A 144,179-nucleotide genomic window follows, 5' to 3' on the forward strand; every position below is an offset into this window, starting at 1 on the left:
GAAAGTGAAAATCCTCTGTTACTGTCTCACACTGCCCCCTAGTGGCAAGTGGCCATAAATTACATTACAGCAGTACTAATTAGTAAATTAGTAATAAGGAAATGTGACAAGTCATCTTGTGAAACAACTAGCGGGGGTGATTGCATCCTCTTGAGGCTTACATTATATCCAACAAGTCCTATGAATGTGAATGTGCTGCTATTCATTAATAACATGCGCCTTTTACTCTTTGGAAAAACATGCCCCATGGCTACATGTACACAGATATGGGAGGACGTGCATGGATGGCCCCACCCCACGGCATTGTGTCCCGTTTTTGATGTCAGCTGATTGCATGGGTAAGCAGCGCCAGTAATAAAAATAATATAATATTGGTAGTAGTCCTGTCAGGCTCAGCAGCTGCAGCTATGCTCAAGGAGCCACAGTCATACCCTGTCCCCCATGTCAGGGGCAGAGCCATTAACCAGTACACTGTCCAGCCACTGCAGCGTTCAGGGGATGCAAGCTGAGGATGCATAATTATGAATGATGCTCCCTCCCACTTCCCCATCTTGACCATTCACAGCACTTGCTTTGGAGAGATAGTGGGAGTGGCATCTGATGCATATGTATGAGTGGAAGTAATGAATGGCTGGCACAGGCTGATACCACGTCACCAAATTTGCCTAATGAGAAATCCCCCCCATCACCTGGATGTGCTCTCTGATTGGATAATGGATAATGGACAGTGGTGAGGGGCAGAGATGATTCACTTGATCTCATTCAAATAGGAGTGCTTACTCAGTGGCTCCTCGGCTCTGACTCCGCTACATCTAGATCAGAGTTCCCCAACCCTGTCCTCAAGGCCCACCCACAGTACATGTTTTGCAGGAAACCACAAACATGCACAGGTGAGAGGGGGAAGATGCTGCAGAGAAGCCAATCTGAAAGTAATGTACGATAGAGAAGTTGAAGTGGGTCTTATTTAAAAGTACTTAATTAAGCAAGCATCTGCTTTTGACAAATAAATAGGAGACATACAGAACATCATAACTGCAGTCATACTAGTGTGGCTGGGGAGGGGGCAATGTGGTATTGGTTTCCTTTCCCAATTTTCTCCTGTCCTTCTCTCTTCCTCTTTATCATCTCTCTGGGTTCTCTCCTCAGTGCTTCAATAGGTTATCTATGCAATTGTGGAGTGGCCCCCACTTTATTATGGCAGGTGTTGCTACTTTTCCTAATGGATTCCCACTCTCAACTATTTCGCCATCTCCCTTTTGAGGGGAACATCCTCCAGGAATATGAATTCTCTCAAAGAAGAGGCCCATGTTTATCCATTCTGTGATTTGGGGGGGGGGGGGGGATGCTGGCTTTTCCATCTAGAAGCAATTAATGTCCCTGCCTACCAATGTACCAACTTACCCATTAGCAGATCCAAACAAAATGTTTCATTTGAAAGCTGCTGGTGCATTCTAAACCCGTCAGCATATCTCTCGTTTGGCTGCCTAGTTAAGTGGCAGTAAGTTGTTGAATTTACCTGTTCCAGACGGCTTCTTCTCTTCCTCCACCAGCGGCAGGTCTTCTGGGTCCCAATTACTTATTTATATAGCACCAGCATCTTATGCCCAATGTCATGCTAAGTTATTGATCCAGGACACCATGTCAGTGTTACAGCACCACCTGGAGGAGAAAGAGGGGTGAGGGTGGAGCTGTAACACTGACATTGGCTATCATTCATAAAGCATTTCCGCATGCGGAAATGCTTAAAACAGCTCACTTTACCGAACACTCAGCAAAGTCTTCATTCATAAAGGCTCTTTCCGCATGAAAAGCTGACATTACCGAGCAGAGTGATAAATCACCGCCTTGTGCGTTGATTATCGTAAAAAATGTAACAAAATGTTAATTCATAAAGATTACCGCAAGCGGTATGAGGACAGGAAATACCGCTCCCTTGGATGTGGTGATAACAATGTTAAGTTAATGGAGACACAGACCACCCAGGCAGCTGCAGTAGAGCGGAACACGGGGAAATGTATCAACTCCGCAGCTTCCTGTGCTTCTGCAAGCCTACCGCCAGCCTAGTTCGGGAAATCTCAGCACTGCTATCGCAACTGTATACATTTGTATGAATGAGCAGCCAGAAGTCTAAAATACCGCCAGCGGTGTTTTCCCACATGGATTTACTTTACCGACAACACTTTTATGAATGATAGCCATAGTCTCCTGGATCCTGATCACGTCATATCATTTGATCGGAACGAAGAAAACATGTTGGGAGTACCAGCCATCCAGGCAAGTAATGTATGAATGCTCCCTGCCAGGCTGGGGAAGGCACACTCCCCAGCAGCAGGAAAAATTCAGACTTGTAGCCAAAGAAGTTTTACTTTATTTGGCTGCTAAATACCAGTTTGTCTAATTTTGTCATCAATGTATTTTCCCCATTGATTGGTGCCAAAGAGGGCCTTGAAACTCTCTATACTGCATTTATAAGATTTGCAAAAAAAAGATTTAATTTTCTGCCAAAAGATTGATAATTTGGCATGTTCCATATATGTGTAGATATCCTGGATTATTGGCATCTCCATCATGTTATAGTAGTAAAGTGTTTCCAATACACAGAAAAAGAACAGAGTCTCCGGGCACCTTCCGTCCACTCGTTTTTATTGCAGTGTACAAATCGTGCGTCTACACTGCAGCCATACGACTGTTCCTCAAGTGGTGATGTGGTGGAGGTGGGGGGGCACTGAGCACCAGTTGGGGCCTGCGACGGCCGTTTCGCGTCTCAGTGGACGCTTGGTCACGCTATGCTCCGCTGAGCGTCGATGACCCGGTGAGAATGGTGGTTTTTTTTTTTGCCCATATATACCTACACTGCTCCAGGTTAGTGAAGGGAGTGCCACTCATATCTACTTTATCTTGACAACACTATAGTAGTAAAGTGTTCCCTATTGTCTTGTCGATTATCCAGTACCTCCTATTAAATGGATTTGCATATCCTGAGAATTTGTATTAGTTTCTTTTTAGGTTTTATTCTTTTTCATAGTGATTTTTTTTGAATACATAGTTTGGAAAGTATTTTAGGTGTTTTTTTTTTCTAGGTACCATCTATCGAACTCAACTATTGTTTCTAGTAGTGATGGTCAAGTAGATGCAAATTTATGCAGCTTGAAAATGAACCAATCAAATTTCACCTCAGCAGGATTTGATTGGTTCCTTTTTCAAGTTGCATAAATTTGCATCAACTCAAAGTTATTTGCATCTTCTTGACCATCACTAGTTTCTAGTATACGGTGTTGGCAATTTTTGAAGGAAGCGGTTTATTAGCTGTTATTGCTGAACAAGGATTTATCTAAACTTTTTTTTTTTTTTTTAAATTCCCAGAGACTTCTAGGTTTATGTTATTTTGTTTAAACCATGCTGGGTCCAGACCAGGAGGGGAAATTGGGGTTGGCGCCTAACGATGCAAGTATTAGTGTTTTTATGTCCTTTATTTTTATGATAAAAAGAGCAGTCTGCAAAGTTTGTTTCATTATTCATGTGTAAAGTCTTTTGCGATTAGGTTAATCTGTAATACCATGAGATTATTTTATCAAAAGTGCTTTGCTCCATTGCTATCCAGATTTTTTTGTGAATGGTTAATTTAGTAATTAAATGTGTACGGTGTGTGAATATATTTGCAGATCAGGCACTGCTAGGCCTCCCATTGATTTTGGGGTTGGCAGTTTTTTTAGTTAGCTTTGTTTTTGTTATTTCATATGAAGCTTTGGAATGTTTTTACTATGTCCCTGAACCAGTGTAGAGATGTCGCGAACCTCCGATTTTCGGTTCGCGAAAGATTCAGTTCGCACGAACCTTCGTGAACCGCAATAGACTTAATACCCAAGAGAAAAATGAGCCCTCTCTCTTTCTCCAGGACTTGATGCCATTGAAGTGAATTTTCATCTTAAAACCATCAACGGATACTGGCAGAATTTCACAGGCAATTTCGGAATTCCGCCGGATTGAAAACTAAACATTAGCTTACCTGGTAATTTTATTTTAGGTAACCCTCCAGGACAGGTATACATCGAGACTTTGCCCCTCCCAGGAAACGGGAAACATCCACAAGCCTCTCTATTAGAGATGGGCCGAACGGTTCGCCAGCGAATGGTTCCAGGCGAAGTTCGGTGGTTCGCGGTCGCCTGGACCAGGCGAACTTTTGCGGAAGTTCGATTCACCCCATAATGCACTATGAAGGTCAACTTTGACCCTCTGCATCACAGTCAGCAGGCACATTGTAGCCATTCAGGCTACACTAAGCCCTGGAGCCCCACCCCCCCTTATATAAGGCAGGCTCCGGCGGCCATTAGCCTCACTCGTGTGCCTGCTAGCCTGCTAGAGACAGACTAGGGACAGCTGCTGCAGACTTGTTCTTCTAGGGACAGATTAGTTAGGTTCTTGGCTGCTTAGCTTGCTCCTGGCTGATTATTATTGCTTTTATAGCACCCCTCAACAGCAGTTGTGTTGATTGAACCCACCTCACTGCATCTAAGTACCTTTACTGTTCAGTGAGCCCACCTCACTGCATCTAACTACCTTTACTGTTCAGTGAATCCATCTCACTGCATCTAACTACCTGTTGTGTTGATTGAACCCACCTCACTGCATCTAAGTATCTTTACTGTTCAGTGAACCCACCTCACTGCTTCTAACTACCTGTTGTGTTGAGTGAACCCACCTCACTGCATCTAAGTATCTTTACTGTTCAGTGAACCCAGCTCACTGCATCTAACTACCTTTACTGTTCAGTGAATCCATCTCACTGCATCTAACTACCTATTGTGTTGATTGAACCCACCTCACTGCATCTAAGTACCTTTACTGTTCAGTGAACCCAGCTCACTGCATCTAACTACCTGTTGTGTTGAGTGAACCCACCTCACTGCATCTAAGTACCTTTACTGTTCAGTGAACCCAGCTCACTGCATCTAACTACCTGTTGTGTTGAGTGAACCCACCTCACTGCATCTAAGTACCTGTTGTGTTGACTGAAACCCACCTCACTGCATCTAAGTACCTTTACTGTTCAGTGAAACCACCTCACTGCATCTAAGTACCTTTACTGTTCAGTGAACCCACTTCACTCTCACTGCATCTAAGTATCTTTACTGTTCAGTGAACCCACCTCACTGCATCTAAGTACCTTTACTGTTCAGTGAACCCACCTCACTGCATCTAACTACCTGTTGTGTTGAGTGAACCCACCTCACTGCATCTAAGTACCTTTACTGTTCCGTGAACCCAGCTCACTGCATCTAACTACCTGTTGTGTTGAGTGAACCCACCTCACTGCATCTAAGTACCTTTACTGTTCAGTGAACCCACCTCACTGCATCTAACTACCTGTTGTGTTGAGTGAACCCACCTCACTGCATCTAAGTACCTTTACTGTTCAGTGAACCCACCTCACTGCATGTAACTACCTGTTGTGTTGAGTGAACCCACCTCACTGCATATACCTAGCATCCCCCTGAGATGGACAAAATGGACAAACCCGGTAGAGGAAGAGGTAGAGGCAGACCCAGTGGAAGGCCACCAGGCACCGGCAGGTCTGTGCGAGGTGGTGTTGCTGTGATTTCATGCGGACCTGTCCCAAAATACAGTGCTCAGAAGAAGGCACGTGCCATCACTTCCCAAAATTGTGAGGATGTGCTTGAGTTTTTAACACGGAACACCTCATCTCCCGCAGACACCAGCGCTACAACAAGCACCACATCCCCTGCATTTGACACTTTGCAGGAGTTATTTGGTGGTGGTGGTGAAATCACTGATTCCCAGCCACTACTGCAACAACAACAAGAAGGCGCAGGTACACCACCTCATACGTCTGAGTTAGGTGGCGATAGTATGGACGTAACGTGTGAGGAGGGGGATGATGAACCACCTGAAGTTGGTGCAGTTGAGGAGGTGTCTGAGGAAAGCGAAGCTGGGCAGGAGGATTATGATGACGATTATACGGATGCCACGTATGTTCCCAGTAGAGGAGATGACCAGGGGGACAGTTCAGAGGGAGAGTCAGAGAGGAGTAAGAGGAGACTACTCCATGATAGAAGCAGAGGGAGCTCGTCCTCAGAAACAGCTGGGGGCAGTGTCCGGCGCCATGTATCGCCAGCTATGGACAGCCAGCCAACATGCCCTTCAACGTCAGCTGCTGATGCCACCGTAGCGCCATCACCCCAGGGGGGCTCAGCGGTTTGGACATTTTTTAACATGTGTGTCTCAGATCGGAGCAAAGCCATCTGTTGTCTCTGCCAGCAAAAATTGAGCCGTGGAAAGGCCAACTCTCACATAGGGACAAGTGCCTTACGAAGGCACCTGGAGAGAAGGCACAAACAGCTATGGCAAGAACACCTGAGGAAAAGCAGCACCCAAAAGACAAGCCACCCTCCTTCTCCAATTCCTCCTTCAGGTGCATCGTCTTCATCCACTTTCTCCCTTGCACCTACACAGCCACCCTCCTCCACACCGCCTCTTCCCTTGAGCGGTTCCTTCTCCTCTGCCCACAGCAGTACCCAGCTGTCCGTAAAGGAAGTATTTGAGCGTAAGAAGCAAATGTCTGCCAGTCACCCTCTTGCCCGGCGTCTGACAGCTGGCGTGGCGGAACTATTAGCTCTCCAGCTATTACCATACAAGCTGGTGGAGTCAGAGGCTTTCCGTAAATTTGTGGCCATTGGGACACCGCAGTGGAAGATACCAGGCCGCACTTATGTTTCACGAAAGGCCATACCCAAACTGCACCGTGCAGTTGAGAGGCAAGTGGTGTCATCTATTGCGAAGAGTGTTGGGTCAAGGGTCCATCTGACCATGGATGCCTGGTCTGCCAAGCACGGGCAGGGCCGCTACATTACGTACACAGCCCATTGGGTCAACCTGGTGACCGATGGCAGCAAGCAGGGAGTACGTGGCTGCGCAGCGGACCGACTTGTCACACCTCCACGGCTTGCAGGCAGGCCTCCAGCCACCTCCTCTCCGCCTGCTACCACCTCTTCGCTGTAGTCATCCTCCTCCTCCTTGGCTGGTGCCGTGATCTCCTCTCCAGCTACACAGCCCCAGCACCCCAGGGCCTATGCTGCATGCCAAGTACGACGGTGTCACGCAGTGTTAGACATGTTTTGCCTGAAAGCAGAGAGTCACACTGGAGCAGCTCTCCTGGCTGCTCTTAACAAACAGATGGAGCAATGGCTGACCGCGAACAAGCTTGAGATCGGCAACGTGGTGTGTGACAACGGCAGAAATCTCATTTCCGCGTTGAATTTGGGAAAGCTGACACACGTACCCTGCATGGCACGTGCTGAATCTGGTCGTGCAAAGATTTGTGTCCAAGTACCCAGGCTTAGAGGACGTCCTGAAGCAGGCCAGGAAGTTGTGTGGGCATTTCAGGTGCTCTTACAAGGCCATGGCACGCTTTGCGGACATTCAGCATAGAAACAACTTGCCGGTGAGACGCCTGATTTGCTATAGCCCGACTCGCTGGAATTCCACCCTGCTGATGTTCTCTCGCCTGCTAGACCAGGAGAAAGCCGTCACCCAGTACCTGTATCATTACAGTACAAGGACACAATCTGGGAGGATGGGGATGTTGTGGCCCAACAACTGGACACTGATGCGAAATGCATGCAGGGTTATGGAGCCCTTTGAGGAGGTGACCAAACTGGTGAGTCACGCTGAGGGCACCATCAGCGACTTGATCCCCTACGCCTACTTCCTGGAGCGTGCCGTACGTAGAGTGGTGGATACAGCTGTGGAGGAGCGTGAACGAGAACAGTTATGGTAGCAGGAGTCGTGGGAGCGATTTACATCCGAACCCGATGTTTCCACAACACCTGCGGCAGCACAGAGGGGGGAGGAGGAAGAAGAGGAGTCGTGTGGGGAAGGAGAGGAGTCAGACTCTGATGATGATGAGGAAGGTGTTTCTGTGGAGGAGGAAGAGGCGGCGGAAGAAGAACAACTGCGGCAGCCATCACAGGGGGCTTATGCTGCTCCACGTTCCCGTGGTATTGTTCGTGGCCGGGGGAAGGAAGAGGAGTTGTGTGCCGTCACTGAGGAAGAGCAAGAGGAGATGGAGAGTACGTCTGCATCCAACTTTGTGCAGATGGCCTCTTTCATGTTGTCCAGCCTGTTGAGGGACCCCCGTATCAAAAAACTCAAGGCGAATGACCTGTACTGGGTGGCCACGCTACTAGACCCTCGGTACAGGCACAAAGTGGCGGACCTGTTACCAACTCAACAGAAGGCGGAAAGGATGCAGCACTTGCAGAACAAGCTGTCGATGATGCTTTACAATGCGTTTAAGGGTGATGTGGCTGCACAACGCAATCAAGGTACCACAGGCGGTAACCCTCCTCCTCCCAAGTCCACGCAGGCAAGGACAGGACGCTCCAGCGATCTCAGGGTGATGTCGGACATGCGGACATTCTTTAGTCCAACTCCTCGCCATAGTCCTTTCCGGATCCACCCTCCACCAACGCCTGGACCGGCAGGTAGCCGACTACCTGGCCTTGAGTGTGGATGTAGACACTGTGAAAAGCGACGATGAACCCTTGGACTACTGGTTACGCAGGCCTGACCTGTGGCCAGAGCTGTCCCAATTTGCCATCCAACTTCTCTCTTGCCCTGCCGCAAGCGTATTGTCAGAAAGGACCTTCTGTGCAGCTGGAGGCATTGTCACTGAGAAGAGAAGTCGCCTAAGTCACGACAGTGTTCAGTACCTGACCTTTATCAAAATGAATGAGGAATGGATCACGGAGGGCTACTGCACGACCGAAGACTATCGTATTTTTCAGACCATAAGACGATCCTGACCATAAGACGCACCTAGATTTAAAAGACAAAAAACAGGAAAAAAATATTGTAAACCTGGTGCATTCATGGTGCAGGGACTTCTTGTGGAGCAGCTTCTCCCAAAAGTGTTTGAGTACATTGAAATGCAGAATGAAGTGAAATGAGGCAGGGATTAGACTGCGTCCCTCTCACGTGTCCTGAAGTCTGTGGCTGTCTGTGGCTGGTTCTCCTCCTAGCTTCCCAGAGCTCTGTGAATATGGTGAGTGTGTTCTTTGCCAGCAAAGCTTCTTTTGGCTGTGGCTTCCTCTGCTCTTCTTCCCAGCTTGTAAATGTGTGCTCTGTATGTCCAGCTGTAGCATGTGCTGAACACTGCTTCCTTCCTGACTCTCACAATGCCACACATGCTACGGGGTTCCTCTCACCTTCTTTATCAGCTTTTTCATTCCCCCTGCTCTGCACCGTTGACACGATCTCACAGCTGCGGGTTGAGGGCTGTGACATCAGCAAGCATCAAGGAAGCGCTGTACCAACCATGTTACACACACAAGGCACCAGTTACAGAAAATTCGGCAATGCTTCTTCTCGCTCTGGCCGCCGATGCATAGAAAGCATTGCCCCTTCTCCCGGATCGCCGCTGCAAATACCGGAAGTTCGGCAAAGCAATGCTTCTCCCCCCTCTGGCCACTGCTGCATAGAAAGCATTGCCCCTTCTCCCGGAACGCCGCTGCAAATACCAGAAGTTCGGCGATTCAATTCTGTCAGGCTGCCACTGTGTAGAGAGCAGTGCCCCCACTACTGGAACCCAGAGTGAGTGACAAGCTTCAGCATTCTGTCTGTTGGGGGGACTAGAGATGAGCCATGTGTAGCCTGGAGAAATAGCCACGCACGGACATTAGTTGTCAAGGGGGGAAGGGAGCCCGGGGACCATTTGACTGCCAAGGATTTTGGTGCATTCGGACGATAAGACGCACCAACATTTTCCCCTACTTTTTAGGGGGAAAAAAGTGCGTCTTATAATCCGAAAAATACGGTAAGTCAGTCCCCACACACAGCATCTCTGCCTGCAGGCCTCTTGCCTTCTCCGCCACCACCAACAGGGTTCAGGACTGCTAGCAGCGGCCGCTACACAAATTTTTCTGGTGCGTGTACATGCCTGCCTAATTTTTCTGGCTGCACTGCTGGCAACTGCAACAAAAAAACAAAAAGCATGTACATGTGCCCATCCCCCTTCGTGATCATTACCTTGCCGTGGTGAAGGGGCTTGCGTATCACAATGAAGCAATGACCGCTGGCTATTTGAGTGTCTCGGGTGGGGGTGGCACACAAAAGATAATAAGGTCGTTGCTTCATTGTGGTCAGACCAAATTTGATCAGCTGGACAGTCACTGTTGTTCTATCATTGAGCTACCACAGCCCGGCGACCATATGGGCTTGAAAACCGCCACGGCCTACACTCTCGCCACGGTGTGCACCAGTCCAGCATGGCCGTCACTACGCAAACAGCTGTTTGCGGTGCGTTACACAGTGAGTTTGGTGCGTCAGTGTGAAGCAGAACTCTAATTACACTCCCTGATTGATGTATACACATGCAAGATGTTTGAAAGCACTTTAGGCCTACAATTTAGCATTCAGTGTGATTTCTGCCCATAAAACGCTGCTTTTCGTCACATCCAGATTTTTCCCCGGGACTTTTGGCGTGTATCCCACTCCGCCATGCCCCCCTCCAGGTGTTAGACCCCTTGAAACATCTTTTCCATCACTTTTGAGGCCAGCATAATTGTTTCTATTTTTCAAAGTTCGCATCCCCATTGAAGTCTATTGCTGTTCGCGATTTTTTAAAAAATCGAAGGTTCGGCCCATCTCTACACTCTATAAATAAAAAAATCCGTCAGGTGGTCGGCAGTATTATACAAGGAACATAACCAAACAGGTCTCAACTACCTGACCCCTAACTAATTATATCATGTAAATATATATATATTTCCACATTTACACTAAATTATTTTATACACAGTTATCACTATACATATATATTGGGTGGGTTACCCCACCTGTCCTGGAGGGTTACCTAAAATAAAATTACCAGGTAAGCTAATGTTTAGTTTTTTCCATTAACCCTCCAGGACAGGTATACATCGAGACGATGATCAAGAAAACACTAACCTTAGGGTGGGCTGACCGCCTGTAAAACATTTCTACCGAAGTCCTGGTCAGATGAAGATATATGATCCAATCTGTAGTGCCGCATAAACGTTCCCAAATTCTTCCACGTTGCCGCTTTACAGATTTCCACGGGGGAAGCACCAGCTCTGAAGGCCCAAGTTGTCGCTGTCCCTCTGGTAGAATGCGCTTTAAGATCTTTAGGAGGCGTAACCTCCATAATCTTGTACGCTTCCAAAATGCATAATTTAATCCAGTTAGCTATTGTTCCTTTTGAAGCCCTCTGTCCTATCAATTTACCTGTGAAATTTACGAAAAAGGCTTCCGTTTTTCTTATACTTTGTATTCTTTGCAGGTAATCTAATAGCATTTGTCTCACATCCAGTCGATGTCGTTCTTCCTCGTCGTTTGACGGCATCGGATAGAAACTCGGTAATACAATTTCTTGTGAGCGGTAAAAAATGTCTCCTACCTTAGGAATAAATTCTGAGCTAGTTCTCAATACTACTCTGTCCTCATAAAATATACAGTAGGGCTCCTTTCAAGATAACGCTTCTAATTCGCTTACTCTCCTTGCAGACGTAATTGCTACCAAAAATATAGTTTTAAATGTTAGTAGACGTAAATCCATATCTCGTGAAGACTGAAATGGTGGTTTATAAATTCTGAGAAAAGATGGCAATGTGTGTCCACATCTAGTTATAGACATCAAAAAACAGCTCTACACATGTATAGTGTAAAGATATAAACAACTTTATTACTCCATCCAAATAAAACAGTAAATAAAAACAATTAAAATCTCCCGATTTAAATCAACAGTAATTGATATTCCAGCTCAAAGACGGTTTTCTCTCCCGGCTTCCAGCTCAACTTGGTAAGGCCATGTCCTTCACTAAATATGCACTGTATGTATACTTTTACACATTGTAATCATTTGTAGGTGTTTCCCCTTTTTAGCACGGAGACTGTGTGCGGGGCTTATGTGCTTGGACAGATCCAGCGTTTTTTTGGTTGGGGCTGTTCATGCACGTGATCTCCGCACACATATACTTGTTTTTGTTTTTTTTGACCCAATAACCAATTTTTTCCTTGCAGGGTGAGGTTTATTTATTTCTATATTAGTTTTTTTGTAGCAATTTGCACTTCTTTAGGAATATGGACATATGATTTGTCCTCATTGTTTTGCACAGAATTTACTTGTACAGTACCCGTACTTTATTTGGCACTAGGCACTTTTGTACAGGACACTATTGCACTTGGCACTTTCTCTGGCCTTCCTAATACGTTTTTGACTACTATGAATTATTGTATTACCCTTGTCTTTGAGCTGGAATATCAATTACTGTTGATTTAAATCGGGAGATTTTAATTGTTTTTATTTACTGTTTTATTTGGATGGAGTAATAAAGTTGTTTATATCTTTACACTATACATGTGTAGAGCTGTTTTTGATGTCTATAACTAGATGTGGACACACATTGGCATCTTTTCTCAGAATTTATGGTTTTGTTACAGCCATTTGTGTGTCTCTTGGCACTAAGTTTATTTGCGCTCATCAAGTCTTTGAATATGAAATGGTGGTTTAGTCAGAGCTTTCAACACTAACGATAAGTCCCATTTCGGAAATGGCTTAACCCGAATCGGTCTATTCCTCTCCACTGACCTAACAAACCGAGAAATTAAAGGATGCACAGCTAACTGCCTGTCCAAAAAAACAGAAAGAGCTGAAATCTGGACCTTAATGGTGCTTAAGGCCAATTTTTTGTCAACTCCACTCTGTAAAAATTCTAATACGGTAGCAATTTCATTTGACTTAAACCCTGTCTGTTCCTTCCACAGATTAAAGGTTTTCCAATATTTCATATATATTTCCCTTGTATTTTTATTAATACTTTTAATCAACATGTCTATCACCTTATTTGATAATCCTTAACTTTTAAGAATTAGCTCCTCAGTAGCCAGGCTGTTAATTTCCATTTGCTTAATTGTGGAACAACTTGCCCTCTAATCGACACTAGTTTCTCTTGAAACGGAAGTAGTAACGGTTCCGCTATTTTCAATTTGAGAAGCATGGGATACCATTACCTTCTTGGCCAATTTGGCGCAATCAATATTACTGTCGTTTTGGATATTGCTACTTTTCTCAGTACTAAAGGTAGAAGGTTCAGAGGTGGGAATGCAAACGCTAGTTCGAAATCCCATGTTTGTGCAAGAGCGTCTATCGCTGTTGGATTGTCTCTGGTATTCAGGGAATAAAACTGATGACATTTGGTATTCTCCCTGTTGGCAAATAAATCTATGATGGGACTGCCCCAGATTGAAGTTATCCGTAGATACACCTCCTGGTTCAATTCTCATTCCATGTTCGACAGTTGTTTGTGACTGAGAAGATCTGCTAGTGTATGCAAAGACCCTTTCAGATTAGGAAAAAGGAAGGTACAGGGAGCTCAAGATTAGTTACAAAAATGGTACAAATTTATTGAAAAGGTCTAACATGTAATGACACTCATACAAACCCCCATAAAAACAAGCAAGTAATCCTGGCCAAAGAACTACTGAGATGTAAAGGACCCTAACAGTTCCAACAGGAGTGCACTCCTAGGTACAAAAATAGAACTGACATGTCATAAAAATGTATCTTCGGGCCCAATTGATAGTATAGCCAGGTAATAGGCATAAACCAGAAGCTGCCTCTGCATCCAAAGCAATAGAAATGCTATTCAATTTAACCACCCGTGTGCATATCCATAAGCACGCCTCTGTGCATCAAAGCACATACGCCCTCATTACAGACTCGTAATACGGTGTCTAACCTCAACTCCCAGCACTCATGGCTCCCCAGGTAACGGATTCCGCCAAACTCACGTGTCCCAGATAGCCGGCAAGCGCCCGCACAGGAGAGGCACCTCTATTCCTGCGGCGCACACAATGCGGAAAGCCGGCTTAAGTCCGTTGGAAGTGCTGGATACATTGATGTACGAGGCAGGAGGAGGAAGAGAGGCGGAGGCACGGGGGACGATGGCGCTGGCGTGCGCTTCCGGGTAGAGCCTGCTCACGTGACGCGTTTCATCACCTAACACGTGACTTCTTCAGACGTGATGCAAGCGGAACTGTTGCCACCTTATATATCCATAGTGACCATAGCAACCAATCCGCTTGCCTTGCTAGACCTCCAGGAATCAGCAAGATTTAAAAGCAAATCACCCATGCGTCCTTATCAAAAAAGAAGCTGATATTGAATCATGAATAAAGAGGTATATTCAGGCGATAGTGTTCAGTCACAGAAATACTTTCAAATTCAAGTCCTTGTTTAATCCTTGAGGTGACAAACTACCACAGTCGTATATAAGACTTGACTCCTTTTTCAAGAGTTGTTTATCAAAATCTCCCCGTCGGGGACTGATATTTAATTTATATATACCCATAAATCGTAAACCAGATACATCCCCACTATGCACAGATTTAAAGTGCTGTGCTAGTGGATTAATTCTTTTTTTATCAGTGTTAGAACTCTTGATGTTAGCGATATGTTCGCCAATGCGTGTGTTTAAGGGTCTATATGTTTTGCCAATGTAGATTAAGTCACACGGGCATCTGATCTGGTAAACGACCCTGGTTGATGTACAAGATATATAGTCATTGATAGTGAACGATCTAGACCGATCATGATTGTAAAATCGGTTACCAGGTTGAACATATCTACATACATCACAATCCAAGCACTTATGCATTCCCCTGTTGGAACTCTTCCTGGGGGTCTTATTCCACCCGAACTCACTCGAGACCAGTAGGTCTCCAAGATTGGTACATCTCTTGGCCGCCATGTGTGGGTAATCACCCACAATTTCTGCCATGATTGGGTCTCTTTGTAAGAGATGCCAGTATTTTTGTAAAATTCCCCGAACCTCACCAAAGTGGGCTCCATAGGTTGTAACAATACGAGAAATTGTTTGTGAGTTAGGTATTTCATTGTTACTAGTGGATGCCCCGTCTGTTATTTACCCTCTTATTTAACAACTCCTTTCTATCACGGGCTAGAGCCCTGTGATAAGCCATGATAATCACACGGTTAGGATCCCCCCTTGTCAGCAACCTTCCCCTCAAATCCACAGCTTCTCTTTTAAAATCCATTAGAGTATTGCAATTCCTTCGAAGCCGAAGGAATTGGCCGGTGGGAACTGCCCACTTCTGAGCCGGGAGATGAGAGCTGGAAGCTGACAAGAGGGTATTGCCAGCAGTGGGCTTCCTGTAAGTGCAAGTAACAAGGGAATTCCCCTCCTTTCTAATAAGAAGATCCAGAAAGGAGATTTCTTTTGGGTCACTGGTATAGGTCAAAAAGATATTTCTATTGTTTGCATTCAAATCTGCAACAAACAGGTCCAGCTCTTGTTTGGTACCATTCCACAGTACAAAGACATCATCCACGAATCTTAACCAAAGGGCTACGTGTTCCCGGTACCCCGGCCTGCCCCTCACCACCTCCTGCTCCCAAAAACCTAGGTGGAGGCAGGCGTAGGCAGGGGAACACGCAGCCTCCATGGTCACACCCCTTTTTTGTCTGTAAATTGATCCACCAAATTCAAAAAAATTGTTCTCAAGGATCAGCTTCATGCTGTCCAAAACAAAGTCCGCATGGCCTTCATGACCCTGGTAATGTTCATACAAGTAGTATTCTAATGCTTCCAGACCAATTAAATTAGGGATCGAAGTAAATAAGGCTTCTACGTCAAGGCCAACCAGCAGCCAGTCCTCCCCAACGAACACATCCTCAATGCCTGCCAGCACGTCACCAGTATCCATGACAAATGAGGGTAGACTCCTAACCATGTCCTTTATTTTGAGATCAACATATTTTGAACGTTTCTCCAAGGTTCCATTGTTGCCCGAAACAATCGGGCGACCCGGAGGATTCAGTAAATTTTTGTGTGTTTTTGGCAAAAAGTAAAACGTTGGAATAGTATACTCCGTCACGTTTAGGTATTTCATCTCCCTTTCCATGAGGACACCCTCCAAGAAGCCCCACTGAATTTTTAAGTTGATTTTCTCAACCAGTTCATTGAATGGACTACTGCCCACCCTCTCATAAGTATCTCTGTCACTGAGGAGTCTCCTAGCCTCCTTTTCATAATATTGTTTGGTCATCAAAACTACATTCCCACCTTTATCACTGTTCTTGATTATCAGGTTTGGATTTGATTGGAGGGATTTTAAAGCTTCCCTCTCCCTTTTCGATAAATTGTCCCTACCTTTTTTTCCCCATTCAATTTTTCTCAGATCTTCAGCCACTAGATCCATGAACATGGCTGCATGTCCATTTGAAGTGAGGGGGGGGCATATAGGTGGATCTAGGGAAGAGTTTTGGATGCAGGGTGGCCGTGTCTAGTGAGGAATTGACCTGCTCAAAAAGTTGTTCTAACGCAAAATCATCAATGTCTATGGGGGAATCTGGACCGTCCCTTACTGGTGACGTGCTGGGGACATCAGAGGAATGCATCCGTCGCAGGAGAACCCTTCGCAGAAAAAGTTGGACATCCTTATAGGTCTCAAATTCATTGCCACTCTGCTTTGGACAAAAACTAAGTCCCCGTCTTAATACATCTGTCTGTTCAGTGGTCAAAATTTCTTCAGTTAAATTAATAACATCTAAGTCACTACTGATCTGGATGGTGTCGCTGTCTGTCTTGAGGAATTCCTCATCGCATTCTGTCTCGTCTGGACACCTGTTCTTTTTTCCACGTCTCCCCCTCCTCCTTCTCCTTCTGGTCCGCTTCCTAAAAAATCGGAGTCTCCCCGTTTTTTGTCCTGTCTTTCATTACGTCTTCTCCTGTTCTGTCTAGGATTACGTCTCTTATTTCTCAAAATGCCTGGGTTACGTCTCATTTCACTATCAGTTCCAGAGGCATCAGTTCCAGTCTCGTCCGAGCCACTGCCCCAGCCAACCCTCCTGCCTGATCCCCGTCTGCTCCCATAATTACGTCCATTTAAATTAAAGATGTCACCCTTTTTAAAGTCATCCACATCCCGTGCAAATTTCTTATCTTTTATATCTCTAATTCGATCATGTTCTTTTTCTACATCGGACTTTAGTCTGTCATTCAATTCCCCAAAGTAATCATTATCTTTATATTCATTCAATTTCTGGGTACTAATTTCCAATTCTTTTTCTATATCTTTAAATTGAATCTTTTCTTCCTTGACAAATATTTTCATGACCCTCAATCCATGTGCTTTACACTCTTTCTCCCATTCGGGTAGCATACGCAAGGTCGGCAGGTGCTCAGCTGATGCCTCTGGGAATTATATTTTTCTCTATATACCTTTCCATGCTAATGATCTCTAATTTCTTTTTTACAAACTTAATTGAAATTCGTTTTTGCTGGCGAAACAATCTTACCAACAGCAGCTTGTCCTCACCAGCAATTTCATCTTCAACACCATCAAAACCATCTATCCTCTCATGGTCAGCTTCAAAAATTGGTACATATGCCATTTCACAAATTAATCAATGTATAAATGTAACTAGGGATATCAAAACCGTAACAATTAGTACATGAAAGAGAAGGAGGGTACGGGATATCTACCCACAGTGTGATCTGTCTCACCCATAAAAGGCTTTCTCAAGAAAAAAGGAAGGTACAGGGAGCTCAAGATTAGTTACAAAAATGGTACAAATTTATTGAAAAGGTCTAACATGTAATGACACTCATACAAACCCCCATAAAAACAAGCAAGTAATCCTGGCCAAAGAACTACTGAGATGTAAAGGACCCTAACAGTTCCAACAGGAGTGCACTCAGATTAATTGCTGTAAGTGACAAAAGACTTTGCTCCGCTAAGTCCAGTATCTCCAGCGATAGAGTCATTAGTTTCTGTGGCCTTGTTCCACCTTGGCGATTTATGTACGCTACTACTGTGGAATTTTATGTCCTTATTTGAAGATGCTTTAAAGCCACAATGTGCTGGGTTGCTATCAAGGCTAGTTTCACCGCCATCAACTCCCTGTAGTTTGAAGACTGATCTTTCATATGTTGTTGCCAGAGACCCTGCACTCTGAAGTCCTGAACGTGGGCCCCCCACCCTGACATACTTGCGCCTGTAGTTAAAATCAGTTGAATCGGAAAATTCCAAGGCTTTCCCTGAACAAGTGTGTGAGGAACCATCCACCACTGCAAGTCTTCTTTCACCGACTTTGGTATTACTATTGAATGATCCAAGGACTGGATTGACTTGTTCCAGTTCTTCAAGATCCATGTCTGTAATAATCGAGCATGTTTCATTGCCCACTGCACTGAAAAGTCTCATAGCATCTCGGATCAATATCCTTTCTAGCTCTCTGAAACTCTGGACTTGTTGTACTATTTTCAAAACTTTCAGTTCCGGTAGAAACATCTTTTGCTGAATTGAATCTATTAGGAATCCCAGAAACAGTATTTTTTGTATAGGTTCCAGCTGTGATTTCTCCAGACTTATAATCCATCCTGATTGCTGGAGTCTTTTTACCACTATTTCCCTGTGAGACAATAATATCTGTTTCGATTCCGCAAATATCAACAGGTCGTCCAAGTAAGGGACAATCATGATCCCTTTCCTGTGGAGATCTGCAACTATCTCGGCAATCACATTGGTGAAAATCCTTGGAGCAGATTTTATGCCAAAGGGGAGGCAGCGGAATTGATAATGAGTCACTCCTGAAAGGTTCCTTCACCGCAAACCTGAAAAATCTTTGAGATTTCACCTCGATTGGGACATGCCAATATGCATCTTTGAGGTCTATGCTTAGCATAAAACAACTGGCAGTCAGCAGGTTTCTGAGAGAAAAAATCTACTCCATTCTGAATTTCTGCTGTTTTATGAATGGATTCAAAGGTTTGAGATTTAGTATGAGACGGTAATTCCCCAACGTTTTTTTCACTAAGAAAATCCTCGAGTAAAATCCTCTCCCCTGCTCTAGGATTGGCACCAGAGTGACCACCTTCCTTACAAGCATGTCTTGCAGAATGGAATTTATAGCTGTCTGTTCCTCCACTGCCTGAAACTCTTTTGTAACTATGAATCTTGTCGGGGGTCTTTGATGGAACACGATGTGATACCCCGTCTGGATTAGACTGAGGATAAACGGGCTGGTTGAAAATTCTTGCCACTGTGGATAAAATAGGGCCAGCCTTCCCCCCCAGCGAGTTCGTTGTCACTGTTGCTTCTTTGTCGAGGGTTCTGAACTCCCAAACAGGGCGTTTGGTTTGTTCTGTTCCCTTGAAAAAGACCAGCGCTTACGTTTGTTTTGTGGCCTAGGCTTATTGCCTTGTCGGTTTTTCCCAAAAAAACTTTTCCCCTGCCTGAACTGAGTTTTCTTGGGAAATCCTTTCTTTTTATCTGAGGTCCTTTCTAATATTTCATCTAGTTGCGGCCCAAACAATAAATCACCCGAAAAGGGAATGGTACATAATTTATTTTTGGACACATTACTACCTTCCCAGGTTTTGATCCAGATATTACGTCTGGCTACATTAGATAAGGCTGCAGCCCTGGCAGTTAATCGAATTGACTCCGTTGCCGCATCAATTATAAAATTTATAGCTTTAAACAGAGTAAAAGAATTGAGGATAGTTTCTTTACTGGACCCCATTTTAATGTGGCGCATCACCTGATGCATCCACATGTCTAATGTACGGCCTACACATGTGGTCGCAGCCACTGGAAGAAAATTCGCACAGATTGCTGACCACGTCTTTTTTAGTGCAAATTCTGCCTTCTTGTCTGACTGATCCTTTAGAAAACCTAGATCTTCAAAAGACAGCTCGTTTTCCTTTTGTACCTGCGAAAAGGCTGCATCCAATTTGGGACATTTATCCCATTGTTTGCACTCCTCCTCAGCAAATGGAAATCTCTTGAATCCTCTAAAGCAGTGTTTCCTAACCGCTGTTCCGCGGCACACTAGTGTTGGTGGGCCTGGTGTGCCGTGCGGGGATCCCCAACCTGTGGTCCGCGGGACGCAGGACTGTCCTCTTCCTCCCCCTCCCACCCGTCCCCGCGGCCGCCGCTTTTATTACCTTAGCAGTGGCCGCTCTCCCCTCTCCAGAGCATGTATTTATTTAAGCAGCGTATCTCCCGGCTGCTCTGTGTGTGATGCGCAGGAAGCAGGGCTCGGTTACCATAGTAACAGCGATACATAACGCCGTTACAGGAAGCCGCTGCTCTGCTTCCTGCCGCATCACACAAAGCAGCCGGGAGATACGCTGCTTAAATAAATACACGCGCCGGAGAGGGGAGAGCGGCCGCTGTTAAGGTAATAACATCGGCGGGGACACCTCCTACCCATACTGGCTATACTGGGGCACTATACTGGCTACTCTGGAGCACTATACTAGCTATACTGGGGCACTATTCTGGCTATCCTGGGGCACTATACTGGCTATACTGAGGCAACTAAACTCCCTGTACTGGGGCAACAATGCTAGCTATGCAGCCGCACCCCAGCCCCCCCCCCCCCCCCCCCCCCATAGCCTGCTGCGCACGGCACTGTCCACTAGGTTGCGCAAACTCCCGGCGCCCCCCGGAGAAAAATTTGGTCAGAAAGTGTTCCCCGGGCTGGAAAAGGTTGGGAACCACTGCTCTAGAGAAAAAAACTTTTCTATCTGGGTTTTCCCATTGACTATCAATCAATTGTTTTGTTGATGCATGAACTGGAATAACCATGGGCTTCAAGCCCTCCATTCCTGCGTATAAAGCATCATGCGTAGACATAGATGCTGGGGTATCTTCTTTAAGACCTAATGAATCATAAATGGCTTTCAAAAGCTCATCTGTTTCATTAGCCGAGAATCAAAATTTAGATGGCTTATCTTGATTTTTATCCGATAAATCATCCTCAGAGTCACATTCAGAAATGTCATCTGACTATTCCTCCGGTTCAGAATCTGACAAAACCGGGCGATCTGTCTTAGAATTAGCCTTTTTATGACCCGTAACTGACGGTATAGACTCCTCTACTGGTGTATCAACAGGATTAATAGTAACAACCGGAGGTTGATCCACAGGTATAACTGGCGGTTGTATGTTTGTACTTGAAGCCGCTTGATCAACAATTATAGGTTGCTGTATTAATGGTTGCGCCACTGGGGTGGCCGGGAACACCGTTCCAGTACCACTGGGTACTTGAGCAATAACAATTGGTGGTTGATTAACCACAGCCTGTGCAGACATCGATTCTCTGAAAACTTTCATGGATTCAGTCATTTCCTTGCGAATCATCCTAAGGAAATCCTTATAAGCCACTGCAGATTCTTCATTTAACACCCTAGTTGCACATTGTTGGCATAGTAATTTATTCCAAGGCACTGGCAGTTTTACATTACAAGAGGGACAGCGTTTTTTAGGCCTAGCAGCTTCTGATGCTTCAGTAGTTGCAGGAGTTGACACTGAATTTGAAGCTGAAGTTGCCTGGAACAACAAAAAATACCCAAAAAACTACTGTCACTAAATTAGCTTCTAGTGTAAGGTATAATAATAAGTGATACCAGGGGCGTTGCTAGGATCCTAAGAGATTAGGGGCACCGGTGAGGGAGAACGGCGCGCTGCGGCAAAAATGGGCGTGGCAATGCAGGGAGTGGGCGTGGTCATGGGTGGGACAAAATTACATGAACTTAACAGCGGTGCAACCTAACAATAATGGGCCTACCCACCAAAATGTTGGATGGAGCCCCCTATCCTTTAGATAGTTTATTATCAGTATAGGTATAGAGTAAAGAGGCATACACACATTCAATTTTGACTGGTCAATCACTGGCCAGCTTAAACCCCCACGGGTAGTATGAGGGCAAACAGACTATGAACAGAGCCGAGATCTCATAATACCTAGAAGTAGTAAAATTGGCTACTCAAAATTGTATGTGTGTACCAGGCTTTACAGCTTATACTGTACATACTGGAGGAGGCAGGGATGAGCACACAATATAGCTGGTTTACAATCAGTACAGGCACAGAGTAACAGCTTATACTGTACATACTGGAGGCAGCAGAGATCAGCACACACTGCAGCTAGTTTACTATCAGTACAGGCACAGAGTAACAGCTTATACTGTACATAATGGAGGTAACAGAGATACGCACACACTGCAGCTAGTTTACTATCAGTACAGGCACAGAGTAACAGCTTATACTGTACATACTGGAGAGAGCAGAGATCAGCACACACTGCAGCTGTTTTACTATCAGTACAGGCCCAGAGCAGCATCTTATACTGTACATACTGGAGAAAGCAGAGATCAGCACACACTGCAGCTAGTTTACTATCAGTACAGGCACATAGTAACAGCCTATACTGTAATGGGGCATGGAGGATGGGGCTCAGGCACACACAATGGGGCACAGACACACACAATAGAGGATGAAGCGCGCGCACACATACATACATACATACATACATACATACATACATACATACAATGGGGCACACACACACACACACAAAATGGGACACACGCACGCACACACACCAAATGTATTACAACTTGCTTAATTTAATTAAATATAGCCGGCGGCAATGTAATAGATGGCTTTCGCACTGCCTCCTCCTCCCCCCCCCGCCCCTCTCCTTGCCTTCTATACAATACGGAGCAGCAGGGTCCCCGAGAGTCGTTCGTCGCAGCAGGGGCAGCAGAGCGGGGAGGCTGCAGACATTGCTTCTGCAATCACCCGCTCTGCAGGAACGGCAGGATTCCCCTGCCGCGACGAACGACTCTGCGGGGACACGCATGTCCCCGGCTGCTCCGTATTGTATAGGAGGCAGGGAGAGGAGAGAGGCGGGGTGGGGGGGTTGAAGAGGCAGTGCGAAAGCCGGCGGCTTCATCTATTACATTGCCGTCGGCTATATTTATTTAAATTCAGCAAGTTGTAATACTTTTGACCGCAGCGAGACGGCCATAAAATACATTATGCTTAGTGTAACCATTACATTTCTAATATTGGCCGCTGCGCTGCGGCCACTTCGCACATTGGCCGGCCAGAACCCGAAGTGGCCACACTTCGGGTTCTGGCTGTAACATATATACGCAATGGGGCACACACACACACACACAACAAGCCTGGTAAACAGTATACTACCTCCTCCCTGGTCTGGAGTCTGCAGTCTGCTACGCACGGGGTTAACTAGCTGCCACGGCTGCATCCTGCCTGTGTCCGACCTCCAGGCTGGCTCTGACAGTTCTTCTCCCCCTCACTTGGCACTGCAGTAGAGGCTTGCTCAGTCGCTCCTCAGGCCTCTCAGTCCCGCTTGGTGGCATGCGGAGGGTCAGCGGGCAATTAAAACTGGCTCAGAGGTGTCTCCACTACACGTGCAGGGGGCGGAGCTACTCACTCTCTCCAGCCACCTGCCTATTCATTCAATCTCGCGCCCCCTGCCTAGTGCTCCTGATTGGGCAGGGGGCGGTTGGACAAGGGGACCAGCAGTGCCGCTGATGATTCTCAGCGGCGAGCACCGCCCACAACATGGCGGCCGCGCAAAGCAAATACATTCGAGGCACCCCCGTTGGGCACCCCAGAGCACTAATTAGGGGCATCCCAAAGCCATATCCGTGGCATCGATATATGACGCTAGCGACGCGCCTGATACAAACTTTCCACAGCCAGCTTATCACTATTAAAAAAGTTCCTCTAGCAGCAGAAAGTCATGCATACCATTACAGTATAGGCATCACATAAACCACTGTATGTGAAAAAAATACCTTGCTAGAATCCAGCTTTGGCTCCTGCCCTCTCGGATCCTCCTGAGTAGCCGCCTGGCTTGCTCCAGATCCTGACGCTGACTGCGCCTCCATGATGCGTCCTGCACGAGTGCAGAGACGCGAGGAACGCCGCTAGTTCTTAATTCCGGCGGGCGGAAGTGACGTCATGCAGAACCGGAAGTGCTCCGTTCGCCATCTTGGGTCCTGGCATGCTGCGCCGACTTCAGCCTCCGCCTATTCCCGCAGCGTGCCTCATCGTCAATCCAGGCAGCAGCCCCTGCCATGTAGGGAACCCACTCTTGCAGCCCTCTCTCCCCCGGGAATCACCACAATGTCCTCCAGAGAGGTAAGCGGACACAACAGACTCCACAACAGCTGGTCCTAGACTATACTCCGCAGCGCCAACAGCCCTTACCCACCCTGGCTCTCCAGGACATGCAGCGCAGGTATAGAGAGACCTGTCCCTGGAACAGGAAACATCCATACTGGTGACCACCTGACGGATTTTTTTATTTATAGAGAGGCTTGTGGATGTTTCCTGGGAGGGGCCAAGTCTCAATGTATACCTGTCCTGGAGGGTTAATGAAAAAAAAAAAACCAATTCCGCTCAGACCAAACGGAATGACCAATTTCCTCCCAAAATTGCGGAAAATACAATTCCGCAAAAAGCGGTGACCATCCCTACTAGAGAGAGATTAATCTACATGGCTATCTGGGGTTCTCTTCGGACAATTGTTGAACACAAAAGGCAAGGCCATGCCTGGGTGGGCTTGAACCACCAACCTTTCAGTTAACAGCCAAACACACTAACCAATTGTGCCACAAAGACTGTGTACTCAGTTGCAGTAGAATGATTTTATGGGGATGTATGTGTGTCTTTTGGAGGGAGGAAGCAAGTCTGCTCCATGAAGTTCCAGCATGTAGTGTTTGAGGTATAATGGTTAGGATAGCAGTCTACAGAGCGGTAGGCCTGGGTTCTATTCCTGGCCAATGTGAGTTAGCTTTTGACTTACTACAAATCCTTAAAGAAACACTTAAAGGGACACTTAAGTCAAACAAAAAAAAAAATGAGTTTTACTCACCTGGGACTTCCAATAGCCCCCTGCAACTGTCCGGTGTCCTCGCCGTCTTCCTCCGATCCTCCTGGCCCAGCCGGCAGCCACTTCCTGTTTCAGTGACAGGAGCTGACAGGCTGGGGACGCGAGTGATTCTTTGCGTTCCTGGCCACAATAGCGCCATCTATGCTACTATAGCATATATCATATACCATATAGCAGCATAGAGGGTGCTAATGTGTCTGGGAACGCGAAGAATCACTCGCGTCCCCAGCCTGTCAGCTCCTGTCACCGAAACAGGAAGTGGCTGCCGGCGGGGCCAGGAGGATCGGAGGGAGACAGCGAGGGCACCGGACAGTTGCAGGGGGCTATTGGAAGCCCCAGGTGAGTAAAACTCATTTTTTTTGTTTGACTTAAGTGTCCCTTTAAGTCAAAAAAAAAAAATCTCTGCAAACATACATAATGGCAGATTACTGTCATAAGACACTTACTGCAGTGTCTTTTATCTCCTGCAGCCTTCCATTGCCTGGCAATCCTCCCCGTCAGTCTCCCCTGTCGCCGAATGACCCAGGATCATAAACAGTAGGAGGCTCCCTCCTGCGCCGGGTCCTAATACAGCCAGCCGCGCTCCAAGTTACTAAACTGCGTGAGCAGTAGCATCTCGGCTGCGTGCGCGCGGGTTGCGCGGCGCCGGGCTAGCACACGCATGCGCACATGCTTGCTTTCTCGCAGCTTTGGACGTGCATGAGCCAGCAGTAAAACTACCGCGCGAGTACACAGCGCGAGTAGTGACAAACAGGGAAGGAGCACTGGCTGACCCGGAAGTAGTTCCTGCCAGCAGCGCCATTTTGAATAAATTAAAAATAATCACAGAGAGGATAACAGTTGATCTAAGGCTTGGACAGCGGCAGATTTTATGAAATAAGGAAGCGCTCTGACACTGCTGCACGGTAATAACTTTATATTGAAAAATAATCAGACTTGTTTTCCTTTAAGCAATTTTCTCTTGGATATACTGTATCATAATGGTACATGCTAGGCTAACTTCAGCATGTAGTGTTGGTATAGTGGTGAAGTGAGCTACCTTCCACGCACTCAGACCTGGGTTCAATTCCCAGCGAAGGTATGCAAGCTGGCTTTTGAAATATTACAATTCCCTGGAAGACAAGACCCTCCTCCCTGAGGGAGAGAGGAACAACAATCAGCTAGGAACAAACCTACAAGAGCCTAACTAAACTCTCCCTAGCAGTGTCAGCAGCTGACCCTTAACTAATTACTGTAGGCAGACGAGTGAGTAAACGACAGGAGAACCTTGCCTTTTAGAAAGGGGGGTGGGGCTCCAGGAGCAAGTGCAGTCTGGTGACAATGTGCCTGCTGACTGATGTAGAGGGTCAAAGTTCTGCTCAATGAAGCATTATGGGGGCGAATCAAACGTGAACCACCTAACGTTTGCCTGGAGCCGTTCGGGCCATCTCTAAACCAGTAGTGATTGCTATACGGACATTTTGCAGGAAGTACAGTAATTTGGGTAGAATTTTCAAGATTTCAATTCTTCCTAAAATGTGAACAGGCACTTTCTTGAATGTTGCTAGCTGTTTGATTTCTGTTACATTGTCCCCATAGTTCATGGGGAAATTCTTTGGAACATTGCTTAAAGAGACTAAAAATTTTCAGCCTTATTTCTTCTATCCTATAAGTGCCTATACCTGTTCTAATGTGGTCTCTAACTGCAGCCTTTCCTAGTTGCAGTGGATGGATTATCTGTTCTATAATCTTTCCTTTGAAGGCTTTGTCAGGCTCAGGCAGGAATGTGCTGCTCTGCTTGTGATAGGCAGAAGCTATACACACCCCCTGCAGGCTCTGTATGAGTCACAGACTGAGCTTCTCTCAGCCTATCACATGCTGGTTAGCAGCCATGTTTTTGTTTGTAAACACTGCCTAAAACTGGCAATTACAAGCCAGGATTGCAGCAGAGTGTGGCAGAAACCACACAGAGGAGCCCAGGAGAACATAATGAATAGAATGGTATGCTTTTTTATTATAAGAATTTCAGAGTACAGATTCTCTTTAAAGTGAATCCGAGATGAACTTTTACTCATTGCAGAATTGTGTTCCTTCCCTATTGTTTATAGGGCATTCCTCAAGCCAAATACTTTGCTTTTGTTTTAATACTCTAATTCCCTATAAACTAAACAAGCCACGCCCACAGGTTTTCAGAGAGCCAGGGCATTTTCAGACAGTAGCAAGGGCTCATGGGAGCTCAGTCTGGGCAGGAGGAGGGGTAGGTATTACTAACCAGAGATTTCTGAGGCAGAGGGGAGGAGGGGGATTAGGTTTCTTTCACAGGCTGAGCGCTCAAGATGCAGATAAGCTGGCCTCTAATGTTTACAAACATGGCTGCTGTCGTATCACAGGAAGAAATATTCTATTGAAGCTGTTAGCAGCTACATATGCTCTGTAAACTATCTAAACTTTAAATAAGATATATAGACAAGTTACTTGTTAGTTTTTTCATCTGATCTGCTTTATTTCCAAGGCACTGGATATGATACTTTTCCCACTTTTTTTTAATACGCTTTATTTACAACTCTTCAGTTGATGAGCAACAATAGACCAGTCAACACTTGGATAGGTGGTGTGTTTCTCTTGTGCACCCCTCTAGTATCTGGTCAGAATGGTTAGATGTTTGATACCTCTACATGAGTGTTTTTCTATACATCTTTATTTTAATGCATACCCAAATAAAGTTTGATTTTTAAGGTAATGTAGAGTCCTTCCCCTTGTGGAAAACATGCTGCTTATTAAATTTCCATGTACCAACTTTTCAGATGTTAAGAATTTTCAATGGGCTAGCCATGAGTAAACTTGCAAAGATTGTTAAAAGTATTTTATCTTTAACCTCCTCCAGTACGATTCTTTCTGGCTTTTAGGGTCAAAAGCGGTACAATTTTTGCGCTTTTACATCCTACAACCTAGATAAAACCACACCCCAGGGAGATTTCCTGCAGCGAATTCCCCTCAGAGATCCAGCACTGCATTTCTTAATTCTAGCCACCAGATGGTGCTCTACCCTTATGGTGAGATATTTTAGGTGACAATTGGCAATCTCACCCAAGGGATCGAGAGCCTCAGACGACATTTAGCAGACTGTCCGGATGCCAGTATAAAAATCTGCTCCGCCATCCCTGCAGCAACTTGCCCTGTGGCTACCAGGACTGATCAATGAGATGCAAATTTTTCCAAAATTATGCAAATTTTTATGCACATATATGCAGTTTGAAAATAGACCAATTTAAACCCAGGTTTAAACCGATTGGTCCATTTTCAAGCTGCATATATTTGCATAAAAATGGCATCAACTCAGAACAATTTGCATATCTGATCATCCCTAGTGGCTACCCCAACCCAGGATTACCACTGGCAGTTTTTTTCTTAACACACCCCAAGTCTGGGATTACAGTCAGGGAGGTTGAGATCAGGTCTGTCCGAATGGCAGCTTGCACCCTACCCTCGAGAGTGCTTGCCGTGACCACGAGGTTTACCTACACAATCTGCTCATAGTATTCAAAATCTGTTGACCCATATACTACATGGAGGTGGTAAATTTGATCAGTGATTGGCCATTAAAAATTGAATGTGTGTACAACACTTAAAGGGATACTGTAGGGGGGTCAGGGGAAAATGAGTTGAACTTACCCGGGGCTTCTAACGGTCCCCCGCAGTCATCCTGTGTTGGCGCAGCCACTCACCGATGCTCCGGCCCCGCCTCCAGTTCACTTCTGGAATTTCAGACTTTAAAGTCTGAAAACCACTGCGCCTGCGTTGCCGTGTCCTCGATCCCGCTGATGTCATCAAGAGCGCACAGCGCAGGCCCAGTATGGTCTGTATCTGCGCAGTACACTCCTGGTGACATCAGCGGGAGCGAGGACACGGCAACGCAGGCGCAGTGGTTTTCTGACTTTAAAGTTAGAAATTCCAGAAGTGAACCGGAGGCGGGGCCGGAGCATCGGTGAGTGGCTGCGCGGGCACAGGAAGCCTGCGGGGGACCATTAGAAGCCCCGGGTAAGTTCAACTCATTTTCCCCCGACCCCCTTACAGTATCCCTTTAAGATCGGTTGTAAGCACTACATGTGAGACCAGATCGCTCTTCCTACAGGAACTTTGAAATTCTCACAGCCTCCCTCATTTGCAGAACATGCTGATTGGCCAGATGCCTGCCCTGGGAACCAAGCACTGTCTATAGAGCAAGGGTGTCAAACCCAAATACAAAGTGGCCTGAAATTGAGCTCTGCGATCAAGTCATGGGCCAACCTCAAAGTCTATTGGCCTTCTCCCTTGTAAAGTTCCCTAGTGGCCCCCTCCTTCCCCTATACAGTACCCTAGTGTCTAGTGTCCCCCTCCTTCCCCTATACAGTACCCTGGTGTCTAGTAGCCCCCTCCTTCTATACAGTATCCTGGTGTCTAGTGGCCCCCTCCTTCCCCTTTACAGTGCCCTGGTGTCTAGTGCCCCCCTCCTTCCCCTATACAGTACCCTGGTGTCTAGTGGCCCCCTCCTTCCCCTATACAGTACCCTGGTGTCTAGTGGCCCCCTCCTTCCCCTATACACTTCCCTGGTGTCTAGTGGCACCCTTCCCTCTACTATACACTCTCCTGGTATGTAGTGCTTTTCCTCTCCCCATATTAGGATTATTATATGGCTTCCCTGTGATCTAGGGCTTACCATCCAGTATAGCTCATCTATATGGTCTAGAGTGGGCCAAACAATGCAAAGAGGGGATACCACGTGAGGGCCAGATTTGGCCCACGGGCTGGAGTTTGACATATGAGCCTGGACGCAGTGTCTATGCCTTGCAACTCAAAGCTGCAGCAGTTGAAGTGTCACCCTGGACACCACAATGCATGCTGGGAGATTTAGTACATGCGCCTAAATCTCCTGTGATTAAATTCATGTACTACATCTTCCAGTGTGCTTACGATGGGAAGCACAAACAATTGGGTGAAAGTTTTCTATAGTGTGTACAAGGCTTTCGTATACAACAGCCTAGACTTCCAATTTGTGAAAAAAATGTTTTCTAAGCAGTGCATTTAGTAAAGCTTTGTCCAGCAGAGCAAAAAATAAAGCCACAGGTTCTACACAAAAGTTTATTGCAATCATGTTACGATCAGTCTGAAGGAGAAAAAAAAAAATAAAAGAAAATAAAATGATGCAATTTACATTTATTAAACTACTGGTCAAAGCACAAATATACACAATCTACACACACTAGACATATCTAAGTTAACACACTGGTCTTTCAAAGACGTGTTATACTGGAGGAAACAAATGTACAAGACTAACAGGAATCCTTAGTATAAAAACTGTGTACTTATGTAAACTCTTACAAGGAACACCAGGTTATGGCTTCCATCTCAACTAAGTCATCCATTTTGTTGCATATTGGACTTGAACTGTGCAGGGGATGGAGAAAGCTGGCACATAGAGAAAAACAAATAAAAACTTAGACATATCTAATTCTCGCCCCCATTGGATTAGTTCTAGCTGCTTCTGCCTGGTCCCATTTTCCTCTACACTGAAATTCAAGTTTTGAAATGAGGTGAAGTCCGGATGGGTTTCTTCCAGTCTGGAATGTTGACCAGGCAAGCCGAAGACTTGTACCTGTAGATTTCATCGGAGTGAAGTCCTATCGTTAAGCTGCAGTGGAGAAATGGTCACCGCCAAACTGAAAACAAGGCACACAGAGGCTTCTCATCAAGGTGTCCGACACAAGCCCGGCATCCTGAATATCATACCTGAAAGACAAGCTTCACGTCAGGGGCTGAATACTACCACCAATACCAATTCAGGAAAGCACCATTTGCTGTGGTTACTGCATGTGACAGGGAACAGTACAAGATTATGAGCAGAGCCAACCATTGCTTTATCAGTGAAAAAGGTTGTACAACTTGCATCACATCGACAAGTCATCTGAGTTCAGCGAGTCACTTCAGCCAGTCACTGTGAAGCCCCATACACAAGCTGGATTTACTTGTCATTGCAACAGCACTGTACAGACATGTTGCTTGACTATAACCGATGAGCATATCTTGCTAATGGCGCAGCAGCTCTGCTCTCAGGCAGTCTCCCGAGGTCTCTTCCATAGCAGCCGCCGACCTAACCAGGTTTGCAGCCTTCACGCAGGCGCTCCTGGCAAAAGTACTGCACAGAATTCTCTCGGCTACAGAGAGCGCAGCCACATGCTCGGTCATGCACAGAGGCCGGCGGCAGGGATGGGCTCACGAATAATCACGAGTCAGTAAGGACTCAGATTCGTAATTAAAATGAGCCGTAATTGCCGCACAAGTGTGGCTGGATAAGGTTTTTTTTTTTACCCACAATTCCGCTGTCCTGCTTGTGCTCCACATAGCCATCTGGCTTGGAGGAAGTGCATGTAGAGATGTTTGCAACGGGTCCAATACAATGCATGCAAGCCATCTGGAGTGCAGACAGGACGGTGGAATTGTGGGTAAATAACACCTTATCCAGCCGCGGCAATTACAGCTCATTTTAATTACGAATTTGAGTCCTTACGGACTCATTTGTGAGGCCATCCCTGGCCGGCGGCTGCCACAGAGGGGACCCTGGGAAACTGCCTGAGCTGGGGGAAGCTCCAAGTAAATCTGATTTTTTTTTTTTTACATTGCCAGATGTGTCCTTTAACCTGTTGAGGGCTCTGGGCTTACACCTCACTAGTGACCAGGCTATTTTTTCCTAATTAGGCCACTAAACTTAAGCTGAGTACACGTACGATAACGATCGTTCGAAAACGAACGATAACAACAATCGGACCGATAATCGTGCGTTCCAAATTTTCCAACGATCGTTTTTTTGGACGATAACGACCGTTATCGTTCAATCCGACCGATCCAACCCGGCGGATTTTTTCGAAAGATAATCGTTCAATCGTTGCAGTGTGTACAAAGATCGTCCGATAATGATTATCTGTGGAGTAGTACGCATGTTCTTATTGCCTGTCATAACGTCACTTCCGTTTGCGCACGCATTTTTTTATCGTTCATCGTTCAGTACTTTATACTTAGATCGTTCATGTGTGTACACAATCGTTCATTAAGAACGATCTTTTCGGTCTAATTTGAATATCGTGTAAACGTCACGAATCGTTCGTAACGAACGATCTTTATCGGACGTGTATACGAACCTTTAGGGCCTCGCTGCAGGGCCGTCCAACTCCGCACACAAGTGCCCCCCCCCCCTCTTTCTGCCTACAGCTTTCTGTGATGGGCTATGATCCCTTCCGGGATGTTCATTTTATTATAAATTTGTGTTTTTTTAATGACTATTGCTAATCCCCCCCCCCCCCCCCCCCATCAGTGTGATCGGCTGTCATGGGCTTCAGGCCTATGACTGTGGATCGCATCCCTGCCACCCAGGGGGACAGCCGTGTCACACGGCTGCCCCCAGTAAATCGCTGACATAGATCACAGCGCTGTATTGAGTAAATAGATGGCTGTTTCGCCGTCTAACCTAGCGGCAATCTCCACTGGGAGACTGAGCGGAGACACACGCGCCCATCTCCTGTAAACCATGACCCCACACCAGTTGGCTTAGAAGGTCCTGGGGCCGCTGCGCTCATGCCCATTGGCACGAGGTGGTCGTTTACAGTTTAAAATCAGTCTTCTAGAGGCCACTACTGAGCCAATCTTTATTTTCCAATCTTACCAAATCTATGTAGTAGAATGGTAAACAGTGAGCATATTGAACTGATACTTTAGGCAGTCCCTTATATTACATAGAAATGGAAAGATTGGACAAAAATCGATTGAATCATTAGTGGGCACCTTAAAGCAAGCCTGAACCAATTATATAAAGATAGGATGTACCTGAAAATGAATATTGCATACTTACCTCTCCGTCCATTCCTCAGCTCACCCTTTTCCCACCTCAGACTACGCCTCCCGCTGTAGCAAGTATGAGGGTGAGGTAAGGCGGCAGGGCTTTGTCTGAGAGATCACACGTCTGCAGTACAGTTCACCTGTAACACTGCATGAGGGTGAGGTAAGGCAGCAGGGCTATCCCTGAGAGATCATGTCAAATATATAACATTGCATTCTTTCCTTCTTTCATTAAATTTTTATCTTTTAATTGTCTTTTAGGTCATAGACTCAAAATTACTGCTGAAATGACTAATCAGTTTTTGTATAACCAGTTTTTGTATCTTGCTTAAAGTGTAATGATGTGAAATTAATTCTCATTTATTCCCACACGGAGAATGACCTAACCAATAGCCGAAATATTTTAGCAACCACATAAGCTAATACTTGGCAGAGGTCTCCTAATATGACTCATCGGTTACAAAGAGAAACTGAAAGTGGATTACATTACAGAAATCATTTCTGATTATGTAATTAGCAAGAGGAGTTAGTTTCATTTTCTGTTTAACACTATAAAGATAGAGGTAACAAGACAGAACTCTATGCTGCTGCTCTGCTACGTTATACGCTCTTATGAACTGGTATGTATTTCATGCAATATATTTTGGTGGACATTCGAATATGTTAGCAGATATCTTAGCAATAGGCATCTTAATCATATCCTTTTTATATGTAATTTTTGTATATTCTCTGTACATCACAAGAATACATTATATTTAGTGTTAATTCTCTTGTCTGCAAGTTCTAGTTATTTCAATCTGGAATATACTGAAACAAACCTATATGCAAGCTTTCAGTGGCTTAACACCCATTGATTTTAACAGTTGGAAGCTGTAACGCTAAATTATGAGTTGCACTTATCTGTTAGTAATCCTTTATAAAGTATAGGAGCTGGCAATCACACGACTGCAGTACAGTTCACCTGTAGTGCTGCATGAGGTAAGGCAGTAGAGCTATCCCTGGGGGAGCACAAGGCTGCAGTACACACTCCACCTGCAATGCTGCATGAGTGAGGTAAGTCAGCAGGACTATTCCTAAGAGATCACAAGGGATTTTTTTTTAGGACTCCTAAATGACTGTCAAGTGTCTCAATTCAGTTTCATAACATGAGCCTCTCATTTAGGTCATGCTAAAATTCCAAGAAAGTGTGGTTTTCATCTGCTAAATCACCATAACTGAAAGCCATGTTCTTGGAGCACAATGGGGTCTTTGTCTTGTGAAAAGTGCCAAGGGGGGCATGAAATGAAGATCCTGCACTGCTACATCTTCGCAGACCATAAAACAAATTGTTCTGGATATATTTATATAACAGTCTGTACTGCTGGAACTTTAAACACACTAAGGCTTGTGGCATTAAAATGTCCATGTCAATATTCGGATGCAGTTGAGGATATGCTCCGTAAAAAGAGATGCCAACTAGGGATGGTTAACGAGACGCACATTAAGAGTAGGGACCCAAAAGCCAGGCTTTGCCAGTGGATCCTTGTGGGGGTGGTCCTACAAGTAGCGTTGCCGTCTCAAAGAGATTGGAAAATGCTACGTGCAGCAATTTGGTAGCAATCCTGGAGTGATTGCATCAGTGGCTAGTCAAATCAAGATCGCTCTGGGAAATCATGGCACTTCCACGATTCAGAAAAGTGTGGACACCGATTATGCAAGGTTCTGAGGAGGTGGTTCTTGCTCCCATTAAAGGAAAGGTTCAGGGAGGGGGATTAAAAAAATAATAAATTTCCACTTACCTGGGGCTTCCTCCAGCCCATGGCAGGCAGTAGGTGCCCTCGCCGCCGCTCCGCAGGCTCCCGGTGGTCTCCGGTGCCCGACCCGACCTGGCCGGCTGCCAGGTCGGGCTCTTCTGCGCTCCATTTCCTGGGACTTCTGCGTCCCACGCCGGCGCGCTGTCGTCATCGGACGTCCGCCGGGCTGTACTGCGCATGCGCAGAACTACTGCGCATGCGCAGTACAGCCCGGCGGACGTCCGATGACGTCAGCGCGCCGGCGTGGGACGCAGAAGTCCCAGGAAATGGAGCGCAGAAGAGCCCGGCCTGGCCAGGTCGGGTCGGGCACCGGAGACCACCGGGAGCCTGCGAAGCGGCGGCGAGGGCACCTCCTGCCTGCCACGGGCTGGAGGAAGCCCCAGGTAAGTGGAAATTTTATTTTTTTAATCCCCTCCCTGAACCTTCCCTTTAAAGGACAACTATCAAAATGAATAGTTTTTCCTTAACTGCAGTAATACATAGGCTTCAATTCACTAAGCGTTTCTAACCTGTTGGTAAAACAGAACATGCAGGAAAACCATTTTGCAATTCATGAAGAGCTCAAGTCGCTTTAAAGGGGTTCTCTTGACCTTTTATAAACAAAAACTGCCACTTTCCTGGGGCTTCTATCGGCCCCCCTGCATCCCACGTCGTCCTCTTCTGATGCGTCATTCCACACCGGAACCGGTGTAATTTGTCTAACTAGACGAATAGAAGTGCGGTGCACTTGCTAGCTCCTGCATGCTTCAGCGGGAGCTTATGGTGCAGTACAAAGTTTTCCTGTACTGCGCCTGTGCAGTAAGCTCCCGCTGGCCACGGCCGTGCACCCACACTTCTATTCGTCTAGTTAGACGAATAATTGCACTGGTGCCTTAGGCTGGGAATGGCGCAGGATATTCCAGCTGCAGATGGCCGATAGAAGCCCCAGGTAAGTGGCAGTTTTTGTTTTAAAAAGGTCAAGAGCACTCCTTTGAGGAAATTTTTACAGCAGAACCTGAACATTTTCAGGTAGCCATAAGAGGTACAGGAAAGACGCATACAGAACAGAACTCACCAGTCGCTGAATGACATGAAGTTATACAGGGACGGTCGCTCAAAGTCTGTAAACGCAGATGGTTCATTCATCGTACCGGAGCCCATATTCTCAAACACAAGCCAATCTCCGACATTCAGCTCTGGCAGGAGACATCGGTCCACAATTATGTCAAGCTCGTCATAAGATGGACCCAAGAGGCTGCTGGCGTAGAGCGGCTCATCTTCATTGTATTTCTAGAACAAAAAGCAACATATTAACCTCACATCTTCACTGCACATCCCTCCTAATCAGACCATTGAACACCTCTGCTTACCTTGTGCACGGTTGGGGCAGTATTCAAGCTCTCCGATAATTTACTTGCAAAAGAACCATAAACTCCATCATTCAAGCAATAAATAAAAGCTGAATTTGTATTGGCTTGCTTTCCTGGAAAAAAAATCATAACAGTGTTGTCGGTGCAGAGAAAAAACGGCATGAAACTTACAGCAAAGTGTAACAGATGCTTAAAGTGTACCCAAGGTGACATGTGACATGATGAGATAAACATGTGTATGTACAGTACTAAACATAACCAGGGAGTTTTACTTTTTTTATTTTGCTGCCTGAAAGTTAATTTTTAAGGCTGGAAATGACAGCTTCTGTCTTGTCAGGAGCTTGTCAGGAATATAGTAATCACTGATAAGCAAATTACAGCCATACAAGTTTTTTGTAACAAAATACATTTTCTACATATTTGAGAGCAGATGGAGAGAGAAATGGTCAATATAGTTCATGTATTTTCATTCAGGGACACTTAATAGACTGCAACTGAGCAGAGACAACAAACATTCAATCGACTTTCTAAATGTTTAAATATAAAATAAAATCCTGGGATGTCTTAAAGAGAACCCGAGGTGTGTTTAAAGAATGTTATCTGCATACAGAGGCTGGATCTGCCTATACAGCCCAGCCTCTGTTGCTATCCCAAACCCCACTAAGGTCCCCCTGCACTCTGCAATCCCTCATAAATCACAGCCATGCTGTGAGGCTGTGTTTACATCTGTAGTGTCAGTCTCAGCTGCTCCCCCGCCTCCTGCATAGCTCCGGTCCCTGCCCCCGTCCCTTCCCTCCAATCAGCAGGGAGGGAAGGGATGCAGGCGGGGACTGGAGTTCTGCAGGAGGCGGGAAGAGCAGCAGACTGACACTATAGAGATAAACACAGCCAGCTCTGTCAAGCTGTTTGTCAGCAGCGTGGCTGTGATTTATGAGGGATTGCAGAGTGCAGGGGGACCTTAGGGAGGTTTGGGATAGCAACAGAGGCTAGGCTGTTAAGGTAGACCCAGCCTCTGTATGCAGATAATATTCTTCAAACCCACCTCGGGTTCTCTTTAAGTCATTTTTAGGAGTAGGAGGATAAATATAATTGTTTATCTCATCAGTTTATTTTCACCTCGGGTTCACTTTAACCACTTTGCATCCAGACCCGTTTCCCCCTTATGGATCAAAGCAGTTGACATTTTAGCTATGACCCTATTTAACCAGCAATAACTTTATCCCTACTCATGACACCTAAATGAAATGTATTTTATGGCATTTTTTCCCTAAACTATTTCTATGCATTTTAATGGGAAAAAGGGAAAAAAAACATTCCAGTTTAAAAATAAAAAGTGCTAATGTAGACACATTTTGTTTGGCTATTTCTACGGTTTATCACAGAACTTAGATTACATTCCTGTCAGAATTTATGGTGAGTATATTTGATTATGAAATAATGCTACAGAGTGTATGCTTCCCTATGAAATGAGAAAATAAAAGCATTTTTAATGGTAAAAATCAATGTTATTGCCTCAGGGAACACATTCCCAATCACCAATTCATGCAGCAGATTGTGCTGGAGGTGTGCACGGGAGCAATGCCCAATTGTGCACAGCTGCTGTGCTTCAGCTGCACGACTTACATCTACATCCCCGCGGCTTACATGAAGTCACAGAGGATGTAGATATACTGTAGTGGTGGATTCAGTAGTTAAAAGTGGACAAACTATTGAACAGGACACAAGGAGAGAAATGCATCCTGTGTGTTTTTAGAGAGAAGAGCCTGTCTAATTCCATCTCATCTTCAAGTAATCATAAGTGTATTTTGATCTCAGCTGTGTCAGCACAGAAATTAGTCAGTGCTCAGCAGACAGCTAATATGTCAACATGGTGTTAACCCCTTCACTGCTCCCATGAAAGTATACACTGCATATTTATTGCATGAGCTCTGTAAGATGTAGCAAATAAATGTTCTTTAAAGGTTATTATGCTGTTGCATATCTTTTAGAGCAGAGGAAGTTCTGAGTTCAGGTCCGCTTTAAAATAGCTAAAGAATGCATCATGCGATCAGCTGTTCTATCGTGTCTTACAGCAAAATTTTCTCTTCCTCTTGTTTCAAAACTACTAATCCTTAAAATGACAACTGTAGAGAAGGTATGTGGAGGCTGCCATATTTTTCCTTTTAAGCAATACCAGTTGCCTGGCTGTCCTGATCCTCTGCCTCTAATACTTTTAGCCATAGCCCCTGAATAAGCATGCAGCAGATCAGGGGTTTGACAGTCAGATCTGACAAGATTAGCTGTATGCTTATTTCTGGTGTGATTCAGACACGACTGCAGCCAAATAGACCATCAGGGCTGCCAGGCAACTGATATTGATTAAAAGGAAATAAACATGGCAGCCTCCATATACCTCTCGCTACAGTTGTCCTTTAACACAGGGGTCCCCAACCTTTTCCGGCCCGGGGACCACTTACTGACCAAATTTTTCTCTGAGGCCCGGGGGGCGCGGGTTATTGCGCGCGCGACCTAGTGGACAGTGTCGTGCGCAGCGGGTTACGGGGGAAGGGGCTGGGGTGCGGCAGCGTGGCTAGCATAGTTGCCCCAGCGTGGCTAGCATAGTTGCCCCAGCGTGGCTAGCATAGTTGCCCCAGCGTGGCTAGCATAGTTGCCCCAGCGTGGCTAGCATAGTTGCCCCAGCGTGGCTAGCATAGTTGCCCCAGCGTGGCTAGCATAGTTGCCCAGCATGGCTAGTATAGTGCCCAGCATGGCTAGTATAGTGCCCAGCATGGCTAGTATAGTGCCCAGCATGGCTAGTATAGTGCCCAGCATGGCTAGTATAGTGGACCAGCATGGCTAGTATAGTGGACCAGCATGGCTAGTATAGTGCCCTGCTATAGCTAGTATAGTGCCCCAGCATGGCTAGTATAGTGCCCAGTATCTGTAGGTGGTGCCGCCGCTTCTGTTACCATATGTGCGGGCGGGCGCTTCCGGATTCCCCATGCGCCGCTCTCCTTCATGCATGATGAAGTACTATCTCCTCCTATAACAGCAGCGCGTCTTGCGTCTGCTGTAAGGAGGGAAGGAGGCGGGGCAGCGGCTTCCTGTAGCGGCGCTATGCATTGCCGCTACCATGGGAACTTCCCTCCTTACAGCAGACGCAAGACGCGCTGCTGTTCTAGGAGGAGATAGTACTGCATGAAAGAGCGGCGCATGGGGAATCCGGAAGCGGCCGCCCGCTCATAAAGTAACAGAAGCGGCGGCCGCGGGTGGGAGGGGCAAGATGACAGACCCGCTGCGGCCCAGCTGGAAACTGCCAACGGACCGGCAGTGGGCCGCGGCCCGGTGGTTGGGGACCCCTGCTTTAACACACGGATGCATCTGCCTACTACTTTGCCATAACATGTATTCAAACTATACTGATGTTCATACTGTATACTGAAATACTTGTGCGGTTTATGATGTACATGTATAGAGTTTCATTCATTTGCAATAAACAATGTGACAGCATTTCAGGAATGCAGCAGAAAAGTGACACGTTACCTCCAGATAGATGCTGTTCAGGCTCTACCATTTTCTTTGCAATGATGTTCACCGCCAGGGTAAATGCCAATGACACATAATAGCTTCCAGGCTCGGCAATAACTCTGATCCCGGATTCCTGGGGAAAGTATGCACCCAGCAGAGGGCTGACAGCGTGATAAAGCTGCAAGACAAGACATTTCCACACTCAGCTGCCAGACTACACCCTCCCTGTGTGCAAAGCCGCTGAGCAGACAGGACTGCCAGGCTCAGCTACTACTGCAGGACTCACCTCCTCCAGCTGAAGCTCGTTCCCTGACAATCCTCCAATGTCCAGAACACTCATCTTAAAGCCAAACTCTGCCTAAAGAAACAAATTGGTTACTTTTAAATTTGTCCAATCCTGAATGCTGGACTCTATGAAAACTATACACATGTAATTCATGAAGTGCCACCATTCATACAAGGATCTCTAAATAAATTAATTCTTAAAATGAACCAGAGATGCGAGACCCATGAAAGCTTCCACATTTCCTTTTAAACAAAGCCGGTTGCCTGGGAGGGCTGCTGATCCTGCTGGTCAGTAGGGTCTGAATCGCACCTGAAACAAGCATGCAGCTCATCTTACCAGATTTGTCAGACATCTGATCTGCATAGATTGTTCCAGGTCTATGGCTTAAGGAGGCAAAGGATCAGCAGAACAGCCAGGTAATGTCTTTTTAAAAAGGAAACAGGTCAGCCTCCAGAAGCGTACCCGAATATGCCGCCGCGAGACTTGGGCGCAGGATACAGCCGATATACGGCTTACTCTCCTCCCGGTAGCGTTAATTACTTTTCCCCCTCCAGGTTGACGTGGATAGTGGGGAATAAGGTTTTTAAAGTAAGTTTAAAAAGCTTCATCTTCTGACGACAAAGTTATCCACTGTGCGCTGTTATAGCCGTAATTCCTATTATGGCCTATGGTGGCACCAGCTGTGCCTAAATTTCATGCGTTTTTTTTAACAGCGCTTGATAACCATGTCAACCTCCAGAACCCTCTTCACCTTGGGTTCCCTTTAACTACTCAGTAATTCCATGCACTGAACATTGGGTTAGCATTGGCTTAAATTAGGAAAATGTACAAGCAGTGGTTGAGGGCAGTTAGTGCCCCAAAATGGTGCATTTATCATCTATAACCATTTCAGCCCGCGGGGATTTTTCACCTTACGCATCAGAGCAATTTTCACCTCCCATTCATTCGCTAATAACTTTATCACTACTTATAATTTATTGATCTATATCTTGTTTTTTCCGCCACTAATTAGGCTCTTTGGGTGGTACATTTTGCTAAGATTTATAAATGCATTTGAACAGGATTAATAAGAAAAAAAATGGAAAAATTTCATTTCTCGGTTTTTGGCCATTATAGCTTTAAAATAATCCACGCTACCATAATTAAAACCCACGTATTTTATTTGCCTGTATGTCTTGGTTATTATACCATTTAAATAATGTCCCTATCACAATGTATGGCACCAATATTTTATTTGGAAATAAAGGTGCATGGTTTCCTTGTTGCATCCATCACCATTTACAAGCTTATAATTTTAAAAATGTTCGTAGTATACCCCCTTCAAATGCATATTTAAAAAGTTCAGACCCTTAGGTAACTTAATTTTTTTTCTCATTAAAAAATGTATTTGGGTAATATTTTGGTGTGGGACATAAAGTTATTTTTCAATGTAGTGAAATGTGTAAATTGTAATGTAAAAAATATGTAGATGTAGTTTTACTATTTGGCCACAAGATGGCCACCTTCATTTTTGTTTTCCCTCCTTTTACTTCTAGCTAAGCGGAAGTACAAGGGGGATGCGGAAATTGTTCCGGGCAGAAGAACTGAAGCCTCACAGGTGAGCGCTTTGGTTTTTTCTGCGGGGGACAGGGATCGGTGATCGGGAACCATGTTCCCTTTCACTGATCCCTGGGCTAGCGGCGGACACCACGGGGGCGCGCCCGCGGTAGCGCGCCGAACAGCAGGAGAGCAGCACAGCAGCCGCCCGGACGTGATGTTCACGTGTGGGCAGCTGAAATGGATAAGGCCTCTTACACAAGCAGCTGACGGCAGGAAATTCACTGCCCATCAACTGCTCCAGGTCACAGGCTGGGCACTTAATAGTCATTGGCAGGGGCAGTGGACAGGCAATCCCACTCTCCCAATCACTTGCCGACAAGCTGACGCATTAAAATGTCCTGTTGGAGCCTGTTAACTGCTCCAGGACGTTTTAGTGTGTCACACGCTCCCGCCGTTAATGGCGTGTGCGCATCCCCCTGCCGCCGTTACCCATCAGGACACCGCGATCTGTGATTGGGGGTGATCCTCTACCCAATCGCAATACCTGGAATGAATGGACATGGTCCCGATCTGGGGCCGTGTCTATTCATAAAACAGGAAGCAGTCAGAGCTTAGTAAAAATGTAACAAACAAACATGTGAACACTGCCTGTAAAAACAGGAGAGTGTTGCAACGCCATCTAGTGGCCAAAAATTACACACACATTTACACACTTATTTAAATATTAACAGTTAATGCCTTTTATTCACAGGAAAACGTTTTATTTGAAAACTATAATGGCAAAAAACAGATTTTTCCATGTTTTATTTTTCCCGTTAAAATGCATTTAAAATAAAAAAATTCTTAGCAAAATGTACTACCCACAGCCTAATTAGTGGCAAAATAACCAAAGCATAGATTTTTGTTGCGTTAAGTAGTAATAAAGTTACTGGCGAATGAAAGCGGGGAGCCCTGACAGGTGAAAATTGCTCTTGCCCGTTAGGGTAAAAACCCATAGGAGGTAAAGTGGTTAAGTTGCATCTGAGTAACAGACAACTTTTGGGCGCCTGTAACCCCACTGCTTGTCAAACATGATGCGGCATGCTACCGTTTGGTTGCCTATAAACTGCAGCCAATGGCGCTTGTGGCCAGCAGCCTGGAGGTTGAACTGCCCGATATCACTCTATAGCTGAGCTTGTAGGTGGCTTTCAATCCTACAGCATTGCATTAACCCTCCTGGCGGTATAAAAAAAAAAAATCTGCCAGGAGGGAGCGCAGCAGTTTTTCTTAAATTTTTTTTCTCCTATATCATTTAGCGAGCCCAGGGCTCGCTACATGATAGCCGCTGCTCAGCGGCATCCCCCCGCCCTCTTCGATCGCCTTCGGCGATCTCCGATCAGGAAATCCCGTTCAAAGAACGGGATTTCCTGGAGGGCTTCCCCCGTCGCCATGGCGACGGGGCGGGATGACGTCACTGACGTCGGGACGTCATTGGGAGTCCCGGGCCACCCCTCGGCGCTGCCTGGCACTGATTGGCCAGGCAGCGCACGGGGTCTGGGTGGGGGGGCCGTGCGGCGCGACTGATAGCAGCGATCGTGAGCGGGGCGGCGGCGATCAGTGTGCTGGCGCAGCTAGCAAAGTGCTAGCTGCGTCCAGCAAAAAAAAAAATTAAATCGGCCCAGCAGGGCCTGAGCGGCACCCTCCGGCAGCTTACCCCGAACGTATACCGCCAAGGAGGTTAAAAGGAACGAGCTTCTGCTCCAAGCCACATCCAGGTCTTTTGAGAAGTCCATTTTGCTGTGCTGACTTCAGGATCAGAACTTATTTCATGCAAGGGTTTGTCTTCTAAGGCCACAATTCAAAGTTTCTATATCCCTTACTAGCCGATGCTACCTCAATGTAGGCCCAGCTCTGCATATAGTACACAAATTATATTCTGACAGGCTATCTAACCTTCCATTACACAATATACATTTTTTTCATAAATTGCAAGCAATGGTCACTTACTGCCATATCGAAAACACAGCGAGCATCAGATAAAGCATGAGTGTATGCTTGGGGGTCTCTAGAGGAGCTCAAAACATGGAACCTGCGGAGGAGAATGTACGTAAGGCAAAACACTAAAGGCTAAATACAAGTCTCATAATAAACTATATCACTTCCAAAGAGTCCCCTGATGAATTGATGCAGCTATGAGTGCATTAGTCAAGTTTGTTAGAATGTAAGTATACTTGAATTCTAGGCCTCAGGTATATAGGTAGAAAAAAAACAACGTTTTGTAAGAAATAATACCTTTTAATGGCTAACTAATAGAGTTAAATGATGCAAGCTTTCTGGGATCTAGTCCCCTTCTTCAGGCATATTTCCAGATGTAAGCTGAAGTAAAACACTGATGCAGATAAATGGTAAACACGAAGATGACAGTTCGTGTTTACCATTTATCTGCATCAGTGTTTTACTTCAGCTTACATCTGGAAATATGCCTGAAGAAGGGGACTAGATCCCAGAAAGCTTGCATCATTTAACTCTATTAGTTAGCCATTAAAAGGTATTATTTCTTACAAAACGTTGTTTTTTTTTCTACCTATATAATTTGTTTGGCTAACACGGTACAGAAACTTTTTTGCTACTAGGCCTCAGGTACAAAAGTCTAGTAAATGCAGGGTTTCTTTAAGCAGAGTTTCTCGGAGAGAAATTATGAAGTCATTTACAAGAAGCATGTTCCTAGAAGGACACAATGGGTTATAAGGTCTAAATGTCCCAACATTCAGACTACGAAAAGGTAAACAGACAATATTTAGAAAACATTGCATTCCGTGCATCTAGGGCAGCGTTTTTCAACCGCTGTTCCTGGTGCGCCGCATGACTATCCTCTTTCCCCCCCCCGTCCCCGCCGATGTTATTACCTTAGCAGCGGCAGTTCTCCCCTCTCCGGCGCGTGTACTTTCCAGCAGCGTATCTCCCGGCTGCTGTGTGTGATGCGACAGGAAGCAGGGCTCGGTTCCCATAGTAACGGCGATACACATCGCCTCTACAGGAAGCCGATGCCCTGCTTCCTGTCGCATCACACACACAGCAGCCGGGAGATACACTGCTGGAAAGTACACGTACAAGTACAGGGGAGAGCGGCCGCTGCTAAGGTAATAGCGGCGGGGACGGGCGGGGGGCACCACCTACCTATACTGGGGCACTATTCTAGCCATAGTGGGCACTATTCTAGCTATACTCGGCACTATACTGGCTATACTGGGGCACTATACTAGCTATACTGGGCACTACCTACCTATACTGAGCACTATTCTAGCTATACTGGGGCACTATACTGGGTTAACTATACAAGCCATACTGGGGCAACTAAACTCCCTATACTGGGGCAACTATGCTAGCTATGCAGCCGCCCCCCCCCCCCCATAGCCTGCTGCGCACGGCACTGTCCACTAGGTAGCGCAAACACCCCCCCCCCCCGCCGTTCCCCGGAGAAAAATGTGGTCAGAAAGTGTTCCCCGGGCCGGAAAAGGTTGGGAACCACTGATCTAGGGTTTAAAGCACTGGCGCACTAGATGGTGTGGGTCACATGACCATGCCTGCCAATTGTAGGCTTGGGGTATGGCTCGAGTGATAGAATTTAACTCTGATGTTCATATAAAAGTAAGAGACAGGATGGCAGAGGGGACTGCTTCTTCTGCATATTATCCTGCGCTCTACGCTTCCCATTTAGAATAGCTTCATGTCTGTACGCTGTAAATATATGTAATGTACATAGGACATAGGAAAGACTGTTTATACTCTGAAGAAATCAACATGTAACAAAAGATGCCTGATAGAATACTTGTATAACGGATTGCTGAATAAACCCCTTAAAGGTGAAGGTGGCTTTCTCCGCTCTATCTCCTGTATGCTGTCGCTGTGAGTTGCAGCTCTAATCAGTTACTGGTGCCGGAGTAAAAGGTGTGTTGTGCTGTTGCCAATAGCAACCAACGTATAGGTTCTTACAGAGTTGTGTGTTAAACATGGTAAAATGTGGATAAATTATTTACTTTCGACAACTATAGATTTGGAATCATAGCATAAACAATTTTTTGGTTGTTTACAATGTGCTTTTAATGTATTTTAACCTCTTGGTCCAGCCATAGTTATAACTACACCACACTTGTGGCTTCTTAAACCTGATGGGGCAGTTTTAATGCCCCCCATATCCTGAGCTTGGAAAGCGAGAGCGCATTCCCATCAGTACAAAACTCAACAGCTGAGCTCAGTGCCTCAGTCAGAAGCTAATTTCATTGGTTCATGCCCACTGAGCCAAACCATGATCAGGAAATGTAACATGAAAGAAGCGCTGATCTTAACCACCCTGGCGTTCTATTAAGATCGCCAGGGTGGCAGCGCAGCAGTATTTTGTTTTTTCTAATCATGTAGCTAGCCTAGCTACACGATTTCCCCCCTCCCTGCAAATCCCTCCCACCCTTCCGATCGCCGCCGGCGATCAAACCCATCAGGAAAGCCTGTTCTGAACGGGATTTCCTTTAGGGCTTCACCGTCGCGACGAACAGAATGATGTCCCGATCCACCCCATAGCGCAGCCTGGTGGCGATTGGCCAGGCTGCGCAACAGGTCTGCGGGGGGGCCCCCTCTTTCGCAGTGGGTAGTGGTGCATCGGTGGCGATCACGTAAGACACGCAGCTAGCAAAGTTCTAGCTGCGTGTATTAAAAAAAAAGTGAAAATCGGCCCACCAGGGCCTGAGCAGTCCACCACGGCGGTAATGGACGAGCTGAGCCCGTCATTACCGCCAAGGTGGTTAAAGTGTACCCAAGCCGAAACTGGGACAAAATGAGATACTTACCTAAAGAGAGGTAAGCCTCAGGATCCCATTGAGGCTTCCCTCGGTGCTCTGATGTCCCCCATTGCTGAGCGCGGCCTTCTGGAAGATTAGAGACAATGCATTTTCGCTAATCATATCAGGGCCGCACACCTTTCTTCAGCATGGCTGAGCAAGCATGACTGTGCAATAAGCCGCAGGCAGAGGAGGAGCGTGCTTCTCACTCAGCAACATCTGACCACTGAGGGAAGCCTCAATAGGATCCAGGGGCTTCGTCAGGTCATTTTTTTTTTTAACCAGAGCTTCAGCTCAGGATTAATTTAAAGGGAACCTTAACTGAGAAGGATATGTATTTTTCCTTTTAATACCAGTTGCCTAACTCTCCTGCTGATCCTGTGTCTCTAATACCTTTAACCACAGCCCCTGAACAAGCATGCAGATCAGGTGCTCTGACTGAAGTCAGACTGGATTAGCTGCATGCTTGTTTCGGGTGTGTGATTCAGCCACTACTGCAGATAAAGAGTTCAGCTGGACTGACAAGCAACTGGTATTGTTTATAAGAAAACAACCCTATCCCTCACAGTTAAGGTTCCCTTTAAGGTGCCAGAGACTGCTATAGTCCCAAATAAGTTATACTAACAAGAGTTTTACAATACAGTGGCAAAAATATGTAACACCTTGCCTGCAGTAAACATGCCAGCATCTTTCCTAAATTTAAAGGGAACCTAAACTGAGAGGGATATGGACGTTTCCTTCTGAACCATACCATTTGCTTGGCAGTCCCGCTGATCTCTGGCTGCAGTAGTGGCTGAATCACACACCTGAAACAAACGTGCTGCTCATCCAGTCTGACTTCAGTCAGAGCACCTGATCTGCATGCTTGTTCAGGGGCTGTAGCTAAAAGTATTAGAGACAGAATCAGCAGGGGAGTCAGGCAACTGGTATTTTAAAAGGAAAAATCCATATCCTTAGTTCAGGTTCCCTTTAAGAACACTATGGTGTTCACTAAATTTATAAAAACAAAATACTTCATTCTTAACATGAATGAAAAGTGTAGTGGTATGTGAACCTTGGTTTATCAAATTAGTTGAATTAACAGTATTTTCCATTATCAGGGCAAAACAGCAAAAACTTGATCAGTTTAGAGCAGGGGTGCCCACACTTTCGGCTTGTGAGCTACTTAAAAAAAAAAAAAAAAAAATAGCAAGTCAAAATGATCTACTTATGTACAATTTTAGGAGCATGCTTGTATATACAGAATGGAAAATGTAGTTGGGTCGGGATCTACCATGAAGTACTTTACGATCTACCAGTAGATCGTGATCTACCTAATGGCCACCCCTGGTTTAGAGCTCCACATGGTGGCAAGCTTTATAAACTGGTGATGAGGAGAACAAGCCAAAAAAGAACACCGGTCAGGCACTGGTGAGGTTCCCTCACATGGCTGAATGCTAAAGACAATTATGTGGACATCAGAGCACCGCATAACATGCTGGAAAGGTGCCCAAGCTACACGTGTGTATGCACTCTACAGGGAAGCACTGGAGCAGACGCAGAGCAGCTGACAGCAAATCCTGTCTAATCGGACTGCCTGCTCCTGGCAACTGCTACACTTTTACTAGTTTCCTTTGTAGCAGTCTTGATAACCCCAATAACTTTTGCTCTTAAAACTACTAAACAAGCAGGTGGAGCAACCTAAGAACTATTTTTCAGATTTCTATTGAAAACCTTTAGAAATATTTTTCTTCATTGAGCACTAAAAATAAACAAGTTCTGAAACTTGCTAAACATAAGGCAGAGCAGTGAGCTCTCCAGATGGACTGTTCACATGTCAGCTCAGTGTTTATATTGGAGGAATATAATCCACAGCGGATGGTGCATTTTGGAAAATAAACATGAATGACATCCGCTGTGTGAGGAGCTCCCGCCTGTGGCGGAGAGAATGACTTACTTCACGCCGATGACTTGCACACTGCACTCCTTAGCACATTCCAGGAGGTGTCTGCAGTTCTTCAGCGTGCTGCCAAATACCATGTTCAGTTCTCCGTCCCCGCTGATGCCTTCAGTTGCAATATGTAGCAAGAGCCTAAGAGAAGGGGAAGATGATTGGGGCACAGGTTGGTTTTACATCAGCACATGATGCTTTTTCAGAAGTATGCTGCCACAGCTCGAGCGCCATCCTTGGAAGAGTCAAGAACTTAGTGAGAAACATTCCTGTATAGAAAGAAAACTAGCAATTAGGTCCCCAGACTGGGAGCTGCGAGTGGGACAAAGTGGAATTACTGCGAGCCATATTTAGTTCTACTACGTAACCACGGATGGTGGCTGGAGATAAAGTCATTAGCATTTTTAAAAAGTTGTCCCACTTTGCACAAGGTTCTGAAACCAAAAATAAAAATTAGGATATTAAAGCAAACCTGAAGCGAGGAAACTCTTCAGACTAGATACTTGCCTATGTATTGGGAAGACCCTGGATACAAGCGCTCATTCAGTCATGTCAGCACTGTTCCCCATCCTCCAACTGGCTGTTCAGTACTCAGGCAGCCTTTGGGCCCTTTTCCACTAGCAATCGCTAGCGTTCACGCTGAACGCTAGCGATTGCTGAATCGCAATTACCGCCGATTCCCCGACGTTCGCGGCCGCGATTTTGCTATGCTATGCACTGCATAGCAAAATCGCGGCAAAAGTCGCTCCGCGGCGCGATCGCGATCAAGTAAAAAACGAATCGCGGTAGTGGAAATTACCTACCGCGATTCCTATGTTAAAAAGCAAATCGTAGCGATTGTAAACGTGTTGGTGGAAAAGGGCCCTTTGGAAGTACTCGCAGCCCCAACAAGCTTCTGAAGGACTGCCACCAGCCATACTGTGCATGCGCAAATTGGTGTGTGCAGTATGGATGTACTTCATAAGGCTGCCCGAGCAATGCCAACATAGTCAGTTGGATAATGGGGAATGGCCCCAAAAAGACTGGATAGAGCAAGGACTGGGTAGGCTCTATAGTACCCAGAGCCTTCCCAACACAGGCAAAATATCTAAGCCTGACAAACTGAAGCGATAAAAAATTGCTATTTTTTACCTTGTAGTTTGCTGCAGTAGTCTCAGTAGCGGTAAACTGCCGCATCCCTGCGGGCAAAACGATGGCTTTAAACCCCCCCCCCCCCCAAAATCGAGGGAAAATCCGGGGAGCGCTTCCTGAAAGAGGCAGAGCTTTATACTGTAGCTCTGCCTCTACTGAAGTCAATCACCGCAGATCTCCGCCTTTCCCCACCCCTCTCAATCTTCCTTCAGAGGGGCGGGGAGAGGCGGAGATCCGCACAGCAATTGAAGTCTGTAGAGGCAGAGCTACCACTCAAAGCTCTGCCTCCCCGGGCAGCAAAACGCACGACCAAGAAAGTCAGGGATGTTTGCCCCGGGATTTGGGGATATCAACAGCTCATTTTGCTGCAGGGATGCGGCGGTTTATATCTACTGAAGCGAACTACCAGGTAAAAATAGGAATTTTTAGTAGCTTCAGAGTCTCTTGAAGGGAGTTTATTTCAGGTTCACTTTAAGCGAAACCTTACAAGGATTTTTTTTTTTTAAACAAAGATCTGAACGATTCAGGACTACAATTAAAGGAGCTGTAATATATCTGACCTTGCTACCCCTAGTAATCCACACCATGAGAAGTCTAGCACATTAGAGAGAAAATGGTTAAAAGCCAAATTCTATAGTTGGCCAAGCTATTTATAACAATATATTACTCATTTTCTTTGGCTCATGCAATAGTCACAGTTCATGATTCACTGAACCTTATATACCAAGGTTCCCCTGGAAAATGAATGAACATCCCCAGATCCCCGCCAATGCCCTTGCCAAGCCTGGCGGATTGTGCTGGCCAATAGCATTATTCTTCCCACTCACCTGGCTTCCACATAACTTCACTCCCACGCTGCACAGTCTAGTGACACCAGTACAGTCTCAGCCCTGCAAGGTCACCAGAGGGATTAGGTTCCAAACCCTTCCCCCCGGGACAAGCCTCTAGTATGTGTATGAGGCTTAAGCATATGGTCATCTACATGAAACTACTACATGTGCAATTGAGATGCATTTGCTGCCCTAGATTGAGCCATAAGAGGTTGCTGGAAGTTTAGAGATTTAATTAGTGATCAAAGTTCTATGCAGCACCCACAGCGACAACATAAATAGCCTAAATCCCCATTCTTGCTGCAGGCAACATCCCTCAAACCATTAATGTACCGACCCTTCAGCAATCTATGCTTTGATCTGATAAGATGCAAACCCTTCTCATTGATTTCTAACAAATCATGTTTGCAGGATAACTGGTCCTAGAACTGTACAGAACCTTTGTAAATCAGGCACAACAACAAGTTTAAAATGTACCAAAGGTGAGAGACATATGTATATACATTGGTAAGGCATATAAATAACTAGTTTTTCTGGCTTAATGAATTAAACATTAGGGTATGCAAGTGACAGTTTCTCTTCAGTCAGGACCTAGTCTAATAGCATGATGCTCAGTTAAGGAATTAAAGCCATAAAACTTTCCTGAAAGAGAATGGCTCCTGAGTGCAGGGGATAGATTAAAGAGGCACTATGGCGAAACATTTTAAAATGTAATATATGTGCAAACAAATAAGTACGCATTTTCCAGAGTAAAATGAGCCATAAATTACCTTTCTCCTATGTTGCTGTCACTTACAGTAGGTAGTAAAAATCTAACAGAAGTGACAGGTTTTGGACTTGTTCATCTCTTCATGTGAGATCCTCAGGGATTTATTTTCAAAAGCACTTCATGAATGGCACTTGCTATGTCCAACTGCCAAAAAACTGTAGCAAGCAGGGAAGCTGGCCAGCATGTTTAACCTTCCTGGCGGTAAGCCCGAGCTGAGCTCGGGCTATGCCGCGCAGGAAGATATCTCAGCCCCTGATGGAGCGATTTGCTCCATTTAAAATGCTGTACGCGCAGCTAGCACTTTGCTAGCCGCGCGTACAGCTTGATCGCCGCCGCTCTGCGGCGATCGCCCGTACGCAGCGGCGCAAGAGGGCCCCCCCCCCCCCCGCCAGAGCCCTGCGCTGCCCGGACCAATGAGTTCCGGGCAGCGCTATGGGCTGGATCGGAGGTGTCTGACGTCAGGACGTCGGCTGACGTCCATGACGTCATTCCGATCGTCGCCATGGCGACAGGAGAAGCCAAACAGGGGAGCGCGTTATATACGCGTTCCCCTGTTTGCTATTGATGCCGGCGACGATCGCACTAGAGGGACACATGCGCCCTCTAGTGGTGTTTCATGTAGCTACCACTCTGGTAGCTTTACATGAAACAAAAAAAAAAAATTAAAAAAAAAAGGATTTTTGCCATTTTGGCAAAAAAAATTAACCGCCAGGAGGGTTAAATCCTTTTTAGGGAATATCTTTATAAAGAATAAAAGCATTGAGGAGAATCCCCTATGAAGAGATGGACTAGTCCAAACCTGTCGCTTGTCAGATTTCTACTCCCTACTGTAAGTGACAGCAACATAGGAGAAAAGTAATACGTGGCTCATTTTACTCTGGAAAAAAAAAGTACTTGTTTGCACATATTTTGAATTTTAAATTTTTTCACTATAGTGCCCCTTTAAAAAGCTCATTAGTTCATTTATTGTTCTGGGACAATTGTTTCTCAGTTTATTTTCACCTCGGGTTCACTTTAAGTTGCAGTTGCTGCTTTTAGTATTCAGAATGTTGTGGGAGATGTTCTTGTTTGACTTCAGCCAATCAGATTGCTTATTAAAGGGGAAGCAGGTGCAACCAGAAAATCTAGCACAGGATGTACCAAGTGCCAGATGATTTCACAACACAGGTTAACAGCGCAGGAATGTGGGAGGGAGGAAACAGATGCATTATACATGTTAGGACAGCCAACAAATTTACCTCATAACCACCATTGTTGACATAGTAGCCAAAAGACTTAAAGTACTCTTAGCAAAGAGGCATGCCAGTACTTGGCACTCACCTTGCAGCACTGGGTCCCCCGTTCAAATCCCTGCCAGGACACTATCTGTATGGAGTTTGTATAATCATACCAGTGTCTGCGTGGGTTTCTTCTGGGCACTCCGGTTCCTCCCACATCCCAAAAACATAAGTTAAAGGGACCCCGAGCAGTGCCAAAAAGATTACACTTACCTGGGGCTTTTTCCAGCCCACCGCAGGCAGCGAGGTCCCCCGGTGTCCTGGCTCTTCTCCGTATGCCTCCGCCGGCCCCCCGTTACCGGCTCTTCCTGGTTTCTGACGCTCAGTCATCACGGCGGCCGGCGTGACAGGTCTGCGCATATACAGCTTTCTGCGCATGTGCAGACCTGTCACGCCGGCCGCCAGGAGCCAAGAAGAGCCAGCCCGACAGCCTGGGTGTCGTCGGTAACGGGGGCCGGCGGAGGCATACGGATAGGAACCAGGAGGACGCCTGGGTACCTCACTGCCTACGGTGGGCTGGAAAAAGCCCCAGGTAAGTGTAATCTTAATTTTCGGCACTGCTCAGGGTCCCTTTAAATGGCTTCCCCTAAAAATTGGCACTAGACTACAATACATGCACTACACGATACTGAGACATGACTATGGTAGGGATTAGAATGTGAACCCCTCTGAGGGACAGATAAGTGACAAGAAAATATATACTCTTAAGTGCTGCTGAAGAGGCCAGCACGACATGTATACTAAATAATAAGAGTACTTTGCCATCTAATACATACTTTGTATTTTATAGAAGGTGCTTGCACCGGCCAGTCACTCAGTGCTTGCCTCAATTTCTGCTGGGCGACAGTCCTTGTATGTGTCGAGGCTTCAGTTGCTGTCTAGCTATGAAGTCCCCCTTTTTAGGAGAGTACATGTAAATACCCTTTGTATACCTGCAACTTATACTGGATTAACAGATCTGTGTGCCACAGAAAATTGTGAAAGGTTTACATGTGGAAATGGTCCCCCTCTTACCTGGCATTAGGGTGATTCCTTGCAATTTTCCTTAATTCAGTTTCATTGTCACAAGTCATAATATTTACTCCCAGTTTGGCTGCGTGTTTGATTTGAGCAACTTGCTTGCATGGACTGGTGTAGATGACGTTGTCCATACAGATGCCCATGTCGTACACCATTGTCATTTCATTCTGCAAAAGAAAGCAAACCTTTTACCCTTACAGGTTTACAAAGTCAAAAACCATGTAAGCCACACAATGCAATATGATGCTGCCTGCCATCCCCTTGAGGCTGAAATGGTAGGCAGTATTTCATCACTGGTGAAATGCTGAAGAGTCTTGCGTAATTGGGCCCTATTGTGCTACAACCCCCATTCTCTACATTTACTCTTCCCCCCCCCCCCTCCCAAAAAAAGGTTGAGTGTAGGCTTGTTCTTTTCTTTTATCCCTCATGGAAGAGTGTAATACCTCAGTGAGGGGAACCTTGTGTAGTGGCTGCTAAGGGCTGTACAGTCATGGTAGAGGGAAAATGATCTGCCGGGATTTCCTATGGATTTGTAAGAAAGGAGTCAGTTTCCCCATGTTAACTATGCTGGGGATGAGCATTATATGGCAATTTAAAATTTTATTTGATAACCACGGTGAAAAGAATTCCATTGGGAGCTGAAAGTTAAAGTGAGCCAGAGGTGAGCGATATGGAGGCAGCTATATTTCCTTTTAAATAATACCAGTTGCCCGGCAGCCCTGCTGATCTATTTGGTTGCAGTAGTGTCTGAATCACACCAGAAACAAGCATGCAGCTAATCTAGTCAGATCTGTCAATATCAGAAACACCTGATCTGCATGCTAGTTCAGGGTCTATGGCTAAAAGTATTAGAGGCAGAGGATCAGCAGGACAGCCAGGCAACCAGTATGGATTAAAACGAAATATGGCAACCTCCATATCACTCACCTCACGTTCACTTTAAGAGGATTTTGATGTAGCTTGGCCCTGAATTACGCTGTTGTACAGGTAAAGAACTCTCCGGAGCCAACAATTAAAGTCTACTTAGGAAATGAAAGCTGGCAGACCAGCTCCAAACAGTACACTTTGAATAGAGGATTTAAAGAGAAACTAACAAAGACTTGAACTTCATCCCAATCAGTAGCCGATACCCCTTTTTCCCATGAGAAATCTTTTCCTTTTTACAAACTGATCAGGGGCTCTGTATGGCTGATAGTGGTGAAACTCCTCCCACAGTGTGATGTCAGGACCTAGGTCCTGACACCACATTGTGGGAGCCTTGTTGCATTGTGGGAAATTGCTTTTTCCAACTGCAAGCAGCAGCTACTTCCACATCACCTGCCAGCAGTAAAAATGTCACCATGTGATAAATGTCAGAATGTAAATCAGGGAGGGGAAGGATTTTACAGTGAGCAAACCCTAACTAAATCATTGATACACAATTGTAAAAATGAAGCACTTTATTACAATATTTTCACTGGAGTTACTCTAAGACTGGCGCTTTTCCCCTGGTGGACTTAAAGCGCCAGAGATGCAGCCACTAGGATGCATTCTATAGGCAGTAGCAGTGTTAGGGAGACTTGCCTAAGGTCTCCTACTGAATAGGTTCTGGTTTACTGGACAGGAAGAGCAGAGATTCGAACCCTGGTCTCCTGTGTCAGAGGCACAGCCTATAACCATTACACCATCCAGCCACTAAAGTAAATCACATTTGGAGAGCTTGCATATAAATATAATTACGCCCTGCCATTGAGTGACTGCAGAAGACTAGGACACATTTGTTCCTGGTGTTGTCCTATAAGATAACACAAGTCAAATTTGTGCAGGTAAATAAGGTAAGTACTCACTTTATTGGCGCACACAAATCCTACACCCAGAGCAGACAGTATCTCTAGAACTGCTGGAGAAGAGTTGCACTTCATGGTGTAAAAGGTTTTGATGTGCCCCATGGTATTTTGCCATTCAATGTGCTTTTTGACAACTTTCCCAAGGTCAGCAACAAAAAACGCATTCTTTCCGGCCTGTCGGGGAGAAAAATATTGCATTAGAAGAATGAGCACTTTACAATGTCTTGCAAGATCCAGAAGTAATGAAGGCACTGTAAGAACTGCATTAGTTCTCTATTCTACACTATAGGGCTCTGCTGGCAGCACAATCTATCAATACTGCAGCACTGCGCGTATCACTACATGCAGGCGAGTCAGGTAAAAAGGGTGCTGGGGATCTGGGTGCAGCCAGCCCCACCATAGGCCGTAATGTGAATTATGGCTATAGCGTTGTAGAATAACCACTTTTAGTAAGCGAATTATATAGATAAGAGCAATGAGCAGGAGAAGTTTCTTCTGCAGCTCACACTGGTAACTACAGCAGTGGACAAGCAAGCATTATGCAAATCAGTGGATCAAATTATTAAAACAGGTTTAAAAAACTTGCAAAATTGAATTTGAGCCAAAACTGGGAAGCTTTTAAAGTATGGAAAATGCTTATAAGGTTTTGGGGCATTTGCTGCGCATCACACACCCCTAGCCCCACCCTGGTGAGATTTCCAATAATTTTTTTGTCTCTGGACCTTTATGGGAGTACATTTGAAATCGGCGCCGGTAGACTTGGGCGCAGGATACAGCCGGTATATGGCTGATCCTGCTTCTGCACAAGTCCGGGCCGTATTAGTTACAATTCCCCCTCCAGGCCGCCATGGATAGTGGGGGAATGAAATAATTTGTCTTCCAGCGATTGCTGGAGGCTGAATTGTGTTTTTTTAAGCAACTTCGGCTCCGTCTTCTAACGCCGCCGACGTTACTGAGCGCTGCAATAGGAGTGATTCCTATTGTAGTCTATGGAGGCGCCTGCTGCGCTCAAATCTAGCATGGAGCCTGGCCACCCCAGGAACATGAAAGCTAGTTAGAAAGGATTTGTTCCACTTTACCAAGTGTTTTATTAGTGGTCATTAGTCACTCTTGGAAGATTTTTCCACTTTTGTTGAGTCAAGTAGCGACATTTAAAATGGGGCACAGGACAGCAATTTAATTTAAAGAGAATCTGTATTGTTAAAATCGCTCAAAAGTAAACATACCAGTGCGTTAGGGGACATCTATTACCCTCTGTCACAATTTCGCCGCTCCTCGCCGCATTAAAAGTGGTTAAAAACAGTTTTAAAAAGTTTGTTTGTAAACAAACAAAATGGCCACCAAAACAGGAAGTAGGTTGATGTACAGTATGTCCACACATAGAAAATACATCCATACACAAGCAGGCTGTATACAGCATTCCTTTTGAATCTCAAGAGATCATTTGTGTGTTTCTTTCCCCCATGCACTGAAGTTTCAGGCTGCTCTTTTCTTCTTGCAAACAGCTTTGCCCTTGTTTGTAATTCCTCAGTATGTGAAAGCCCAGCCAGCTCAGAGGACGATTTATCCAGCTGATTAGAGCAGCTTCTCTCTTATCTAAATAACACACAGGCAGTGTGCATAGAGGGGCCAGAAAGGGTGAGTTCATAGCAGAACCACAACACTGAAGAACTTGGCAGCCTTCCAGACACAGGCCGACAAGTCTGACAGGGGAAAGATACATTGATTTATTACAGAGACTGTCATAGTAGAACGTGCTGCAGTAATCCAGAACACATTAGAATAGCTTTTGGAACATGTAGGATGATAAAAAACAGGATGCAATTTTTGTTACGGAGTCTCTTTAAATATGCCTCCTTACTAAACTACCTAAAATCATTGCACACTTTAAAAAAAAAAAAATGTTTCAGAGAGCTCTGAAAACTTAATTCTACGTGTACATTAACAGTATCTGTGGCGATACCTTACAGAAAAAAAAAAAACAGAATCCGAGGCAGCGATTGTTGTATTTAGACTACAGACTTCAAATCAAAATTGTTTTACACCAATGGTCGCACTCCCACAATTCCATGATCACTTTAACAAAGCTGAGCGTATGTTTGACAAAAGCAGGGAAATGTTAAGTCCCATCTACAGCATATCATTTTTTGTCGATTCAATTCAATCAGACATGCCCGATCGGGATTCGATTCGCCATTGTTTTGCAATGGCAAATTGAATCGAATTCCAATCGGACATGTCAGATTGAAGCGAATCAATTCATTAAATCAAATTGAAAAAAATTGTATGGTGTAGATGGGGCTTTAGAACCTAATCACTATCTGTACAATGTCACTCTGGAAAATCTACCCCAATTCCTACGGGAGAAAGTAAAGTGAGCTCAAGTGGAGAAAGGCTTAAAGTAATCCTTAAAAATAAAAAATACAAAAATGTGAAAGTTAAATACTTCGCTCATTAGTAGGAAGCCTCTGGATAGTCCAGAGGCTTCTCAGATCCTACAACAGCCTACAGAGCTCCACCTGCATCTGCACAGGGAAAGCACGGGTATGGTCAGCACGTGCCCAGTAGCATGAAGCTGCTCACGCATTGCTTTCTCCCAGTGCAGATGAGAGCTCAGTCACGCTCCCAGAAAGCAGTATATTTGAACTGCTGGGTTAGACGCATTCAAAAGGTCTCAGCGCTGGATCAGTAGGCTGAAGGATCCACAAAGCTTCTGGACTTTACATAGACTTCCCACTTTACTTCAGGAGTGTTTTTATCTCCTTGGCGAAAAAGAAAAAAGCCAGAAGCAGTAATCCCAAGGGAGGTGCAGGGTAGCTGCCAGGAGGTCCGGGGAAGCAGTGCAGTTAGAACTCACCTCCCCTGTGATCCAGCCACTAGCAGCACATCTTACAATCATTGCAGGCTTTCGTTTCCTTGGGTGAGATAGCCTTTGTCACATGATGACAGACCGCAATCTCACCTTAAGAGTACAGTAGGAAGTTCTCCCTTCCTGTCCCAATTTGTTAAGCAATGACTTGCCATGGGATTGAGGACATAGTCTTCAGTATAGGGCTATCTGGATCATTATAGGGCCACTAACCTGAAGCTCTTCCAAAACGTCTGCTGTAACAAGACCGGCCAGTAAGCCTTGGCCTCACCCAATACACTCAATGACGTTTCTCAAGAGCAAACTGACAAAATATTCAGTCATTTCAGCAGTAGGATTAAAAATAGAGTGTCTGGACCCGCCAAGGTATGACTCACCAGGGTATGCTCATAAATGTAGTTATTAATGACATCTTTTGGAGTTGCCGTGTCATCCAGTAAGCCAATGGAGTAATCTGCATCTTCGTTAAATCCTTTCATCTCAGCCGTATTCCGCAAAGCCGACAATCATAAACCAAGAAACGTTAAAAATGGGTCTACAAGTCTTTTTGGGTCCTAAATATGCAACAAACTAGAAAAGAAAAAAAGAAAAAAGGTTGCATATATTGAAAGCCATGTATCATTGCTATAAACACATACATACAACTCTGATCAGCATGGTGGTGAGGCAGGCGGATTGCACCTCACCTTCTAGATGGATAGGGAATAGGGATGGTCAATGAAATGCCATTGTTAATGCACAGCTCCCTGCATTGCATAATGGCCTCAATTCTGGTAGCTATGTGAGGTAAATATTTTTCTGTCGGTAAACTACCTGCGTTTTTCCCCCCGTTTTTAGCAATTCTGAAAGTTTTTTCCACATTTCCAAACATGCGTTAAAACGCGTGGTAAAAGCACAGTGCGGAAAAAGTGCGGTATTTCTGCGTTATGTGGTACATAGTCTAATTGTCATCCAAAGTTAGGGTAGTCTTTTAAATGTGGTTTTATGGGGGGGGGGGGGGGGGGGGGGGGGGGTCATTGATTGAGCAACCTATGGAAAGTATGTTTATAGACATCCCCCAAAAAAATTCTTTATTACACAGCCTGATTAGAAACTCCACTAAAAAAACAACAACTTTAAAATGCATACAAATTAACTTTACCTCAAGGTACAGGCAAGTCTTAAACTGATCGGTAAATTATGTGCCACCTTGCCCCCTAATTTCCATGAGAATAGCTATTTTCGGTAAAATGAACGCAAATTACCGCACACGGCAAAACATTACTAAAATGTACTAGAATTGCTAAATGTCATTACCACGTTCGGTAAATTCCCATACATGAGGAAATTTGCTCGAAAACCCTACCAGAATCTAGGTCAATGTCAACAAACCCTTATTGGGAATAACTGGTGTGGTTCTGTGTAAACTCCAATTAAACAAGCAGTAATTTAACCTGCTTTTTGCCCAAGCGTTCGTGCTTTAAAAATAAGAGTACCTTGGACTTACCCTCCAAGGAACAAACCACAAAGTATATACATTTGATGCACATAGGACCACTCGTTCAGCAGTTGGGTGGGCACCCACACTCGTGACTGCTGAGACTTAAGCACTTATCGACCTGAGGAAGCGGGCCAGTACCCATGAAAAGCATTGTCTTATTGGGGGGGAATGCAATTTCTTGACCACTGAAAATCACAGCTGTCACTCACAAACCAATGTTCCTTATTGGGCTGATCCTGTGATTTTAAATTGCTATAAAATGCTCATGAATCAACCAAATGCATCTGTGCCCCTTCCTGAAAGTATTTCAACTTTATAGGGATATCAGTAGCTAAAACATTTTAATCGACACAAAACTGATCAGGAAGGAAAGTCTGGTTGACAGAACAAAATTTATTTAGGTCACCATGTACAATAGACACTGCCTGTGAACTTGCTGCTCTGTTAGCACAGCAAGAGGTGTAGAAATTCCATCTGGAGGTCATTTTATTACTTACAAGAGCCCAAAAAGCTAGCATTTTAAAGTGGATCTGAGATGAAAAACTAACAAATAACTTGTCAATATATCTGATCTAAAGTTTACAGTTTACACAGCAATTCTAGCTGCAAACAGCTTCAACAGTATAGGATTATTTCTTCCTGTGATACAATGACAGCAGCCATGTTTTGCTTGTGATAATTACACACAGGCATGCTGCTTTGCATCTCCAGCCCTCCCTCTGAAAATTTCACTTCCCAATCCTTCCCCACTGCCTCTGAAATCTTTGGCTAGTAACCTCCCCAGACTGAGCTCCCATAAGCCCTTGCTACATGGGTCTCAGAATACCCAGGCACTGGAGGTGCTGTGGGCGAGGCTTGTTTAGTTTAGAGAATTCGAGTATCAAAAAAAAAAAAAAAAAAAAAAAAAAAAAAAGGTATCTGGCTTGAGGAATACCCTATAAACCATATGAAAGGAACACAATTATGCAATGAGTAAAAGTTTCTCAGATCCACTTTAAGAGTAGAAAGAAAATTAGGTAGAAAAGGGGGTGGGTGAATTTTAAAAATTACAATAACTGACAATTCAAATTCTATTTTTATTCTTGGATTCCTTTAGCACATGACGACCACTCACTAGTGAATGCCATTAGTTTCCTACTCGCATTCCTGAGACTACATATCGCCGGCTTTCTAATGGGGTGCCATGAAACTGGCAGGCAGTCTAGTAGTGCCGTGTCTACACAATACAACCATTTCTTGCCTGTCCCTAATTGCTCGTTTTGGGGACATCGGCACAAAGGAACCTTCAGTTGCTAGATGCTATCAAGCCCGAAAAAGTCTGCACGTCTCCCCAACACAATGGGCAATAGGCACACCCTGGGTGTTCTATTTATAAGCTGCCATCGGCACTGCAGAAGCACGCCGGATACATCAGCAATTAAGACAAGTACATGAACAGACTATATTGTGACTAGGCTGTTGAAGAACTTGAACAATGGCTGTCTAAAGACCAACTCTATACGTGCTGAAACTGGAAAATGACCTACTGAATAAAAATAGACCATGGATTGAGCCCGCTGCTATTTATACCAGAAATGTAAACAGGCTCAGTATAATGGATATATATTTAAACTTCACTCAAGATCAAATTGAATACGCAATGCAAGTTCTATTACGTACATAAACTGTTTAAATGACAAGCCATGTAATACGAACAGCAGCACGAAAGTCAGGCACAGAACATGGAAACTTCAATGGCATTGCTGCGTTGAAGCAATTTTTCAAGTGTCAGAGTGTAATCTGCCAGCTTGCTGTCACATGAATGTTACGAGCACACGAGGGCTTCACCACAGCTCATTACTGCAAGATAGAACAAACACGTGGAGTACAGCGCAGGAGATTTGGGTGCAGCCGGCGCCACCATAGACTGTAGTAGGAATTACGGCTATAGCAGCACCAGTGAGTAACTGTCGCTTTCAGAAGACTGAGCTGAAGTTACTTTTAAAACACTAAATTCGTCTGTCGGCAATAGCTGGAAGCCGAATTACATCATTCCCCACCATCCACGCGGGCCTGGAGGGGGAATAGTAATGAACGCCGCTGGGACTTGTGCAGGAGCAGGGTAAGCCATATATACAGGCTGTATCCTGTGCCCAAGTCTCCCGATGGTGATTTCATTTACACACAAATAGAAGGGGCGAGTCCCATAAGAGCTAAAGTGGGACCATTCATTCACTAGAAAGGGGTTTCATCCTATTTTAGCATTCCTATACACTGACAGAAGCAGTGCTTCCTAGTCTATACTCGTTACTAAAGCTGGAAATACACATCTAGATAACACTATACTATTTCTAAAGCGCTTTTTGTCACAGGACTCGGGATGCGTAGCTTTTCAGTTTGGACTTAAATGCACCAAGGATGGAGATGTCCTGATGGGGAGTGGCAAGGAGTTCCAAAGAGAAGGGGCAGCATGACAGATGGCTCTGGCACTAGAAGTTTTGAAGTGGACTCAGGGGGTGACTTATTACATCCTGCTCATCACCGCTTGTGGGAGGGGATGCAGTTGCAATAAATCCTTAAAGAGACTCTAACATTAAAAAGATCCCCTGGGGGGTACTCACCTCGGGTGGGGGAAGCCTCCGGATCCTAATGAGGCTTCCCACGCCGTCCTCTGTCCCACGGGGGTCTCACCGCAGCCCTCCGAACAGCCGGCGACTGTGCCGACTGTCAGTTCAATATTTACCTTTGCTGGCTCCAGCGGGGGCGCTGTGGCGGCTTTCCGTTCCGAACTACACGGAAATACCCGATCTCATTCGGGTCCGCTCTACTGCGCAGGCGCAGGAAACTTGCGCCTGCGCAGTAGAGCAGACCCGACAGCGATCGGGTATTTCCGTGTAGTTCGGAGCCGACAGCCGTCAGAGCGCCTGCGCAGGAGCCAGGAAGGTAAATATTGACGTCACCGCTGCACGGACTCCACGGAGGGCTACAGCGAGACCCCTGACGGATGGAGGACGGCGTGGGAAGCCTCATTAGGATCCGGAGGCTTCCCCCACCCGAGGTGAGTACCCCCCAGGGGATTTTTCATGTTACAGTTCCTCTTTAAGGTATCCAGGGCCTAAACCATGTAGAAATGTGAATGTTAACTGGTTCCCCGCCGCCGTACAGTATATCTACGCTCCTTTGGACTTCACTTCCCCGCCCGGAGCGTAGATATACGCACCCCCCGCCGCTACCGCCGCTACCGCCGATGTCCGCTCTCCCGCTCGCACTCCCGCGATCGTGCACGCCGCTGCCCGCTCGCCCGGAGATCAATGAACGGGAAAATACATTCCCGTTCGTTGATCTCTGCCCCCGCAATGATCTGCTGCTTTCGCTAAGCAGCTCGATCATTGTAAAAAAAATAAAAAAATACCAGCCTCTTTGTACTTCCTCCAAGCTTCCGGAAGGAAGCTTGGAGGTCGCATTAAACTGTTGCCATCTTGTGGCCAAATAGTAAACTACACCCTAAACTATTTTTCACACACACATACATTACTTATACAAAAAAATTAACTCATTACCTCCCACACTCCCCATTTTTTTTTTTTTTGTAATTAAAAAAAAAATAAAAAATGTACAATTAAAAAAAATACATAAATAGTTACCTTAGGGACTGAACTTTTTAAATATTTATATCAGGGGGGTACAACACTGTTACTTTATAAACTATGGGCTTGTAATTAGGGATGGACGCAAAACTGAAAAAAATGCACCTTTATTTCCAAATAAAATATTGGCGCCAAACATTGTGATAGGGACATAATTTAAATGGTTTTATAACCGGGACAAAAGGGCAAATACATTTCATGGGTTTTAATTACAGTAGCATGCATTATTTAAAAACTATAATGGCCGAAAACTGAAAAATAATGTTTTTTTTCCCATATGTTTTCCTATTTTCCCATTAAAACAGATTTAGAATAAAATTATTCTTGGCATAATGTCCCACCTAAAGAAAGCCTAATTGGTGGCGAAAAAAACAAGATATAGTTAATTTCATTGCGATAAGTAATGATAAAGTTATAGGCGAATGAATGTAAGGAGCGCTGAAAGGAGAAAATTGCTCGGATGCTGAAGGGGTAAAACCCCTCAGTTGGGAAGTGGTTAAAGGTGGCCACTAATGACACAATTTGCCAAATGATCGTTAAAGGGGAACTTCAGTCTAAACAAACATACTGTCATCAAGTTACATTAGTTATTTTAATTAGAATAGATAGGTAATATAATCTCTTACCCACCCTGTTTTAAAAGAACAGGCAAATTTTTGTGATTCATGGGGGCTGCCATCTTTGTCATGGGGCAGCCATCTTTTTGGTTGAAAGGAGGTGACAAGGAGCAGGAGACACCATTCCAACTGTCCTGTGTCCTGATAACCCCTCCCAGCTGCACACGCTAGGCTTCAAATGTCAAATTCAAAATGTAAAAAAAAAAAAATGCACCAAAACAGCAGAACGAGAACAACAACAACATCAGAAATCCCATCATGCTTTGCACAGCATCAGGGGAAAACTGCCCGGGCAGTTTTCTGTGCAGCTAAAAATGAGGCTTGTATAAGAGAAAAAAGTTCTGATGCTGTGAAACTTAAACACCAGGCCTTTCCAGTGCTGCTGAGTCGATTTTTAGTCCGGAGGTTCACTTTAAGGAATGATTGGAAATGGTTTGGGACCACATGGACAAAAATTTTGTCCATTAGTGGTCCCAAACGATCATTCCCAATCGTTCATACGAAGAATCATTTGTAAATAATCATTCAGCAAATTGTATCGTTCGGGGCCACCTAAAGTAAGCCAATCATGAAGATTGTCCATTTTATGGGTAGCCAGTGGAGAGAGCAAAGGATCTGTGTTAAGTAGGAACAGCAAAGTTGGTTTGTTAACAGCCACCCGATGTGACAAATTAGATCTGACCATGATCAATTCATAGGGGAATTTATTGAAAATTGAACAGTAGGATTGCTCCATGCAGTGAAATGGTATGGGCCATAGACTGACTACCGCTTATACCAGTCCGCAATCAACCTAGATCTTTTTTTGCCAAAATCGATTTAATAGGACATTTTTGCAAAAGTAGATCAAGCCAGGACCCAGTACATGCAGCTGTATGAAGCAGGTGTTGCTTATCACTGGAATGGGGAAAGGTGAGCCAATACTCACCACCAGGAAATCTCTAGCTTGCTAGGGTAAAGTATAGAAGGGTGAGGACCAGTGAAGTCCATATAAGGAGGGGGAGAACTAGTCCACCAGGGAAGTTATGTAACGGAGGACGACCAATACACTATCCAGAAAAAGCTACAAGGCAAGAGGGAACCACCAGGTAAAATTAGGAGTACTAGACTTCCAGGTAATACAGTTAGTGCCACAGCATAGCAGCAATTATAAGAAGCACAGCATAGGCATCACTAGAAGAGCAGTATATAATATGAAAACCAACACTAATAGGAGGTTCCTTGAACACCGATGGGATCAACTAAAGGTAGGTTACATTGGGGACATATAGGGGCAGCATAGGGGGATGCAATCTGAACTTTAATAAAATGTTAAATCCCCTCCCCTTTTGAGACCGTACCCCTATAATAAACCAACTACCCCAGCTCCCCCTTCCCCAGGTTTAGTTATTTTTAAGAAATAGCACATCGTGTGTAAACTTTACAAGCTTGTCATATGCTATATTGACCATGGGGTCTTTTGTGCTGCTCACAGGACTTGACTACAGGGTGACCAGTAAATTGTGTATGTTAACTTTCAGCTCCCCCATCCATGCTTGGAGATGGAATAACCCTTGTGTATCAATAGAATATCAAGTGCAAGTTATGGAGAAATGGCTACATTGCTGCTTTTTAATCAGTTTGCAGCCTATAACGTGTCAGATGGTCACTTACATGGACAAGTTAGGAGATGGAACCTCCTATCATCAGCTAGGCTGCCAAGGCGGCTCCGCGTTGAAGTCGAATAGCTCTCTATAGAGTGCCTTGCCTAGCCCCTCTGGATAGTTGTATGCAGAAAGTCCGCCCTGTAAAAAGAAAAACAAAGTTAAAGAGATCATGTTAACCAGGCAAAACCATACTTGCAATATAAAAAACGATACATACACTTGTATTTATATCAGTTCAATATGCCTCACTGCAATATTACGGAGGTGAACTGAGCCCAAAGTAAAGGAGAACTCTAGATGAAACCTTTTAGGTCTGCATGGCACGAGGGAAGGTTAGAAACCCAGACCGCTTTCAACTTGAGTCAGAAAGTTAATTTGTCCTTTTCAAGCTCAGAATGGATTGTGGACGAATCACATCTGCATATCAGATCAAGGTGGTTTTAGCTCATGACTAGCTGCAAACCCTCCTGGCGGTTCAATTTTTCTGCCAAATAGGCAGAAATCTAAAAAAAAAAAATTTGTTTCATGTAAAGCTACCAGAGTGGTAGCTACATGAAACACCACTAGAGGGCGCATGTGTCCCTCTAGTGCGATAGTCGCCGGCATCAATAGCAAACAGGGGGAACGCGTATATAACGCGTTCCCCTGTTTGGCTTCTCCTGTCGCCATGGCGACGATCGGAATGACGTCATGGACGTCAGACGCCTCCGATCCAGCCCATAGCGCTGCCTGGAACTCATTAGTCCGGGCAGCGCAGGGCTCTGGCGGGGCCCTCTTCTGCCGCTGCGTGCGGGCGATCGCCGCAGAGCGGCAGCGATCAAGCCGTACGGGCAGCTAGCAAAGTGCTAGCTGCGCGTACAGTACTTTAAATGGGCTAAATCGCCCCGCCCAGGGCTGAGATATCTTCCTGCGCGGCATAGCCTGAGCTCAGCTCGGGCTTACTGCCAGGAAGGCTAACCTGAACTCTTGCAAAGAACAGAAGAAAAACAGTAATGCACCCTGTGTGTATTTACAGAGTTTAGCCTGTCTAATTCCCACTCACCTGTGACTAATCATCAGTGTAATATGCTCAGTCGTGTCAGCTGACTGCCATGGCAGTGCAGCTATAACACAGGATGTTAAACCCCATGTCTGCTTCCATGAGAGCAGGAAGTGTACACTGCAGATTTATTGCAGGACTTGTATCGGCTGTAACAAAGAAATGTACATCTTTAAAGGTTAGGTTTATGTTTTAGAGCAGAGAGGAAGTTCTGAGTTCAGGTCCGCTTTAAGGCAATGGCACCACAGTAGAAGAAGAAATCTGGTAAGATCTTCAACAGCCATTTATGGAGATGAAAAAACCCAAGTCGCTTCAAGCAAATGAATATTTTCCTAGATAATTTGCAGATTACCCCCAAGCATTTGGTAGCCTGCACATCGGCAAACATTAATAAGGCTAAGCTTTTAATTCCAAAAATCTACTGCCCACTTTAGAGGAAATTTACTGAATATAACAAAGATAACCTGAACTGAAAATTAAAAGTCAATAACCATACACAGGTCACACTCACCTCCTGTGTAGTCTACACATCAATCTCTTTCTCCTCTCCTGCGTCACATTTGTCCACTGATCAATGGATTTCTCCGTCCTCTATTTTAAAAATGGCCATTACCCCCTAACAGCTTCCTGGTTAAACTAATATCCACCTCGCTCCGCTGCAGCACAGGACAAGCACACCCCCAAACACTGCCCGACCCCTGCATAAACGGATGAAGCACATGCCTTCTACAGCAATGCTGCCAAGGGAACCAGAATGCAGCCATTAACCTCCTTAGCGGTAATCCCGAGTCAGGCTCGGGACGGAATGCCGCAGAACAGGGTGGTAATCCCGTGCCTGAGTTTCATGCAAGAGCTGCTGCAGACCTCTCTGTAGTAGTTTTTTTTTGTTGTTTTTAGGGTCTAAAAGCTTGTGAAAATGTTTTATGGCTTTTAGACCTTCAACCTGGAAGTAATCAACGCCAGGGAGGTTAAAGGCATGGGGCCGTTCCACCGCTGCAGAAGGCCAGACAGCTCTGCAGCCACCACATACCAGGCCACCTCGCTCTGCCAGCAAACCATCTAGGTGCCATCATCTGCCTCTGCCAGGCCACCAGCCTTTTTTGCTCTTTTGGACCAACCAACAGCTCCTTGTTCTACACCAGGAGATGCAGTTTTTCCCACCGCTGGGGCAGATCACTGTAGTCACCAGTCGCAGTCTTGCAGGTCACCACTGCCCCCAGCCTCAGCCGGCCACCACCGCAGCTCTTCGTTTGCCAGAGCTGCACCCCTCCACAACTCCCACGGAGGGTCCACGTCAACCACCAGCCATAGTATCACAGGCCACCACATGGATCACAGCCTGATGTTCAGGCAAGGTTGGGAAAGAACCAGGACTCTGGCCAGGCAACTAACCATACAGGTTCTGCCTCTAGACCAAGGGTACTTGACCTATTTTCTCGGTCTCCTCTCTATCCCGAGGACAGACTGCAGGGCATCTGATTCAGTTATCACTGTAAAGCGTTTTGAGCGCCATAGCGGCAGGTCCCCCCCCCCCCCCCCCTCTCCTTGGCCCATCTTTGTTCAGCTCTTTTCTATACCTAACCATGCATACTCTTCTGTTTAATGTATGCCTAAATATACATACTGCTTGCTACTGTTCCACCACTGACCCTGTAGTGCCAAAACCAATTCCAGGTACAACCACCATTGTGCTTGGTGAACTAAATTATTCTGGTATCCCTCTCACCATTTAGTCTTTACTAATATAGGATCGTCCCCTTATTTTGAGAATATTTTCAGATTAGGAGATTTATAATGTCTAAGAAACTGCATGAATGGCAAAGTTACTAATACACTAACAATTTGTGGCTGAGCAGTATATGGTGTTGACGGGCTGTGTACATCACTATGCCAACCTGCTACATGTAAGTGACATCCACTTGGAGGCATTTTGTCACCAGCAGAGAAGCAGATTCAACAATATTTGATACGCTCAGCCAAAGCAGCTGGCGGCAGGTAGCTCTTAAGTGAAATTAAATATGGAACTTTTTTTTAAATATTGTATCTTGCAGTTTGTGGTGGAAGTGATAATAGAATATGTAATAATTGGTCAAATGATTATTTTGCAGCAGGTAAAAAATAAGCTACCTTACTGGCTTCTGAATCAGGACTAGAAAATGTAAAGTCTAATTAAAAAAATTAAGTTGAACTTACCTGGGGCTTCTTGCAGCCCCCTTGAGTCCTGTGGCCACATATCCAAGTCCCTCTAGCCAGCAGCGGCAACCCCCACTAAGCTGGCCGGCCACGCGCCGCCTCACCTGCTGCTGTGGCCAGGAGGTTACGCAGTATTAGGAAATCACTACTGTGCATGCTCAGAGCACTCCCAACCATGGGAGAATGACTGGTGTGCACATGTGCAGTAGCGACGACTGGCTGTGACTGGACAGCTTAGCAGTGGTCGCCGCTGCTGGCCGGAGGGACTTGGACCAACATCATGGGCACCGTGCGACTCCAGAAGACTGCATGAAGCCAAAGGCAAGTTAAACTTTTATTTAGACTTAGTTTTTTTTTTTACGACAGATTCAACCCAATGGACTTCAATCTCAACTTTTTTTTAAAGCAAGATCAGCACTATTCTTTACATCTATCCTGGAATGCTCCCTTACAACGTACCCTGCACAGCTACCAAGAAAACAACAAGTCAGAAAACAACAACAAGTCAGTTATATATTAACTAGAGCTTAAATGGCATCAAATGCCCTTTTTACCTAAATATGTATAATTAGAAACAGCCAATCATGTTAACAGGACAGGTGACAGCCCAGCCGTAGAACTTAACTCCGTTCCCCGTGTGTTCCGTGCAAATACAGACAGGTCAGGGACACAACCAACCTAATGCAATGATGGCTCTGCCATCTCCCCCAGTCAGGAATTATCAGAGAAGCACAAGTACAGGTCCTCCTGTCCTATTAGAAGCCAAAACAAATCAATTCACGTATCAACTAGCTCAGAGCAAAGGCACCAAAACTAATGCTAGAGGACACTGGAGCACTTTTCAGGAGTGTTACGCTTTGCTGAACACCAGTGATCTCTATGGGACCAATCTCACTGCAGCATTTTGGCTGCAATCGCAATGAGATCATCGTGCCCCCCGAATGAGAATGGCAAGGTGCAATTGTTGAACATTTTTAGTGCAAAACTTTTTTTGCAAGACAAGTGTGAACCAGCCCTAACCCAGGCTGACCCAAATAGAGTACACAGATAAGGTCCTCCTATGACCACACTAGCAGCATCATCTAGGTTTGGAGAATTGGTAATAGCTGAAGGCATGCTCTACACTGCACTGAGCAGGTGTGTGCTTCAACTCTGGACATTACGTGGCACAATCCAATCACGGCTGGGTAGGAGAGGGGTATGTGCACGGTGGATAGACAGCTGTGCAACCAGAGGGGGAGGAGGGGCATGTGTGGACCAGGGCTGTAGAGTCCAAGAGTCAACACAATTTTGGGTTCCTGGAGTCAGTCTGAGGTTTCAATAAACTGAAGAGTTGGGAGTAGATTTTTGTACCAACACCACAGCCCCGTGTGGGACAGCAGCCAATACATACAGTGGACGACTTGGAAATTACAGATTTATCGAACACATATCTCCAGCATGTAGTGTCACTGTCCCATGAGATCACAATCCAATCCGTACCATAGGAATCATCCAGTAACTTCAGTCTGAAGGTGTGTACACAATTACCATTACCATCGCCCACAGGGCACAGGGGCTGCTGTATACACCCTACGGAGCGTGCCGAGAGCCAGCTAGCATGTGCACAAGGATTTAAAGGAAATTTTGTGTGGAACGAATTAACATATCTATATTTATGAGGTGTGAAAGTAAACAAGAGTGCCTGAAGGAAGCCCCTGTAAACATAGGGAGAACATACATCCACAATGCAGATAGTGTAATGGTTGATGGTATAATGGTTAAGGGCTCTGCCTCTGACACAGGAGACCAGGGTTCAAATCTCGGCTCTGCCTGTTCAGTAAGCCAGCACTAATTCAGTAGGAGACCTTTGGCAAGTCTCCCTTACACTGCTATTGCCAATAGAGTGCGCCCTAGTGGCTGCTGCTCTGCTCTGGCGCTTTGAGTCCGCAAGGAGAAAAGCGCAATATAAATGTTATTTGTCTTGTCTAGTGTCCTAGCAAAGATCTGAAGCAAGGTCTATTGCAAGGGCAAAAGTGCTATCCACTATTCCACATCACTGAAGCCAGAAAGATCAGGACAGCCAAACTACTGGCATTAGTCAAACTGAAAAAATGGCAGTTTCCATACCGCTGTTACTACTTGGCCATTTTAAAACAAATCTGAATTAAAAAAAAAAAAAGATCCTTACCACACTTCTGTTACTCATTGACCGCTCCCGCTGCTTATCGAGACTCTTCACAGCTGTGCGCCCCCAGTTTATGAGTGCAACTGCACAGGAATGAGTATGGTCCGAGGCTGCACAGTAACAAAGCCGGTCATGCAGGGGGTAAAAGCTGTGCTAGGGCAGCTCCATGCAACTGCCAGATAGTACTTTGCGTCCGCACAGTAAGGCCACGCTTGTACACAGCAGTGCGGCTGCGATTGAACATATTCTACATTGTGGAATGTCGAAGGGTCCTAGCGTACAAACTGAAGGGATGAAGAAGACCAGGGAAGTTTGGACTATCCATAGGCATCCCTCTGAAGTAAGGGTCTATTTTTTCCCCAGTTCAGGTATGCTTTAAGTATTCTCTGACATGTTAAATTAATTTGTAGTGAATAAGTTAATAAAAGCAAGAAGTTTTGAATCCGGACAATACATTTGGCTAAGGAATAAGCTTTCAGCTATGAAGCCTTCCTCGGACTACTCCTATACAGGAGTCGTGGCTGAGGTAGGCTCCACAGCCAAAAGCTTACAGCTTTTCTTCTAAGTTAGCCAATAAATAGTATCATCTGGATTCAAAACTTCAAGGTTATTCCAGCATACAGAGAGTGCTTGAAGGGTATGCTAAAAGGAAGCATGCACAGCACGGTTACATAAGCAGCTCAGGCAAGTTAACTACTTATTTAGAAAACTACCCCGGCTCCTCCGAACTACCGAGGCTGCTTAATTACCATAACCATAAAGATTAGCACTGCCCAACTAGACAGCTCATCACTGCTAGTGGACACATTCTATGAGACAACATACAGGTGTGACAAGAACTGCCAGCGGCAACACATTTAAGGTGCGTACACGCACTACATCCGGCAACGACGGGTCCGTCAGACCATCCCGCTGGGCGGACATTCAGCCCACCACGCGTACACGCAATACCCTCCAGCGGGAGGGTCTGACGGACCAGTCGTTGCCGGATGTAGTGCGTGTATGCGCCTTAAGCATTTTCCTGCAGGCTACTCTGCATAGCTACCAGTTTTTAAGATGAGAAGACAAATTACAATGGAATTCCTAAACAACTTCCATTGACTGAAATCAGAAGATTTAGAGCTGTAATTTAAGGAGAAATGACTAAAGCCCTGTTTAAACAGCTGTTTCCCCTCCTTTCTGCATAAAGTAGCAATAGAGTATATTTGAGAGGGAAAACACGTCTGATTCCTTTGTAACACCCCCCAAACTAAGTCTAAGGAGAGCTCATTACTCTCAGGAAGAGTCCACAACTACTCAATGCAGCAGAATCTGCAGTTTCCTCTCTCAATTGTTCCCTTATTCAATCACCCAGATTACAAAACCACCAGGCAGCATTGAGAACACAATCAGGCCTATTCAGAGTGAATTAGGTAAATTAACTCACAGGATATAGCAGCCAGAGGTGAATACAGAGGCAGTGGACTTCATGAATAAGGACAGGTGCCTGGGTCAGGCGTACCACACTGCAGGACAAGTTTCAAAACTCAGGCAGACAAAGCTCCATACAAACAGCTAGTGCCTAGTTTAAAGGGAATCTGAAGTGAAAATAAACGTCTGGTATACTGAATTGTATGTGTAGTACAGCTAATAGTCATATTGTTTCCAGTAGAGGAAGAGTTAAGAAACTTTACTATCTATGCAAAAAAGCTTCTCCGAGCTCTCCGACTAATTGAGTCAGAGAGCAGTGCTATTTTCTGAAGCACTTAGACATCAAACAATGAAAGACAACTTAGAAAATTTTATTGCAGAGAAGTTCAGAGGGTCATTAGCTCTGCTCTGTTTTATAGTTTAAGATGCTGAGTGTAATTTGTAAACTGCAAAAAGAATAATGCAATGTTATAAAAAAAAAGCTATATAACTGAAAAAATTTTTATGAGTCTTCTTTGCTACTAATGTTTTATTCCTCATCCGTACTACACATACAACTCATACATTTTTTCCGCTTCATTGTCCAGTTTCTTTTAGTGGAGCCGGCTATTAAAATGTTCCTGCTGGCTCCTTGACTAGACTGGCTTCTGAATTCCACGGTTTATAACTGGTATATAAACACAAACCTCGTTACAGCTTCCTTAAAACTAATTCCAGGCAGCGTTCTCCCCGGGTGCTCCACCCAGCTAATTTTGGCGAGCACCCGGCTGTCATCAGCTCACCTCCTCTGCTGTAAGAGTTGCACTGACCCTGCATTCCCCTCTTACACCCCCACCTAGCTACTTTTTCATGCCACCCAGCTAGAAAAAATTTCTGGGGAGAACACTGCCAGGGGATTCCTAACCTCACCCTAGCCACAGTGAAAGCTGTGCTATCCTATGAATGGAGAGGTGTGCTTAGACAAATCTGCTCAGATGAAATCACATTGGTGAAAAAGTCTGTCCTTCCCTGCATTTTACAATGCAAGGAAGTGTGAGCACAATCTTATAACTGTTACAGACAAGGCAGTGTAGAAAGTTTCTACCCTCCGCATTAGTATGCCGACATGCCTATATGACCACAATACTCAGCCATAAGCGAGCTAGTGCTGTACCTGAGACATTGATCAGCAGGCATCCTCTGAGTGCAGCGAGCCTTCTGGCAGAGGGAAGTCACCGCATCACGCTGGTCCATCAGACTGACACAGGGACCCGACACGGACAGATTATATTGTTCATTTAATGACAGGAAGAGGAGAAATCTAAAAATGGGCTGGCTCAGGCAGGAAAGAAATCCCTCACCCCACCCTGCATTCCCTCCATTCGCTGCCACCACCGGCGGCATGCACACCAGACAACAAAAATGATAAAAGAAATCTGGTAAAAGGGAAAGCCGGCGCCAAAGCAGGGCATGACTTGCCTGAGTTGTCCGGCCCTCATGTGACATTAACACATTCACTGACAGGGGAGAGCAACCAGCCACAATCCTGTCCCAATGCCTTATGATCCTATTGTATAACAAGTTTATCCATGTCACAGCAGAACTAAACTTCGAGTAAAGTGAAGTGTCATTTTCCCACTTAGCATGAAACTCACACGCTGAACTTTTCTGTGCACCAAGTGCTGGCAGAAGCTGTTCACTGTATCCGAGTGAGAACATCTCTGACCTGTGAAGATTGTTCAGGAGCGTGGATAAGGACATACACAACAGTCACCCACAGCAACTAAGACCTGATCCATAGTTTGGCAGCTCCAGGCAGATATCAGCTGCTACTTTGGAAGAAGGTGTAAGGAAGGTAACAAAATATTCGCTCAGCTAAACCATATCGCTTATGCTGTACACACTAGAATTTCCACTGTTGTGTGTACCAGCCATATGAGTATGGTGTATTTATATAGCACTGGCATCTTCCACATCTTCTGTTGTGTTATCACTTAACTGTCCCTCAGGGGCTCACATTCGAATCGCTAAACAGTCTAGGGCACATGTGTCAAACTCTGGCCCGCCGCTACTTTTGTAAACATTACATTTGGCCTGCTGCGCTTTTAAACTTGGCCCGCAGCTACGCTAGCGGGCCCGCTCTGCTCCGCCCAGCCCACCTTCTCACATAAGTGATAGAGTGTTGCTACGCTCTATCACTCTGTTCCTCCTCCGCATCTCCCTTCGCATGATTGCATCCCTTATCGCACTCTCCGGCGTGGTGGGTGGCGGCAGTTCTGCACACCAGCGTGACACGTGCACTGAAGACAGGAGAGTGGTGTGTTTGTGCCTGCCTGCTAGCGCTTGTATACAGGAAGTTGCTGTATACGCGCGCCAGAAGGCAGGGACACACTGCTCTCCTGCATCATTCTTCGTTGTGTGGATCACGGTGTGCAGACTGCAGAACTGCCGCCACATGCCGCGCTGGAGAGTGCAACAGCCAGGGATGTGATCACCAGAGGAGGTGAGGGAGTGAAAGGGGGCGCTCGCTGGCTGGTTTTCTACAGTGGGCACCAGCTATAGCCTGGCTACCTAAACTGGGGCACCAGCTATAGCCTGGCTACCTAAACTGGGGCACCAGCTATAGCCTGGCTACCTATACTGGGGCACCTGCTATGCCTGGCTACCTATACTGGGGCACCTGCTATGCCTGGCTACCTATACTGGGGCACCTGCTATGCCTGGCTACCTATACTGGGGCACCTGCTATGTCTGGCTACCTATACTAGGCCACCTGCTATGTCTGGCTACCTATACTGGGGCTACTATTCCTGGCTACCTAAACTGGGGCACCTACTATTCCTAGCTACCTATTCTGGGGCTCCTATGCCTGCTACTTATACATACCTGGCTAACCTATATACTGGGGGCACCTATGCCTAGCTATACCGGAGGCACCTATTCTGGGCTACCTATACTGGGGACAACTAAATACCTGGCTTCCTATACAGGTGTCCCCTATGCCTGGCTACCCTACCTACAATGAGGGTTTTTTTTGCATCGCGGCTATAACGTGCAGTGCAAATTGTGCGGTCATTCCAAATGGTGGGGGATAAATATACTTGTCGGCCCTCGACCTGGTCTAAGTTTTACATTTCGGCCCTCCGTCTATTTGAGTTTGACACCCCTGGTCTAGGGCCAATTTTAAAGTATAATGTATTGTAGTCTTATGCTGGGCATACACTGATGCAATTATGCGCCGGATCGAGCCGCTGGCTCGATGCTGGCACATCCCCGCCGGCGCTCCTTATCCAGCCGCTCGTTTCCCCGCTATTGTTTGCCGGCGGGGAATCTATCCGGCAGGTCATCGGACCTGTCGGATATTATCAATCGAGCCATCAGCGGCTCGATTGATAAGGAAAAGAAACTCAGTCTATGCCCAGCATAAGGTTAATTTGAGGGGGAAGCCAATCACCTGTTTTTAAGATGTGGGGGAAGCTAGAATCACTGGAGGAAACCCATGCGCACACAGGGAGAACATACAAACTCCTTGCAGATGTTGGCCTGGCTGGGAATCCAGCGCTGCAAGGTGAGAGCGCTGACCACTAGGCCACTGTGCTGCCTGTTTGTGTATGAGGCAAAACATACTGTTGGGATTATGAGCTCCTCTGACAGTAACATGTCAGTGCTATACAAGTACATAATAGAAATATGTGCAGCTTTTGCACTCTTACTGGATATGAAGGAGCAGTGGAGGAAGGTCAGATCCACAATTTTTAGGTGTTATGCTGGGCATACACAGAGCGTTTGCTCCTTATCAATCGAGCCGCTGATGGCTCGATTGATATCCAACAGGTCGGATGACCCGCTGGATAGATTCCCCGCAGGCGGACAATAGTGGGGAATCGAGCGGAAGATAAGAAGTGCCTGCAGCAGTGTTCTCCCCAGGACTTATTAGGTGGGCGGGCCGCCCCGGCTGTTTTGAAACCCGCCGGCGCCTTTTTTCTGAGTATTTACACTTTCTCTGAGCGGTGATCCTCAAGAAAATGGCCGCTGCGAAGCCTTGAACTGGGGACACTTAGTGCACAGTGCACTGGGCGGGATGGGTCAGCGTCTTCCACAAATCAATGTGCGTCTGCACCACCCTCCAGCCAATAGGCGGCCTCGCCGACCTGCACGGCGGTCACATGGTGATGTGATGTCCCCAGGGTCCTAGCACTGCCGTGCGGCGAACCTGAGAACAACGGAGTCACGGAGGTTCAAGAGTCTGACAGACATACTTGGAAAGTGTTCCATTCCCCCCATTCATCAGCCTCAGGTTGCTTTACATCCTGAAGCACAATTCGGCCTCAACGCTTGTTCTGGAACTTCACCATGTGGTTCACTCCAGCCTCGCTCTCCTTGTAGTTCTGGCCGACCTGGGAAGTCATGATGCTGGTGGGATTCGGTGGTGTCTCTGACTGAATAGGAGTGAGGATCGGTCCGGCGCACAGAAGCCTCTGTTCCGTTGAATCACTGTTGAAGCAAGAACCGAAGTATCTGCTACTCTCTGGTGAATACGCTGCTGCAGGCGAGCTATGCCTACCAGTCCCTGGGCTTTTACGTTGTGTCTGAGAAGAAGAGAGACCATTCTGAAGACTTGCTGACATTCCAGAACAAGTGTGGAGGCCGAATTGTGCTTCAGGATGTGAAGATACTTGGAAAGCAGGTTTTAAAAAATGCTCCAAATTCCGGTGTAATGTTTATTTCTTGTTTTATTCCATTGACGTATTTAATCACTTTAAGCCCAAACTCCAGCAAAATATTTGACTGGTGGGGGGTGCAGAGTCAGGTTGCAGGTGTTTGTAGTTCCAAAATAGTTTCCTGCGCTTCTGTCCTGTTATTCCCTATCAGGTGAGTAATATAATCATGGTATGCTAATTTTTATTTCTGATCCTTCATTTTCTTTTGCTCTATAATTAGTTTTTTAAGGTTGATTCAATATTTTGTTTGGGGTTAAGATTTCGGAGAGGAGAGTTGACAGCTGATTAAACAGCTACTAGGTATTTTTGTTTTTTAATATATAATAGAGGATTCAAAGTTTTTATTCTGCATTGAGGATTTCTGCCTGTTGAGAAGCAAAGTGTTACTTTGAAAATGAATCCATGCAAATGCTAAAGGTCCTTTTACACTGTTGCATTCCTTTGCAATGTAATCGCATGGTATGTTCACATCGGGTGCAGTAAATCTGGTCCCGTCAAAGCAGTGCACAACGTGCGTTTACAGTGGCAGTGTAACATGTTTAATGTATGCTTCACATGACACTTTTACCGCGTGCACTGTGCGCTATGCAACTTTCCACCACCATTGTGATCTTTTCGCAACTCAAAGAGTATGGCATGGAAGGACATAGGGCTAGTTTCCACTAGGGGTTATTTGCAGCATTACCTCGTATGCAAATGAATTTGCCTCGCCGTGGACCCGCCCCACAGTGGATGGCACACGCCACTGGCTGGCAGAGGAGGATGGAGGCATCCGGGCTATCAGCAGGGATGAGTACCGAGGTGGATGGAGGAATCCGGGTGATTAGCAGGAATGAGTACCACATAGGCCTGAAAGATAAATCGAATTTAAACCGAAATCGCGATCACCAAGATCACAATTTTGGAATCGTCAAATCGGCAATTATCGCAATCACGTCATTTCCACATGGGGGAAGATTGAAGTGGCTTCAAACTTCACCAAAATCCCGGCGCGTGCGGCCCGCAGTGTTGGACATACCTTCCGCACGAGTCGAAACGCTGTCCGTCCTCTATCACCGTCTGCCAGCTCTTGTGCTTGGCAAAACTCTGGGTTCCTGTATGTCACATGATATACAGGAAGTATTCCGTGCAGGCATTGCTGGACTCGTGCTGGAAGCTATGTCCAGAACTGATGCAACTTGGGGGACTAAGGAGGCACAGAGACAGAGTGGGCAGGGCACAGAGAGAGAGAAAGAGCAGGCACAGAGACACAAAGGCTATCATTCATAAAGCATTTCCGCATGCGGAAATGCTTAAGACAGTTGACTTTACCAACCACTTAGCAAAGTCAACATTCATAAAGGCTCTTTCCGCATGAAAAAAATGACACTACAGAGCAGAGTGATAAATCACCGCCTTGTGCGGTGATTATCGGAACAAATGTAGCAAAATGTTAATTCATAAAGATCACCGCAAGCGGAGTGAGGTCGGGAAGTACCGCTCCCTCTGATGTGGCGATACCAATGTAAGTGAATGGAGACACACAGACCTCCCAGGCAGCTGCAGCAGAGCGGAACACGGAGAAATGTATCAACTCGGCAGCTTCCGTGTCTCCGCCTGCCTACCGCCAACCTAGTTCGGGGAATCTCCGCACTGCTACCGCACATTGATACTTATTTATGAATGCCCACCCAGAAGTCTTAAACACAGCCAGCTGTGTTTTCCCGCACTGATTCTCCATACCGACAGCACTTTCATGAATGATAGCCAAAGTGGGCAAGAGAGACCCAGAGGAGGCATAAAGAGGCAAAGGGGGCACAAAGAGGGGGAACAAAGCTTCATTTGAAGGAAATCGTGAATTGAAATCGCAATTTCAGACAGAAATCACTCAAATCAATTTTTTCCTAAAATCGTTCAGGCCTAGTACCACAGCCTGCGTCCTGTCTGACAGCAGTTGCTGAAGTTGGGGGAGACCTTCGGGAAGCAGCAGAGGATCAGATTTCACACCATACGATGTAAGGAGCAACCTGCTGCCATGCTATCCGAGAGGGCGGGACCTGCCTACCTTCCTACCCACTAGCCTCCAGCCTGATCTTTTTACCTACTCACCCACCCCACTAGCCACCAGCCCGACCTACTTTCCTACCCACAGCACTAGCCACCCAAAAAAACCCAAAAAACAGGGCCCTTTTGAGTTACAGCGTTACATTAGTTAGCTATGCCCATGTCATGATCACGCCCATTTTACTCCACCCGGCTACTTTTTCATGCCACCCGGCTGGAAAAAAATTTTCTGGGGAGAACACTGACACCTAATTTTTTTCCCTCCTTGTGCTTCTCGCTAAGCAGAAGAACAAGGGGGATGCGGAAATTTTTACTGGCAGAAAGACTGAAGACTCTTGTAAGAGCGCTTCAGTTTTTCTGCTGGGGAGACTGATCGGTGATCGGGAACCATGTTCCCGTTCACTGATCCCAGGGCTACCGGGGACACCACGGGGCACGCCCGCGATGGCGCCACTGCAGCAGAGCAGCCGGCCAGACTTGAGCTTCACGTCCGGGCGGCTGAAATAGTTTAACACGGAAGATCTGCACATGGAATGGGAGGCCAGCTTCTGCACAAGGTGTTAAGGGCTGGTTAAGACGGGCGTCGGCCAGTGTCCCTGCATGTCATTTACCGCTGGGATCCACCACATCTTGCATTGAGATAAATGGGAGCATTCATCTCAATGCTTTGCCGACGATTGCACAAGCGCCTGGGTGGATCAAATTTTCGAAGACACTATGTAGCTTCTGGCGTTGGCTGCGTTTGCGGTTCCATAATACCCTAGGGCAGAGATGGCTAACCTTGGCACTCCAGCTGTGAAAACTAAAAATCCCATCATGCCTCTGCCTCCACGAGTTATGCTTAGAGCTGTCAGTATTGCAATGCCTCATGGGACTAGTTCCACCACACATGCAGTGCCAAGGTTAGCCATCACTGCCCTAGGGGCTGAAAAATGTATCGACAAACCAATGGGAAACAATGCAAAACGATTTTCTGCTCATAATCGGAAAATTACTTGACATTTGCGAAACAAGCTGCTGGCAGTTGCCTGTGTGAACCAGCCCTAAGCCTTTTCACAAAGGAAGCTGAATGCGGTGGAATCACAGCCTGTCAGATGCTCCCAACAGTCAGTTGCTTTTAAATAAGAACGATTTTCAGTCTTTTAGCCCCTTATATTTTTTTGTGGTTTTTGGTCACCATGAGGTATCCCTAGTCCATACAACTACATTAGTATCAGCATACACTGATAGGGACCAGAAAGCCCAAAACTGACTGCGTACATCAGAGATGCCTATACTTTTTCAGATTGCGAGCTACTTTGAAAATTACAAATAAAAATGACCTACTAGTTAGAACCGGGTAGGGAATCTATGGCCCGGGAGCCAGATGTGGCTCTTGATGGCTACATCTGGCTCACAGACAAATCAGTAGAGGTTGATTCACTCAGCTACACTGCTCAAGCAGCACAGCTTAGTGTGGCAGTGCAAGTAAAATGTTCAAAGTAGGCACGCTACTGCTGTAGCATGCACTACTAACTTACTCAGGCTACCCCATAACAAACAGCTGCTCCAATTGTCCCACTCTGGACCCTGTCAGGCCTAGTGACTTTGCAGGATGAGATCCCTGCACATTGATTGGCCCAGTAGGCTGCCTGTCACTTGACAGGCAGCCTATTGGGCCAAAGTGTGGGGATCTTGTCCTATAAAGTGAATCAACCCCCAAGTCTGCTAACTAATTGTACAAGCTGTTAGTCAGTATTTCTCCTGTCTGGCTCTCGGGGAAATTGCTGAAACCCAAGATAAGATGAAGTCGTGTCTGACACTTCCGTTGCCCGGCGGATCAACTGTATACACATCACCATGACCACAGGGCAACATGGCCCTCTGCTGCGCATGCGCACTGTCCCAGTTTGAAACAATGTATGGCTCTCACGGAAATGCATTTTAAAGTCTGTGGCGTTTATGGCTCTCAGCCAAAAAGGTTCCTGACCTCTGAGTTAGAATCTACAGATACAAGCTGGTCGTCCATCAGCGATTACAAGCTGACAGTAAATTAGATGCATATCTTAGTGTACTCCCTGGTAAGCAAAACAGAATAGTGCTTGGCCAGACTGACAATATCATGCTTACAATATCACTCAGTGTCTGGCAAAATTGTAATCCGCAGCAGAATATAATGCATATGAATATTTGGCTCCCCATCTTGCAACATCATAACCCTCTACACTGTTGTGCAAAACGTCAGGACAGAACACTGCACTAAGCTCATCCAAGTCAGTGTGACACGTACGTCACTCAAGTGGACGGTGTTGGATCTACCCAGAAGTCCTTTGGGATCTATCAGTATATCAAGATCTAATTAGTGGGCACCCCTGGTGTAGTCTGTAAGGTTTATAAGCTATAGCCTCACGCCAGTGGTCCAGGATGTGTGCCTGGCTAGCAGGGGCATAAAGTGATGGTTTGCAAATTTAGGAGTGATGCAAAACAGGAAACCACGGATGCTCAGCCACTGGAATTAAATTAAAAAAACCTCATCTAATGGGGGGCTGCTCCTGTGGCCTCATCCAGATGGAGCTTGCCATCTTATCCACGGATATCCCGCACAGTGCTGCATCTTTGTCTGGTCTAGATGTGCCCTCATCACAATGCATGCCAGGAGATGTAGTCCATGGATGCGAGTACAAAGATGCATTGCAGCAGGAGCACCCATGATGGAGAATTGTGCAAGGCTCTCATATGGTCGAGAGGCCACAGGAGTCTCTACCCCCCACAGCACATCATTGTGAACGTAAAATAGTGTAATTGCAAATGCTTAGTTTACTTTAAAGGACACCTGAACTAAGGATAAAGAGGCAGCCATAATTATATTCTTTTAAATACCTGTTGCCTGGCATTCCTGCTTATCACTGGCTGCAGTAGTGTCTGGATCACATGCCTGAAACAAGCATTCAGCTAATCTAGCTAGACTTCAGTCAGAGCATCTGATCCGCATGCATGTTCAGGGGCTATGGCTAAAAGTATCAGAGGCAGAGGATTCACAGGACAGCCATGCACCTGGTTTTGTTTAAAAGGAAATAAATATGGCAGCCTCCATATCCCTCCCAGTTCAGGTGTGCTTTAATTGCATAATTGCAGTGTTCTCCCCAGGCTCTTTTAGCTGGGTGCTCCACCAGACTAGATTTGGTGACCACAGTCAGTAGGTAGAGGGGGAGGTGCACAAGGCCCAAAAACACTCCGGAGTGCTCCAAGCCTAACAAGATCCAGCAGGTAAAGACAGTGTAAAGGCAAAAAGCGGCTGGGCACGTCCAGTAAAAACAGGCCTTTATTATGATTCCATTAAAAAGCAATGCTAAGGACCAGAGCAATGGTCAGCCAGGAGAGAGGGTAGCAAGCATGCAAGAGACGTCTACAGCTTTTTCGCACTCAGCAAGGAGTGCTTCATCAGGACACTGAGCCCCCCTCATATCCTCCCTTAAATACTCAGTTAGGATAACGAAGGGAGGAGATCGCCACAAGCAGCGCACCCACAATGTCCGCATGAGATACTTCCGGGACGCCGTCTGCGTGCCAAATACCGGAAGGAGCGGGCCGGAAATAGTCATCTGCATAGCCAGAACGCTAGAGCGCATGCGTATGCAGCATCTTATTCTAACTGGTCGCCCCGACTGCCTACTTCATATAGGGAAGCTACCACTAGACTGTTAGCAGATAAATGTCGCCAGACTCCATGCATCTCCTACAAAAAAGTTCCCAATCTTAAAGATCAACTGTTACACAGTGAATTTGTTAGTGTGAACACGCAGAGTTGGTTAGGTAGAAGCAGACCCCCTGGTAACTATAGATGTGGCTCATGCTCTTGCTGTAATCTTTTGATAACGGGCAAGGAATTCCACAGATTTGGTAAATCTGTAAGATTTAACTGCAAAACTAAGGGTATTGTATATGTGCTTATTTGCCCGTGTCAATATATATATGTTGGTTTATCCACCCGTATGATGCAGGATAGATACCAAGAACATTGTAGATCACTGGGCAACCCCCGGGCGAAGGGCTGCCCCAGGGTCATGGAACACATGAATTCTGTGCATACAGGAGATGCTTCACAGCTTAGGTTCTTTGGTTTAGAAACAGTGAAAAGGGATTCTAGGGGTGGTAATTGGGTTAAAAAACTCCAACGCAGGGAAAGCTATTGGATTTCTTTCTTTGAGGCGGTAGGCCCTTTGGGACTAAATGAACGCAATGATTTATCAGTATTTTTGTAACTAGTGATATTTTGCCTGTATCATGTTTATTTGAGTAATATTAATACTATTTCTATTTGAGGTTTTTATAATGAAATCCTTCTGTTTTCTCTTTTCTTTCTCTTTCCTCCCTGTTATAGGTTGAATGTGAGGGGGAGGAGTCTGCCTGCAGCCTCATCCAACAGTGGAATCGTGCATCTTGGTCAGGTAGTTTAGCCTCTTGATTTTGTTTAATAGGGTTTGAGCCACATATTTATGCATTTTGCATGATTAGTTGGCAACTGCCAGCCTGGGCCCGCCTGTTGCTAGGTGCGGGGGGACGCTTTTTCGCGTCTCTTTTCCATCCGCCTTGTTCCTGGCTACGTGGGAGGGCTGGTCCCTTAGTGACCTCTGACTAGAGTGGGGGGGGTGGAGCTTCCCTGTATGAAGTAGGCAGTCGGGGCGACCAGTTAGAATAAGACGCTGCATACGCATGCGCTCTAGCGTTCTGGCTATGCAGATGACGATTTCCGGCCCGCTCCTTCCAGTATTTGGCACGCAGACGGCGTCCCGGAAGTATCTCATGCGGACATTGTGGGTGCGCTGCTTGTGGCGATCTCCTCCCTTCGTTATCCTAACTTAGTATTTAAGGGGGGATATGAGGGGGGCTCAGTGTCCTGATGAAGCACTCCTTGCTGAGTGCGAAACAGCTGTAGACGTCTCTTTCATGCTTGCTACCCTCTCTCCTGGCTGACCATTGCTCTGGTCCTTAGCATTGCTTTTTAATAGAATCATAATAAAGGCCTGTTTTTACTGGACGTGCCCAGCCGCTTTTTGCCTTTACACTGTCTAGATTTGGTGACCACCATCATCGGCTCACCTCCTCCAATGCTGTAAGCAGAGTTGCCCTGCATTTTCATCTCAACCCACCCAGCTACTATTTCATGCCACCCGGCTGGAAAAAATTCTGGGGAGAACACTGCCGCGGGGACGATCAGGGATCGATGCATGCGCCGGCGGAGACGAGCGGTGATGCGCCAGGATCGAGCCCGCGGGTTGATCCGGCGCATAATCTTATCAGTGTATGCCCAGCATTAGAAAGAAATGTTCAGGAGCCAGGCCTACTAACCATTAGAGGAAAGTCCTAAGTTACACAGCTGTAATAAAAAGGCCTAGAGTACCTGACCTGTCATGCATATATACTGTAGTACTGTATCAATTCAGTCAATGGTAGGACTCTTCAATGCTTCAGCAAGTGAGCACTGACTAGGTTAAAGATAGATCAATGTGCCGTGTTCAATACGCAGGGATTTGTGCTTTGCACAAGAATCATGCAACAGCTCTAACAGGAAGCATAGGTCTCACCAGTCAATGCAGATGCAGTATTGACAGTGTGTGCCTCTGTCCTTATTTGTGCGCAGCCTGGATGATACTGTAGTATTGCAGCCATGCACAAGCATGTCACAAATGATGTGCAATTCCCACAGTAATCATGCAGCAGCTTACACAGGAAGCATAGGTCTCAGGTGCTGGTCCTTTTGAGGTAATCTACACAGGCCTAGAGAAGCATGCAGATGGCGAGCAGGCTACAAGCGGCTGCCAGCTTGCCCATTAACTACAGCTCATGGGTCTCCGACTGACATGTATGCACCTGCCCACCTTCCACTATAGCAGGATACAGAGTATAGCAGGGGTTTAAAAAACGTATTTACTATAATAATTTCTATTTCATCTGGGTTTACTATACCAGGCGTCACCCACACTTAATGGTGCTTGGCCAGGACATTTGCATAATTATACCTCAATGTTTTGTATATCAGAATTTACAACGAGTTTATACTGTTTTTCCTTTCAATCTAAGTGCCAAGCTGGCCACACTGTACAATAGTTAGACCAATTTTACATTTAAATATTGAATTTGGCTGCATGTTTACCGCCAGAGCAAGGGATGTGAACCTATTTGGATCTTGGCATTTTAAAGTACCCCTGATCTGAGTGACAGAAGCTGCCATATTTCCTTTTAAACACCAGTTGCCTGGCAGTCCTGCTGATCTTTGGCTGCAGTAGTGTCTGCACCTGAAACAAGCATGCAGCTAATTTGGTTAGAAACCTCTGATCTGCATGCTTGATCAGGGTCTTTGGCTAAAAGTATTAAGCTGTACACGGTGCGATTTTCCGTGCGATAGATGGATCAGATAGATAAAATATGCCATGTCAGATATTGCGCCCGATCGTTTCAGCCCTCGATTTCTCATAGCAGTGAATGGAAAAAGATGAGATCGGGTCACAAAAATGCATGAAAAAAACGTAACGTGTACACCCAGCATTATAGGCTGGGTACACACCCAGTGGTGGCTGGATAGTGTAATGGTTAAGGGCTCTGCCTCTGACACAGGAGACCAGGGTTCGAATCTCTGCTCTGCCTGTTCAGTAAGCCAGCACCTATTCAGTAGGAGACCTTGGGCAAGACTCCCTAAAACTGCTTCTGCCCATAGAGCTCGTCCTAGTGGCTGCAGCTCTGGCGCTTTGAGACCGCCAGGAGAAAAGCGCGATATAAATGTTCTATGTTTGTTGTTTAGAGGCTGAGGATCAGCAGGACAGCCAGGCAATTTTTTTACGGAAATATGGCAGCCTCCATATAGTTCAGGTGTCCTTTAAAGTAACTATTAAAGAAACAGGCCTTGTTCACATTATAGTAACCAAGTATCTCAGGATGACCCAAACTACTAGGAATGTATAGGGGGATAAAAGGAACCAAAAAGTCCTCCTACTAAAAAAGCAAAGCTTAGTGTAATTGCCTTCTTAAAACAGAAGGAAATTTGCAATAATTCAGTTATAAATGTTCACATAAATCACTAGCGCAATCTTGTGTAGCGATGTTTTGTTCACTTCCTGACGTCAATCAGGAAGTGAACTCTGACCTGGAAATTAATACATACAATGTATTTATTAAAGCGCTCAGCAAACAGCTTTTCAAATTGCTTTCAAGCGCTTCTCAATTTTGATATACTTTCTACTGAATCGCAAACGCTCTGGAAATGGAACAAGAGCCAGGTTTGCGATTGGATAGAAAACTCATCGCTTATGTGAGAACACTGAACATTTGAAAAATTCTGCAAATCAATGCTAGGCTGAGTTTTGACACTAAATCACAGCTTGCATAATTTCACAGTAATACTGCTGTTCATGTTTGGCCATTAGTGCGATGCTGACATCTGCCACTGCACAGAAAATTGGGTACAGATGTAATTTTTACTGCACGCTGGCTACTTGCAGCTCTCACTACAGCAAACATGCTCATTTGCATACTTGTACTCCTAAGGGCTTATTCACAGTGGAACCTTGCAGAGCTGTGTCAAAGTCCTATAACGTAGCTTACCGCACTACAATGATAATCCTATGGGACATTCACAGTGCGGTGTTAGCATTGCGTTGTAACATGTAGCATCATGGTAACACTGCTGCATTACGTTACCTCTAAACACATTACCACGTACAGGAAAGAATCATTTTCCATGTGCTTTACCACCCTTTTCTGTTTTGTAATGCTGCATTGCAACTTTAACTTTGCATTACAAAGCAACATCCCACTGAGTAAGCCCTAAAGCTGAACACCACACTGAGGGAGGTCACTACATCTTGCCCCTTCCAGTATTACGCTGATCTGACTTTGCCTCCACTCATCCCTAGTACCCGGTACATACAAATGAGCCACGTAAAAGCAGTCGCAAGGCAATCAAGGACCATCAATGAGCTGATCCTAAAACGCTCAGTACAGAGCTACAACTTACGTCACCTGAAATAAACCCTGAAGGTTGTTTCAGGTGAGCCTTTACTGTTCAACAAGCAGCGGCGGTCTCTGCCGAGCAGAATGTCCTGCTCTATTGGCCAACGAGAACAAGCAGAAATAGTAAGGCATGGTTTCCTGTATGTCTGATAGCGAAAGACCAGACTACAGATCAACATCTGTGCACTCTGGAAAAGGCACCTGAAGATCAAACTATGGTTTTAGGTGACTCAAACTTAGTGAACCCGAGGTGAGGATAATAGAGTCTGCCATATTCATTTCCTTTTAAACAATACCAGTTGCCTGCGAAATCATCTATTTGGCTGCAGTAGAGTGAATTACACCAAAAATAAGCACTAGTCAGTTCTAAAATTGTCCAACACCTTATTTGCAGCATGCTTGTTCAGGGTCTTTGGCTAAAAGTATTCAGCAGCACTGCCAGACAACTGGTATTGTTTAAAAGGAAATAATGGCCGCCTCTATCACTCTCCGCTCAAGTTCACTTTAAAGTACCTAAGAAGAAAAAAAAAAAAAAAAAAAAAGTTTTCACTTACGCAGGGGGCTTCTTCCAATCCAGTGTATCCCGGTGCCCTCCGTTGCACCGATGTGAGGCCCGTAAAGTCCATGACTCAGCGGCCACTTATGGCCCAGCCACTTACACTACCTGATAGCGACCCTGTGGCCAGGAGTGGTCGGTGCATTTGCAGTTAAGATTAAACTGCGCTCGCAGCTACAAAAGCGCAGTTGGTTGGTGCGCATGGATGGGAGCGCACATGCAGTGGACCATAATCCAGCACGATTGTTAGCCTCACTGCATCACGATGGAGGGCATCAGGACATCGAGGGAGCAGAAGGCTACAAGGGGCTGTTGGAAGACCCTGGCTGCCCGAAGTCTGATCCCCGCTGTTGCCATCATGCTGGAAAGCGGGTAGATCAAAGAGCACAGTTGCCGATGAGAGGATGCTAGTGTGAGTAATAGAGCCACTGAGCATCCGTGGGAGAATGAAATGCAGGGACCTGGCTACCCTCCAAAGAGACTAACGCTTGCTACTGGCTGCTAATGCTATACTCCTTATGCTATGCAAGAACTGCTGTTGGTTATATGGAACCTGTGCATAGCATTTCATGCTTAGACTTGCTACTCAGCTGGAAGTGGTGTGTGATGCACCAGTGAAGGAACTGACTTGCTACTTTAACCTTTGAGCTTATTTGAGCTACATCATACTGTTAGCCACGCACTCGGAACTGAACCACCTACCAGCTGAAAGGGGGAAAAGTCTGTTGTGCTGATGAGATAGCAATATAAAGATCATGCACTATTGGGATAAGACTGCTCTCATTTGGTACAAGCAACCAAGAATTGATTATTCTGAATGCAAAGAACTTTAGCGGGCCTCTATTTTCCAGGGCTGTGGAGTCTGTCGAAAATCTTCCGACTCCAACTCCGACTCAGTTTATGAAACCACGACTCCAACTCCGACTGCCCAAAATGGCCCCGGCTCCGACTCCAACTCCACAGCCCTGCTATTTTCAAACAGCTGTTGCAGCATGTAGGGCAAGTGCCATACCTTGGCGCATGCAAAATGATCCTGTCCTTTCAGTCTGTTGTGCAGGGCATGCTGGGCTATTCCTGAGTTTTAGTGTTAATGTTTTTTAAAATTATGGTTTTGATACATATCTGTGGTTGATGTTCACTATGTATTTGCAAGCGAGGCCTGGGCTAACTTTGTTGAAGGTGGTAGTGTTCCTACTGTTGGAAGGAACATGTTCATACAAATACCCCCCCCCCCCCCCCCCCCCCTCTTGTTTCCTTAAACGTCTGTAGGAGCTGAGGACTTTAGCAAATAGGTGGACAGGCCACATTACTAGCATTTTGGGGTCGCAAAATGTTGCCTGAGAACTGTGAGCCGCTTTACTTAAGGCCTAGTTCACATTAGCAATTGCTTTTTAAAGCGATTTCCCCAGTGATTTAAAAAAGCAATACCAGGTGCCTGACTAGCCTGCTGACTAATATTTTTAGCCATAGACCCTGAATAAGCATGCAGCAGATTGGGTGTTTGACATTGTCAGATCTGATAAGATTAGCTGCATGCTTGTTTCTGGTGGGATTCTGGAAATTATGGCAACCTCCATATACCCCACTCACTTCAGTTGTCTTTTAAGGTGGCCAGACTGTCACCCAATGTGGCAAAACTATCCATTCGTCTCTGACCTGATCATAAATACATTCCAACCACAAAGCACCAAGGCTGTGGAGTTGGTACAAAAAAATCATCCAACCCAGTTTATGAAACCACCGACTCTTGGTACCCAAAAATTGTTCAGACTCCTAAGCCCTGCAACAGGACATTGAATTTAATAGATTTCATTAAAGAGTAACTGTCAGGCTGCAAAAGCTAATTTAAACCTCTATTCTCCTGTGTTAAACAGTTTAGAAGGAAGCCAAAAAGGCAATACTGCAGTTAAAAATCTCTTACTTTAGATGTTTGCTGACAGCAAGGCTCCGTATTCCCAGGCTCCTAAGGAGGACGCAAGCCGAATAACAGATACTGCAAAGCATTCTGGGGCCCTCCCCTGGCTGCTAGTGAGGCTCAAGTTACAACAGCATGTAACAGTCTAGCTCACAGCACTAATAAATCTCCTGGCAGAGTACACTGCAGGAGTCCGCTATTGTTCCTAGCCACATGGCTAATTAATATTCACTGCACAGTAGTGTTATTCATTGCCAGCGTTTGTGAGAGTGGAATCATCAGGAAGCAGGCAGGACATGACGACACATTTGGCTTCATAGGAGACAGACAAACATGGAACCTGCCATGAGCTGTCAGGAGCATCATTCTCTGCAAATACTATATAAAAATTATGTGAAGTACAAACGTGGACAGTGAAATGCATATGTAATGTAAGTACAGCCTATCTTTAGCTACTGATATATGTGTTTATTTTCTCTGAGACCTTATACCTAACAGCTCCTCTAAAGAGACTCTGAAGTCTCCCGAAAATGAGATTGTTATTTTAAAAACCTCATTAACATTACCGCCCCTTTTGAAACGCCGCATAACCGCAGCTGAAAACCCCCTCAATCACCCCAAACTCACCCCTTACTCGGCAGGCAAAATCCACAACTTTCTTGGTTGTGGATTTTGCTGCTGCCTCTATGCGCGTATCTCCGCCTCTCCCCCACCCCTCTCAGTGAACATAGACTGAGAGGGGCAGGGGAGAGGCGGCGATCCGGGCTGACGCATAGAGGCAGAGCTGCGCTGCCTCTATGCGGAAGGAGCCCACGATATACCCCTGTGAGTTTGGGGTGATTGAGTGGGTTTTCTGCCGCGGTTCTGCAGAGTTTTAAAAGGGCCAATAATGTTAATGAGGTTTTTGAAGTAAAAATACTCATTTTCGGGAGACTTCAGAGTAACAAGTTGATAGCACTGCCATTAAGCTACAGTTGCCCCTGCCTCAGCCCCTATCAGTTTTTTGCCCTGTGATAGTTTAGATTGATTTTAGCCCTAAAGGTTCACACACCTACCATCTACCAAACTTGTCTGTAATGCTGGGCATACACAAGTCAACCCAGCAGCTCGATTAGCCGCTGGATCGACTCCCGCCGCGTCCCTGCTGGCGGCCGGATCGTTTCCCGCTCATCCCTGCGGCACTCCTTGTCTTCCGCTTGATTCCCCACTATTGTCAGCCCGCGGGGGGATCGAGCAGACACCTGTCTGAAATTATCGAGCCATCAGCGGCTCGATTGATAAGGGCGCATCGGCCCGTGTATGCCCAGCATTAAGCACCATACAACTTTTGTGAAACAAGTTAAAACTACTAAAAAGTATTTTGTTTTTGTTCAAATAGCTGATGAGACTGATAAGTCAATTCAACTGTTGGAATGACTTATCAGCTTTTTGAATAGCAAAATACTTTGAGGTTTCAACTGGTTTCACAACAAAAGCTGTTTGATAATTGTGCTGCATAAAAGACCGCTGTTGAGTGTGTGAATGAGGCTTAACAGACAAGTTTAGCAGATAGTTGGTAGGTGTGTATGAACCTTTATATTTAAATTAGGATGGATCAAAGGTATTGCAATAGATTACAATTGGAAAACAGATGGGTATATAGCCCACTTTACACATTTGTGGAATATATTGACGCGTTATAAATCTAGAATATCTACTCACAACCTCAATACCCTGTGAAAGGATTTCAAGGCAGATTCTAAGTGAAAAGGTGAGAACTGCATCACCTTGAGGGGTCTTTTTCACACATCGCTGAGTTCTTCAAACAAAATCCAGATGTAAAGCACTAGTTCCCACTATCCCTGCTGCAGTGTGACATGTTCAGCCAGTAAAAACAATCTACCGTATATACTCGGGTATAAGTCGCAAAATTTAGGACTGATTCAAAGTAAAAAAGTGGGGGGGTCGACTTATAGTCGCATAGTCCTAAATTTTGCGACTTACAGCCTGAGTGGGGTGAGGGTGTGTGTCATGGATGTGGGGTGTGTGTGTGTGGAGGGGTTACTCACCATCCATCGCTGGGCGCAGTGTCCTCTTTTCCTCTCTTCTCCCTCACTCGCGCGTCTGCCCCCTTAAGAGAGATGGTCCGGCTCCCGATGTCACATGACGTCGGGACCGGAAGTTACCGCGCGAGTGGAGGAGAAGCGAGCAGAAGAGAGGAGACTGCGCTCAGCGGTGGATGGTGAGAGGAGACTGCTGCAGCGGCGGGGAAAGCGGGCATGGAGGCAAACATCCCACCTTCCACAGCCTCTATCCTCCATCTACTTCCTCTCCCACGCATCCCCTTGTGCTGATACCAGCGTCTCCTGTGATGATGTCATCACAGGAAACGCTGGTATCAACGCATGGGATGCCTGGGAGAGGAAGTAGATGGAGGATAGAAGGTGAGATGTTTGCCTCCATGCCCACTCTCCCCACCGCTGCAGCCTATACATGGGGGCAACTGTACTGGCTACCTACCTATGCTGCTGGCAACTATACTGGCTACCTACCTATACTACTGGCAACTATACTGGCTACCTACCTATACTAATGGCAACTATACTGGCTACCTACCTATACTAATGGCAACTATACTGGCTACCTACCTATACTAATGGCAACTATACTGGCTACCTACCTATGCTACTGGCAACTATACTGGCTACCTACCTATACTAATGGCAACTATACTGGCTACCTACCTATGCTACTGGCAACTATACTGGCTACCTACCTATACTAATGGCAACTATACTGGCTACCTACCTATGCTACTGGCAACTATACTGGCTACCTACCTATGCTACTGGCAACTATACTGGCTACCTACCTATGCTACTGGCAACTATACTGGCTACCTACCTATACCGGGGGCAACTATACCTGGCTGCCTACCTATGCTGGCTACCTATACTGGAGGCAGATACCTGGCTGGCTTACCTATAGACTCTATAGACTTACCTATAGACTTATACTTGAATAATTGGAAAAATCCACCTTGTGAGGGTCAAATTTTGGGGGTCGACTTATACACGGGGTCGACTTGTATCCGAGTATATACGGTAGTTCTAAAAATCTAGTCCGCTTCCAGCACTCTGGCATAGGTAGGGGTAGCATTGCTTTTTGATTAGGAGAGCTTTTTAGTCTTTTAGTCCCCTATACTTTCCTAGTGGTTTTGGGTCCCCCCAAGCTGCTTTGTTACATTGTGGTAATTTATGGACATTTCTGGGGCGATAGGCTCCTTATTCTGTTTACAGCTTCAGTTGTGCCTGCAACAGACATGCTACCTGTTAGTAAACCAATTACCACGCTGTCTAGACAGCTTGCTATCTAGGCCAATGCACCGTAACTACTGCTGCAGCATGTGCTCAGAAATATGCCATCCTTCACTGAAAGTGCTCCAAGATCACATGTTAGAACTGAATAATTTCCTGCCATGGTCAACATGTGATGAGCGATAAAAATAGAATTGTGTAACTGGCAATAAGCTGCAACTGTCATGGTTGAATCCTAGAGGCCAATGTCAACCAATGATCTTTCTCGTACACTAAACCGTGGAGCTTCAATACTAGCAATGGCGCTTCTATGTAAACCGGCTACACAGCTGTACAAGTTCATAAATACAGAAACTACCCTTGCTACTTGGCTCCTGGGACCTGTCTTGCCCCGATTTGGCCACTAGTGGCAGTATTCCTCCTCCAACCAGGAGTGATTCAAACTTGGCTACAGAGCTAAAAACGCAACATCCCAAACAATGTAGTTCCAGAAACGCAGCCAGGAAGGAGTCTGTAGCTAGTAAACGAACCTCAAATTAGGCAGTTTCTGTATATTCAGGCAAAGCATTTTACTTGACTGTATATACTTGGAACATTTTGAACCCCCCCTCTATATGCCAATTTATGAGCTGAACTCTAACGAACAACATCCGTTGGCATCACCGCAGGCTTATTGATTTTACTCACTGGTGATTCAGCAGAGAAATGCTAGCACCAGAAAACTTCGCTACACGGAAAAATGTGATGGTCTGTTGCCGTGACACTGGTGGTGACACCAGCACAACAACATCAGCCATAAGCCCGTGTTTGTGGTAAAAACAGGGCTTTCCTGCACAGCAAGTGCCAGGTCTGTGCGACAACACAAGCATAACAACTTGCTGCAGGGTTCATAAGGAGTCTGCCACTTCAAGCCCAATTATGAAGACCAGTGCAAAGAAGACTGAAGCAGTTGCCCTGAGCAACCAGTCTGGTTTCTGCCATTACATGAAACAAGGATATGGGTTCATTTTCTTTACATTAGTATAGATAAATCAGTCCCCCCTTCCAGTATGTTCTAAGAAAATGTTCTAAAAGTGTTCCAAACTAGGATTCCTCCATAGCCTCCTAGAACCTTTTTTATTTAACAGCAGGTGATGTAAAATTACCTTCTGAAAGGTGATTTAAATTCCTTCCATGATAATCCTTACAGGAGCACAATTATGCAAATGTTTTAGGGCAATCGATATTCATATTTAACCACTTCACCACTGAGGGGTTTTACCCCGAGCACCAGAGCAGTTTATAACAACTTTATCATTACTTATCGCAATGAAATGAACTATATCTTGTTTTTTCCGCCACCAATTAGGCTTTCTTTAGGTGGGACATTATGCCAAGAATTTTTTTATTCTAAATTTGTTTTAATGGGAAAGTAGGAAAAATGTGGGAAAAAATTATTTTTCAGTTTTCGGCCATTATAGTTTTTAAATAATGCATGCTACTGTAATTAAAACCCATGAAATGTATTTGCTCTTTTGTCCCGGTTATAAAACCGTTTAAATTATGTCCCTATCACAATGTTTGGCGCCAATATTTTATTTGGAAATAAAGGTGCATTTTTTTCAGTTTTGCGTCCATCCCTAATTACAAGCCCATCGTTTATAAAGTAACTGTGTTATACCCTCTTGACATAAATATTGTAAAAACTTGACATAAAAGTTCAGTCCCTAAGGTAACTATTGATGTATTTTTTTTAATTGTAAATTTAATTTTTTTTTAATTACAAAAAAAAAAATGGGGAGTGTGGGAGGTAATGAGTAGAGTTGGGCCGAACGGTTCGCCGGCGAACGTGGTTCGCGCGAACTTAGGTGGTTCGCGTGCGGGTGTCGCACGCGAACGTTTTGCGGCAAAAGTTCGCAAAAAATCGGTTCGCCCCATAATGCACCTGAGGGTCAACTTTGACCCTCTACATCACAGTCAGCAGGCCCAGTGTAGCCAATTAGGCTACACTAGCCCCTGGAGCCCCACCCCCCCTTATATAAGGCAGGCAGCGGCGGCCGTTATGGCCACTCGTGTGCCTGCATTAGTGAGAGTAGGGCGAGCTGCTGCAGTCTCTCATAGGGAAAGATTAGTTAGGCTTAACTTCTTCCTGGCTGCATACCTGTTCTGTTCAGTGAGCCCTCAGCCCACTGCATACCTGTACTGTGATCCTGCCACTGCATACCTGTTCAGTGATCCTGCCACTGCATACCTGTACTGTGATCCTGCCACTGCATACCTGTACTGTGATCCTGCCACTGCGTACCTGTTCAGTGATCCTGCCACTGCGTACCTGTTCAGTGATCCTGCCACTGCGTACCTGTTCAGTGATCCTGCCACTGCGTACCTGTTCAGTGATCCTGCCACTGCGTACCTGTTCAGTGATCCTGCCACTGCGTACCTGTTCAGTGATCCTGCCACTGCATACCTGTTCAGTGATCCTGCCACTGCATACCTGTACTGTGATCCTGCCAGTGCATACCTGTTCAGTGAGCCTGCCAGTGCATACCTGTTCATTGATCCTGCCACTGCATACCTGTTCATTGATCCTGCCACTGCATACCTGTTCATTGATCCTGCCACTGCATACCTGTTCATTGATCCTGCCACTGCATACCTGTTCATTGATCCTGCCACTGCATACCTGTTCATTGATCCTGCCACTGCATACCTGTTCATTGATCCTGCCACTGCATACCTGTTCATTGATCCTGCCACTGCATACCTGTTCATTGATCCTGCCACTGCATACCTGTTCATTGATCCTGCCACTGCATACCTGTTCATTGATCCTGCCACTGCATACCTGTTCATTGATCCTGCCACTGCATACCTGTTCATTGATCCTGCCACTGCATACCTGTTCATTGATCCTGCCACTGCATACCTGTTCATTGATCCTGCCACTGCATACCTGTTCATTGATCCTGCCACTGCATACCTGTTCAGTGATCCTGCCACTGCGTACCTGTTCAGTGATCCTGCCACTGCATACCTGTTCATTGATCCTGCCACTGCATACCTGTTCATTGATCCTGCCACTGCATACCTGTTCATTGATCCTGCCACTGCATACCTGTTCATTGATCCTGCCACTGCATACCTGTTCATTGATCCTGCCACTGCATACCTGTTCATTGATCCTGCCACTGCATACCTGTTCATTGATCCTGCCACTGCATACCTGTTCATTGATCCTGCCACTGCATACCTGTTCATTGATCCTGCCACTGCATACCTGTTCATTGATCCTGCCACTGCATACCGGTTCATTGATCCTGCCACTGCATACCTGTTCAGTGATCCTGCCAGTGCATACCTGTTCAGTGATCCTGCCAGTGCATACCTGTTCAGTGATCCTGCCAGTGCATACCTGTTCAGTGATCCTGCCAGTGCATACCTGTTCAGTGATCCTGCCAGTGCGTACCTGTTCAGTGATCCTGCCAGTGCGTACCTGTTCATTGATCCTGCCACTGCGTACCTGTTCATTGATCCTGCCACTGCGTACCTGTTCAGTGATCCTGCCACTGCATACCTGTTCATTGATCCTGCCACTGCATACCTGTTCATTGATCCTGCCACTGCATACCTGTTCAGTGAACCCGCCACTGCATACCTGTTCTGTTCAGTGAACAGTTTGGTGTGTCAGTGTGAAGCAGTACCTTAATTACACTACCTGATTGATGTATACACATGCAAGATGTTTTAAAGCACTTTAGGCCTGTCATTTAGCATTCAATGTGATTTCTGCCCTTAAAACGCTGCTTTGCGTCAAATCCAGATTTTTCCCGGGGACTTTTGGCATCTATCCCACTCCGCCATGCCCCCCTCCAGGTGTTAGACCCCTTGAAACATCTTTTCCATCACTTTTGTGGCCAGCATAATTTTTTTTTTTTCAAAGTTCGCATCCCCATTGAAGTCTATTGCGGTTCGCGAACTTTAACGCGAACCGAACCTTCCGCGAAAGTTCGCGAACCTAAAATCGGAGGTTCGGCCCAACTCTAGTAATGAGTTAATTTTTTGTGTAACACTAATTTATTTCTATGTAAAAAATGCTTAGGGTGTAGTTTTACTATTTGGCCACAAGATGGCAACAGTAACTTTTTGTTTATTGCGACCTGCGAGCGTTACTAGGAGGCTGTGAGTGTTTTTTTTCACAATGATCGCGCTGCCCATCGGAGAGCAGCGGATCATTGCGGGGCTTAGATCAATGAACGGGAATGGATTTTCCCGTTCATTGATCTCCGGGCAAGCGGGCGGCGGCGTGTTTACGAGCGGGAGCGCGGAAAGTACGAATTTCTCCGTCCCTGGGGGTTAAAGGATGGAAAAGGACGGAGAAATTCGTACGGGCGTGGGTAATGTGGTTAAAGGCTATAATTATGCCATAGTACAAGGTGCTTGAAACAGCCTACAGTAATCACTGCCTAGGGTCTCAACACAGTACATGTGCCCCAAGGGATACTTTAGAAGCCTGTGGGGTACTTCAGCTAGCAGTGTTACCCCAGGCTCTTTTAGCCGGGTGCTCCACCCGGCTAGTTTTGATGACCACCCGGCTGTCATCGGCTCACCTCCTCCTATGTGGTAAGCCGAGTCGGTCACAGAACCACTGGCCCTGCATTCTCATCTCGCCCCACCCGGCTACTTTTTCATGCCACCCGGCTGGAAAAAAGTTCTGGGGACAACACTGGCTAGTCATAGTGAATTATACAGTAGAACCTGTAGTCGGTAATTCTGACTATAATAAACTCATTACCCAGGTCCAGACAATGCACCTGTGTGAATAATTCTGATATAGCAAACTTCTAATACAGTACTACTACTTGGCCCGGTCCCTTGAAATAAACTATAATGGAATGTTATTGTAGGTTGTGATAAATATATAAATAAAATGGAATATGTATAAATTATTAAAACTATCTAGGAAAGTTTGAACAGCATGAATTCACTGTTATGGAGTTCACCTAGTAGGTGTGCATCGAAGGGTACCTGAGCTATTGTTATCCACACTAGGAACTACTGCCCCAACGTACTGGATGTGAGTTGTGTCTGGCCATGCTAATTTTCTCACATGTTCTAAAAACATGTTACATAGTTACCTAGTTATTTGGGTTGAAAAAGACATACGTCCAAGTTTAACCAGTACAAAACCAGCCTGCTCCCTCACATATCCCTGTTGATCCAGAGGAAGGCGAAAAACCCTTAACAAGGCATGGTCCAATTAGCCCCAAAAGGGTAACAATTCTTTCCAGACTCCAGATGGCAACCAGATAAAATCCCTGGATCAACATCATAGGGCATTACCTAGTAATTGTAGCCATGAATGTATTTCAATGCAACGAAAAGCATCTAAGCCCCCTTTAAATGCAGATATGGAATTTGCCATAATTACTTCCTGTGGCAATGCATTCCACATCTTAATCACTTACTGTAAAGAACCCTTTCCTAAATGGCTGAAACGTTTTTTCCTCCAAGCAGATCATGTCTTATAATCCTTTGTGAAGGCTCAGAGACAAAGCTTCTCCACCAAGCTTTTATATTGCCCTCTGATGTATTTATACATGTTAACTAGATCCTCTCTAAGGTGTCTTCTCTAAACCAAATAAACCCAGTTTAATCTTTCTTCGTGAGTGAGACCTTCTATCCCTCGTATCAATGTTTTTGATAGTCTCTGCACCTGTCTTACATTAGAAGAGGGCAGACTATCCCATGGATTAGATCAGCTCCAAAGGACAGTTAGCAAAATGACTACGGCCTTTGGGGATGCAATTGAAGATTTCTGCACTATGTGAAGACACCAATAATAAAATCTCAAAAGTTAGGTGCAAGTGCTCACTAGTGAGGAGAACTGACAACCTGCATCCTGGGACTTGTCCAGCACTGTATTGGGACTTAAAGCAATCCCAAGCAAATGCTCCAGGCCCAGTCTGCCCATGATGCCAAGTGAAGAAACTTCCTCAGGCAGCAGAAGTCTGGGGGCAGCACAAGACAAAAACAGGAAGTGAAGAGTGCCTGGCCAACCTATACTGGGGCATCTGTACCTGGCTACCAATACTGGGGGCACCTATACCTGGCTACCTGTACTGAGGGTGTTTTTTGGGGGGTTCACCGCAGTGATAACGTGTGGGGCAAATTGTTGGGTACCGTGCAATTATTCCAATTCAGGGGTGCATCCTCACAAGTTTGTCTCAGGCAGCAAAAAGTCTAGAACCAGCCATGCAAAACTGGTTCAAAATAAGATATTAACCTGAAGAGAGGAGAGCCTCAGGATCCCATTGAGGCTTCCCTCGGTTATCCAATTTCCCACCACTGCTGAGCAGGGACCCCCTCGACATCAGGGCCACGCTCCTCTGTTACAAACACAGCAGTGCAGTAGCCACACAAGCATGGCTAAGCATGCTCAGTAGCATGGAGCCCGCAGCTCAGGCTTACTGCATATGCAGGGGGCATGCTTACGTGGCTATTGCAAGACCACGCTGAAGGAAGAGCAAGGTGCGCAGCCCCAATGCCTTGTCCCTAATCTTCCGGGGGTGGTTATGCTCAGCGACATGGTACATCAGAGCACAGAGGGAAGCCTCAATAGGATCCTGAGGCTTCCCTCTTTAGGAAAGTATCTCATTTTGTACTTTAGCTTTTAGCTCAGTAATTCAAACACATGCAAATAAGTATACCATGATATAAAAGCCATAGCAAGTTGGCCTCTCTCTGACTCAATAGTTACAAATAGGTGGATACCTGGAGTTTGGCTACCATGTTGGTCCAGCCATGTATAAGAGGGAGAAACCTACAAATGATGGACCTACAATATAAAAATATAATCTAAATGCAGAAACCACCAACAGCATCAACAGAATATCTATTTACTGAGCAGATAGGTGATGAATTCGGGATATTCAAAGTATTGGGATGATGCCAGGGAAATGTGACTGAGGGCTAGTGCACACCACAAAGCTCTAGCATAATCGCAAACGCGAATGTTACCAATAGTACAATAAAACGTTCCAGTTTCCTGTTTTTTTTCCTACCAAAATAATCGAATCAGTTGAAAAGAATTTTTCGATCAAGGGAAAAACTATTTTTTTCTATAAAAATCTGATCAGATATGTTGGAAAAATGTTTATATTTGATCTAGCGGACTAATCGAACTAAATGAAATGGTTAATACAGAGGCAATGCCATTTTACAGAAGTGAAACCAGCTTTTAAGCTTTAAGAGCAATCGACACTCATGCTAACCTAGAAATAAACATAAGTAGATAAATACTACTACTTACATAACATGTATTGCACTGTCCACGTAATGATTCCCGTGAATTTTATAAAGGAAAAGCAGAAAATCCTATTCTAGGCAGTGGCCATCTTGCTAAGCTAATGCTGACATCATATCCTCCCTGACTCTTGTCCCCACCCCCACCTCTTGCTCATTGTGTATTAAAGCGGTATTGTCACCATAAAAATCAAATTTCAACAGCAACTGGTCTGAGTGTATTAAGTGATAAAGATGCTAATCCTGCAAAACTTTCTGCTTTTATGGTTTGGAGTTATCACATACTTTAGGAGCACTGGCCCTAGTGCCAAAAAGGTGAATGCTGGGAGTTCTTTTTATCTATAATATATTCCTCTTCCATACATTTCCCTGCCTAGCTGATCACTTGTGTTTACAAGCAAGGCTGAGGTGACTCAATGATTGGATGTGTAAATACACAAAAGACTCTGGGAGGAGGGCAGCTAATGAATAAACAATGAGCAAGAGAAGGGAGGGGGGAAAACAAGAGTCAGGGAGGATAGGATGTCAGCATTAGCTTGGCAAGATAGCCACTGCCTAGAATAGGATTTTCTGCCTTTCCTTTATAAAATTCACAGGAATCATTACGTGGATAGCACAATACATCTGATATATATCATTTACATGTATATCTACATATATGTGTTTTTTATTTCTAGGTTTGCATGGGTGTCGCTTGTTCTTTAATCAGCTGCTCTCCTTCCAGAGTCTTCAGACACTCCCACTGAGGTGTATACTAGGAACTGCACTTTTCTCCTCCAATCACTGAGTCACCTCAGCCTCGCTTGTAAACACAAGTGAGCAGAGGTGTTTCAGATAAGAAGCTAGGCAGGGCAATAAATGGAAGAGGAGGAATATATTATAGATAAAAAGAACCCCCCCAGCATTCAACTGTTATGGCACTGACTACTAAAGGCCCAGTGCTCCTGAAGTATGTGATAACTCCAGACCATAACCGCAGAAAAAGTTTTGCAAGTTTTGAATGCAGAATTAGCATCTTTATCACTTAATACACAGACCAGTTGCTTTTGAAATTTGATTTTTATGGTGACAATACCGCTTTAAAGGAAAAGACAGACAGCTAAAATAGACATTTATATATACTATACTTCGGAAACTACACCTGGTTATGCTGCTGCATATACATTCACACCTGTAGATCTAAAGGACAAGCAAACCTACTAAAGGTGGCCATACACTGGTCGATTTGCCATCAGATTCGACCAAAAGATAGATCCCTCTCGGATCGAATGTATGGCCACCTTACTGCAAACAGATTGTTAATCAATTTCAACCTGAAACCGATCACAATCTGTGGAGCTGCCACTGCTGCCGCCCCCCTGCATACATTACCTGTTCCGGCCGGCGCGAGTCCCCTGGTCCACCGCCGTCTTCTCCGCCTGGTCCAGGCATCTTCTCCGCATCAGCTCCCGGCTGGCATCTTCTCCCATCACACATCCGGCATACACGTAAAACTTTGTCACTCTAGTGACAGCGGTCACTGCAGTGATGCAGGAAGTTATGCCGGATGACGTGATGTGGAAAAGATGCCAGCCGGGAGGTGACAGCAGGGACTCGCGCCGGCGGAGCAGGTATTGTATCTCCGCTGTATTGCGTCGGGCATTCGAACGCCGCTATCGACGCACTCCCGACCCGCCGGCAACCGAGAAAAATCTTCCGCACGGATGGATCGACGGGAACGATGGATTTCGGACGGAAATCCATCGTTCTGTCAGCGGTGTGCGCGCCGATTTCACAGCCGTTTTGATCACTGATCAAAACGGCCGTATTTCGGCGGGAAAATAGTTAGGCGTATGGGCCCCTTAACGCACACCTGGATTCCCAGGCAGCCCACCAAATACAGCTGTAAAGGTGTCAGCTTTCTATCTTGCATGTAGGCATTGCTGGATGAATATCAGATCAGTGATAAGCAGCCCCAAATTGCTTCACATATCCGTCTAACTGGTTAGAAAAAAAACTGGTGATTTGCAGTTACAGTGACCAAACTATTGTCTTTGCAGTCTAAAATATACCACAGTCAAGTGGAAACCAAAAGAACCTAGCATTACCGAACTGTATTCTCCAGTGATGAATATAGGCAGCTAGCCGTTTGCTGATATTTTGTATTTATGCAGCGCTGACCTCTTCTGCAGCGCTGTACAGAGTATATTGTCACTTGACTTGTCCCTCAGAAGGGCTCACATACCTGGGGCTTTCTCCAGCCCCATCAGCTCGGATCGCTCCCACTCCGCAGCTTCGGGAACTGGGTCCCGTCACTTAAGTCAGAGTCAGTCTACGCAGGAGAAATACGCCCTCTACGTATCTCCAGCGGCGGCTGGAGAGATCCGCAAACCGCACACTTCTCTTATGTTCGATTGTCTCCGACTGGCGTAAGTGACGGGAGCCAGTTTCTGAAGCTGTGGGCAGCTGAGCACGCAACGTGGGAGCGATCCGAGCAGATGGGGCTGGAGGAAGCCCCAGGTATGTATAAAACTAATTTTTCCAGCTCTGAGTCACTTTAACCCCTTCCCGACTGCCTACCACCAATTGGCATCAAGTCCTGGGATGGGGTTTTGCAGGGGATCACACGCGCACATGCAGGATCTGTCCCTGCAGATTCACAGAGCTCCACGATCAGCCTGCTAGCTGAGATCGCAGCTAGCAGGCCGTTAGTAAACGAAAGATGAAAGAAACCCCCTTTGTTTACATCTGTACATCGCTGTCATCTAGTGCAGCGCTGTACGAGGGACTCGGCTGTTCCTCAGAGTGGCAGGAGAAAGAAGCCCTCATAGGCTGATGCCTATGAGAGGCAGAGAAGAGGACCGATCGCCGTCCAAGTCCATTCAGGACGGGAAGGGGGGTGGGAAGGAGAGAGGGAAAGTCAGTCTGTTTATGTTGAATAAGAAACAAAACAAAAAAACAAACCAAAGGATTGCAGGAGCGATCAGACACCTCCAAAAGAATGCCCTGTTAAGACAATAAAAGGAGGTAAGATTCCTTTGTGTGCCTAGTTATATGGCTATGCAGCGAGCTGACAAAGTTGCACAGCACCGATTTGTACAAAAATGGCCTGTCACTAGGGGGGTGTAAGCCTGTGGTCCTGAAGTGGTTAAGGCATTGGTGCCCATACTGTCAATAGCAAAACTGGCCCATGTTTGGCACTTTACAGCTCTACCCCTTGTGTCCAGATCAAAGCACAATTTCCTCCAAACATGAGGGACCTGTTCTGTCATTGCTACTTTACAAAGGAACACATGGCTCAGCATTCCTACAACCACTATGTAAAGGGAATGTGCTACAAAAATAACTTCCATGGCTGGGGGACAAGGACGACTTAATTATAAGGAATATGACTTGTGGCCATTTATGAGGTCATCAGAGAAGCAGCTGAGGCACTCTAACAAGCTGACCAGCAGTGGATCCAAGCAAAGCTACATTCAGTCACAGTATTACAAGCACACTAAACGGAACCCTCAGCCAAAACCTTCCAGCCTTATGACGTAAGGCAGGCTTTAAGCATCAGGTTTTTATTGCAAGACGCTGTGTGGAAAATTATTTCAGCACTTATTTCATAATATTTACTTTGACAACTAAGTTGCGTATAATCTCTGAAAGCCGACTGCCAAGGTTTGCTGGCAAAGTCTCTATAATGAAGTCCTTTAAATCTAAATTCAAACTACAGGTAAGGACTAGAAAGGGACATTGGCTTGACAGAGCCTGGTTTTAATACAAATTTAGTTTTTTTAATGAAAAGCAAAACTACAGCTAGAAGAAATTATTCCTACAGGCTAGCTATGAGTAAATAATACAATGTGCAAAGTGTGCTGACAGAAACCAGAGCTGCCGAGTTGGAGTCAGAGCAATTTTGGGTACCCGGAGTCAATGATTTCATAAACTGAGGAGTCCGAGTCGGATGATTTTTGTACAAAATCCACAGCCCTGGTAAGTATTAGACGAAGGAGTCAGCCATTTTGAGTACCCGGAATCAGAGTTGGAGGTTTCATAAACTGAGGAGTCTGAGTTGGAAGATTTTTGCACCAACTCCAAAGCCCTGACAGAAACCAAAGCCATCGGGAAATGAACTGAAACTCTTCTTGGACACCATCTGATCATCAGTTGAATTTGTACATAGCCACTTGGGATTTCATACACCTCAGAAACCCAGTACATTAAATTTGAGAATAGCCATACATTATAAAATTTAATACAACAGACCAAGTCAATCTAGTAGAATCCCTTTATAATAAACTTCAACACACATATCAGCAGTGATCATACATTGAATATTCAAACAGGTGCAGGAGTAGGACCTTGGGGACAGAGTTTACTATAGCCAGAAGTTTACTATAACGCGATCCTACAGTATTATCAAAAACATTGAACAAGTTTGTTTTAATCTCATTTGTAATTACATGTCTGATAACTCAATTCTGACAGACCCAATCAGTAGGAACACTAGATCACCAGAATAGACGGAGAGAACTTTTACACTCTGGACACCTGTCATAATGTAACTGTCCACCATACTCCACAAACCATGACATCGCTGTCTTCAGAGTAAAAGGGTAAGAATACACCACAGTACAAAGGCGATAATCACGGCCACATCTACTGAGACATGTACTGCAGCTTGGTTGTTACAACTGCAAGTAAGCATATTTTAAAAAAAACTAAACATTTCCAAGTGTAGATTTTTGATCAGTTTAGTTGCCACAATTGTTCTGGCTTGCAAGGCTGATACAGGCAACATTTACTAGATCTATAAGTCCTGGTCTGACAAACTTACAGGTGCTATCCAAATTTAAAAAGATGCAGATTCAATAGATGATAAATTCAGCAACTCCCAAATCTAGTTACACCTCCAAAAATCCTTGATTTGGCTCATGCAGATTCCAACCAAACTAGAATTTGCCAATTTTGACAAGTCATTTGTCCACTTCTAATGGACAGTAGACTAGTTAAATTCAACATGTTTTTCTGATGAACAGAATTAGAATTTATTATCGCCAAGTACAACGGTGGATTGTACCCGGAATTCGTTTTGGCGCATACAGGGTCATTCAAGAAACAAGAAGTAGCATACAGTTAAGCATGGCACATAGACATGGGACAAGCATACATGGGACAACATTACAGCTTGTGCGTACCATTAAGCAGAGTACAGCATTGCATACAGTTAAGCATGGTACATAAATATAAATAAAAACAATTAAAAGCAAAAATAAAAATAAGACAGCATTACAGCATACACGTACAGTTAACGTAATACAAGCATAGCAAAGCATACACTGATAGCAGGAACAGAAAAGAGTGGGACTGGAGGAACAGCCTGAGAGCTGATATGAGCGCTGCCATTTTCAGCACTGGACGCTACACAGCGACACGCTCCCAAGACAGGTGCTACCGATTGTCAACGAAAGTAGAGAGAAAGCTGAGGGGCATCATGATGGCGGCGGACAGCAGAGTTCACTCGGACCAGGATGCCCGAGGAGTAGCGCTCCTGATTTCAAGTCCGCACGGCTGGGTAATGAGGGTGCAGACACAGTGGGGCCCTGTGGGGCCACCTTTGTTGGGCAGCAATGGTGGACATGGGGCCAGGGGCCACCCTGGCTGGGCAGCAGCAGTGGACAGGCCGGGGGGGGGGGGTTACCTTTGGTGGTGGCAGGACACTGATGCCACTGATAGACACGGATGAACAACTACTAGAACCAGCAAGACTGAACACCAGCTTCGCATGAGGCTACTCAGATTTGGAAGACAAAATTGTTGTATACTTGAACTGTGGATGTCTCAAAAAGGCATCTGTAGGTTGTCCAAAAAGGCATAAGAAGTTTCCCTTTACTTTGCCTCTGAAGCCCAATTCCAGATTTTACAACTTCTCACTGCCATTTTTGTCACCTAACTATCTCCTCAGGGAACCCCAGACCTATACAGACGCTCACTCTACCATACAAGTCAAACTCCAGCCCCAGGACAAATCCGTCCCTCAGAGCCAATATATTTGGCCCTCAAGTAGTTTCCTCACTTTGCATTATGCTTGGCCCACTCTAGACCACCAGGGAAGTTATATTGGATGTGAAGCCCTAGAACACCTGGGAAGCCATGTGTGGAGGTAGGGGGAAAGCACTAAGCTCCAGGGAACTATAGGGTAGGGAACTGGGAACTTTATAAGGGAGGAAGGTGGCCACTAGACATTGAGGTTGGACCACATCGGTCCCAGTGTAGGATTTATTTGAGTTTGACACCCCTTCTCTAAACTAAAAACTGTTTTAGGTGACAACTTACAAATAGTTTATAGAACATACTTATTTGCCGCAATCAGCCTATAAGTTCTATAGAAAATTTTGTGCAGTGAAAATTTCCAAATCTACCCAAGCAGACCTTCATAAGCAACAAGTGGAAACAAATCTGACAAGACAGAATTAAGACATGGTTACAAATTTGACTCCATATCAGTAATTATGGTACACAACAGGTGTTGAACTCCAGTCCTTGAGGGCCATATCCATACCAGTGTTTAGAATAGACAAACTGTTGAATGGGCGCTACTTGAAACACACCTTTCCTGATTAGGTCCCATCAATTAATCTGCACTGTGCCAAAAATGTGTGAGGACCTCAGCCCTTGACTTCCACACCCCTGCCTTACAATACATCAACCATTAACCTTCCCAATCTGATTGGCACCATGCAAATAACTGGTTCCAGCAAAGTATTGCCCATTATGGAGCAAAATAATCTGGCAAGAATCCAAACACCATTATTTAGTATTTTTATAGCGCCGACATCTTCCATAGCTATGTACAGAGTACATGATCTTGTCACTTAACTGTCCAGAGGGACTCACAATCTAGTCCCTACCATAGTCATAGGTCTATGTATGTATGTATGTGTAGTGTATGTATTATAGTCTAGGGCCAATTTTTTTTGGGGGGGGGAGCCAATTAACTTATCTATGTTTTTGGGAAATGGGAAGAAAAAACGAGTGCTTTGAGGAAACCCACAGATACAGGGAGAGAACATACAAACTCCTTGCAGATATTGACCTGCCTGGGATTCAAACAGGAGACCAAGCGCTGCAAGGCGACAGCGATAACCACTATACCACAGCAATGCCCATCATGCCGACACCATCTTTATGACAAAAGCTGCACAGAAGCTAAACACATTAGTCACTGCCTTCCCACTACAGCCCATCTGGCAATACTCAACAGTGCCCCCTATAGGTTACCCCACGCATGACAGCTAGACATTTGAATCTCCCGCCCTGTCACCTATGGACCCGCCTGCCTAAGCCGCAGCAGTGGCCACAAGTCACGTGACCAGAGTCTCCCCTGGCAGCGCGCGGCCGGGAGAGAGATCGGGCCTGGTGACGCGCAGCCACCTCACAGACGGAGGCAGAGCCGCGCCCGCCGCTAGAGGGCGCCACTACAATAACCACACATACACGCATCGTGTTACTTACGTGAGGTAACGGCCCAAAGGAATTGGGGAATCGTCTTCTCTTTTTTGGCGGAATTTTTAAAGAGTGGTGTGGGAGCACAAGGAAGAAATGGCCGAGGCGGCTCTTGCCATATGCCCGAGTGGCGGCGTGGGCGGGAAGCGGCTCAGCACTGCTGCGTAATCCGTCAGTGAGGCGAGAAGCGGAGAACCGGAGCTGGGGTAGAGAGAGAGCGCGCGCTGCCTGCGTGGAAATGGAGGTGAAGTCAGACAGGATCGAGCCAGCTGGGGCCGGCTTTGCATAGGCTCCTTATATAGAATCACTCGGGGGGCGGAGACTGCTGCTAATAGCGTCAGGCGCCCGGCGGAGGCTGATTGGCTGCCGTCAGGGTGACGCCGAGGGCCTGCGATCGCCATGTTTGGAGCGGGCAGGGGAAGGGCAAGGGGCTGTGCAGGGCAGGTTGCTGGGGAGGACAGAGAGTCAGCACGGTGTGAGACGTCGCTACGTGTGGGGAGAAGAGCTCTGCCCTGATCTGCAGAGGAATGATGAGCAGATTTGCTGCCTTCACAGCTACCAGAAACTCCCATAGAGATCCCCTCTTGACTCTATTTAGATGAACTTTTAAAACTTCTAAAATACTTGGCTTTTAAATTGTTTTAACAGTTTAGCTTATGGTGGTAGAATCACTAGGAAATAAGAGTGAGAAAAGCCCTCTTGAAAGCAACACTTATAATTTTGCCTTCATAAAAGGTGTTAGAAAAAATTCAATTTCAGAGAAACCATGACCAAGAATTGAACTTCATCCCAATCAGTAGCTGATACCCCTTTTCTCATGAGAAATATTTCCCTTTTCACAAAAGAATCATCAGGGGGCTCTGTATGGCTGATATTGTGATGTCAGGACCATGGTCCCGACAGTTTTCTGTCTGTGAACCTCATTGCATTGTGGGATATTACAGCGGTTTACAACTGGGTCCAACTGCCAAAAAAGCAAGCAGCATCTCCTTCCAGTGACATACACTAACCTTCCAGCAGTAAAAATGTCACCATTTGATACATGTCAGAATGTAAATCAGGGAGAGAAAAGATTTTACAGTGGGAAAACACTGACTAAATCATTTATATATAATTATTGTAAAAATGAAGCTCTTTTTTATTACAATATTTTCACTGGAGTTCCTCTTTAAAGTGGATCCGAGATGAAAAACTAACTATAACAAGTACATTTTCTATATATCTTATCTAAAGTTTAGATAATTTACACAGCAAATCTAGCTGCAAACAGCTTCAATAGTTTATGATTATTTATTCCTGTGATACAATGAGATCAGCCATGTTCTGTCACAGGCTGAGGGCTGGAGATGCTATCAGCTTGCCTTTGTGTAATGTGACAAATTCAGTCCCCTCTCTTCCTCCCCTCTGCCTCTGAAATCTCTGGCTAGTAACCTCCTCCTGCCCAGACTGAGCTCCCATAAGCCCTTGCCACAGTATCAAGGCACTCTAAAAAGCTGTGGGTGTGGCTTGTTTAGTTTATAGGGACTTAGAGTATTAAAACAAACCAAAAAAGTATTTGGCTTGAGGAATGCCCTATAAACTATGATAGGAACACAATTATGCAATTAAAGGACACCTGAACTGGGAGGGATATGGAGGCTGCCATATTTATTTCCTTTTAAACAAAACCAGGTGTATGGCTGTCCTGCGAATCCTCTGCCTCTAATACTTTTAGCCACAGACCCTGAATTTCAGGCATGTGATCCAGACACTACTGCAGCCAGTGATAAGCAGGAATGCCAGGCAACAGGTATTTAAAAGAATATAATTATGGCTGCCTCTTTATCCTTAGTTCAGGTGTCCTTTAAAGTAAACTAAGCATTTGCAATTACACTATTTTACGTTCACAATGATGTGCTGTGGGGGGTAGAGACTCCTGTGGCCTCTCGACCATATGAGTCTTGCACAATTCTCCATCATGGGTGCTCCTGCTGCAATGCATCTTTGTACTCGCATCCATGGACTACATCTCCTGGCATGCATTGTGATGAGGGCACATCTAGACCAGACAAAGATGCAGCACTGTGCGGGATGTCCGTGGATAAGATGGCAAGCTCCATCTGGATGAGGCCACAGGAGCAGCCCCCCATTAGATGAGTTTTTTTTTAATTTAATTCCAGGGGCTGAGCATCCGTGTTTTCCTGTTTTGCATCACTCCTAAATTTGCAAACCATCACTTTATGCCCCTGATAGCCAGGCACACATCCTGGACCACTGGCGTGAGGCTATAGCTTATAAACCTTACAGACTACACCAGGGGTGCCCACTAATTAGATCTTGATATACCGATAGATCCCAAAGGACTTCTGAGTAGATCCCACACCGTCCACTTGAGTGACGTACGTGTCACACTTTGACTTGGATGAGCTTAGTGCAGTGTTCTGTCCTGACGTTTTGCACAACAGTGTAGAGGGTTATGATGTTGCAAGATGGGGAGCCATATAGTCATATGCATTATATTTTACTGCGGATTACAATTTTGCCAGACACTGAGTGATATTGTAAGCATGATATTGTCACTCTGGCCAAGCACTATTCTGTTTTGCTTACCAGGGAGTACACTATGATATGCATCTAACTGACTGGCAGCTTGTAATCGCTGATGGACAGCCAGCTTGTATCTGTAGTAGAGATGTAGCGAACATCTCTGAATACATGGGGCTTTTACTACTTCCGGGTCGCTCTGACCCGGAGTAGTACGCCTGCGCTGCCCGGCGAAGCGCGTCCTAGATCGCGCTCCTGTTGCCGGGCACTCTCTGCGCATGTGCGTGACGTCATGAACGACGTCACGCACATGCGCAGAGAGTGCCCGGCAACAGGAGCGCGATCTAGGACGTTCTTCGCCGGGCAGCGCAGGCGTACTACTCCGAGTCAGAGTGACCGGGAAGTAGTAGAAGCCCCAGAGATGTTCGCCGAGCGAACAGTTCGCAACATCTCTAATCTGAAGATGGATTCTAACTCAGAGGTCAGGAACCTTTTTGGCTGAGAGAGCCATAAACGCCACATACTTTAAAATGTATTTCTGTCAGAGCCATACAATATATTTCAAGCTGGGACAGTGCGCATGCGCAGCAGAGGGCCATGTTGCCCTGTGGCCATGGTGATGTGTATACAGTTGATCCACCGGGCAATGGAAGTGTCAGACACATCTTCATCTTCTCTCGGGTTTCAGCAACATCAGCAATTTCCCCGAGAGCCAGACAGGAGAAATACTGACTAACAGCTTGTACAATTAGCTAGCTGACTTGGGGGTTGATTCACTTAATAGGACAAGATCCCCGCACTTTGGCCCAATAGGCTGCTTGTCAAGTGACAGGCAGACTACTGGGCCAATCACTGTGCAGGGATCTCATCCTGCAAAGTCACTGGGCCTGACAGGGTCCAGAGTGGGACAATTGGAGCAGCTGTTTGTTGTGGGGTAGCGTGAGTAAGTTAGTAGTACATGCTACAGCAGTAGCGTGCCTACTTTGAACATTTTACTTGCACTGCCACACTAAGTTGCGCTGCTTGAGTAGTGTAGCTTAGTGAATCAACCCCTACTGATTTGTCTGTGAGCCAAATGTAGCCATCAAAAGAGCCACATCTGGCTCCCGGGCCATAGATTCCCTACCCGGTTCTAACTGGAGATCATTTGTAATTTGTCCCCATCAGTGTATGAACTAATGTATGTACAGAAGGATCCGCAAACCAAGCAGTGGTAGAAGACGCTGGTATTCTTTATTCAACAATTCCACATGGCAGAATGCAATAAAATCACAAGGTTCAACTGACGCGTGTCGGGCTTACAATCTGCCCTTAGTCATAGTTTGACTATGATTAAGGGCAGATTGTAAGCCCGACACGCGTCAGTTGAACCTTGTGATTTTATTGCATTCTGCCATGTGGAATTGTTGAATAAAGAATACCAGCGTCTTCTACCACTGCTTGGTTTGCGGATCCTTCTGTACATACTCATGGATTGGCCTGGCTTCCCAGATCCTGCACCCATTGGTTGAATTGGTAGGGGGTCGAGCGTTTTTGACTTTTCAGTTTTGTTATGAATTAATGTAGTTGTATGGACTAGGGATACCTCATGGTGACCAAAAACCACACAAAAAAAGTATAAGGGGCTAAAAGAGACTGAAAATCGCTCTTATTTAAAAGCAACTGACTGTTGAATGGGAGCATCTGACAGGCTGTGATTTCACCACATTCAGCTTTCTGTGTGAAAAGGCTTAGGGCTGGTTCACACAGGCAACTGCCAGCAGCTTGTTTCGCAAATGTCAAGTAATTTGCCAATTATGAGCAGAAAATCGTTTTGCATTGTTTCCCATTGGTTGGTCAATACATTTTCAGCCCCTTGGGCAGTGATGGCTAACCTTGACACTGCATGTGTAGTGGAACTAGTCCCATGAGGCATTGCAATACTCGGGACAGCTCTAAGCATAACTCGGGGAGGCAGAGATATGATGGGATTTTTAGTTTTGTCACAGCTGGAGTACCAAGGTTAGCCATCTCTGCCCTAGGGTATTATGGAACCGCAAACGCAGCCAACGGCAGAAGCTACATACAGTGTCTTCGAAAATTTGATCCACCCAGGCGCTTGTGCAATCACCGGCAAAGCATTGAGATGAATGCTCCCACTTATCTCAATGCAAGATGTGGTGGATCCCAGCGGTAAATGACGTGCAGGGACACTGGCCGACGCCCGTCTTAACCAGCCCTTAACACCTTGTGCAGAAGCTGCCCTCCCATTCCATGTGCACATCTTCCATGTAACCCAAGATAATTATTGCAGTAGGAGAACAGAGGCGCCAGCAGGATAAAAATGGATAAAACCTTTAAAATTTGCTTGGAGGAAGTGGTGGACTTACCTCCATAAAACAGACACGAAAGACTGTCTGAATAGTAGCAATCACATTTATTATATAGTACCCCAAAAAGTGCAACGCGTTTCATCAGGCAATAAACGGGACAAAACAGAATTTCGGCAATAGCAGGTGTAGCGCCTCAGTTTTGCACTTTTTGGGGTACTATATAATAAATGTGATTATTTGCTACTATTCAGACAGTCTTTCGTGTCTGCTTTATGGAGATAAGTCCACCACTTCCTCCAAGCAAATTTTAAAGGTTTTATCCATTTTTATCCTGCTGTTGCCTCTGTTCTCCTACTGCTATACCGAGTCCACCCCTGGTGGAGGGGTGTTCTACCCCTTTTCTGGTCTAATCTCCTCACCGGCCTATACAGTGGTTGCCTATGTGGTAACATACGCTTGTGAGTATACTCTTCTCACTGATTATCCTTACTTTATTTTTGCATAACATACTACACTATATTGGGCTTTTGGTTTCTCTACATTTTACCAAGATTATTATTATTTAGTATGTATAGAGCGCTGGCATCTTCTGCAGCGCTGTACAGAGTATGTTGTCTACTCACTAACTGTCCCTCAGAGGAGCTCACAATCTAATCCCTACCATAGTCATATCTCTATATGTATGGATCTTGTAGGGCATGTATCATAGTCTAGGGCCAATTTAGGGGGAAGCCAATTAACTTATCTGTATGTTTATGGGATGTGGGAGGAAACCGGAGTGCCCAGAGGAAACCCACACAGACATGGGGAGAACATACAAACTCTTTGCAGATGTTGACCTGGCTGGGATTCAAACTGGGGACCCAGCGCTGCAAGGCAAAAGCACTAACCACTATGCCACCATGCTGCCCAGATAATGAAAGTAAAAGGATTTATATTTACCTGGGGCTTCCTCCAGCACCCTGTAGTCAATCCCAGCTCGGCATTTTTCCACTGTCAAGTCCGGTAAGGTCCCTGACTGAGCCGATCTGGGACTACTGCGCATTTCGCAGTCTGCTAAGACCGTGACTGCTTGCACAGAGTGCGCGCTGTCGAGACCACGCATGTGCAGGGGACTGCAACTTGGCTAGATTGCGGACTTCACAGCAGCAGAACAGAGGGGACCGGGCTCACACTGAGGGAGCGAATGGATCACAGGGGGGCTGGAGGAAGACCCAATTAAGTATAACTCCTTTAAAGGAATACTGTAGGGGGTCAGGGGAAAAAGAGTTAAACTTACCTTGGGCTTCTAATGGTCCCCTGCAGACATCCTGTGCCACTCACCGATGCTCCTGCCCAACCTCCGTTTCACTTCTGGAATTTCCGACTTTAAAGTCGGAAAACCACTGCACCGCACCCTTGCTCCCGCTGACATTACCAGGAGCTTACTACTGGGCCTGCGCAATACACTCCTGGTGACGGCAGCAAAGGCGCAGTGGTTTTACGACTTTAAAGTCGGAAATTCCAGAAGTAGACCAGAGCATCGGTGAGTGGCTGTGCGGGTACAGGACATCTGCGGGGACTATTAGAAGCCCCAGGTAAGTTCAACTCTTTTTTTCCCCCTACCCCCCTACAGTACTTCTTTAACTTGAATTGTCTCAGGTTTACTTTAAGATGCAAGTGCGGCAGCTCCTGTTTCAAGTATATATCCCTTGGATATAAGCACACCTTGGTTAGTGTTGTTCTCCATTTGCAGTATCCTCTTCCATATGCAGCAACCCTCTCATCCATGCCCGGGCAATTGTCCCGGGGCCCTTGCACGATATGTGGCTGAACTGTAATAACTCACCCCTCCTGGCACTGCTCTGTCCATGCTCCGTCTTCAGCCCCGCTGCCTGCCTCTTCTCCTGGTTATTTACGCATAACATGCGCCACATGGAAAAGAGGCAGGTAGCGAGGATGAAGAGAGTGCACAGACAGAGCAGCCGACGGGACAGGTGAGTTACTACAGTGCAGCCACACATTATGCAGGGGCCCCGAGAAGCAGTTGGGGGAGACCACTGGGGGGGGGGGGGGGGCACCGGGAGCTTACATTGCTGTAGGGCCCAAGTTGCCTTTACCGGCCCTGCCCAGGCATCCCTTGGGCCTTTCCAGAAATCCAGCCCTGAGCGCCCATACCATTTTCAGCTTTTTCAGTATTGTGTTGTTTTGGAGCATCTCCTTGAGTTATAGTCTAGTGAATGCAATCTGAGTCCCTTGGACTCTGGGGGAAGTTCAGCAGCACATTGCTAGGCAAGCTGATCTTTAACCAGCTTGTTGAATATTGTCTGTGGCTTTGTTGATACCATGTTGAGTGCGGTACAATCCAGTTCACAGCACAACGAGGTTGATGTATGAACCAGAGCTGTGTTGTATCAGCAAGTTTTACACACAGGTTACTAGAGCCAGCTTTACCATTTAATTCTCCATGTCTTATTGCTTGGGACATTATTTTTATCATGTAGTGTAGCACGCTATAAAATATGTGATTAGCATTTTGTGCATTAAGTATACCTGTAATCGGAGGGGGGGGGGGGGGAGATACAGGGTGAGCCTAATGACAGCGCACCTTGCTGGCGCTCAAATCTCCGGCAGCATTGAATACTATTGCCCATCTGAGTCACAGCAACTCGGAGTGATAAGTAATTTGGGTTCGATCAGATATGTGGCGATAATGATGTTCGTTTTCCTGACAACCAACAGAACTGATGGATGCCTGGCCGGACTCTGCCCAAGTGTTTTGTACCCCCTGGGCCCATGGTGAGTGTTGCTGTCTCATCTGTCACTGGAGCGTTTCCCTGCCTCCTCTAGTGTCTGGAATCTTTTTGAATTGTCACTGTGAGCACCTGTGCCATGTGACATTACTGCATGTACTGATGTCACTACATGCGGCAGTGTCTAGGGATACAGGTGCTCTGGATGGCTCAGTCTCACAGGTGAGTCCACAACACTCACCTTGGGCCGGGGGGGGGGGGGGTCGGGATGGGGGGAATCTGCCAGCATCCGGGCCGGCAGAGGCGGCACCGCTAAGACGATTTCCAATAGAATTAATGCTGAAATCCAATGGAAATCTGTATGCAGTGCATGGGCAGTCAATAGATCCCTCTGATCAGATTTGATCAGAGAGGGATTTGTCTGATGGAAGATCGAGAGATGTATGGCCACCCCAATGCTCAGCAATAGACTCTGTCATGACTGATTGGGTTTTTAGCCAAAATAATTATTTTGTTCTGATAATGATTCGTCAAACTGGCCAATATCAGTAGGTGAAATGGCTGTTTTTTATTGTCTATGGAAATGCACCCAAATAAATGGACAATCGATTACCTCAAAGTAGGCAAAAAAGGAGAAATGTTTAGTGTCAGACGCATTTGTAAAAAATCAGAAATACTGTGACCATTAAAATGGTATAATTTTTATATACGATGGACTGTCTGATCTCATAATAGTGATCGGATTGCTTGAAATGAGAAGGGCCTGAGACTGGCAATTGGCAACAAAAGATCGAAATATTCATCGGTTTCCCTGTCAATTGTTGTTCATTCCAATGGATGGACTTCATCTGAAATTGGTTATCATTTTTCATCCATTTATGACTGCGATTTATGTTTTCCAATCTGTACCTTCTGCTGTAGCAAACCCTCAGCGGTTTTGCTATCGTTTGTATGGCGATTGGAAGCGCTACACAATTTACTGCCGGCATTTGTACAGCGCTAAAGTTTAAACTACTAGCTGGGTCTTCTGAGGACAATTTCGGCCAGCTTTCAGTGCATTGGCCTTGCCCCACCCCCACCCCCAACACAAGAGATCATTGGTGCTTCTATCTCCAAATAGAGAAGCACAAATAGGGGGCGGGCTACGCACCGGAAGCCGTCGGGAATGGAAATCGGCAGACCCGGCAAGTAATTGAAATCAGAATTAAGATGAAATGGGGCCCTAAGCAAGATAGCAGTTTTTGCCCACCACTGATGGTCCTCTAGCTTTTTTTTGTGTGTGTAAGATTTGGTAGGGGCTAGCATCCACCAGGCCCCTATACTCTCTCCAGGCTATAGACAACTGCCTGGAATTGCCTTGTAGATGGCTCTGGCTAAAATGAAAATTGCCCACAATGTCGCTGCAAAATCACTTTTGAAAAACAACTCTAAAACGATTTTGCAGCGCTCCTATTCTTTGCATTGGAGCTCAATTGTTCCAAAAATGCTTCAGGACCCCGATTGTGATGTGGCCATATTGCAGTGGTTCCTGTAGGTTCACCTTCATTCACTTTCATCAGTGTAGCGCTTGAAAGTAGGTGGGCCCCTTGCTCCCTCTATCTCACTGTCCTGATGTCCTTATCTAGTGTTGTTGTGTATGTCTCCCAGCCTCCCTCTTCCCCCAGTCGCTCCATCATGTGACAGGACTCATCTCTAGTGACCTGTTTGCCCTCACTCATACACATCTAGCACTGGCTTCTCCTATCCAGTCTCTGCTTGTTCTCCTCCAGTCAGTCTTGTCTAGGTTACTGTTGTCTGTATATAGTTTGTCTCAGTGCTCTTACCGGTAGTACACAGTTTGTTGCTTAGTTCGTATCCCTGTAATTCCCCATCATTATTTGTGCTGTCATTCGCTTTGTGCGTTTTACCATTCCATTTCTGTGGCTACCAGTCCAGCTCTAATGACACCCTTTGTGTGACAAGCACCCGCTCCACAGATTATTATTATTATAATTTAGTATTTATATAGCGCCGACATACTACGCAGCGCTGTACAGTGTATATATATATATCTTGTCACTAACTGTCCCTCAAAGGAGCTCACAATCTAATCCCTACCATTGCCATATGTCTATATTATGTAGTGTAAGTACTGTAGTCTAGGGCCAATTTTTTTTTAGGGGGAGCCAATTAACATATCCGTATGTTTTTGGAATGTGGGAAGAAACTGGAGTGCCCGGAGGAAACACACGGAGAGAACATACAAACTCTTTGCAGATAGTGCCCTGGCTGGGATTCGAACCAGGGACCCAGTGCTGCAAGGCGAGAGAGCTAACCACTACGCCACCGTGCTGCACAGATGATCAATAATGCCCTGTTTAGTAACTGATTGGAGAGTTGTGATAGTTTTTCTGCCTTGCACCACTCAATTTTGAATCAACTTCAGCCTGAGTGGGCTTGAGTCTCACTCAGTTTTTTGCAATTGCAAATAAATAAAAAAAATACACTCACCTAAAGGATTATTAGGAACACCTGTTTAATTTCTCATTAATGCAGTTATCTAATCAACCAATCACATGGCAGTTGCTTCAATGCATTCAGGGGTGTGGTCCTGGTCAAGACAATCTCCTGAACTCCAAACTGAATGTCAGAATGGGAAAGAGGTGATTTAAGCAATTTTGAGCATGGCATGGTTGTTGGTGCCAGACGGGCCGGTATTTCACAATCTGCTCAGTTACTGGGATTTTCACGCACAACCATTTCTAGGGTTTACAAAGAATGGTGTGAAAAGGGAAAAACATCCAGTATGCGGCAGTCCTGTGGGTGAAAATGCCTCGTTGATGCTAGAGGTCAGAGGAGAATGGGCCAACTGATTCAAGCTGATAGAAAAGCAACGTTGACTGAAATAACCACTCGTTACAACCGAGGTATGCAGCAAAGCATTTGTGAAGCCACAACACGTACAATCTTGAGGCAGATGGTCTACAAGAGCAGAAGATCCCACCGGGAACCACTCATCTCCACTACAAATAGGAAAAAGAGGCTACAGTTTGTACGAGCTCATCAAAATTGGACAGTTAAAGACTGGAAAAATGTTGCCTGGTCTGCTGAGTCTCGATGTTATAATGTTTGTAGGCAGCAAGCGGGGAAGCTTACCTTCTCTCTTTGCGTTCCATCGCTCGCCGCTTTGTAGGAAGTGACGCGGCGAGCGGAGGAAGTAAAGAAGGTAAGCTTCCCCACTCGCTGCCTACATACATTATAACAACTTTTGTGCAAGTAGCTGGAGGGGGAGCGGGAACGGGGGAACCCAGGTGAGGGAGGGGGGATGACCCACGCCGACCGCTGTCACCCCCATCCTGGCTGCTATCCCCTCCAGCATGGCGGCCCCTCCCCACCCACAGGCTGGGACACAGAAAACGGATCCGTTTCTGTGTCCAAAGCTGCCTGTGTAGAGGAGGATCTGTTTCCCTATTGATTTTCTTCCTCCGTGTATCCGGGGTCCATGCAAATCCGGACCGTCCGTTCAGGTTTTCTACACGGTTCCCCCTGAACACACACGGATCCGTTTTTAATTTGAGCGAAGAGCGCTGCTATTTTTAACATTGGTATCCGTGGCTCCATTTTTGATCCGGGCCAATAAACGGAGCCACAGATACATTTTTAAAATGACTGTGAACCTACTCTCACTCATAAACAATGCAACGAGATTCACAGACTGCAAACTGTCAGGACCTAGGTCATGACATCACACTGTGGGAGGGGTTTCACCACAATATCAGCCATACAGATTTCCCTGATGATCTATCTATGGAATGAAGTGCAATCTGGGGGTAAAGTTTCTCTTTAAAGGATAACTGCGGCGAAGAAACTTGTTAGAACGGGTGGGGGGGGGGGGGGGAGCAGGCATGTATAGGGAGCAGTCCTCATGCCCATCGCTCCCCCTGTTCACCTCTGCCCCCTCCCCCCCCCATGTTCTTTCATAAGCGTAAATAAAAGCTGCTTCCAGGTCAGCAGCAGTGCGCTAGGCCCAGTGGCTTGTGTTATTGATCACGCTACCGTGATCAGGAGCGCTCTGCACATACTACGCATCTTGACATTGTGCGCATGTGCCGAGCACTCTCGTCAGACCTGGACATCCAGGCAAGTGACTGTGCTAAATAATAAGAATACAGCTCCAGGAAGTCATTGCTGGATATTACAGAATAGAATAACAACTGTGATTGCTACAGAGAAAGCCAATATCAATTTAGCAGATCCAGTGCCTGCTGCTTAGAGAGACCTCTGGACCAAGCCAGAACTAATTTACAAAAACATAAAATTAAAGTCATTTGTCAAAACCATGACAAATAAATTGTCATCCAGTATTGGTTTTAGCTCACATGGCTTTGCAGTATGTGATGTCAGTGTAAGGCAGGGAACACGCTTGTCTATCAGTTTTCTGCACGTGTTTTTCTGCATGCGTTTTCTGCATACCAAGTGTGTTTCTATGCAGGAAAACATGCACGTTGTTCTACAGCAACTAGAGCAAACTGACAAAATGTGCAGAATTATCCTGCAGAATGTTTTTCGGCATGCTAAAAATGCATTAACCTTCCTGGTGGTAACCCCGAACGCCTATCGCCGGAGGCGATCCGCGGGGCTGGGGGGATGCCGCTGAGCAGCGGCTATCATGTAGCGAGCCCTAGGCTCGCTACATGATTTAAAAAAAAAACGGCTGCGCTGCCCCCTGGCGGTTTTTAATATACCGCCAGGGAGGTTAAAGAGAGTCTGAAGCCTCCAAAAAAAAACCTGTTTTTACTTTACAGGTCTCTTCAGCATTGATGCCCTAACTGAAACGCTGCATCCTCGCCGCTGAAAGCTCAATTAATACCCCCAAGATCCAGGTCGTGGATTTTGCTGCCCGGGGGGGCAGAGCTTAACGCTGTAGCTTTGCCTCCTTTCGCCTCAATCTGCGCGGAGAGGCGGAGATCCGCGCAGATTGACGTGAGTAGAGGCAGAGCTACTGCCCAAAGCTCTGCCTCTACCTGGATGGAGTCCCAAATATTCATTTGAGTGCTCAGCCGCGGGGATGCAGCACTTCAGCTAGGGCATTAATTCATTTATTTATTGTATTTATAAAGCGGAAACATATTATGCAGCGCTGGACATTAGTTTAGGTTACAGACAATATTTAGGGGTGACATACAGCAATATGACAATACAGGAATACAAGAAATACCAGATCACGCAGCACAGTATGAGTACAAGGTAATGCTTAGTCACTGGAGGGGAGCATGGAGATTAGGCAAGTTTGGTTCACTCAAATGCATAGCATGGGTGCACAGTAATGGCGGTGCATGATCAGGTAGGACACAAAAGGAGGAGGACCCTGCCCAAAGGCTTACAATCTAGAGGGAGAGGTAGGGACACGAAAGGTAGGGGTCCAGAATTCAGCTGTTTTGGAGCACTTGTGAGGGGTGGTAGGCCAGAGTGAAAAGGTGAGTTTTGAGGGCCTTCTTGAAGATGTTGAAGGAGGGGGCTGCTGTAACGGGTGGAGGTAGGGAGTTCCATAGTGTTGGAGCAGCTCTTGAGAAGTCCTGGAGGCATGCATGGGACTGGGTGATGCGGGGGACGGTCAGGCGAAGTTCATTGGAGGAGCAGAGTGAGCGGCTAGGTGTGTACTTCTGAGTAAGATCATAAATGTAGGTTGGACAGGTTTTGTGGACAGATTTGTAGGTCAGACACAGTATCTTGAATCTGATTCTGGACTGGATAGGAAGCCAGTGGAGGGATTCACGTAGAGGGAAGCCGCCCTGATGGAGCGATGGGAGGAGTGGATAATTCTGGCTGCTGCATTCATGATGGATTGCAACGGGGCAATTCGGGTGATAGGGAGACCAGACAGAAGGGCATTGCAGTAGTCAAGGAGGGAAATTATGAGGGCATGGATGAGGAGTTTCTTGGTGGTGGCAGGAAAGGGCGGATCTTGCAGATGTTACAAAGGTGGAAGTTGCAGGACTTTGTGAGGTTTTGGATGTGGGGAGTGAAGGAGAGTGCGGAGTCCAGGGTGACATCCAGACAGCGGGCTTGAGCGGTAGGGCAAATGGTAGTGTGGTTAACAGTGACAAGCACATCTGGGAGGTTCAGGGATTGCCGGGGTGGGAAGATCATAAATTCCGTTTTGTCTAGATTTAGTTTCAGGAACTTAGCAGACATCCAGGAGGAGATGGCTGATAGGCAGGAGGACACCTTGTCCATGGTAGTGGGGGATATGTCAGGGTTGTGGAGGTAGATCTGGGTGTCATCTGCATACAGATGATAGTTAAAACCCATGGAGGAGATAACCTTGCCAATGGAGGATGTGTAAAGGGAGAACAGTAGGGGGCCAAGGACCAAGCCTTGGGGGACTCCCACCGAGAGGTGGTTGGGGGTGGATGAGGACTCATTGAAGGATGTTGTGAAGGAGCGGTTGGAGAGGTAGGATGAAAGCCAGGTCAGGGCGAGGTCGTGAATGCTCATGGACTGGAGGAGTAGGGGATGATCTACTGTGTCAAAAGCTGCTGACAGGTCAAGGAGGAGGAGAATGGAGTATTTACCTTCTGCTTTAGCTAAGGCAAGGTCATTGACCACTTTGGTGAGAGCCGTTTCGGTTGAGAGGGCAGGCTGAAATCCAAATTGCAGCGGGTCTAGCAGTGAGTTGGCATTGAGGTACTGGGTCAGGCGTTTGTGAACCAGACGCTCAAGGAGTGTTGAGGCAAAGGGGAGGAGGGAGATAGGGCGGTAGTTGCAGGGTAGCGAGGGGTCGAGGGAAGGTTTCTTGAGCAGGGGTAGTACAGTGGGCTGCCTGAAGTCAGAGGGGAAGGTGCCTGTGGATAGGGAGAGGTTAAACAGGGTAGTAAGGCCTGGGGCCAAAACCGTGAAGTGAGGCTGGAGTAAATCAGAAGGGATGGGGTCAAGGGGGGAGGTAGTGGTATGGGAAGTCTGCAGTAGGTGGTTGACTTCCTCAGTGGTAGTAAGAGTGAAGGAGGTGAGGGGAGGATAGGGTGGAGGAGGAGCTGGGAGGGAGGTGAAGATTTAAGATTTGATATTTCCTGACGGATGGAGATAATTTTGTTGGCGAAGTGGGTGGCTAAATCTGTGGCAGAGAGGGAGGAAACAGAGGATGGTGGGGTGAGTTTAAGCAGGGAGTTGAAAGTGGCAAAAAGACGCCGGGGTTTGGAAGCTTGTGCTCCAATGAGCTTGGTAAAGTATTCCTGCTTCGCATCGGCAAAGGCAGTGTGGAACTGCAGCAGGTTAGTCTTGTACTGTAGGAAATCCTGGTTAAGTCGAGTTTTCCTCAATTTCCACTCAGTGGCGCGTGTTTCCCTCTGGAGGTTGCGAGTATGGGTATTAATGCTGAAGAGGCCTGTGAAGTAAAAACAGGTATTTTTGGAGGCTTCAGACTCTCTTTGGGACAGTGCACACCAAAAACCTAGCAGATCCACAAAACGCTAGAAGCTTTTGAAGAAGATTTTCAGAGCGATTCTAGGCATGTTGAGGCACCGTTTACACTACAGCGTTTTGCTGCGATTTTGGCAAAACACTCAAACGCTAGTGCTTTTCAAAAGCGCTAGCGTAATGAAACCCTATGGGCCCGTTCTTACTTGGGTGATTTGCGCAAATCGCCCAAAAACGCCAAACGCGTAGTCTGCACCATGTTCACGCGATTTCCAGGCGATTGTGTTTCAGTGCTATAGAAGCACAAAACGCGATCGCGCCAAAATCGCGGCAGTGTTCAGTGATTTTTTTCCGCGTGGAAAAATCACTCCTGCAAAACACTGGAAAAAATTGCCGGCGTTTTGAAAACGCAGGTGTGAATAGAGCCTTAGGGCCCTTTCACACCAGAGGGCTTTTTGGGCGTTTTAACGCCACGGCCGAAGTTAGCGTTTTCCTAGGTAAATGAAAGTCCATAGACTTTCATTTTACCTTTCACACTTAACGCTGCGTTTTGGAGCGTTGCGTTTTGAAGCTCCCAGGAGCTTTTTTAGGGCTGACCGTGGCGTTTCTCATTACAATTGATACTAATGTATTGGCGTTAAAACGCCTTAAAAACGCCTTGAAAACGCCTTAAAAACGCCTTGCAGCCAAAACGCAGTGTTTTAGCCTTTTACCGCTGCCTGCAGTGTGAAAGAGCCCTAAGGGCTCTTTCACACTAGAGGCTGCGGTAGAAAAGGCTGAAAGTCAGCCTTTTGCTCAACGCCAATTCATAGCGTTTTCAAAGCGTTTTCAAATCGTTTTGAAAACGTTTTACAGCTCATATGAAAACGTCCTTTTTTTTTTTTCTATAAAAATAAGTGAACAAGTCAGCTGTAAAACGCTTTGAAAACGCTGAAGTTGGCGTTTTCCATTGACTATCATTGAAACGCCAACAGCCAACTTGGGCTGTAAACAGCCCTGAAAAAGCTCCTGGGAGCGTTGAAACGCAACGATCCAAAACGCCGAGTTAGATGTGAAAGGTAAAATGAAAGTCTATGGACTTTCATTTTACCTTAGAAAACGCCAACTTCGGCTGTGGCGTTAAAACGCTGATAAAGTCCTCTGGTGTGAAAGGGCCCTAAGGGCCTGTTTCCACTAGCGCGAATTCGCATGCAGACAACGCATGCAGATTCGCATAAGCAATACAAGTGGATGGGACTGTTTCCACTTGTCAGTTTTCATTTGCGTTTTTATGTGCAGGATTTTTCTGCACGGTAGACCCTGCAGAATTCACCTGCGTGTGGAATGCAGGCGAATCGCAGGCAATGTATTTAATAGGGAAATCGAATGCGTTTTTTGCATGCGTTTTTTCCCGCGATTTCGCGTGCGATTTCGCATTAAAAGTAATGTAAATTGACACAGGCAGTGACATGGTTAAAATCGCATATACCCTGCCTATGCGAAATCGCATGCGAAATCGCGGCAAAAAACGCATGCGAAATCGCATCCGCATGCGATTTTGTCAGCGGTGATATGCGGCGATTCCGCACCGCACTAGTGGAAATGGGCCCTAAGGGTTAACATGCCTAGCGTTTCTGTGTAGCAGATTTCATATATTGTTACAATAAAGCTGTTACTGTACAGCTTCTGTAACAAAAACGCCTGGAAAACTGCTCAGATCTAGCGTTTTTCAGAGCGATTTTCCACTTTCCTATACCTAACATTGAGGCAGAAATGCCTCAGAAATCTAAAAAATGCTGCAGGACAGAAGTTTGCATTTGGGGGAAAAACGAACCCCTCTGGTGTGCACCATCCCATTCACTTTCATAAGCCAAGCGGTTTTCTACCTGCAAGAGTTTTAAAAAACGCTTCATAACCGCTTTGGTGTGCACCAGCCCTCTATGTGTGAGCTAGCCCATTCATTAACATGAGTTCTGTGCAGAAAACAGTCAAGTGATTTCCCTGCCTCAGGCTGGGTGCACACATAGCAGAAACGCTAGCGTTGAGTAAAACTCTGCGTTCTTGCCGCTAATGGAATTCTATGGGCCGCAGGAAAAAACGCATGTATTTTCAAATCTGCGCTTTTAAAAACGCTGGTTTTGTTGCATAATATTCATAGACCCATCAAAAATGCACATAATGAAAGTCAATGGGAACGCAATGGTATGCGTTTTTCATGCATTCTTCACCCCCATTTTTTTTTTTTGCTGTATTTCCGCTCCCTGTTGCCTTCCTACTGATTTGCATAATTGGAAATCTACAAATACATGGTAAACGCACACAAAACGCATATGGGTTTTGCATATGTGAACTGCATGCGCATTAAAACGCATGAAAAATGCATCGCAAACGCACACAACATTAAAAGGATACTGTAGGGGTGTCGGGGGAAAAATTAGTTGAAGTTACCCTGGGCTTCTAATGGTCCCCCACAGACTTCCTGTGCCTGCGCAGCCACTCACCGATGCTCCGGCCCCGCCTCCGGTTCACTTCTGGAATTTCAGACTTTAAAGTCTGAAAACCACTGCGCCTGCATTGCCGTGTCCTTGCTCCCGCTGATGTCACCAGGAGCGCATGGCGCAGACACAGACCATGCTGGGCTTGCGCAGTACACTCCTGGTGATATCAGCAGGAGCGAGAACACAGCAACGCAGGCGCAGTGGTTTTCAGACTTTAAAGTCTGAAATTCCAGAAGTGAACCGGAGGCAGGCCGGAGCATCGGTGAGCGGCTGCGCAGCACAGGATGTCTGCGGGGGACCATTAGAAGCCCCAGGTAACTTCAACTCATTTTCCCCCGACCCCCCTACAGTGTCCCTTTAACATAAAACATGACATAAAACGCAGTTATGCTGTGTGTGCTCCCAGCCTCAAGCTTGCAACGCCTTGTAACTGACTGAAACTGCAACTGATTAGATCTGCTTTATATAATGAGCCAGCGGGGAACTCCTCACCCTATCATCTCCCTATCAACTCCTCACCCTATTATCACAAATGTCAATGGATTTACATTACATTTGTGTATTGACCACTCCTTACATATATTAACCACTAATTTCAAGCTAAGGTGGACCTGAACTCTTGAACAGGATGAAAAACATAGAGCAACAAACCCTGTATGTTTTTAGAGAGCTTAGCATGTCTAATGCCCCCTCATATGTGACTGACTAATCACAAGTTGTAATTTGATCTTCCAGCTGTTTCAGCTGACTGCCATGGCTGAGAGGCCAATTTGTAAACGCAGGATGGTAACAATATGTTTGCGTTGATGAAAGCAATAAGTAGACACACTGCAGATTTATTGCAGGATTGGTATCAGCTGTAACAAAAAAATGTTTCTTTAAAGGTTATTATGCTGTTGCTTATCTTTTAGAGCAGAGAGGAAGTTCTGAGTTCAGGTCCGCTTTAACCTCCCTGGCGGTGCATTTCTGTCTGGAATTTTAGGCCTCCGATTCTTAAAGAGAACCCGAGGCGGGGTTCTTACATCGCAATCCCCATACAGAGGCTGGGTCTGCCTATAGAGCCCAGCCTCTGTTGCTATATAGCTTCCTCCAAAGCCCCCCCTGCGCGCTGTGAGACCCCATTAATCACAGCCGCGCTGTCGACACGCAGCGTGTCGCAACGTGCTGTGTTTACCTCACTAATGCCAGTCTCGCCGCTCCCCCGCCTCCTGAATCGCTCCGGTCGCCGCCCACGTCCCTTCCCTCGCTGCTGATTGGAGGGAAGGGACGCGGGCGGGGACCAGAGCGATGCAGGTGGCTGACATTAGTGAGGTAAACACAGCAGCATAGCGCGGCTGTGTGGGGTCTCGTAGCGCGCAGGGGGGGGGCTTTCGGGGAAGCTATATAGCAACAGAGGCTGGGCTCTATAGGCAGACCCAGTCTCTGTATGGGGATTGTGTTGTAAGAACCCCGCCTCGGGTTCTCTTTAAGTCATAACTCACCAAAATATGCCAGAATAAAAGCCTGGTAGACATTCCGCATATAAATAAAAGACTGAAACACAAAATTGTTGGGTTAATGAAATTTATGAATAAACTTAAAAAATTGTGAAACTGTACAAATAAGAAGACAGAGAGTAGTCAAAATCCAGGCAGAGGTCGGTACAGGCAGCAGGCAGAGAGTAGTCACAATCCAGGCAGAGGTCGGTGCAGGCAGAGAGTAGTCAAAATCCAGGTAGAGGTTGGTGCAGGCGGCAGGCAGAGTAGTCAAAATCCAGGCAGAGGTCAGTGCAGGCAGCAGGCAGAGAGAAGTCAAACTCCATGCAGACGTCGGTGCAGGCAGCAGGCAGAGGGTGGTCAAAATCCAGGCAGACAGTCCTCGCTTCGGCAGGACATATACTAAAATCCAGGCAGACATCGGTCGGTACACACACACACACACACACACACACATATATATATATATATATAAATACAGAGGGTGCTGCAGCACACAACAGGAAAATAGTGACAGGGGCTCTTGGTTACGCTTTAACGCGTTTAAGCTCACCAACTGCGCCAAAGTGTCCCCGATCTGGTGAGTCCTACTCTAACCAGGCAAAAATGCTCGTTTTTATCAGCGTTCTAGTGGGAACCATGCCAAAAGCCCAGGGGTCAGCTAAATGGGAGAAATGAAATTAAAAACACCTCACCTTCTACTAGCTACTAACTGAACTATGAGCACCGCTCATTTATATGCTTAACTGTGCTAGAGATGGGTGTGGTTATGCACGCTCACAGGGGAAAATAATATAAGCAAAGGGATGAGCAGCACAAACCGATTTTTATGCAATACTATGCAAAGCATGCACGCAGCACTGGAGAACCCCAATCTCCATAAGAAATATATAAATACAGAGGGTGCTGCAGCACACAACAGGAAAATAGTGACAGGGGCTCTTGGTTACGCTTTAACGCGTTTAAGCTCACCAACTGCGCCAAAGTGTCCCCGATCTGGTGAGTCCTACTCTAACCAGGCAAAAATGCTCGTTTTTATCAGCGTTCTAGTGGGAACCATGCCAAAAGCCCAGGGGTCAGCTAAATGGGAGAAATGAAATTAAAAACACCTCACCTTCTACTAGCTACTAACTGAACTATGAGCACCGCTCATTTATATGCTTAACTGTGCTAGAGATGGGTGTGGTTATGCACGCTCACAGGGGAAAATAATATAAGCAAAGGGATGAGCAGCACAAACCGATTTTTATGCAATACTATGCAAAGCATGCACGCAGCACTGGAGAACCCCAATCTCCATAAGAAATATATAAATACAGAGGGTGCTGCAGCACACAACAGGAAAATAGTGACAGGGGCTCTTGGTTACGCTTTAACGCGTTTAAGCTCACCAACTGCGCCAAAGATCGGGGACACTTTGGCGCAGTTGGTGAGCTTAAACGCGTTAAAGCGTAACCAAGAGCCCCTGTCACTATTTTCCTGTTGTGTGCTGCAGCACCCTCTGTATTTATATATTTCTTATGGAGATTGGGGTTCTCCAGTGCTGCGTGCATGCTTTGCATAGTATTGCATAAAAATCGGTTTGTGCTGCTCATCCCTTTGCTTATATTATTTTCCCCTGTGAGCGTGCATAACCACACCCATCTCTAGCACAGTTAAGCATATAAATGAGCGGTGCTCATAGTTCAGTTAGTAGCTAGTAGAAGGTGAGGTGTTTTTAATTTCATTTCTCCCATTTAGCTGACCCCTGGGCTTTTGGCATGGTTCCCACTAGAACGCTGATAAAAACGAGCATTTTTGCCTGGTTAGAGTAGGACTCACCAGATCGGGGACACTTTGGCGCAGTTGGTGAGCTTAAACGCGTTAAAGCGTAACCAAGAGCCCCTGTCACTATTTTCCTGTTGTGTGCTGCAGCACCCTCTGTATTTATATATTTCTTATGGAGATTGGGGTTCTCCAGTGCTGCGTGCATGCTTTGCATAGTATTGCATAAAAATCGGTTTGTGCTGCTCATCCCTTTGCTTATATTATTTTCCCCTGTGAGCGTGCATAACCACACCCATCTCTAGCACAGTTAAGCATATAAATGAGCGGTGCTCATAGTTCAGTTAGTAGCTAGTAGAAGGTGAGGTGTTTTTAATTTCATTTCTCCCATTTAGCTGACCCCTGGGCTTTTGGCATGGTTCCCACTAGAACGCTGATAAAAACGAGCATTTTTGCCTGGTTAGAGTAGGACTCACCAGATCGGGGACACTTTGGCGCAGTTGGTGAGCTTAAACGCGTTAAAGCGTAACCAAGAGCCCCTGTCACTATTTTCCTGTTGTGTGCTGCAGCACCCTCTGTATTTATATATTTCTTATGGAGATTGGGGTTCTCCAGTGCTGCGTGCATGCTTTGCATAGTATTGCATAAAAATCGGTTTGTGCTGCTCATCCCTTTGCTTATATTATTTTCCCCTGTGAGCGTGCATAACCACACCCATCTCTAGCACAGTTAAGCATATAAATGAGCGGTGCTCATAGTTCAGTTAGTAGCTAGTAGAAGGTGAGGTGTTTTTAATTTCATTTCTCCCATTTAGCTGACCCCTGGGCTTTTGGCATGGTTCCCACTAGAACGCTGATAAAAACGAGCATTTTTGCCTGGTTAGAGTAGGACTCACCAGATCGGGGACACTTTGGCGCAGTTGGTGAGCTTAAACGCGTTAAAGCGTAACCAAGAGCCCCTGTCACTATTTTCCTGTTGTGTGCTGCAGCACCCTCTGTATTTATATATTTCTTATGGAGATTGGGGTTCTCCAGTGCTGCGTGCATGCTTTGCATAGTATTGCATAAAAATCGGTTTGTGCTGCTCATCCCTTTGCTTATATATATATATATACACGTGGGCGTGCATCACTTTAAATTTTTTCCCCACCCCCAATGACATCACTCCGCCTGACGTCACGCCCCACCGCCGCTCAGCCGTCCTGAATGGCCGCTGGGGATCTCCGGAAAAAGATCGGAGCAGAAGGGGATCCCAGGGGCCGGGGAAATGCCTGGGTCCCACTGGCAGTGCTGATCGTGCGCGGGACTCAGGAAACAGCAGCATGCTGCGGATTTGGGCCAGCTCTAGCTGAGCTCGAGCATACCACTCTGGGTAAGTGAAACCCAGCCCGAGCTCAGCTCGGGAATACCGCCAGGGGGGTTAAAACATACCTGAAGTGACATATTGGGGTGTATGCAATTAGCTGAATGACGTGTATAAAGTCTTATTGCACGATGAGTGGAGTGTAACGCATTCCATGTAATGTATGCCCTACTTATCGTGCAGTAAAACTTTACGCACATTATTCTGCTTATCACAGATTATTGCATATACCCCTTGATGAGATAAACATATACACATATGGCACTGGCCCCACCAAGACATTTTCTGAAGTCCATTTCTGTTTTCCAGTACAGAAAGAGTTAAAAAACTTGAGTTGTTATCTGTGTAATGGTGGCCATACATGGTACAATTTTTCATTTTTTTTTCGATTCGATAATTTAGTTCGATTATTCCGTTAGATCGAATATAAAAATTTTTCCAGCATGTCCGATCAGATTTTTCTCGAAAAAACGGGATAATCGTTCGAATTTCTTGATCGAAAAAAATAATATTTTCAACTTTCATTCGATTTGATTGTTTAGATCGAAAAAACTGGATAATCGAACGTTTTTATTGTATTGTGTATGGCCACCATAAAAGAGATGGCCGACAGCTGGTTGAAGTCAGTCCATTTCATGAACAGCATGGATCGGTTCCCACTTGCAGTGAAAGGAACGCAAAGTCCCTACCTGCTGCATTTTGTACCAGATAGCGGATGCAGTTTCCATAGAAACCTATGGTGAAAGCGCATCTGCTCCAGACGGGAACCCGATGAGAAAACGGAGGAGAGAAGTCTGATGCATTCTTAAAAATAAAGCTATAAAACTGAAAGTAAAAACATGAGACACTTATCTATATGTCTAATTATTAATTTATCATCAGTACTATACATATACCATACATTCAGGTTCACTTTAAGGCCCTATTTACACTTAAAGGACAACTGTAGCGAGAGGTATATGGAGGCTGCCATGTTTATTTCCTTTTAAACAATACCAGTTGCCTGGCAGCCCTGCTGACCCTCTGCCTCTAATACTTTCAAGCATGCAGCAAATCAGGTGTTTCTGACATTATTGTCACATTTGACAGATTAGCTGCATGCTTGTTTCTGGTGTTATTCAGACACTTCTGCAGCCAAACAGACCAGCAGGGCTGCCAGGCAACTGGTATTGTTTAAAAGGAAATAAACATGGCAGCCTCCATAGTACACCTTTAACGTGTTACGTCCCATTTTGGCAAATGGGAAGCAAAGCAGTGCAACTCAATGCAACGCATTAAGTGTACTTGTAAATAGGGCCTAAAGTGTATCTCCTGCCAGAGAAGAGGACCAATATAGCTTTCAGAGTGGATAGAGAACTTTGCTGTGTTCATTTTTTTCTTTTTCTCGCTGAAAGAGTTAAACATTCAGGTATTCAAGCTACACTTTTTCTCTAGTTGGGACCATCACTGATAACTAATTAAAGCCATAAAACTCTTGCCTGGCAAAGAATAGCTTCTAAGAGCAAGGAATTGATAAAAAAAAAAATCACATATTTATAGTTCTGAACTGTGTCAGTGTGAAAGATTGTGTAATTCAGCTAAGACAAAAAAAAACACTAAACCTACTTTTTTAGCATTTCAACAGAACATAAAACAAGTTTGACCAGTCCTCCCCAACACATGCAGCTGCCATCTTGCTCCCCAGAACTTTACTTTATAAGCAGGAATGTCCCTGTACATACACATATTTATGTCACATGTCAGTTCAGGTACCCTTTAAAGGAATACTTAAGTCACTAAAAAAAAATGACTTTTACTCACCTGGGGCTCCCCTCAGCCCCCTGCAGCTGAACGGTGCCCTCGCCGTGTCCCTCCGATGCGCCTGGTCTCGCCGGCGGCCACTTCCGGTTTGGCCGTCACCGGCCGACAGGCTGTGAACGCGGCTGATTATCCGCGTCCCCAGACGCAATAGCATTATAGAGGGCGCTATTGCAACCGGGGACGCGGATAATCAGCCGCGTTCACAGCCTGTCGGCCGGTGACGACCAAACCGGAAGTGGCCGCGGCGAGACCAGGCGCATCGGAGGGACACGGCAAGGGCACCGTTCAGCTGCAGGGGGCTGAGGGGAGCCCCAGGTGAGTAAAAGTCATTTTTTTTAGTGACTTAAGTATTCCTTTAAGAGGACTTAGCAGGCTCTCTCCTGTTCTGATGACTCATGCTGTCTTCTCTCCACTTACTGAATGAGTCAACAGAAGGGAGGGGCAAGGAGTAATCATTTAGTAGTCAGCAAGTGCAGCGGTGACTTTGCTGTTCAGTAACCAATTAGGACCGCAGAATTTTGTTGAGGCTAGTTAAGGTGAATCTGAGATGGCGGGGGGGGGAATATACCTACTGTACCTGGGGCTTCCTCCAGCCCCCTCCTAGCCGATCGCTCCCTCGCCGTCTTCCTCCCCCTCCCAGATCTTCTGAAATGAGCCCCAGAAAGTTCTCCATTTTGCGGCGTTCTGCGCGTGCATGGCATGGCTTCTCACACGCCCCCTCACACTCCCGTGGCCAGAAGAGTTCTGCGCTTACACAATAAAATTGCACACAACGGGTCACAGGAGCGCGACGGGGGAACACGTGCAGTCAGACTGCGCCTGTGCCAACTGGAGGATTTTCCTGGACCAAATTAAGAAAATCCAGTAGGCGGCGGAGTATGGCGAGGGAGTGATCGCCATGGATGAGGGCTTGATGAACCCCTAGGTATGTATATTTTTTTCTCCCCACCATCTCAGGTACACTTTAACCAATGCTGCAAACTTTTTTTTTTTTTAATTGACAGAAAGGAGGCTTTTCTTTCCATCTTTCTTCCCTTCCCCCCTAAATCGCCATAGGATAGCGATCGGCACTGTTCCCCGCCTCTCATAGGTATCAGCCTATGAGAGGCCACGCAGAACGAGCCACTCTGAGGGACAGCCGAGTGTCCCTTGTACAGCGCTGCAGGAGATCGCAGCGCTGTACAAATGTAAACAAAGGGGAATTCTTTCCCCTGTCGGCTCCTAATAGCCTGCTAGATCGCGGCTAGCAAGCTGATCACAGAGCCGAGCTCCGTGAACTGGCAGGGAACGATTGCGCATGTGCGCATGTGTTCCCTGCTAAACTGCAGCTCCAGGACTTGACTCCAATCGGCGTTAGGCGGTCCTGAGGCTGCCGCTGCGGTCACGCCCATTGGCTTGACGCTGTCGTTAGGTAGTTAACGTGTTTTGGTTTCTGGACGTAGAAACTACGTCCAGAAACCATGTGCGCTACCGCGCGCCCCCGCGGCCGATCGCGCGCGTGCACGCGCACTCCCGGCCGTGGATTCGGTAGCCAGGGAATCAATGTATCGGACTATGAAGTCCGATCACTGATTCCTCTCCCCCGCTGAAAAAGCGACCGCTTCTCTCGGAAGCTGCGCCTTTTCTGGCCATTCATTTCCTGATGCACCACTCTAAGCGTGTGTTACGCTTAGAGTGACGTCATGTAAACAAACTCATGGCCGCCATCTTGTGGCCAAAAAGTAATACTACACCTGAAAATAAAAATGAATTAAAATCAACACACATTTACATTATAAATCTATTGTTTACCCCCCACCCTCCCAAAACTACCCAAATAAAATGTTTACTATAAATAAAAAAAACCATTACAATTAAAAAAAAAAAAAACATGTAAATATTTACCTAAGGGTCTAAACTTTTTAAATATCAATGTAAAGATGAAATATTTCTATATTTTTTTTATTTTAAACTTGTTAATAGTGATGGATGCAAAATGGAAAAAATGCACCTTTATTTCCAAATAAAATATTGTCGCTATACATTGTGATAGGGACATAATTTTAATGGTGTAATAACCGGGACATATGGGCATATACAATACGTGAGTTTTAATTATGGAGGCATGTATTATTTTAAAACTATAATGGCTGAAAACTGAGAAATAATGAATTTTTCCATTTTTTTCTTATTCTTCCTGTTAAAATGCGTTTACAGTAAAGTGGCTCTTAGCAAAATGTACACCCCAAAGAAAGCCTAATTGGTGGCGGAAAAAACAAGATATAGATCAGTTCATTGTGATAAGTAGTGATAAAGTTATAGGCTAATGAATGGGAGGTGAACATTTCTCTCGTGAAAACCACGGAACCTGAATGGGTTAAGATAGAAGAAATGATGTTGTGAGCATGCAACAGCATCTGTGCTTTTATTAACTACTTCTGTTTGAAGATATCACAGTGGATTCATATGCACGATCCACTACAAGGTCACATGAAAGTTATTTTTAGGTTAGTTGTTATGGATTGTTATACAACAATATCTCTTTCCACTTTTATTAAACAGAGCCAATGTCCCTGGCACTTGTCCATCACAGAGTATCCAGAAACGGTTTGTTCTGTCCACTTGGTCACATATCATTATGTTCTGTCCTTTAATCCCTGCATTCTTTTAGCAGTTAAATAGTCAGACAAAACAAATCCCACAAAATATTGACAAAACACTCTCCCCAGTAGACCTCAGGGTAAAAATAGAGTTTTTTTTTCATCTCTTGGGAAAGAAACAGGTGGTTGTTTCGATTGTTTCACAACACTGCCGTGTAGCTGGTTTCCAGAGGAATCACAATGGGAGCAAGCAATGATATGTCTGCAGGCCAAATCCAAAAAAGCTTTATTGGCAGAACCAAGTACATTTTAGCATTGCCAAAGCCAAACATTAGCCTTTCCATGGGAGAAGGTGGTTATGGGATTACAGGGGTGGGGAGGGTATAGGGTACAGTATAGGGGTATAAAGTTTATAGAGGTGGGCAGGTTATCGGGACAGTATAGAGGTATACAGCCCATAGGGGTGTGGATGGTATAAGGGATAGAATAGGGGGTATACAGTCCATAGAGGTGGGGAGGGTATATGGGATAATAAAGGGGTATACAATTCATAACGATGGGGAGGGGATAGTATAGGGGGCATACAGACCATAGGGGTATACAGTTCATAGGGAAGGGGCGTTCCTACTAGGGGGCGTGGTGCACCGGGTGACAGACAGGAGGGGGGTGTCACCAAGGCCTCCCACAGAGGCCATGAAAAGGAGAGGGAAGCAGCGCAAGAAGGAGGGACAGAGTTGGAGAGGGGGCCAGACCCCTCACCTCGGTCCCCTCCTTCTGGCGCTTCCCTCTCCAGAATAGCGGCGGGAGAGGAATAACCTGCGTTCCAGGTTCCACAGTGACACTGTTTTCCGCCTCTCACTGTGCTTCCGCTAATCAGGAAGCACAGTGAGCGGTGGAGAAGGCGGAGACGATCATGCACGCTAGCACCTGAAACCCATGAAGCAGGTGAGTAATTCCTCGCCCGCCGCTCCTGTCTGCCGCCGCTATTCTGGAGAGGGAAGCGCCAGAAGGAGGGGACCAGGTGAGGGGGCGGGGGTCTTTTAATACCCAGCACCGGGTGTCAAATACCCAAGGTATGCCACTGGAGAGGGTATAGCGGAATTATAAGGGGTATACAGTCCATGGGGAATCATGTTCCTCTGATATGTAACATGGACCTTCCAGAAAAAAGAGTTGTGCAGTATTGAGAGACAGAGAGTGAGAAAGTGCAGATCTTCAGGCAGCTAGCCGGAGAGTCATGAAATTACGGAGCAGGAAGCACAAATGCCAATTAGCTCTCCTTCATTAGCGTTAAAGCCAGCGGATGACGAGGCTCTCAATTTCCATATCTCACAGACAGTATGAGACTGCAGCAATGCTGGTGGAGATCGCTGTATGCTGGGGCTGCTGAAGTCTAGTGCAGGTATTACATGGCAGTCACACATACAAGGCACAATCCACCTTTCCAGGTGATCAGGAGTGATCCTTCACAAGGATTTTGTAAAAGTGAAATGAATTGAAGTCAGTGGAAGGAGGGTATAAAGATGCCCACATACGGTAGCGCTGAATACTCACCTGGCGACCCAGGAAGATGGATCCCAGCAACGTCCCTCAATGATGAGGGCTCCTGATCCATCTTCTTGCGGGTCGAGTACACTCGACGTCACACAACAGCACACGAAGGGCATGAACAGGAAATCTCAAGCAATCACGGTACGTTGCGCTCAGGGACGGATTTAGGCCAAGGCCACCTAGGCCATGGCCTAGGGCACCACAGCAGTAAGGGCACCAAAGCAGCAGGGAGATTGGGCGAGCGCCTGACTGTGGTACTCTGCTGCCAGCCACCTGTGCAGCAGCCACCTTGCTCTCTGTGCACATTTGCATTGTGGCCGGCGGCTATTGACTTAGGCAGCATTGGAGATGGAGAGGAAAGGGAATCTTCTGGACTGGAGATGAGCAGGGAAATGAGTGACACTGATGGCTGCTGCAATGTGAAGGTGAGTTGGCCACCTATACTGAAAGGAGTGTGGGGGGAGGAAAGATTAACCCATTCAGGTTCCGTGGTTTTCACGAGAGAAATGTTCACCTCCCATTCATTAGCCTATAACTTTATCACTACTTATCACAATGAACTGATCTATATCTTGTTTTTTCCGCCACCAATTAGGCTTTCTTTGGGGGGTACATTTTGCTAAGAGCCACTTTACTGTAAACGCATTTTAACAGGAAGAATAAGAAAAAAATGGAAAAATTCATTATTTCTCAGTTTTCAGCCATTATAGTTTTAAAATAATACATGCCTCCATAATTAAAACTCACGTATTGTATATGCCCATATGTCCCGGTTATTACACCGTTAAAATTATGTCCCTATCACAATGTATGGCGACAATATTTTATTTGGAAATAAAGGTGCATTTTTTTCCATTTTGCATCCATCACTATTAACAAGTTTAAAATAAAAAAAATATAGAAATATTTCATCTTTACATTGATATTTAAAAAGTTTAGACCCTTAGATAAATATTTACATGTTTTTTTTTTTTTTTATTGTAATGGTTTTTTTTATTTATAGTAAACATTTTATTTGGGTAGTTTTGGGAGGGTGGGGGGTAAACAATAGATTTATAATGTAAATGTGTGTTGATTTTAATTCATTTTTGTTTTCAGGTGTAGTATTACTTTTTGGCCACAAGATGGCGGCCATGAGTTTGTTTAGATGACGTCACTCTAAGCGTAACACACGCTTAGAGTGGCGCATCAGGAAGGAGACGGCCAGAAAAAGCCCAGCTTCCGAGAGAAGCTGTCGCTTTTTCAGCGGGGGAGAGGAATCAGTGATCGGAATTCATAGTCCGATACATTGATTCCCTGGCTACCGAATCCGCGGCCGGGAGTGCGCGTGCACGCGCGCGATCGGCCGCGGGGGCGCGCGGTAGCGCACATGGTTTCTGGACGTAGTTTCTACGTCCAGAAACCAAAATAGGTTAAGGGAGTCAACTAGCTACCTATACTGGAGGGAAAGGGGGGGGGGACTGACTGTGAGAAGCTCAAGTGCCCCGTCAGGCCTATTTTAGTACCCTCTGGGGAACACATACCATGTGAAGAGAACCTAGCCCCTAGGACACCACAAATTGTTCTGCTTTTGTCAGAGAATATTCTGTTGTTGACAGAGTGTGACAAGTGGAAAAACAGATCATTTTGGATGTATTTTTGTTCAGCAGATGGGCCATTAACATTAAAGAAAGGTCATGGCTGGTGGCACTACTGGTGGGTAAATGAGACATTTGCTGGGTGAAGGGCAGGAAGTGGTCTGTAGTACAGTCATATGAAAACACTCACCCAGGTACGTAGACAGGAAATGACTGTTTGACCTGCTACTTACACACGCAACAAAGGCATTTGTATGAAAATATCCCACATAGTTAATGAATATTACACTGAGGCCGGTTGTTCAGCAGCATCTTCACAACTCAGGAGCATAGTTAGGTGTGATGGATAGAGACAGTCAATGACCTGCTGATAATTCAGGCTTGCCTGCAAATTGTATGCAGCTTGAACTTAATGGGAACCTAAACGAAATGAAAAAAGCCATTTTAACTAGTTGACCACTGACAGGATTTTTTCCTTATGGACCAGAGCAATTTTCACTTTTCAGTGATCCTCACTTTCATTTACCAATAACTTAATTACTACTTATCACAACAAAATTATCTATATTTGGGGGTGTTGCCAATTACGCTTTCTTCGGGTGGTACTTTATGCTAAGAATTATTTTATTCTAAATGCATTTGAAAAGGAATAATAAGAAAAAAATGGAAAAATAAAACATTATTTCTCAGTTTTTGGCCATTATAGTTTTAAAATAAGACCTTCTGTGGATAAAACCCGCACATTTTATTTGCCCATTTGTCCCGGTTATTGCAATGTTTAAAATATTTCCCTAGTACAAAGTATGGCGCCAATATTTTATTTGAAAATAAAGGTGCAATTTTTCAGTTTTGTGTCCATCACTAATTGAAAGCCCGTATTTTCAAAAATAACAGTAAAATACCCTCTTCACATACATATTAAAAAGTTCAGTCCCTAAGGTGATTTATGGTGGTGTGGGGGGGGGGGGGGTGTTGTCATTTTTTTTTTTATGGTAAAGTTTTATGATGGTAACTATGGGAGAGTGTGGGAGGTAAGGGGTTCATTTTAAATGTATGTTTAAGCCATTTTATTAAAATAAGTCTATGTATGTGTGATTTTACTATTTGGCCACAAGGTGTCCTCACTCATCTTCCTAAGCATACTATTAGTACACTAACAGGAAGTAATGCATGTGTGTATTACTTTCATTATTACAATGATCTTAGGCATCTCAATGATGCCGGCAATCATTGAAACAGGGACTTGGATTAATGAACGGGAACTGAGTACCCATTCAGTGTTCTCCCCTCTAATCTATCGGCGATAAGAATGCACGTGTGAGTGAGTGCAGGAGCGAGCAGGAGCATGCAGCTGCGATAGAGGAATATCCCAGGCACTTAAGATGAAGTCCTGAGGGACATACATATACTGCAATTGGTGCAGCAACTAGTAAACTTACCTGGGGCTTCTACTTGTCACCTGCAGCTGCCCTGTGCCCACGCCAGGACAAACCGATCCTCTGGTCCCCCAAAGCGACTCAGTTTTGTTTCTTTGCCAGCACACATCCTCGACCACGATCCGGTTGGCGGGAGCCTCCTGCCCATGCACAAGGGGATTAGGTCAAAGTATGTATACAGATCGTAAATCACTCATGTCCTCCATTTTTTGTAAATTAACTCTTTTGTATTCAATAACAAGGTCTACAGGTAAAGGTGCCTACACACGTCTGATTTTTCCAAACGACCGGTCGTTTGGACGTCAAATCGGGCATGTGTAAAAACGGTAATTCAGCTGATAACGCCAGTTTTGACGGATCTGCTTGATGGATCAAACACAAACAACAAACACAGAACATTTATATTGCGCTTTTCTCCTGGCGGACTCAAAGCGCCAGAGCTGCAGCCACTAGGATGCGCTCTATAGGCAGTAGCAGTGTTAGGGAGACTGGCCCAAGGTCTCCTACTGAATAGGTGCTGGCTTACTGATCAGGCAGAGCCGAGATTCGAACCCAGGTCTCCTGTGTCAGAGGCAGAGCCCTTAAACATTCTTATCAGCTGAACAATCGTTTGTACACACGCCCGATTTGACGTCAAAACGACCGATCATTTGGAAAAATCAGACGTGTGTATGTACCTTAATACATTGACCACTTACGGGGGGATTAGTGCAGGCAAACAGTTCTCCTCACCTGCAAATTAATTGGTCATCCATCCTAGCTGTCTGATATTTGATTATTTTTTTATATACCGTGACACTGAGAGATAACAAAACTCAATTCACATGAGCAGCTGGGGGATCGTTTTTCCACCTTTTTTTCCAATTATACTGATTCTCCATGTGAGCGCTTCATGTTTTTATGTTCTGCAGACTCCGCTGGCTCTGTTCCTATCATGGGGGAACAATAAGCCGTTGTGGATTGTTGCCCAGGAGGTGGCTCTCAGTGTATCAGATCATCTCCTGTCCTTGCTGAAATATATACTAGCAAAACAGCAGAAAATTCCCCTTCCTCTGTTACACACATGACTGTGATCCTGAATAACATCTGGTGGCTTAGTGGTTAGCATGATGACCTTCCAAATCTGTGACCCCCTTCAGGGGCGTAACTAGAAGTCACCGGGCCCCCCCTGCAAGAATTTGCCCCCCCTCTGCAAGAAGAACACTGCTGCCAGTGATAGATGCTAAAGGGGGAGCGCTGAGAGGAGAGCCCGAGGTGAGGGAGGGGGACTGGCCCCCCTCCCTGCCGATGTCCAGTGCTCTCCTCTCATGCTGCGACCCCTCCTGCCCCCCAAAACGTCCCTGAGCGGGCCCCCCCCCTGCGGCTGCATGGCTTGCAGCCCCTATTGTTACGATCCTGATCCCCTTCCAGGACACATTGACACTCCATTTACAGAGAGTTTATATACTTCTTCCCAAAATCAAACATGAAAGTGGAAAGCTTTTATCTCTTCATTTTTTATTAGAATAAAAAGTATTATTAGAACCTCTATCAGATGCTATTGCTGACACATTTCTATTTTCGGGAGGTCAAGAGCATACCTCTCAAACTTTTGAGATAAAAAAGAGGGACACTTAAGCCACACCCCTAACCGTGCCCCACCACACCCCTATTCACACATACCATAAGGTTTTCCATAAGAAAAATACACGGCTTTATAATTCAAACCACACTGGTCCTTTCTATCCTGGTTCATTTTCCTTCATATTATCCTATGAAAATAAGAAATAGGTCAATTTAAAGCATGGGAATAAAGTTTACAGATAATGAAACACATTTTTCAGTGGAAAAATACATATATTTACTTTATGCTAGCAGGTGCAGAAAGAGAGCAACCAAAATTGCCTCTGACCCCTCTCACCCAGCTCACTCCATCTTCCAGCGCATGCCTTCAGGAGTAAGATTCCGGTCAATCGCTACCAGAACCTCTAGACACAGGAACAGCTTTTTTCCTCAAGCGGTAGCCATACTAAATGCAGAACCCCGCAAGAGCTGCTAGGACTTGATAGTAATCAGCACAGAACTGAAAATTAACAATTCTCACATTGCTTACTGCCACTATACTTATAATGTCCTTGACTTGTAATATTCACACTGTCTGTCCTTGTATTGTTTTTGTTTGTGTTTGTTAAGCAACTGCCAAGACAAATTCCTTGTAGGTGCAAACTTACTTGGCGAAAATAAATTGATTGTGATTCTGATTCTGAGATCGGTACATCAGTCCAGAAAGAGGGACAATTGTGGAAGAAAGAGGGACAGAGAAATTGGGTTCCCAAAGAGGGACTGTCCCTCCAAAAGAGGGAAATTTGGGAGCTATGCAAGAGTAATGAGAGAGGTGACATTTCTTTAGTGGAGACACAGATCGCAAAAAATGACTTTTAGGCTTGGGGCCCACTAGAGTAATTTCAGCTGTGCTTTGGTATTGCCGGCAATCCCAAAAAGCGCTATGCTAATAAAAGTGGATGTCGGTGAACGCATAGGATTGTCCAGACAGAAAAGTACCAGAGCAGTCACTATCCCAGGGCTCACTGCCTGGTCCTACGGTGCTCAATCCCTCTGTGGGTCACCACTTCCACACTGTAGCATAGACAATTCGGAAAGAAGGAGGCACTCCAAACGGCTTTGGAGTACCTCCTTCTTTCTGAATTGTCAATGCATAAGATACGGACTGGCCAAATCACAGTCGCAGGTCCTGCAGCATTTTTGGAACATGTGCATTCCAATGCAAAGTATAGGAACCCCGTTCAAAAGCAATTTTGCAGTGATCTTGAGAGAGATTTTCCAGTGTTAAATAAAGTTTGAACTACCTGCCGTGCCCCCCGAGGTCTCTGCCGGCCCGCTTCCGGTGCATAGCCCCACCCCCTTGCTCAAACGTTAATCGGCACTTCTCTGTTTGGAGATAGAGAAGCACTGATGGCCTTTTGTGTGCATGAGGGCATGGCTACACATCAGAAGCCTACAGACATAGACCTCAAGGGCACTGGGAAATTTGGGTTCAGAGTGAAGCTGAAAAACAGTTCACCCTGCTATTTGCAAATTTGGGTGCCCGCGGTGCCCTGGGTTACGGGCTGCCCCAGCGTCTGATATTTATCAGGTGCCAGGTGTTGCACCCACCCCTTGATTGTTGTGGGTGGTTTCCCTGGCAATGAAGGCACATGGGAGGCTGCCTGCGTTGCTCCCACCCCCTTAGTAGTTGTGGGTTGTTTCCCTGGTGATGAAAGCACATGGGAGGCTGCCTGCTTTGCTCCCACCCCCTTAGAAGTTGTGGGTGGTTTCCCTGGTGATGACATCACATGGGAGGCTGCCTGCATTGCTCCCACCGCCTTGGTTGTTGTGGGTGGATTATCCACTATTATCTACTCTATTCCATAAGTTAGAGCTGAAAGTGTGTCTAACATGGAAGCCCCCAGGTGCTTAGTTTCCTTTTACTTCCTTGTTGTGTCAATACAATCCATCATGTATGCTAAATCTGATGGTCTATAGTGGCACCTAATTCTCAAAGATCGGGCAATGCACCCAGTTTAACCCAATTAGCAATTTTGTAATGGGAAGTTCGAAATATAATGTGTTGCCCTTTGGGGATGTCATGGGTCATGCATGAGACCCCTGTGTCCAGTGATGTGACCACTACTAATAGGAAAGAGATGTCTCCATTGTGAACATCAGGGCTGTGGAGTCGATACAAAAATCATCCGACTCAACTCAGACTCCTCAGTTTTATTAAACCTCAAAAATTGCTCCAAGTCCTAAAATCTGACTCCACAGCCCTTGCAAGGCTTAGGAGTGGGTATAAAAGTCATCCGACTCCAAATCCACAGTTTATGAAACCTCCGACTTCATTTACCCAAAATTGCTCCAAGTCCTCGACTCCGGCTCCACAGTCCTGGCGAACATGTTCCAATTTGTTAAGACTGAATGATGCTCTGCTATTGCGTACACACTCTTCAAACCAAAGCATATTTACTGCTTTAGGCTTGCTGAATTTCACCTGCATGCTTGCTCACATTATTAGCTGATGACAGATGCTTGAAAAATGAGTATTAGTATTAGTTATTACAAGTGAAGCCAGCATGACTGGTTTTTCAGCTTGCAGTTTCAGCCAACCTTACTTAGAGTGACAGTTATGGAGGATTAGGTCAGGGTTAGCAGAACACAAAACAATAGCCAGGGGAGCGTTACTGCTGAGAGGCACAATTCCTTCACACCTAACATGAGCACTAACATGAGCACAACGCTGTTTAAAAAATGATATTAACCGGAGTGCAATAGTTACTCTCTTACATCCTCTTTGTAAGGTGTTGTCTCTAATCGTCTCTAAGGGCCGGGAACCACTACAAAGCACGATCGCAATCGCTAGCGATTTGTGGTAGCGATTTTAGAAGCAATTTCCCTGCTCCTGTACGATACATTAGGCCTGGCTTCAAAATCGCCACAGCACTGTGTGCAGCGATTCCTAGGGCATTTGCGATCGCAATTTCTTGACGCTTGGAAGCGCTGTACACTAAACTGTACAATGCTTCTGGTTTGCAATTTTTAAAAAAAAATAAAACTTAATTATACTTACCAGGTGTCCGCCTTCCGTCCATAGCCCCGCTCCCTAAAGGAAGAGGTCATAGCTGCTTCTCCAGGACCAATCAGAGAAGCACCTGTGACCTCTTCCTTTAGGGAGTGGGGCTAAGGGTAAAACAAGGAAATCCGGACACCAGGTGAGTATTTAAAGGAACACTAAAGATTTACATGGTTTTTTTAACCTGGGATTGAGAGAGTTCCTGAAGTGCTGGTAAATAATGATGTATATATTTCATTTGCTTATCTCTTTTGTTTACTGTAACAAATTCCTTTGGCACTCTACTTTAATCTGATAGCAGAATGAGCCATTAGGGGAGGGAGAATTCCCTCACAGTGCATCTGTAAACCCTGTGAGTATGAGAGAAAGTACTGTGTCTCTGACTGAAGTGTCTGAAGAGAACAGAGGAAATGTAACTTGTTGTAAACATTTCATTTGCTTATCTCTTTTGTTTACTGTAACAAATTCCCTTAGCAACTCTACTTTAATCTGATAGCAGAATGAGCCATTAGGGGAGGGAGAATTCCCTCACAGTGCATCTGTAAACCCTGTGCGTATGAGAGAAAGTCCTGTGTCTCTGACGAGAGCAGAGGAAATGTAACTTGTTGTAAACATTTGTAATTGTCTGTGACACCACAGCTTTTAATACTTTTTTTGCTTTTTTTTCTTTCAGAGAAAAATACCCTGTAGCTGATATGCAAAAAAACAGCACTGGCTGTGCATTGAAGCAGACACCCCATTTGAGAACTTCTTTTTGTGAAATTCTTTGGCATATTATTAAAGCAACAGTGAAGCGACGCTGAAAAAAAGCGTTAGATACTCACCTGTGTGTAGGGAAAGCTCTGGATCCATAGAGCTTTCCCTGTCCTCTCTATGCCCTCATTACACTGCTACTACCGCTAATTGAAATTTTGCACCTTCAGGACTCCTCGGAAGGCTTTGCAAGCACTTGTGTCCCTGAGTGCTACTGAAGATGGGCGCACCCATACTGCATATGTGTAAGTCCAGACTCGTGCATGCGCGGAACGGACCTGCTTATCTTCAAAAACAATCAGAGATGTGAGTGTTACCCAAGCTCCCAGGACCTCCCTCGCTGCAGCTCTGCCCGCAGCCGTTCACCGGAGCTCCGACCCAGTCCCCGGCGATGACGTCAGAGCGACCTGGAGGTCGCTCTGTACTGCACCTGCGCGATTGGCGCTGTCAATCACCGCCACGTGGGCCGGAGCGGACTGCGCAGGCGCAGAACTACTGTGCCTGCGCAGTCTGCTCCGGCCCACGTGGCGGTGATTGAAAGCGCCGATCGCGCAGGTGCAGTATACACTCATTTTAGTATATGTGCCCTGATGACTCCTTTAAAGCAATACTGAAGTGAAAAAAAAAATAACTAAAAAAATATTTACCTATGGAGAGGAAAGGCTCTGGGTCTTATAGAGCCTTCCCGTTCCTCTTACGGTGCTGTTAGCGCGGGAGGCTTGGGAAGGCGCCATAAGCGTCCTGCGCATGCAGGGTTCAGTCTTTATCGCGCATGTGCAGGACACTTACAGCGATGCACGGGGGCGCGCACAGAGCCACCAGTGGGAAGGAAGAGCCGAAGAGAAT

General features: G+C 45.7%; 1 protein-coding gene across 3 annotated transcripts; it reads right to left on the reverse strand.

The window, feature by feature from the left end:
• Window positions 1–29,933: 29,933 nt before the first annotated feature.
• Window positions 29,934–107,287, reverse strand: AZIN1 (antizyme inhibitor 1). Of its 3 annotated transcripts, none has more exons than XM_068237761.1 (12): window positions 107,001–107,286; window positions 64,940–65,070; window positions 57,941–58,133; window positions 54,695–54,868; window positions 52,863–53,035; window positions 47,848–47,982; window positions 43,087–43,168; window positions 39,562–39,633; window positions 39,291–39,453; window positions 35,769–35,881; window positions 35,474–35,688; window positions 29,934–30,526 (listed from the first exon to the last, which is right to left on the reverse strand). In XM_068237761.1, the coding sequence occupies exons 3-12, from the start codon at window positions 58,040–58,042 to the stop codon at window positions 30,424–30,426; spliced, it is 1,332 nt and encodes a 443-aa protein (XP_068093862.1). In that variant the 5' UTR covers window positions 58,043–58,133; window positions 64,940–65,070; window positions 107,001–107,286; the 3' UTR covers window positions 29,934–30,423. The 3 variants fall into 3 exon arrangements, with proteins under 3 accessions (XP_068093862.1, XP_068093863.1, XP_068093864.1); XM_068237762.1 differs by lacking the exon at window positions 107,001–107,286 and adding an exon at window positions 72,895–72,983; XM_068237763.1 differs by lacking the exon at window positions 54,695–54,868 and having other exon boundaries at window positions 107,001–107,287.
• Window positions 107,288–144,179: the final 36,892 nt, after the last annotated feature.

The sequence above is a fragment of the Hyperolius riggenbachi genome, chromosome 5 (genome assembly GCF_040937935.1).
Source record: "Hyperolius riggenbachi isolate aHypRig1 chromosome 5, aHypRig1.pri, whole genome shotgun sequence".
Classification (NCBI taxonomy): domain Eukaryota; kingdom Metazoa; phylum Chordata; class Amphibia; order Anura; family Hyperoliidae; genus Hyperolius; species Hyperolius riggenbachi.

Coding starts and splice junctions, on each gene's coding strand:
- AZIN1 (XM_068237761.1), bottom strand. CDS start 58,042: ATGAAAGGATTTAACGAAGATGCAGATTACTCCATTGGCTTACTGGAT. Junction 43,169..47,847: donor GTGCAAGTCATCGGCGTGAA/GTAAGTCATTCT, acceptor TCTCCTCCGCAG/GTTCCATGTTTTGAGCTCCT. Junction 39,634..43,086: donor GCTGTGTTTTCGATATGGCA/GTAAGTGACCAT, acceptor TTGTTTCTTTAG/GCAGAGTTTGGCTTTAAGAT.